This window comes from Rhinatrema bivittatum, chromosome 8 (genome assembly GCF_901001135.1).
Source record: "Rhinatrema bivittatum chromosome 8, aRhiBiv1.1, whole genome shotgun sequence".
In the NCBI taxonomy this organism is placed as follows: Eukaryota; Metazoa; Chordata; class Amphibia; order Gymnophiona; family Rhinatrematidae; genus Rhinatrema; species Rhinatrema bivittatum.
Genome location: NC_042622.1, coordinates 233209382 through 233321336, shown reverse-complemented (window position 1 = coordinate 233321336; position 111955 = coordinate 233209382). Strand labels below are relative to the sequence as shown.

At 46.5% G+C, this 111955-nt stretch overlaps 2 protein-coding genes across 4 annotated transcripts; one reads left to right on the top strand and one right to left on the bottom strand.

Moving 5' to 3' along the window:
- The first annotated feature begins 25312 nt into the window (after positions 1-25312).
- Positions 25313-82622, top strand: TBXA2R (thromboxane A2 receptor). Of its 3 annotated transcripts, XM_029614078.1 has the most exons (4): positions 25313-25576; positions 66926-66977; positions 69285-70313; positions 80286-82622. In XM_029614078.1, exons 3-4 carry the CDS (start codon positions 69468-69470, stop codon positions 80553-80555), a joined length of 1116 nt encoding a protein of 371 aa, XP_029469938.1. In that variant the 5' UTR covers positions 25313-25576; positions 66926-66977; positions 69285-69467; the 3' UTR covers positions 80556-82622. The 3 variants fall into 3 exon arrangements, with proteins under 3 accessions (XP_029469938.1, XP_029469937.1, XP_029469939.1); XM_029614077.1 differs by lacking the exon at positions 66926-66977; XM_029614079.1 differs by lacking the exons at positions 25313-25576; positions 66926-66977 and adding an exon at positions 59335-59375.
- Positions 82623-84498: 1876 nt separating this feature from the next.
- GIPC3 (GIPC PDZ domain containing family member 3) lies at positions 84499-108681 on the bottom strand. Its single transcript, XM_029614076.1, has 6 exons — positions 108178-108681; positions 104386-104571; positions 102771-102951; positions 92481-92593; positions 90934-91015; positions 84499-87452 (listed from the first exon to the last, which is right to left on the bottom strand). Exons 1-6 carry the CDS (start codon positions 108424-108426, stop codon positions 87301-87303), a joined length of 963 nt encoding a protein of 320 aa, XP_029469936.1. The 5' UTR covers positions 108427-108681; the 3' UTR covers positions 84499-87300.
- Positions 108682-111955: the final 3274 nt, after the last annotated feature.

Sequence of the window (111955 nt, the reverse complement as noted above, 5' to 3'; positions counted from 1 at the left end):
AAATTGGTCAGCCGACACATCCTCCAAGACGAAGCTCACGAGAATGCCTTTTAAAGGATCCCTCCTGTTTGGAAGCGAACTGTAGAAGTTAGCCAACAAATGGGGTGAATCCCCAGTCCCTCAGTTACTGGAGGACAGGAATAAAAGAACCCTGCACTCCTCTCCCCGAAGAGCCAAGGGCAGAGGAGTCCAGCGTTTTAGACCGTACAAAAACACATACCAAGCACCGTGCCCCACAGGCAGGGCCCAGTACTTTCAGAACAGGCACAACAAGAGGGGAACCAGCTCAGGTACAGGCCCCGGCCGCACCCCACAATGAGAATCAACAGATCCATCCACAGGAAAAAGCCATAGGGGGCAGACTTACCCTCTTCTGCCAAAGATGGGTCGAGATAACTCGGACAAGTGGGTCCTAACCATCATTCGAGAGGGATACTATCTGGACTTCCACAGGATCCTTCCAGACAAATTTGTGAGATCACCATGCCACTCCCTCTCCAAGAGGACAGCAGTGGAAACTGCACTGACAAAACTACTCAGCCTAAAGGCGATAACCTCGGTGCCTACGCAACAACAAAATACTGGTCACTATTCCATCTATTTTATCGTCCCCAAGAAGGAGGGAACGTTCCGGCCCATCCTGGACCTCAAGACCGTCAATTGCTACCTGAGGGTACCGCACTTCCACATGGAAACCCTACGCTCAGTCATAAGGGCAGTACAACCGGGAGAATTCCTGACTTCACTGGATCTATCCGAAGCCTATCTCCACATGCCGGTCCACCATGACCATCAGTGCTTCCTACACTTTGCGATACTGGACCATCATTACCAGTTCCGGGCGCTACCTTTCGGACTAGCTACTGCTCCTCGGACGTTCACCAAAATCATGGTGGTAGTGGCAGCGACGCTGAGGAAAGAAGGAATCCTCGTACATCCGTATCTGGACGATTGGCTGATCAGGGCAAAATCTCCAGAGGAAAGTTACCAGGCGAGCACCAGAGTCAAGAATCTATTGTAGAATCTCGGGTGGGTCATTAATACAGCCAAGAGCTACCTGCAGCCCTCCCAATCGCTAGAGTACCTGGGAGTCCGGTTTGACACCAAACAAGACAGGGTTGTTCTTCCCACTACAAGGAGAAGGAAACTGATGGACCAATTGTGAAAACTGTTGAACTATGCTCGCCCCAAGGTATGGGACTACCTCCAAGTTCTCGGTCTCATGACATCAACCCTAGACGTCGACCTATGGGCAAGGCCCCACATGTGCCCACTACAAACTTCCTTACTGTCACGATGGAACCTGATGTCCCAGAACTACTCCATTCTCCTCCAGCTACCAGCAGAGGTTCGGACCCAGCTCCAATGGTGGCTACAGGAAGACCATCTGAGCAAAGGAGTAAGACTATCCCCACCGACTTGGATCTTGCTCACCACGGATGCGAGCCTGCGAGGGTGGGGAGCCCACTGCCAGGAACTGACGGCCCAGGGACAATGGGACAAGGGAGAGTCGGGATGGAACATAAACCGACTGGAAGCCCAAGCAGTCATACTAGCCTGCCTACAATTCAGTCACAGACTCTGGGGCGAATCTGTTAGTCATGTTGGACAATGCCATAACAGTGACTTACATCAACCACCAAGGAGGAACCAGAAGCCAACAGGTGTCCCTGGAAATAGAACCCCTAATGGCGTGGGCGGAATCAAACCTACAAGAGATCTCAGCCGCCCACATCACGGGAAAAGACAACGTCACTGCGGACTACCTCAGCAGAGAGAGTCTAGACCCAGGGGAATGGACGCTGTTGACCACAGCATTCCAGTTGATAGTAAACCGCTGGGAAACCCCAGCCATGGATCTCCTGGCAACCCGGTCCAACGCCCAAGTTCCCAAGTTCTTCAGCCACAGACGAGAACCGCAATCCCAGGGAATCGACGCCCTTGTCCAGACCTGGCCACAGGAAGACCTGCTGTACGCTTTTCCCCCATGGCCATTACTGGGCAGGATCATCCGCCAGATATAACACCACAGGGGGCTAGTACTTTTAGTGGCCCCGGACTGGCCAAGAAGGCCATGGTACGCAGACATGCGAAGACTTCTTGTGGGGAACCCTCTGTGCCTACCTCCACATAGGGACCTTCTCCGGCAAGGACCGATCCTCCATGAGGACCCAACTCTAGTTTCTCTTACGGTCTGGCCATTGAGAGGACTCACTTGAAGAAGAGCGGATATTCTAAGGCAGTGATTGACACCTTGCTCCGAGCATGCAAGTTTTCCACGTCTCTAACTTGCATACGAATATGGAGAATATTTGAAGCCTGGTGCGAGGACTGCGACATCCTTCCACGAACAGTCAAAATCCCCATGATCCTGGAATTTCTGCAGGACAGCTTGAAGAAGGGGTTGTCTCTCAACTCCTTCAAGGTTCAGGTGGCCGCGCTGGCCTGCTTCAGAGCAAAAGTAGATGGCATTGGTCTATCATCACATCCTGACATTTCCCGCTTCCTGAGAGGGGTCAAGCAAATCTGACCACCACTAAAGTGGCTGGTGCCCCTATGGAATCTCAATCTAGTACTAGACTTCCTAGCAGGAACTTCCTTCAGACCTACACGCGGTCTGTCACTCCGACTCCTGACCTTGAAGACTGCATTCCTAGCGGTAATATGTTCAGCCCATCACATCTCCGAGCTGCAAGCACTATCCTGTCGGGAACCGTTCCTCAGATTCATACTGGGATCCATACAGCTTTGCACTGTCCCCTCCTTCCTCCCGAAGGTGGTTTCGCATTTCCATTTAAACCAAACCATCTCGCTGCCATCTCCAGACAAACATAAGGACTCGGAAGACTCACGCCTTCTTCGCCATCTTAACGTCGGCAGACTCCTAGTTTGATACCTGGAAAGTTTGGAATCCGTACGAAAGACGGACCACCTATTCATCCTTCACAATGGAAAGAAACAAGGGGAAGCGGCCTCGCGGGCAACCATAGCCTGCTGGATCAAAGATGTAATCAAGGCGGCCTACTTAGAGGCAGGGAAGCCTCCATCTCTACAAGTCAAGGCCTATTCCACAAGAGCCCAGGCAGTGTCCTGGGCGGAAACCAAGATGCTGTCACCCGCCAAGATCTGTCGGGCGGTGACATGGTCCTCCATTCACACCTTCTCGAGGTTCTACCGCCTGGATGTCCAAGCCCGGGAGAACACAACCTTTGCAAGGAGAGTACTAAGTGGGCCACGGGCAGCCTCCCACCCAGATCAGGAGTAGCTTTTATACATCCCATTGTTCCTGAGTCCAACTGCTACACGCTAGGAAATGGAGAAATTACTTACCTGATAATTTAGTTTTCCTTAGTGTTGATAGATGGACTCAGCATCCCACCCACGGCTGCCCCAAAATCAGGAAACCTCGGGTGACAATCCCCGAGAACAAGACAAGCATGAGTAAGCCAGGTCTTACCCCTAGTTCAGGACACCCATAGTTGCCGGGTGTCGGCGTTTTTCGGTTGAGTGCACTGGCGGTCTCCAATTGGAAATCAGTTTAGCCAGTTCAAGTTAATCAAATTAGCCAAGTTAATCAAGTTATTAAAACACACATATATCCACAATTGCTTTTCGAGGAGAATACTGAAGAGCTGCACTTCTGCACGGGTATATGTAGTGCTGATGTCAGATTGAAATTTGATCCATCTCCAACTGCTCTCAGGAGTACACTATACCCATTGGTCCTGAGTCCATCTGTCTACACTAAGGAAAATGAAATTATCAGGTAAGTAATTTCTCCAATTGCATCGCTGTGCGCATCTACTAAAGTCCCCCCCCACACACACACTTACATGTGCAAGATGGCAATCGTGCGTGCAGGTAGCGGATTTTATAACATGCGTGCATATACACGCACATGTTATAAAATTGGCGCATCCATGTGCACGCGCCAGCAGATGCACATGTGTGCCTGCGTGCGACTCTTAAAATCTACCTTTCAGTGAATAGCGAATGGTTATTTCCCCATCACTCCATAAATCTAGGAGGTAACGGATTTAAAACAAATTGGAGAAATTGTTTTTATCGTTCAATGCACAGGTAAGCAGTGGAATTTATTGCCAGAGGCATCCAGCTTACCTGGATTTAAAAGGGGTTTGGAGAAGTTCCTGGAAGAAAAGCCAATAAACAATTATTAGCCAGGTAGACCTGCTGCTAATCCCTAGGAATGAGCAACAAGGAACTGGATCAACCAGGTACTCCCTCATGATCCGGATTGGCCACTGTCATGCATAGGATGCTGAGCTCGGCAGACCTGTGCTCTGACCCAGCATGGCACCTCTGAAGTCGTGATGGGCTCTGCAGGAAGGCCCTTCCTTAATGCAGAATTCTTATTTGTAATAACTAATGGGATCTCTGGCCAACATCTTTACACTCCCCATACATATAGAGTCATTGTCTGTTGGGATCATTTGCTGTTTTACATGCAAATATTACCTAAGCTACTATTCCTCATTGACTTTTTACTACTTAGCTTCTGCAGTCCCTTCCCTTATTCTTTTCTTTGATATCCAGGGTTGGTTTGAACCTTAAAATCAATTGCCATGTCATTATCCAGGAAAATGTAGCCTTCCTATTATCATCCTCATCCCTGTCTTCTAGTGTTTGGATGTCTTTCTCCTGAAATTGAAAATTAATCAAATTAGAGCTAAGAGGGCAGAGCCTTTGTCCATTTCCTGCCTTGCTCCTTTGGTCTGGGGAGTCATCAGGGGGTTAACTAGAACATGATGCAGGCAATTAACTTGGGTCAAATGTTGTTTGGTCCCTGTCTGGTGCTGCTGTTACGCCGCCGGCTGTGTCTTCAGAACCTCATGAATTGTATTATGGCTCTGGATATCTCTGAGACTGGTTCATTTACCCTCATCGGCTCCGCTCTCTTTTTCCGTCCTAGGAAGCTTTACAAATCAGTAACGCTGCAGCGCAGGACATAACAGAGAAAGAAGAGTGGGGACCCGGGCACTTCGGGTGGAGTGGCAGAAGCGACCAGAGCCTAGCACGAGGCCGGGTGGCAGGGAAGGCTGCGGCGTGAGTCTCCTGAGAGGGGCCAGTCAGTTCACCATTCAGGACTGTCTCGGGGAGGGCCAGCAGCAATGGTGCAGCCAAAGTAAGGCGAGAGCGGGAAATGCAGCCTTTCCAAAAGCACAGAGGTTACAGTGAAGGCTGAGGTTCACACAGGTCACTGCAACAATGTGCTAAATAGGCTAGTTCCCAAATCTAAGCTTCCAGACCATCCTGTCTTATCAACTAGACATCGTATGTGTGTTCTCCTTGCCTTGCCTTTCCAGCACACAAGGGTCAAGTTGTCAAGGATAATTAGCTCTGCAGTCTCCATTCTGATGACAGCCGCCAGGAAGCCAGTTCAGGACAGAACAGCCCAAGGCTGTCGGAACCGATACTTGGGAATGAGTCGGACTTGGGGACTGGTCTGTATGCTGTCTGTCATGCTTGGGCTCTTCAGGATATGCACAATGACTGTGCATGAGAGGGATCTGCATTCACTGCCTCCACTGCACGCACCTTTATCTCATGGAGATTCATTGTGGATGTCCAAAAAAAAAAAAACAACAGACTGGCAAGGGGCTCCTCTAAGACTGGGTTGGGGACCATTAGGGCGTGAAGTCACCAAGGAGTAAAAATGATGACGTAGGAGCTGTAACCAGTGAGCAAACCAAGACCCATTCTAGGGATGGAGCCAGTGCAATAGGATGAATCCTGTGCATCTGAGAGATATGTAAGCTGGATGGGAGCTCAGGGGTAACAGGCTTTCATCAGCCTGCCAGAGAAAAGCGACATCTTCAGAAAGCACATAATTACTGCAACTGCGGCATCATGAGAATAAACTGCGCTCCACAGCCCCTGAAGTCATTCTGTGTCAAAACTTCCTGTGGGCTATGAGTAGGACGTCCTTTGGACCAACTCCAGTTTTTTGTTCTGGTTTGATTTCCTGCCCTTTCCCACCTTTGGAAGAGGAAGCCTCTCGCAGCCTTGCAGGCCTGACCTAGTAACTGCTGCAGAACAGGAGGAAGAGCCCTCACGAAACCTCTGTTTTATGGTCGCCATTTCTCCTCGCCTGCCAGTCTCCTGCATTAGGCACACGGGAGATGAAGCAGTGGCGCGCAGCAACAGGAATCAGACAGTGAAAAATGCACTTTTTAAACTTTTAAACAAGAAGCATTAAGAGGCTCTTTAAATACATAAATAAGGTGCAGAACTTCTAATGCTGTTTCCAGCTGAGTTTGCCAAGAATTTTGTGGCTTGGAAAAATCCAGCTCCCTTGCAAAGATTATTTTCTTATTACCGTTATGTGTTCTTATTCTCTCCCCAAAGCCCCCTATATTATTTTGTTACCACAGGTTCTGAAAAATGGTTTGCTCTCTGGTGATTTGTATTCTATAGCTTGTTGGTCATGGGTTGATCATGAAGGGAGCCAAGCAGGGTGTTGACTGTAAACAGAGCCGGCAGAGAGGAGCTAACGACACCACAAAGGAGAGCTCCCTGAACCAGCATCCTCCAGAAATGCAGTCCTAGTCCCCCGGGACCCTTCCCTTGGCTTTGGAAAGTTGCCCAACAGCGAGCTTAAAAGCCTGGAAAGCGATGTTTGACTGGAGCCATTCTTCTTTCAGTATGTCACCACAGCTCAGTCAGCCAAATTGCTTTTTATCTGTTTGCAAAACAAGTAAATAAAGCCATAAGACCTTCTACTCTCTTCAACAAATACTGCTGGCCTACAAGAAAAGGGGGAGTAAGTATTATGCACTCCTCTTTTGGCGTTAACTTACTAAGGGTAACGTATAATAAACCTGCTTCCCAGAGCCACGAGTGAGAGAGAGCCTGCAGTGTGAAGGGACAGTGACTGCTGGAAAGTGCAGAGCAGGAACTGGGCTTAGTGCAGATTGTGGAGGTTTTCATTAGGCCCCTGTCATTTTCTATTAGGTTTTTGTTCAGCCTTCCTTGTAGGAGTGAACCACAGGACTATGAAATACTGGATGGAGAAAGAAAGCGTGAAAAACAAATTCATAGGCACTGTTAAGTCTTTTTCTGATTATTGATGGAGCAGAGCAAAAGGGCCTGTCTCCCTGCTCCATGGTGTCTAATTCTCCAGAGGTTGTTTTTATTATTCTGTATATTTTTATATATATATATATGTATTTTAGTCTTTTATATTTTCTGATTTGTATTAGTATAGGATGCTTGGAGCTTTTAGGAAATTCAGTGTCTAATCACACGCTCAAACGGGCCGCCGCAGTAAAGTGCGCTCAGGCAAATGCATGTTGATGGCCCTATTAGTTATTCCCGCGCGATCCAGAAAGTAAAATGTGCAGCCAAGTCATGCATTTTGCTTTCAGAAATTATCGCCTGCCAAACGCAGGCGTTAATTTCGGCCGGCACCAGGAAAGGGTACAGAAAAGCAGAAAAAACTGCTTTTCTGTGCACCCTCCGACTTAATATCATGGCGATATTAAGTCGGAGGCCCCAAAAATAAAAAAAAATGTAAAAAAACAAAATTTAAAATTGGCCCGCGGGTTGGAAGACGGACGCTCAATTTTGCCGGCGTCCGGTTTCCGAACCCGTGGCTGTCAGCGGGTTCGAGAACCGACGCTGGTAAAATTGAGCGTCGGCTGTCAAACCCGCTGACAGCCGCCGCTTCTGTCAAAACGGAGGCACTAGGGACGCGCTAGTGTCCCTAGCGCCTCCTTTTACTGCGGGCCCTCAGCGTATTTTTTTTTACTGAATTGCGCACCCAGGAGAGTGGGCGCTCGCCGGCTCTCCTGCGGGTTTTTCTGTATCGGCCCGTATATAAATAAACAAAGCTTGGCCTTGGACAGAGATAAGCAGCCGACTGCCATGTCCTCCTGTTAAAAGAGCACTGAACAATCTGCCAGGTCGCTTTGGCAGGCTGCAGAGAATTGGTAATAACCTACAAATTAGGGAGGTTCAGCTGGCTCTGTTTGACAGGTTGATTGCAGCTTGGTCTATAATCAACTGGAATTAGCCTGCGTAGAATCAACAATGACAAAACCCTAAGCCTGGGGTCCTGACCACTCTATACAGAAATGCAGTAGGACCTGTGATACTATTATTACATTTGTAATTATGCAACAAAAGCTACAATTCCACAGGTAGCCGCTCGGTTAGCTGCTGACAACAGTATATAGTGTGGAAAAGCCACAGGGACCTAGGAGGCCACATGAGTCTTGGTAGCCATTTAGATTATTACAAAGCTACGTGGTTAGGCAGGAGTGCGGGCTGTGAAGCAAGTGGGGGATTTTGTATGCTCATCCGCCAGGATGGTGGGCTACAAAGGCGGAAAGTGACAAAAACTGTCCTGAATAAGGAGAGATGTCTTACAAGGGGTCACAGCCTATGGCTGGCGGCCTTGCAGTGTGAACAGGAATAACGGGGCAGCCTGGATGGGGCAATTACTCACGTTCTGCCATCATCTGCTATGTAACTGTGTCACTCTGTTAGGGCAGGTAATACATGGCGTTGGTGGGAATGATATTTAAGTCCAGTTTAGGGCAGTTTGGATCCTCATGCTGCCAGAACAAAGCAGTCATCCTCTTCCTGACACATCACCCTCCTAAAATATATCCAAATTGCTCCATTGCGTCTACTCCAAAAAATCCTAAACTGTTAGTCAGCCATGACTGAGAGGATTCATTAGGAGCTGAAGCAAAGGGGCTTGGGAATTCATGGGAGCGGGGGTGGGGAAAGCAACCTCAGATGTCTGGTGGACTAACCCGGCACGTGTGGAGGGGGAAGAGGGCAAACTAAACCTGTCTGTGTCATCCTGAAATGAGCTAAGAGGAAAAGAAAGGCGCCAGAAGAAGATACAGGGGTTTGTTTGTTTTTTTCCCAGGGGCACCGACCACCAAATCAGCTCCTTCAGTGGCAGCGGCAGGTTTGCTCAGCAGTAACACCGTCGATCTTGGAGCCTGAGACCTGATGCAGTAAGAGGGACATTTCCAGAAAAAGGGCCTAGCCTGTGAGCATGTCACTTCCCAGTATTGGCTCTGCTCCTGGCAGAGGGGGGGGGGGGGGGGGGTTGGGGGAGAGTTATGGCTCTGGGAGGGACTGGCTCCAGGACAGAAGGGATCCTGCACATTCTCAGGTTGTCACTGACCCTGACTAAGGACTGAAAATATGGACTCGGCCTGACAGACACGGTCTTGCTCAACTATGCAAAACGTGGTCATCCTAGCATAAGCCTGCCTTTTAAGAAAGACGTTTTTGTGAAAGCTGTCCTTTCCCTTTAGTTTAAATCTGAGGAGTTGGAGTGGTGCACATCTTCTGAATTCTTATGCAGTGGGTCACTTTACATGCAGAGCTGCCGGGATCTTGGCAGGTTGGTGTGTATCATATGCCCTGGATGTACTTTTACATTGGAAAGACAATCTGAGTAACAGCAAGGAAAGCTGGTTTGCCAGAGTCCGTCCCCCTCTCCCCCTTCACAGGGAGGCTACCCAAGCGGCTCTTATAGTTGCCCCACAGGAAGTCTCCGCTGGGGGAGGGGATGAGACAAACCACGTTTTTTCAGTATTTAATTTGCCTTTCCAAAGTGACCCTTCTGGGGAAAAAAGGTGCCAGGCCCAGTACTCACATGCAAGATGCTTGTTTGTTTGGGGGGGGGGTTGGGTTGGTGTTTTGTTTTTTGAGGGATTACAGTGCAAATCGAGCAGGTGGAAGAAAAAGGTGCTGGTACTCCATACAGGCAAGGATTCCCTGAACAAAAAGCCCTGCCCTGATGAGAGAGAACATCCACAACACCCTCTTACCTTTCAACCCCGCAGAACTGCTGGTTGAGTTGATGGCTGCTCCATGGGGCAGATCTTCCATGGCTCCTAATGTTGCATAGCAAGAGGCTTTAAAGAACTAAAAATACGCGATCTTGCTTGCAACGTATGCTCATGAGTGAGGGGGACGTCCTCTAACCTGGGGGAGGGAATGGGTATTTCTTAGGTCCAGGAAAGACGCAGCAGCAAAGCCCACTCAGTCAGGGACCAGCTACAAGAGATGTTGGCAATCTCTCCTGAACTGCCCAGTGAAAAGTTTGTTTGGAAAAGTGGGCCCATCAATACGGAGCTCCTGTGGGAAGAGACTTGCGCGGCTGGAAGAACCGTTCCATGGTGGGGTTTGGAGGAGTGCTTAAAGTGGTGGCACTTCCTAAATGGTTGTACAGGTTACAGCGAGTGCCAGTCTGGCTTTCACCACCTACCCCCACACACTGGAATAGATTCGTTTCTGAATTTATTTGGGGAGGGGGGAGCCGAGAGTTCTCCTTCTTGGATTACAAATGGCCAGGAAGGAGGGAGGGTTAGCGGGCCCACGTCTCCGGCTGTATAATGGGATGGGTTTATGTTGCATAGTACAAGACTGGATGTTAGATACCGAAAGAGTTACTGATTTGCAGTTGGGAGTTTGGCAGGGCAGCTACACTCGAATTGCCTAACCAGCTTCGACCAGATCTCTATTTTTGTGCTGTTCGGTTGGGATGCCAATGGGCACAGAGTAAGGTTTATCCTCCAAGATCCCAGTGGTTTAGCCTATTGTTGGGAATGTAGCATTTCAGCCAGCTATGGACTCATCTCTTTTTAAAAGGTGGCCGACTAAACATGCTTAGATAGCTGATAGACAACATGTTCTCAAATATCAGACTTTGAGAGAGAATTGGGGTCTGGGGAACAGGGATTTCTTTGCACTGTATTACCTCTTTATTACACTAAGGGCCTGATTTTAAAAAGCATTTGCTCGAATAAAACTGGGTTTTACTCAAGTAAGTGCACCTTAATTGAGTATGTGGCTTTTGAAAATTGCTACAATAATACTTACATTTACGCACTTTTGAAAATTACAACCTCAGGTACCGATATCTTGCGAGCCTACTACCTTTGCGAGTGACCTACATTGCAGACCTCATCAGGGAATCATTGTACGGTTACATAAAAATTTGATTTCAATGGACTCTTGTTTGTCTCTTATATGTAAACGGCAAGTAGATGTGGGAGACCCCATAGAGGAAGACTCACTGCAAACGTCTTTTTCTGGATTTGTGCTCTCTAGCTGAGTGTGCCAGCCTTCCAGAAATGCAACTTAAAGTTTTGCATAGGATGTTTATAATCGCCTCACTTTATAGAGTCTGGTTGCTGTCTTATATGGGCTCAAGCTGAGGGAACAGATAAACATTGTTTGTGGAGCTGCCCTCAAATTTTGGCTTTTTTGGAGTGAAATATTTGCAAATGTCTCTATGTGGGTGGGGGAGACTATACGATGAAATGTTTCCGTTTTGTCTTTTGGATATTGATGACACTAGAGATATCTGATCAGACCGCTTACTGTTAGCAAGAGAGTCTTGTATAGTGATAAAAAAAAAAAAGTATCCTCAGGCTGCAACCTGATCCCCCGACCCTAACTAGGTGGAGAAATCAGCTGCATGCTCTCATGGTGACAGAGAAAATGTCAGCTATTCGATCTACTCCAGCTGGTGGGAGGAAGCTCATACAGCCTTGAGTATTCCTGGATACCTTGCCTTCTCAAATCCGGAGGGAAATTTTGAACTCACTGTCTCTTAACCAGCAGCATGCACGTAGGCAGGGGGGATTGGAGGAATTTGGGAAGCAGTCTATTGATTGTACATTATGGTTCTCATTGAGCGTGGAATTTTTCTGTGTCATTTTACTGCTCTGAATGCTTCAACAACAATAAAAAGATTTTTCCATAAAAAGTGGATCCATGTCAGCTGAGGCGGATAATTGATTGACCAGATGGCGTCATGAAACATTGTGTAAACGTTCACTTGGAAGGAAACGCCACCAAAGTGCATGAATTCAGTGGCTTAGAGAGAAAATGAAGATAAGTGCCCTACAGTAAGCTTGGGCCAGTGTGGGTGTGGCCATGGCCTGCACTGGCTGCACCCAGCACCTTCCCAGTTTTAAGGTGTCCCAATACCTTGTGGCCCTGGAGAACGTCAGCTGAGGCAGAGCTCAGCTCCCTCCCCTGTCTCTGGACATCTCTTTTGTAGGTCGGATAAGGGATGACAGGGTCCAGAGAGAGTCTGCTTACCAGCGGGCTTGAAATGTGAACCTTTCCCCAAGGCCCAGCCCCATGCCCTACCATCATATCCTACCCACACGCCATTGAAATTTCAAGGAATTCTCAGTCACTTTGAAGCAAATGTATTTGCATTTAGCATTTTTAAGAAAGATCCCATCGCTCTTGTCTGGCTGCCGGCTGGGGAAGGAAGCCAACCAGAGCCTTTACTACGGTCTGATAATATATACAGTTTACTGTAATCCAGCAGATGTGCTAGCAAGGCCTGAGTGAAGGGCAGAGGAATGAACACTGCATAGGCTGACGATATATAAAGCAAAAACAGATGGCAAGTGTCTGGTAATGTAGTAGATGATAGCAGATAAAGTTCTGCCTAGTTATCTTCATCCCTGCCTCTCTACTACTTTGCTTGGGTGATCATATAAGTTCTCATACCTAAAACAACATTCAGGCCCCCCTCCTCTGACTCACAGCCAAGCCAGAATAATCCAAGCAGCCACTGAAACTAGCGAGGCTGTTGTCCAAAGCATCCAGCTGCCCCGTGCGCCGGGATAGTAGGGTTGTAATCGTGGCCGCCCTGATGCAGTCAAGCCTCTGATGTTAGGGCTGTAACCATGGCTGCCCCTTGCAGGTTACCCCAACCTTCTTGGCTTTCTGAAGCAACCAAGCCACCACTCTCTGCCCATTGGCTTGTGTTTTCCTGTCTTTGGCCCTCTAAAGCTCCATAGGTCTGAGAAAACACCTCAACCCCCTTCCTCATATTGGCTGAGTTGGGAAACAATATAAAAATAGGGGGGGGGGAAACCATGGTAATTTGTGAATGAAGGCTCATGGTGCCTTAGTTCGAGAGAGACTTGTTCTGATTGAGCTGGAAGCCCAAAGGAGCAAGTTAATAAAGCCAGACCAAAAAAAAAAAAAGTGTACTTTCCCCACAGTTTTGCCCACAGCTGAAGTTAAACAAATGAATCTGACATTGCCCATCTCCTGTTTGTCCCCACTTTTGTGTTGCAGGTCTACAGCTGCTCTCCTTCCAATCCCGCAGAATCTCCCCTGTCTTCCAGGATAAGTTGAGCAGAGCTGTGAGCAGTGCAGCCAACACATTCTTGAGTTCTTTTAGTATCCTGGGGTGGTTGTGCAGCATCAGATCCCTGTGGCTTTATCCACCCTCATTTGTGGAAGTACTTCACGTCTTTACTGCTCTGGAAATGAATTTGCAGTCATTTCACATTTATCAATACTTTTTCCTGACATAAGTCTATTACCACCTTCTTCTTCTGTAATAGATGGACTAGGGGGGGGGGGGGTGTCATTCCAAGAAGTTAGCATGTAGCACATTTAAAACAAATCTGAGAGCATTCTTTTTCACTCAATGCACAATTAAGCTCTGGAATTCATTGTCAGATGATGTGGTTAGGGCTATTAGTGTAGCTGGGTTTAAAAAAAGGTTGGATAAGTTCCTAGAAGAGAAGTCCATAAACTGATATTAATCAAGCTAACTTAGGGAATAGCCTCTGCTATCTCTGGCATCAGTAGCATGGGATCTATTTAATGTTTGGGTAATTGCCAGGTACTTGTAGCCTGGATTGGCCTCTGTTGGAAACAGGATGCAGGGCTTGATGGACCCTCGGACTGACCCAGTATGACAACTTGTTATGTTCTTAAGTTCTTACCAAGTGCAACCCTACCCCAGTCTGCCTGTCCTGCACAGGTGGGGCCATAAAAGAATTTGTAAAGCTCTTCTCTATGGTTCTTTCCCCAGGGTGTGGATCCTTTTCATGGGGGGAAAGATTTATTTTCAGGGCCCAGTGACCTCCTTTGGGTTGTCCCTGAGAATGAGGCAAGTCTCTTCACTGTGTGTGTGATGTGCCCTTTTAAACACAGTGGACTCACTGGTTAGTGTCCAAAATAAAATTGTTATTGTCAAACGCTGATAAATAATGGCATAATAAATATGACTCTGGCACCACAAACTTTCTTGCTCTCATTACAATCCTTTTTCTCTATCTATGCAGGAATAAGAAATTGCCATGCTGGGTCAGACCAAGGGTCCATCAATCCCAGCATCCTGTTTCCAACAGAGGCCAAACCAGGCCACAAGAACTTGGCAAGTACCCAAAAACTAAGAAGATCCTGTGCTACTGATGCAATTAATAGCAATGGCTATTCCCTAAGTATAATTCATTAATAGCAGTTAATGGACTTCTCCTCCAAGAACTTATCCAAACCTTTTTTGAACCCAGCTACACTAACTGCACTAACCACATCCTCTGGCAACAAATTCAGGAGCTTTATTGTGCGTTGAGTGAAAAAGAAATTTCTCCGATTAGTCTTAAATGTGCTACTTGCTAACTTCATGGAATGCCCCCTAGTCCTTCTATGATCCGAAAGTGTAAATAACCAATTCACATCTTCTCGTTCAAGACCTCTCATGATTTTAAAGACCTCTATCATATCAGCTGTCTCTTCTCCAAGCTGAACAGCCCTAACCTCTTTAGTCTTTCCTCATAGGGGAGCTGTTCCATCCCCTTTATCATTTTGGTTGCCCTTCGCTGTACCTTCTCCATCACAATAATTTATACCAGGGTCCAAGAACTTCTAGCTTCCAAGGCTTGCACAACTAGAGTTTGCAGGTGGGCAGAGTAACCCTAGGATGGGTGGGAGACCCCTTCCAAGCTAGCAAAAATGTAAAACTCCCTGTCTGCACAGAGAGTCCAAATCTCTCCCCCCCAGGGGGCAAAGATTCTGGACAGGGGTCCTCAAAGGTCTTTGTGATTGTTTTACTCACAGTTAGCAGATCCTCAGGACCTTTTTATATTCTTTTGCAGTTCAGATGGGAGGGATCCCTGGATGCTCCAATGCAGGAAGGAAGCAGCAGCCAAAAACTATCTTCCTCCTGGATCTTTCAACTTAATGTCCTTTTTCCCTTTCAAACAAGATTAACACAGGACTTCCTCCTTCCAGCAGGTCAGCGTCACCTCTGTCCTCATTGAGGGGTCAGAGGGCAGGTCTTCCCTAACCAGCACAGCCCCAGAAACAGGGCTCCTCACAAGGCTCCTAGCAAGAACAATCTTAAAAGCGGAAAGCAACTCATTGTGAAGTCCCAGCCAGCTAGTGATCAGGCAGGAAGGACACCCCCGACCCTGGTCAGGACGCCCAGGCTGGCTCAGCCCACTTCCTCTGACTGGGCCTGGAAAATACAAATCAGGTGAAGCTCCTTAACTACCTCCTAACTCTCCAAAAACCACAAGAGACTGCCCATAGGCTCTGGGGAGAGAGCTGTTATAAAGCATCTCAGGGGGATCCCCACAGCAGCTCCTTCCCCCATTCCCTAACCTGCGCTCGGCTCACCCAGGCCTTCGAGGCAACAGACTGGCTGTCGCTCAGGCAAAATAATTCACTTGAGATTCCTGCTTTATGGTGGTCCTTCTCTTTGCATTGCAAATCCCTCTCTCTCACCTGTTCCATGGCTCTTTAAACAGGCATACCCCAATTCCTCTCAGTCCTAGTCACTGCTCTCCTTGAACCACCCCTGTTCCAACTCACCTCTGTACCCTCCCTCCTACCATCCCTGTACCCCACTTGCTCCCTCCCCTAGCGCCCCCTGTCTCCCCCCACCCCGCCCTCTCACCCCCTAGCAACCTCTCCCTGAAAGAACCCCACCCTAATGCACCCTGTTCCCTCCACCCCCTCCACTCCTTTTCCCCTCTTCCCTCCATCCCTCCCAACCCCCCCTGCATCAGCTTTTAATTGTACATACGTGCACTTGCCTCTGTCATATTGTAAATAAGTTTCATAAACTAATTTCTTAAGTGCACATGCCCCTTAACATTGTTTATTAGTTCATTTGCGCTTCTAATCCTAATATGAATGCAAATAGTTGTAACTCTTCTTACTGAATCTCTTCTCCTGTACTTTTGTATATCTTCCAGTTAACCCCCTCCCCTGTTCACTGTAATTTCCTTTCCTTTATCAGTTACTTGTAAACCGACATGATGTGTCCTACGAATGCCGGTATAAAAAAAGTGTTAAATAAAATAAATAAATAAATATTCCCCCTTTGTTTTTTTTGCCTCTTCCGTGTGTATCTAAAAAAGGTTTTGTCTCCTCTGTTTATCAACTGGGCAATTTTCTCCTCTGCTTGGGCTTTCGCCACCCTTGTGTTTTTCCTGATAATTCTGCTTCCGTTCCTCTGCCTGTGTTGTTCTGCACTCTCCTTAGAGAATCGCATCCGTCGCTTTCTCCCTTTGGCTTGGTTAACCTGCCATACGCAGAGACTTGCCCTCCCTTTAGTGACCTCTTTGGATTGCTGATCAGAAATCCTGATGCCCTTCAGCTCGTGGAATCCCAGTAGGTCCTCCTGAACCCTCTCACTCCTCCTCTTGAAGTCCAAGGTTCTAGTCCTGGCTTGGAGAATAATCCTGGACCACACAGTGCAAGGATCCGTAGCCTCTACATTTTTCCTTATCATGAGGTCAGTGACGCTGGCACCATTTGTCAGTATCAGGTCCAGCTTGGCCTCACCTCGAGTGGGCTCTTCCACTAGCTCACTGTGAACTGTGAAAATAACATTTTTCACAGTTCGGCTTTTTTTCTAGAGAGAACTGTGAATCAACTTTGAAGCCCATGCAAAGGTTAAAAATATTTGGAAAAAAAATAGTTTATAGTTGCCCAATTACGAGCTCTTATTTCCAGAAATGAACTGCCTTGCACAACTTGTGGAAAATCGGAAAAAGAGAATATACTTCTACAGTGACAGATTCCTTTCTGCTTACCCCCTCTACATCTCTGGTTTTCTCCTGCCGGAAATATTCAGATCCAGTGCCGGTGGATGTCATCAGGTGACTCAACAAATGATCCCAGCTCCTCAAAGAAATACATACCCCAAAAAAAAGGAAAACGCCCTCCAGCTCTGTGCCTCACCCGTGCCACTTCTCATCTCGTCCACCCTTACCGGCTCCTCTGCCTCTCCACCCCACTTCCGCTGCCCTAGGGCACCGCTACCCCGCCTAATGCTTCCGCTGGCCCTGTTCTGATCACATTCTTCCTGCTCCAGAGTCCGCTCTTCCAGAGGGCTTCTGGGATTGGGCTTTCCACCACTTCTGCAGTGGAGTCAACACCTGCTCGTCTGGCTTTGGTCCTTTCCCACTGTTCTCATTGCAGCAGCCAGCCTGCAACTCCTGGATCCTCGGGCTAGGGCTTCCTCCTTCTTTTTGCTCCCAGCATCCTCGGAAGGGCTGTAACAGCACCTGCTGGGTCGCAGGTTTCCTCTTAAGCCCTGCATAAAGGGCAACTTGAAACAATAAAAGGTGCTCCTTCTTTTATTGCACTGACTTCATACATATCTTGACCGGCTTTTGAGAGTTGTGTTTTCCTTCATCTGGTGCGATTCTGTTTGGAATGACCGCATATATTTTTGGGTTGACATTTATTTCCTTGCATTCGAGAAACACGGTGACCATGTTATTCTTAAGACAAAAGAAGCTATGGGGTGGTACATTACTAGACCACAAAGCAGTCAGGAGAGACAAGGAGGATGCTTGAATGACCTGTGACTTGCTTGGAACCTTAAACTATAAAAACACTTTTGCTGTTTCAGCTTAGCAATAAAGCCAGGATAGGAGAATGTTAGTGTATGAATGACATCGCAGTGTGGTTGCCATGTTAGTTCACTTGAAGACATGGAAATAAAGGTCAATAAAATATGTATGTATAGATAGATAGATAGATATACTAGTCATAATATTATATATTTGCTGAATATCCCGGCATTTCTCAAGATATCCAATATCTAATTGTCAAACAAATCAAACATACTTTGAAAAACATACAACGTAGATCAGACTTTTATTGCTAATAGTGGGATATACAATGTTTTTTTTTTTTGTTTTAGAGTAAGGAACGAACAGATACACGTTTTTTCCACTTCCAACTCTTCAGCACATGTTGCTACATAAAGTTTCCCTTGAGAAAAGCAAGAAATCTCTACGTTAATACCTGCTAACTTGATTGTCCTTGAGCTTTATTGATGGATGTTGCAAAGGCAAGATATATCAGAAACTGCAGAGGTTTGAATTCAAAGGGCATGTCTGAAGTAGTATCCTTGCTGGGAATATATCCTCGCCCTTTGCACAACCTCTCAAAATTGTTGCTTCAATGCTATGAGGCATCAGATGCCTCATGCATACTCTTGGCACATCCACATTCTTCAGGAGAATAATGGGAGAAACCTCTAGCTCGAAGACGACTGGATATTTTGGATCAAAAAGTAATCCATGATCTTCTTCTGGATGAAAAGGTATCCCCTGCCAAGTTTGCTTGCATTTACTCTTAACGGTGTCCAAATACATAAAAAACAAACTTTAAAAAATATATATCAAAACGTAGAAATATGACTTCAGCAAAAGACCATATGGTCTATCTAGTCTGCCCATCCACCCGACTACTTTAGCTCTACAATTCCCGGCACTCCCTTAGAGATCCCTTATGTTATCTCATGCTTCCTTGAATTCAAATATTGTCCTTTTCTGCACCACCTCCACTGGGAAGTCATTCCATGCATTCGCTACACTCTCTGTAAAGAAATATTTTCTTAGATTACTCCTGAGTCTATTTAAGTCTGACCTATATGCTTTAGATCGAAGACCACTGATCTTTTTAGTAGCCGCCCTCTGGACCGACTCCATCCTGTTTATATCGTTTTGAAGGTGCGGTCTCCAGGATTGTACACAGTATTCCAAGTAAGGTCTCACCAGGGACCTACACAGGAGCAATATCAGCTCCCTTTTTCTGCTGACCATTCCTCTCCCTAGGTAGCCAAGCATCTTTCTGGCTTTTGCTGTCACTTTATCTACTTGTTTGCCCACCTTAAGAAAATATCACCCCTAGATTCCACTTTTCTTTCGTGCTTAGAAGAATTTCACCCCAATACTATACCTTTCCATTGGGTTTTTGCATCCTAAATGAGTTATTCTGCATTTTTTAGCATTAAATCTTAGCTGCCAGACCTTAGACCATTCCTCAAGCTTCACTAGGTCTTTCCTCTTGTTTTCCCCTCCTTCCTGGCTGTCCACCCTGTTACAGGTTTTGGTATCATTGGCAAAAAGACAAACCTTTCCCGACAACGGTTCCATTATGTTGTTCACAAAAATGTTGAAAAGAACTGGTCCAAGGACCAATCCCTGAGGCACACCGCTAGTAACAAATCCCTCCTTAGAGAAAACTCCATTTCCCACTAACCTTTGTCGCCTCCCACTCAACCATTTTCTAACCCAGTCAGTCCCTCTAGGATCCATACCAAGTGCGCTCAATGTATTTATGTCACCTATGTAAAACCATGTCAAAGAACTTACCTTATATTAAATATATAAGGTGATATCTTTTCACTGGACTACCAATACATTTCTTGACTGGCTTTTGAAGGCCAATCAAGAAATGTATTTTAAATTAGTCCAATAAAAAGGTATCATCGACTGCAATGGCTCGATATAGACAACAATGCGAGCCTTTCTTAGTGGTCAGTTTTGATGCTGAAAAGGCGTTTGACAGAGTGGAATGGGCTTATTTGTTTGAAGTCATGGAAATGATGGGTCTGATTGGTCATTTTCAAAAAGAAGTAGTACAACTGCTTTACTCTAACCCGAGGGTTCATGTCTCAGCTAACACCAAACGCTCGGATACCTTTAGTATTGGGAGAGGAACGAGACAGGCTTGCACCTTATCCCCACTCTTATCTCTGTAATTCTTGTCTCCAGGAGACAAGAGACATACACGGATTAAGGATGGGAAGTTACTTTTCAAATATGCAGCCAATGTCCTCTCCGGAAGTAATATTGAAACTTCTTTCAATGTTTGGGGTGTTCTTGGGTTTTAAATTGAACACTGAAAAGACGGAGGCCCTTGCCTTCCAAATCTCATTGAAAGAGCTTTGGGGGAATCATTTTCCCTTAAAATGGGCAGACAGATTTTTTAGATATTTAGGCTTGCTTTTGTCCACTAATCCAGATGAACTTTGTGGTTTGAATGTAACCCAGTTTATGGAACATTCTAAGGATATGTTTCAAAATTAGAGGGGCTTCCTCTCTCCCTGGCTGGGAGGATAAATCTATACAAAATGTGAGCTTTCCAAAATGAATCTATGATCTCCAAAATCTGCCAATAAAGTTGCTAAGGAAAGATTTGAAGCAGTTGAATTCTATGCTTATAAAAACCTTGTATTCCCTTGGAATGTTTGAAATATGAGTGGGGTCAGGGAGGGTTGGTGGGCCTGGGTTTATGGCAAATCAGACTGCATAAACTTAGAAGGAGACAAATCGATATTTGCTCCACTCAAATTAAAATACGTATTACGTGCAACTCCAGCAAGATTGCCAAGAGGTATGTGTTATGGGAACGCTGGAGGCGGTCCCATTTCTGGAAGATTGTATCCCCTTCGGCCACGACGCAACCGCAAAGATGCTCTGGGAAGTGCCAAGGCAAGCGAGGAGTGTCCAAGCCCAGGCTGGAAATGCAGAACCCTGGCCTCTGCCGAACCTGATCGCATTGAAGAGACCCAGCAATGCAATGTTGATTTCTGGGGTAGCCCTCTGGCTACTCGATAGCCCTTTCGAACTTGCCGTACCGAAATGGCAAATGCAACAGGACAGACAGAGGCTGAAGGGTGAAGACATCAGACTCAGACAAAGACTCAGGATACGTGAGGGCTTCACGTGAAGAGTCAGGATACTTGAAAGGACAAGACGAGATTCAGGATACTTAAAGGATGAGACGAGACTCAGGACACTTGAAGAATGAGACAAGACTCAGGATACTTGAAGGATGAGCCCGAAGATTCAAGATACGTAGAGGACTCAAATGGAGTCACAAGTTACTTGAAAATTCAGGAATACTTGAAAGAAGAGCCCGAAGATTCAAGATACAAAGAGGACTCAGACGGAGTCACAAGTTACTTGAAGACTCAGGATTATTTGAAGGATGAGACGGAACTCAAGCTACTTGAAGAACTGAGGCAGGACTCAAGTTGCTTGAAGATCTGAGACAGAGCTCAGGTGACTTGAAGAACTGAGATGGTATTCCAAGGTTCTTGAAGGACTCAGACGGAGTCACAAGTCAAGAGTTCTGAATAGGTACTGCCACACCACGTGCCCTACACAGCCAATCAAGGCAGGTCACGGACCACGCTGGTGGTTCCCAACTCAGGTTACTTGGAGGTTCCACAACAAAGACTCCAACAAGATCTGCACCGAGGCGTGCCCTCCACAGCCAGTCAAGTCAAGGCACAGACCATGCTGATACGATACAGGTTATGCAGAGTTCATTCATTTGGGCAAGGCAAACGCAAGAGGCTCCAAAGACACGGACAGGATTCAGGATAAGGAGATGAACCTCAGGATCCAGGGACTCCGAGTAAAAGGCTCGTTGTGGAGCTCGAGCGAACTTGGAGTATGGAACCTGAAGCTCAGAGGATTAAAAGCCGGAATCTTCTGAAGGCTTAAGCTGCCAAGGCAAAGGACATCTGAAAAAAAGATCAGGACGTGAAGAGATCCAAAGGAAAGGACAACGGGACTTCAGGAACTCTGAAGGACAAAATATCAGGAACATCAGGATCATCAGGATCTGGAAGGACAAGACACAGGATCCGACGAGAGACCTTGATGAAGATGAAGACATGGAATTCCAGCATGTAACAGAGTGCCAACAAGAAGCTGGATTACAGAGAAATCCTAAGGAGGACTGGCTCCTTGCGAAGGCAATGAAGCAATGAAGACAGACCCTTTTTATAGGGCTGAAGAAGAGACTACCACGATGACATCAGAGGAGGACCACTCCCACATTGGCCCTTTAAGAACAGAAGAGAGGCGTGGCCTCGTGCCTAAGGCAGGAAGTGGGCAGGACCTTGGAGAGTGGCATCTCCCGCTGAGTGAAGCAGGAGTTGGAACAGCCAGCAAAGCAGGCCCGACGTGGGAGGCGGCTTCCTGCCACGAAAAGGCCACTGGAGATGGTTCTCCCTGCCGCGGAAGAGAGCAGGCCCGCGCCGCAAGGAAGGCAGGCTTCAGGGCAGCCTCCAGGCCGCATGGAAACAGCGTCTGCGGCCTCCTGCCACAACGAAAGCAGCAGCAGCGGGTAGCAGCAGCGGCCTCCAGGCCACGGAGTGGTGGTGACGTCCGCACTCCTGCCACGGAGGCAAGAGACTTCAGAGCGGCCTCCTTGCTGCAAGAGCTGTACGGGAGCAGCTCCAGCCGCACAGAGGGAACGTCGGTGGCCTCCGGGCTACAGAGAGGCTGAGAAAAGAGAAAAAGAAAGGTGAGAGGCTGCCTGTGGCTCCGGTTGCGGGCAGAATCATAACAGTTTGCCTGGCAACATTTTAATCTTGCCAATGAGATGGGCCTGGAAACGTTTGGTGAAAATCTACCAACATTCCCCAAATGTTGTCTATACGGGGGAATTTAGACTTTACTCCTGGATGTCACTCCAAAATCTTTAGAAGCTGGGAGGGGTATTGGATTACCAGTTACAACATGTGCTAAATGAAGAAGGCCAAATTGTTAGGATTCGTGGGTTTCGTGGACCCTTGGCCCGAGGTGAGGGTTGATACCACCTGTGGGGAGGAGCCCCACAGGTCCTCCCATTGGGAGGCAAGGTCAATTGCAGCAGGAGATACAGTAATGTGTGGAGGAACAGAGCGTCCTGCATCACAGCCTCGTGATCACAGGAGCTAATAGAGAGAGTACTGTAGGGGATCCCAAGGAGTGGGGGAAGAGACACAGTTCGGAGAGAAACCACAGTATACAGGCAGAGGAACCTTCGAGAGAGAAGAGCTAGGCAGGCCCTGAGGAGCAGGGAGTGCGAGACAGGAACTTCTGGAGGTCTGCAGCAGAGACTGTCCTGAGAGGCGGGGTTGCGTAGTGAGAGAGGCCCTGGTGTGATGACATAGGCTGTCCTGTGGAGCGGGGAAGCCCGAGTTGAATCTCTGGAGAAGTGACGTAAGCAATCCCGAGGAGCAGGGCTGCGCATGACGGAATCTCTGGTAGAGGAACGTAGGCACTGCCCCAAGGAGCGAGGAAGCGCAGAGTCGAGTCTCCAAAGCAGTAAGGCAGTTCTGAGGGACAACCCAGAGGAGCAGGGAGGCCGGGAGGCAGGAGCTCTGGAAGGTACAGGGCTAGCCCGAGGAGCAGGGAAAGCCTGGAGACAAAGTCTCCAACTGGAGCGCAAGCAGGCCCCCGAGGAGCGGGTACCCGAGCCAGAGTCCAGAGTTGCAGGAAGATCTGATACGGGAACCACGGGTCCGAGGAGACAGGCGCAGGCACCAGTAGTGAAGGAACTCGTTGCCAAGTCAGCTAGCAAGGGGCGAAGGCGGTGTTTAAGAATCTCAACCTTGTGATGTCATCAGTCGGGACGCCCCTGAAGTTCCCACCATTGAGCCTTCAAAGAAAGGCTCGGTGGCGAGCGTGAGCGCGCCTAGGAAGGTCCAGATTCGGCGTGGGTGGTGGTGGCGTCCCGGCCACCATGAGGAGCCCTGGGACCCCGGAGGAATGTGGCGGCAGTGGCTAGCCCCAACTGCGAGTAGGCCCGGAGAGGAGAGAGGGCAGCACATGACGTGAGTTGAATTGGTCGCAGCCGTCTGTGACCGACGGCCATAACATAAATACTTCCTTTCTCTGCCCTACAGCACCAGTATGGTTTGCGAGACACAAGTACATTTTCATATCCACAGTTGAAACACTACATAGCCTCGTTGCCGAAACAGGCTTTGAAGTTCTCCTTTTTAGAGGATCTGGAGGAGCATTTACTCCCCGAGTTCCACAAAAGATCCTTATCCGAGCTAGGGAATCAACTGAGAAAAAATAAAGCTGATGCAAATCACAGAACTCTTGCAGATCACTGGACTTGTGAGAGTGGATTCACAATAGCAGAACAGACGGTAACGTTCAGCTTTACGCACAAAGATTCTTTCTGGCAATATATATGAGAGCTTCAGCATAAATTCTTATGGAGGGGATTTCTCAGTTTCAAGCACACGGAGCTGGTCTTAGGGCGGCTGTGCTCTGTGGACGGCGTCGATTGGAGGCAGGCGCCCTGCCTCATGCCTTCTGCACATGCTGGAAAACCTGCCACTTCTGGACCCAAGTAGTTGGATATCTCTCAAAAGCAGTGGGATACAGTATCCTGACAAGCCCAGGAGCTATCCTTTTTGAGCCCTTCTTGCCGTCATCGTTTATAATTAAAGGCCATGCATTGTTCTTTAGGAAAGCTTGCTTGTTGGGAAAGAAAGCCACATTAATGACCTGGAGGAATGGTGAGGGCCCGTCATTCTGGCGGTGGCGTAATTCCTTACCTGACCTTTCACAAATGGGTAACAGAGTTTCAACGTCATCGTTTAAGCATCGACGGTTGTTTTTGGTTTTTTTTTTGCAACTTGGGAACCCTATTTTCAGCCCCTGCCTCCTGGAGCCAGGAGTTCAGTAGTGAACAGCAGCAATTAAAACTTACTGGAGTCATGTGTGCAATGCTTTCATCAGGGAACTTTTCAAACATGGCCAGGGGGAGGGCGGGGACTGGGGGTGAATATCTGTACCTGCCTCATTGTTACACTTTTCCATTGTTGGCTGGTGGAGTGCATAAGAAACAAATGCACGCTGCTGGTTTTTTGTCGTCTTTGGGTTATTGATCAATAAATAAACAGATTAAACATAAAAGGTATCACCTTAAATGGTTTTGTTATTGACCTTTGTTTTTGGGCATTTGTCAAGCAACACTAATATAATCAGAGGCTGTAACTTCTGCTTCCAGCTCATTAGGAAGCAAATTCAGGTTTATCTTTATGGACCTGTTTCTTACACCCCTAGAGGAAGCTGATGTCGACTTTGTGACTTCTCTCCCCCAGGGCCTATGGTTTTCTGGCCTCAGAGACCACCAAGGTAGGGATTATGTTGTAAGAGATGCAGTACTTGGCTTCAGCATGTAAGGAAAAGGTTATTAACTGGCAGAAAGTGAGAGACAATTTCAGAAAGAACCCTCTGCATCCTTCTGTGCCTAAGAAACAATGGGATTTATTCAAGATTCTTCTTTTTTTTGTTGTTGTTGTTGTTTTTTGCCTAGACATTGAATGGGGGATGGAAACTCCTTTCTGAACAAGGCTATGAGGATTTTAATCACCCCCTGATGCTTGCTAAAAATGCTCTCTTAATCATTTCCTGCCTCTTCTGCTTCCCTCCCCGGGGCTGCCCGGTTAGCGCTGATCTCTGGTTCCTCCTCGCTGGCTGTTTCTGGGGTGGACTTCATGCCAGGGACAATTCCTCTTCCTCGCTGCTTCACTGGTGCCAGCGACGCGCAAGGAGTGATTTAGAAAGGAATTGGTCGGGGGCTTTCTGGCTCGGAAGGTCCCTCCCTCCCTCTCTCTCCGATATATTCCCTCCCCCGAGGGGAGAGCCCCAGCCTCTGCCGTTCAGCTCGGCTGCCCAGGACTCTGCTCGGGACGGGGCCAGCTCTTAAGGTAAGCCGGGCCGGCTGCTCCTCCGAGGGAGCTCCCCTCTGGTGTTGCCCCCACCCGGGAGGGGGTCATCATGGGCTAGAATTGGGAGGAGGGCGAGAACGTGGAGGGGGACATTGTATTTGAATGCGGATGATAAAAACTTCTAATTTTCCAAATGCTGCTGTTAACAAGAGTCAACTTTTCATTCTTGAAAAAAATTGCAAAATTCTATATTTATATTTCTCCCCCCACCACCGATTTTCCCCTCCCTGCCACACCTTACCTTGCTTTTATAGGATCGCAGGAATCAGTAGAGCTGCTCCGTATAAGAGGGGGGTTTCTTTTGACTGCATTAAATCGTTTCTGTGCTGTGTCTCAGAGGTGCTGTCTTCTATTTGATGGACAATCCAATGCCTTAAATCAGCAGCACTAGTAAGCAGAAACCTAGAATATGATGGCAGATAAAGTCCACCTAGCCTAGCCTATTCCATTCCTGCTGCAGTGCTATTATTTTTGGCAGTTATTGCTTTTTCATCCGAAATCAATAAACATTTGCACATTTTAAACTTTTCCCACTTTCTTCCAATATTATAAACTTGTATACATCAGAGGTGCTGCTGTACTGATTGTCATCTGAAATATCCTCCACCCCCTCCCGAAGGCATCATCCTGATACATAGAAATCTTGACTATACCCCAAATAGCTAAGGAATGGATTTGGAGTAGGAGACTTTTTAAAATGCAGGGGGGGGGGGGGGGCTAGCAACAATGAAAGATGGCTCTTTATATTTAAGTCTTCTGATTATTGGTTAAACCTGATAAACCCCGATAGAGCACCCCCAATGTGAAAATCAGGGCTATCGGGTTTAACCAGTGCACATGGATGGGAGCTGGGTTGGACAGTCTGTCTCTTGGCTCCTACAATGCTTTCCTTTCCCCCCCATCTCGCAGGCGTTAGTCTGAGGCTTGGCTGAGTCGGCGGCTGCCACCTGCTTTGAAGGTGCAGCGCACCCCCCAGCTCCCAGGCCCTGCCTCCCACATGGAAACCAGGAAGGGGCAGTTCCACCCCAGGGCACATTGCTGCCACCGCTTTGATAGAAAACCTCTGCTGGGGGTTTGGGGGGAGGTGCTGGAGAGCGATGAGTGCAGGGACTTGGGGGGGGGGGCTTTGCTGGCAGGTAGGGGAGGGGGAGTGTTTGAATGTGGTGGGAGAGTATTGTTGCTAAGGCGGGGAGGGGGGTTCTGCTAAACTGTGCTAATTGTGGCAGGGGGGGAGTACTGGGGCTGTAGGGGGGGGGGAGCTGTTGGGCTTGTGCTAGAAGCTGTTCTGGAAGGGTAGCGAATGCTGAGGCTGTAGGGGAGAAAAACTACAAGTAGAGAGCCTGATAATGCATTATTAATTTGAAATAACCAAGAAAGCATACCAGTAATTGTCATTAACAATGTGATTGTAAGCATTTCTTAAACCAAATTAGCTAAAAATTTACATTTTCTAAACTTCTAAAATCAGAAGCACTATTTACATTCCACAAGAGGGTAAAATAAGATAAATATAATGTAACTGAGGAGAAATGAACAGGAAATAAAATGAGATCGGTCGTCGATGTTGAAGGGATTCCTTTATTACCGGTACATAAGAAATTGCCATGCTGAGTCAGACCAAGGGTCCATCAAGCCCAGCATCCTGTTTCCAACAGAGGCCAAACCAGTCCATTACCCAAACAGTAAGAAGATCCCATGCTACTGATGCAATTAATAGCAGTGGCTATTCCCTAAGTAAACTTCATGGAGTGCCCCCTAGTCCTTCTATTAATCGAAAGTGAAAATAACCGAATCACATCTACTCGTTCAAGACCTCTCATGATCTTAAAGACCTCTATCATATCCCCCCTCAGCCGTCTCTTCTCCAAGCTGAACAGCCCTAACCTCTTCAGCCTTTCCTCATAGGGGAGCTGTTCCATTCCCTTTATCATTTTAGTTGCCCTTCTCTGTACCTTCAGTGAACACCAGGAGTTTTTATTTTTCACAAAACATCATAAAAAGCCCGACTCAGGCTGTAAAATTTATGGCTCTGACTGTAAAGGCTGGTAACTAATCGACTGAGTTCCTGTCTGAAGTGGAACTTGTTGCTGAAGTGTTTGCGCCGGCATTCGAGTGAAGGTGTATTCATCACTGTCTGCCCTGAAGGCAATTGTTTACACATTTCTAAAAGAGGCTGAACTGCTACATGGAGACAAACCACCGGCATTACACATAATAGCCCCTGAAGCAGCTCAAAGAGCGAAACTCTGCCTGAGTCGGGCTTTTTATGATGTTTTCTGCAAAATAAAAGAACTCCTGGTGTTCACTGATCCTCTTTTTTTGGTCGCAACTGCTGTTTTGGATCGGTTTCCGGTTTGCTTTTTTTTGGACCTTCTCTGTACTTCTCCATTGCAATTATATCTTTTTTGAGATGCGGCGATCAGAATTGTATACAGTATTCAAGGTGCGGTCTCACCATGGAGCGATACAGAGGCATTATGACATTTTCCGTTTTATTTACCATTCCCTTCCTAATAATTCCCAACATTCTGTTTGCTTTTTTGACTGCTGCAGCACACTGAACGGACAAATTCAATGTGTTATCCACTATGACGCCTAGATCTCTTTCTTGGGTGGTAGCTCCTAATATGGAACCTAACATTGTGTAACTATAGCATGGGTTATTTTTCCCTATATGCATCACCTTGCACTTATCCACATTAAATTTCATCTGCCATTTGGATGCCCAATATTCCGGTCTTGCAAGGTCCTCCTGTAATGTATCACAGTCCACTTGTGATTTAACTACTCTGAATAATTTTGTATCGTCTGCAAATTTGATAACCTCACTCGTTGTATTCCTTTCCAGATCATTTATATATATATTGAAAAGCACCGGTCCAAGTACAGATCCCTGAGCCACTCCACTGTTTACCCTTTTCCACTGAGAAAATTGACCATTTAATCCTACTCTGTGTTTCCTGTCTTTTAACCAGCTTGTAATCCACGAAAGGACATCGCCTCCTATCCCATGACTTTTTAGTTTTCTTAGAAGCTTCTCATGAGGGACTTTGTCAAACGCCTTCTGAATATCCAAATACACTACATCTACCAGTTCACCTTTATCCACATGTTTATTAACCCCTTCAAAAAAAATGAAGCAGATTTGTTAGGCAAGACTTCCCTTGGGTAAATCCATGTTGACTGTGTCCCATTAAACCATGTCTTTCTATATGCTCTAAGATTTTGATCTTGAGAATAGTTTCCACTATTTTTCCCAGCACTGAAGTCAAGCTCACTGGTTTATAGTTACCCGGATCACCCCTGGAGCCTTTTGTAAATATTGGGGTTAGGTTGGCCACCCTCCAGTCTTCAGGTACAATGGATGATTTTAATGATAGGTTACAACTTTTAACTAATAGATCAGAAATTTCATTTTTGAGTTCCTTCAGTACCCTAGGATGCATACCATCTGGTCCAGGTGATTTGCTACTTTTTAGTTTGTCAATCTGGCCTACTACATCTTCCCAGTTCACAGTGATTTGTAGAGATGTGAATCGTGTCCTCGATCGTCTTAACGATCGATTTCAGCTGGGAGGGGGAGGGAATCGTATTGTTGCCGTTTGGGTGATTAAAATATCGTGAAAATCGTTAAAATCGTGAGCCGGCACACTAAAACCCCCTAAAACCCACCCCCGACCCTTTAAAATAAATCCCCCACCCCAAATGCCTTAATACTTCATCAACTTTGGGAGGGAAGTACTTACTTGCCCTAAACCAATGGCAGGAAAACCGGCACACTAAAACCCCCTAAAACCCACCCCCCCAAATGCCTTAAATTACCTGGGGGTCCAGCGGCGGTCCGGAACGGGCTCCTGCAATTGAATTGTGTTGTCTTCAGCCGGCGCCATTTTGCAAAATGGCGGCCGCAAAATGGCGGGGGTTCCGGACCGCCGCTGAACGACCTCCTGCAGTTGATCTCCTGCCGGCGCCATTTTCCGTACGGAAAACGATTCGCGGCAGGAGATCGCTCCCGGACCCCCGCTGGACCCCCAGGGACTTTTGGCCAGCTTGGGGGGGGCCTCCTGACCCCCACAAGACTTGCCAAAAGTCCAGCGGGGGTCCGGAACGACCTCCTGCAGTCGAATCGTGTTGGTCTATGGCCGCCGCCATTTTGCAAAATGGCGCCGGCTGAAGACAACACAATTCAATTGCAGGAGCCCGTTCCGGACCGCCGCTGGACCCCCAGGTAATTTAAGGCATTTGGGGGGGGGGGGTTCGGGAGGGTGGGGGATTTAATTTAAAGGGTCAGGGGTGGGTTTTAGGGTTTTAGTGTGCCGGTTTTCCTGCCATTGGTTTAGGGCAAGTAAGTAAGTTCCTGCCCTCCCCCTTCCCCCGATTTACGATTTTTTAACGATAAATCGGGGGAATTGGTATTGTATCGTGGCCCTAACAATTTTTGACGATTTAAAATATATCAGACGATATTTTAAATCGTCAAAAAACGATTCACATCCCTAGTGATTTGGTTTAGTTCGTCTGACTCATCACCCCTGAAAACCATCTCCGAAACTGGTATCTCCCCAACATCCTCATTAGTAAACACGGAAGCAAAGAATTCATTTAGTCTTTCTGCAATGGCCTTATCTTCCCTAAGAGCCCCTCTAACCCCTCGGTCATCTAATGGTCCAACTGACTCCCTCACAGGTTTCTTGCTTCGGATATATTTTAAAAAGCTTTTATTATGAGTTTTTGCCTCTATGGCCAACTTCATTTTACATTCTCTCTTTGCCTGTCTTATCAATATTTTACACTTAACTTGACAATGCTTATGTTTTATCTTATTTGGATCCTTCTTCCAATTTTTGAAGGATGTTTTTTTTTTTTGCTAAAATAGCCTTTCACCTCACCTTTTAACCATGACTGAAATTGTTTTGCCTTTCTTCCACCTTTCTTAATGTGTGGAATACATATGGACTGCGCCTCTAGGATTGTATTTTTAAACAGTGTCCATGCCTGTTGAACACTTTTAACCTTTGCAGCTGCACCTTTCAGTTGTTTTCTAACTATTTTCCTCATTTTATCAGTTTCCCTTTTGAAAGTTTAGTGTTAGAGCTGCAGATTTATTTATTGCCCCCCTTCCAATTATTAGTTTAAATTTGATCATGTTATGATCACTGTTGCCAAGTGGCCCCACCACCATTACCTCTCTCACCAAATCCCGCGTTCCACTAAGAATTAGATCTAAAATAGCTCCCTCTCGTGTTGGTTCCTGAGCCAATTGCTCCATGAAGCAGTCATTTATTACATCCAGAAACTTTGTCTCTAGCAAGTCCTGATGTTACAGTTACCCAGTCAATATTGGGGTAATTGAAATCTCCCATTATTATTGCTCTGCCAAATTGGTTAGCTTCCCTGATTTCTCTTAGCATTTCATCATCTGTCTGACCATTTTGTCCAGGTGGACGGTAGTATACTCCTATCATTATACTCTTACCCAACATACATGGGATTTCTACCCATATAGATTCTACTGAGATTCTACTGAGGGTATAGAGTCCTGTTGGACTCTATACCCTCCTGGACATAAAATGCCACACCCCCACCAAGTTGATCCTCCCTATCATTGCGATATAATTTGTACCCTGATATACCACTGTCCCATTGGTTATCCTCCTTCCAACAAGTCTTTGTGATGCCAATTATGTCAATCTCATCATTTACTGCTATACACTCTAACTCTCCCATCTTACTTCTTAGACTTCTGGCATTGGCATACAGACATTCAAAGTGTGTTTTTTGTTTGTATTAACAACCTGCTTTTCTGTTAGGGATAATTTGGAAATCTTTCGCTCAGGTGATTTTTTTACATATAGGCACATGGACTATGTTTGCTTTTATTGGAACCTCTCTGTTGGGATGCCCTAACTCTCCTGTTTCATTAGTATCCTTTAAGGATACATTTCTCCGAACCATGCACTGCTGAGTGACTGTCGGCTTTCCCCTTGTTCTAGTTTAAAAGCTGCTCTATCTCCTTTTTGAAAGTTAGTGCCAGCAGCTTGGTTCCACTCTGGTTAAGGTGGAGCCCATCCTTTTGGAAAAGTCTCCCCTTTCCCCAAACATTTCCCCAGTTCCTTGCAAAGCTGAATCCCTCTTTCCTGCACCATCGTCTCATCCACGCATTGAAACTCTGGAGCTCTGCTTGCCTCTGGGGACCTGCACGTGGAACAGGAAGCATTTCAGAGAATGCCACCCTGGAGGTTCTGGATTTAAGCTTTCTACCTAAAATCCTAAATTTGGCTTCCAGAACCTCCCTCCCACATTTTCCTATGTTGTTGGTGCCCATATATACCATGATAGCCAGATCCTCCCCAGCACTGTCTATAATCCTTGCCTGACTCAGGCCGAGTTTCACCCTAATGTTGGGCTGTGTCAGGGGCTGTAAAACAATAATACAGAAAATTCTCTTAAAATGAAACACACGTACGAATTGAATTGCATCAATTTGGTTCTGAAAACATGTATATATCAAACACATAAAGCGTAACTAAATGACACACTCCCAAAAAGTGTAAAGAAGGATAGAAGAGGAAGAAAGAAAAGAAAATTGGGGACAGGGGACTGTTACCTTCCGGTTTTACAGCCCAACATTAGGGCGAAACTCGGCCTGAGTCGGGCAAGGGCAATTTTATTTCCTTTTTCATTTCTGTACCTGTAATAAAGGAATCCCTTCATCATCAAGGACTGATCTCATTTTATTTCCTGTTGCTATCTGCAGTACCAGATTGTCTTCCGCTTTCTCTTGTTGGTTGGAGGAGAAATGAGACAGGAATTTGGGAACAATGCAAAGGAGGAAAAACTCAACTCAGGAGCTGGACTGTTACCACCTGATTTTTTTTAACCTCTCAATCACAGCCTCTTATTTGTCTTGTCTGTGCCTCTGTGCTAGGTTTGTGAGCTGAGCGGGGTAGGGACTGGTTCAGATCTCTGTGTTCATCTGTCAGAGCTGTAGAAGGGATCAGTAGTAGTAATTAACATTTTGAGCCAGCTATTGCTATTTTATTGTAATGCTGGCCTTGTTTTCTGCTGAGATTTCATAGAAATCATAGACTGGTGGGGCTAGAAGAGATCTCAAGAGGTCCCGGGCCTGCAGGAAGGATTCCCTTCTGCCTGCAGATGTGTGGCTAACCCGTTCCTAGACAAAAAGCTGTGCCTGTCATGTTAGTCCACTTGAATATATAGAAACGAAGGTCAACTAATAAGTGTAGGTGATGTCCCATAGAAAGGTATCGCCTGCAACTTGTTGCTTAACCTGCTCTTAGAAATGTCCAGTGACCGAAATTCACTCCTCACATCCCTGTGTTGGTTTCATCCTTCAGTGACTCCCAAATGAGGCTGCCCCTTGAACAACTAGGGAGTTTTTGGGGTAGGGGGGAATGGAATGTAACATAACCAAATATGCAAATTATCATGGTTATTAGTGGCAATGTATGCGAATATCTCCGAATATTCATCACTGGGTGTGTGGTGACAGAGCCAATAAGAGCTGTGGAAGGACTGGATTGCAATCTAGGGCTGTGAGTACAGACACTTAAATCCCTTCACTCCTCTTCCCATGCACTTTGTTTTCACCTGTAACTGTAAGCTGGGCTAAAGCCTCTGCAGGACATCATTTTAGCCAGGAAGCAGGACATCGCCTCTCTTTTTAAGCCTCCGTTTAAGGCTATACTTAGCTTCAGGATTTTATAAACTGAAGATGTTACATCATTTCAAACACACACTTTCTCTAAATGATTTTTGAACGATTGCTCAGGCTTTTATATTGAGCACCCTGGCCTGCTGTAACTCACTTTACATGGGGGCTCCTGGAAACCCATCTTAGGGCTCTACAGGCTTTACAGAATTCCTCTGCTTGACTTGTGCTACGCAGTTCTTTTAGGAGGCATATAAATATATCCCTTGCTTCACTGCCTGCACTGGTTGCCAGGAGTACAAAGGATAAAATTTAAGATTCTTGTCTGAGTTTATAAATCCATCAGAGGAAATGGGCTGTCTTATTTGGTGAACCTGTTCAATGAATATACTCATAAGAACATAAGAAATTGCCATGCTGGGTCAGAACAAGGGTCCATCAAGCCCAGCATCCTGTTTCCAACAGAGGCCAAACTAGGCCACAAGAACCTGCCAATTACCCAAACACCAAGAAGATCCCATGCTACTGATGCAACTAATTGCAGTGGCTATTCCCTAAGTAAACTTGATTAATAGCTGTTAATGGACTTCTCCAAGAACTTATCCAAACCTTTTTTAACCCAGTTAAACTAACTGCACTAACCACATCCTCTGGCAACAAATTCCAGAGCTCTACTGTGCATTGAGTGAAAAAGAATTTTCTCCGATTAGTCTTAAATGTGCTACATGCTAACTTCATGGAATGTCCCCCTAGTCCTTCTATTATTCGAAAGTGTAAATAACCGAGTCACATCTACTCGTTCTAGACCTCTCATGATTTTAAAGACCTCTATCATATCCCCCCTCAGCTGTCTCTTTTCCAAGCTGAACAGCCCTAACCTCTTAGCCTTTCCTCATAGGGGAGCTGTGCCATCCCCTTTATCATTTTGGTTGCCCTTCTCTGTACCTTCTCCATCGCAACTATATCTTTTTTGAGATGCGGCGACCAGAATTGTACACAGTATTCATAGAAACATAGAAACATAGAAATGACGGCAGAAGAAGACCAACCGGTCCATCCAGTCCGCCCAGCAAGCCCCACACATCTGTTCCCACACTTAACTGTTTCTCTTGGCTCCTAGTAACCTTATGTTCTAATTCCCTTTTCACCCCCACCATTAATGTAGAGAGCAGTGCTGGAGCTGCTTCCAAGTGAAATACTAAGTTTGATTAGTTGGGTAAGCGGCAGCATAGCTCTCTGCCATGAAGCAGAGGGCAATGCTGGAAATGTGTGAAGTATCAGTTTTTCTTTTCCCCTGTCATTGAAGCAAGGAGTCATGCCGGACATGCACCGAAAGTGAAGAATGCCTTGAAAGTCACATTAACTATCATCAAATATTGAAAAGCCTAATAATTGGTAATACCTATAAGCCCATGAACCCATCCCTGTTTTTTTTTCTTTTTTTCTTTTCTTTTTTTAATTGGGAGATGGATGCCCTTCATCCTTCTACTCTGTGAAGGTGGACACCTACCACCGGCCACTGGCATCCCGCTCCGTTAATGCCTCTGTGGCTACTGCCGCTCCATGCAGTGTTTTACTACCTGCTCTTTATATGCGTCCTCTAGAACTGATGGATCCCATCCCTGGGTTTTTTTATTATTTATTTAATTGGGAGATGACAGCCCTCCATCCTTCCGCTCCGTGAAGGTGGACACCTACCACTGGCCACTGGCATCCCGCTCCGTGAATGCCTCTGGCACCCTGGCCATGGAGCGATACAGAGGCATTATGACATTTTCCGTTTTATTCACCATTCCCTTTCTAATAATTCCCAACCTTCTGTTTGCTTTTTTGACTCCATATTGCTTCTTGTGTTCAACTAGCAATTACATTTTTGTAGTGCCTACGGTTAAGCAGCTCTTTCTGTTATAGGGCCTCCTTTATGGAATGGAATACCATGGGGGCCTTTGATCAGTGCCGGTGCGAGGTTGCCCCACCACCCTGAGCGGTGATGACATCGTCGTCATGTGATCTCTCTCTCTCTCTCTCTCTCTCTCTCTCTCCCCACGATACGCAAATCACACACCACAAACAGCCCTACCTCCTCCAATAAATACATACCCAAAATAGGAATGCAACCACCAGTGCCGAGCCTCAGCCACACCTCATCTTGTCCCTCCTACACACCTTCCAAGGCTACTGCCCTTGCCGGCTACTCTGCTGCCTCGCCCACTTCTGTCGCCCTAGGCCACTGCCTACCCCACTTAATGCTTCTGCTGGCCCTGCCTTCGACCCATTCCATATTTTAATTATTATTTCAGGAAGCATTTGCTCTTTTTGATATGATTAAGAAAGCAGCAGTTATTAAGTGTGTGCTGTAATGATGATTTTGGCTATTTTTGACAGTTTTTGTCTTCACCACCTCTTCCGGAAGGGCATTCCAGGCATCCATCACCCTCTCCGTGAAGAAATATATTTCCTGAGGTTGGTTCTCAGTTGTCCCCCCTGGAGATTCATTTCGTGATCCCTAGTTCTACTGTTTTCTTTCCAACGGAAAACGAACAAAGTTCGTGCATCATTAAAACCTTTCAGGTCTCTGAAGGTCTGTATCTTATCTTCCCTGTACCTCCTCTCTTCCAGGGTGTACATATTCAGATCCTTCAGCCTCTCCTCTTAAGTCTTCCAATGGAGACCCCACACCACTTTGGTCACTCTTAGCTGGGCTGCTATAAGTGGAATATTCATATTTTAAATAATAAATACATAAATAGACATCAGTGATAACATTTGTTTTTGCTGTCAAAAAATGAAGAATGGGATGAGAGGAGTGGCCAGGAGAGAGAGTCCTCTCTAAGCTAATGAAAAGCCAACAGACTGATTAGCTCAGGGGTGGCCAACTCTGGTCCTCAGGAGTCTCAAACAGGTCTGGCTTTCAGGATTATCCACAATGAATATGCAAGAGATATTTGCATACAGTGGAGGTAGTGCATGCAGATCTCACTCATGAATATTCATTGTGGATATCTTGGAAACCTGACCTCTTCATGTCTGAAACTCATTCCAGTAAACCTGCTTGAGATCCCTGGTGCATGGCCCCTGGCTAATGACCACTGCCGCAATGACAGAGCTGAGTGAGTTGGGAGGGGATATAAACAGGTGAAACGTCCCCTGGACTCATGGCACTATAGCTCAAAAGTGTTAGGGTTTGTGGGTATGTGGGCCCTGGACCGAGGTAAGAGATGGTACTGCCCACGGGGAGAAGCCCATGAGCCTCACCTTTGGGAGGTGAGGTCTCAGCTGCTGGGTGCGTAGAACAACAGGTACTGGAGAGAGAGCAGAAAGAGAGCGAGCTGGAAGGACAGAAGGAGCTAGAGAGGATGGCCCCAGGGGGTGGAGCCATGGAGCGTCAGCGCCTGGCGCTGACGTCAGATACAGCTCAGAAGTCCTTGAGTCTCTATAGAGAAGTAGAGCGACACTACCCATGGAGTGGAGAGTGTATCAGGAAAGTCACACAGACGCAGCGGTGCCACGGGGTCTGTGAAGAGGGGTATACTCAAAGAGGGTTCCTCTGTAGAGATGATACGGCAGTGCTCCACAGAGCGGGGTACACCGGTGAGGGTTCCTCAGTAGAGATGATACGGCAGTGCTCCACAGAGCGGGGTACACCGGTGAGGGTTCCTCAGTAGAGATGATACGGCAGTGCTCCACAGAGCGGGTTACACCGGTGAGGGTTCCTCAGTAGAGATGATACGGCAGTGCTCCACAGAGCGGGGTACACCGGTGAGGGTTCCTCAGTAGAGATGATACGGCAGTGCTCCACAGAGCAGGTTACACCGGTGAGGGTTCCTCAATAGAGATGATACGGCAGTGCTCCACAGAGCGGGGTACACCGGTGAGGGTTCCTCAGTAGAGATGATACGGCAGTGCTCCACAGAGCGGGGTACACCGGTGAGGGTTCCTCAGTAGAGATGATACGGCAGTGCTCCACAGAGCGGGGTACACCGGTGAGGGTTCCTCTGTAGAGATGATACGGCAGTGCTCCACAGAGCGGGTTACACTGGTGAGGGTTCCTCAGTAGAGATGATACGGTAATGATCCACAAGCGGAGTACTCACTGTAGAAGTAGCGATGGTTCCAGAGGAAGCCCCGGGAACCGGGATAGGCAGCAGTCCTAGGCACAAGGCCCTCCGAGGACCAGATAGCCAGAGACGAGGAAAGGGCCCCCGAGGAGCGGGTACCCGAGACGTCTCACACCGAGGAAGCAGGAGCTGGAACGGGAAGTCCGTAGTGAGCGAAGCGGATTCAGCAACGAGGGAACTTATTGCCAAGTCGTAGGCAGACAGGGCCAGCCGGCTAAAGAGTCCACGATGAATGACGTCATCCGGGGGGAACGCCCCCGAGGTTCCCGCCATGACGTGCATAACACTGGCCCGAGAGTGCACACCTAAGGAACTCCGAGGGCAAGATGGCGGTCGGCAGCGTCCACGCCATCCAGGGAGGCCCGGGACAGGGGCAGGCAGGCCGGCGATAGCCAGCAGAGGCCGCAAGTCTACCCAACTGAGTCAGTGCAGTGAGGCAAGAGGTGAGCAACAGTGGTCGCAGCCCTCTGCGACAGACGAGCATAACAAAAAGACGCTGTTTCCAATTGAGCTGGAAGCCCACAGGTTCAAAAGGTAACTGCTGGGCCAAAATTTTCCGGTCTTCATTGATCTGGAAGGTCACTAATATGCCTAAACACAAATGGAATTGTACAGTTGGAAAGCTAGATACCCAATCTTTACCACAAGCTGCAGCTCAGCACACATCTGCCACAGGGTGTTTTTATTTATTTTTCTTACTGTGGCCTTGCACCCGAAAGCAGAAATCCTAGACACAATCTGAATAAACAAATAAGCATGGGGGTAGCTGCTTATTACGGCGGTTAATACCCTAAACCAATTAAGCCTGATACATCACTTTGAAAGCATATACAGCGTTGCTCTCTGCTTCAACGGTAGAGGGAAGTGAGGAAAACAGGATTTACATTCAGACAACATCCAACAAGGCATCGATCTGTGCAGTCTGGCTAAACAAGCATCGGGGTAACTTGCTTGATGCGGCTGTTACTACCCTTAACCATTAAGCCTTATGCTCACCTTTGATGCAACTCCAACATTACTCTCTGCATCAATGACGGGGGATGGCAGGAAATTTGAATCAAGCAGTTACCAACAAGGGCCCTGAAGTTGGTGGTTGGTGAAACAGATAAGTGTGGAAAATAAGTGTGGGAGCTTGCTGGGCAGACTGGATGGGCCGATTGGTCTTTTTCTGCCGTCATTTCTATCTTTCTGTGTATATATCAGGTGGATTATTCACATTTAGGGCCTGATTTCCCATAGACACAGAATGGGGACAAAGCCTTGGTAAATAAAGTCCTTAGTTGGTACTGGGCATCCTAAAATGATTCAGGTCATTCTGGCATGTCCCACATGTGTGTCAGTCGAAGGCAGAAGTGAGGAATAAAATATAGATGCTTGCAGGAAAAGCTCCACCAACAGAAAGAATTGTAACTCTGTGTGATTTTAGCAGGTTAATCCCAAGAGAAATGGTGGCCTACCCTATTCTGCTACCTATGATGCCTTTATTTATTTAGATTTTTTTATATTCTACTTTATGCTCTTTTTTTTCAGTGCTTCAAAGTGGATTACATTCAGGTACTGTAGGTATTTCCCTATCCCCAGAGGGCTTACAATCTAACGGGCCGATTCAATAAAGTCCGCGGGAGAGCGGACGAACGCCCGCTCTCCTGGCGCGCGCACAGGCCACTTGCCTGTATTTAAATTAGGTGGTGCGGTAGAAATGGGCAAAAGGAAGCGCTAGGGACACTAGCTCTTCCCTAGCGCCTCCTTTTGACCCGGAGTGGCGGCTGTCAGCGGGTTTGACAGCCAATGCTCAATTTTGCCAGCGTCTGTTCTCGAGCTCGCTGACAGCCACGGGCTCGGAAACCGGACGCTGGCAAAATTGAGCGTCCGGTTTTTGGCCCTACAGCCGCCGGCCCATTTAAATTTTTTATTTTTTTTTTTACTTTTTTTACCTTTCGGGACCTCCGACTTAATATCGCCATGATATTAAATCGGAGGGTGCACAGAAAAGCCGTTTTTACTGCTTTTCTGTGCACTTTTCCGGTGCCGGCAGAAACTAGTGCCTACCTTTGGGTAGGCGCTAATTTCTTAAAGTAAAATGTGCAGCTTGGCTGCACATTTTACTTTCTGTATCTCGCAGGCATACCTAATAGGGCCATTAATATGCATTTGCATGTTGAGGGTGCTGTTAGGTGCCACGGGTTGGACGTGCGTTTTCCACCCCTTACTGAATGTTTGTACCTGAGGCAATGGAGGGTAAAGTGAGCTGCCCAAGATCACAAGGAGTGAAAGCAGGACTCAAACTGTGGTCTCCTGGTGATCTCGTGGTTTGTAGCCCACTGCTACTAGCCACTAGGCTACTCCTCCACATATGCAACAGAAACTTTCAGTAGCCAGAGCAAAAGAAAACAATTTAAGAAAAGAATTGCATAGCGATTCGTATGAGTGCTTTTCTTCTACATTTTTATTTTTCGGTTTTGGGATAAATTGGTAAGTTTGCCAGGAAAACCATATATCAGTTTCTAGGGTTTTTTTGATAGACCTGTATTGAAAATCTATTGCTGTAGGTTGAATGGTTCAGGAGATAATGTGCACACAGACAGACAAAGCAAATACAGAAGCATCTTTTTTTTTTTTTTTTTTTAATAGAAAAAAGCACCAAAAAAGGAGGGGAAGCAAAGTAGAAAGGGTTTAAAAGCTGAAGGGGGAGAAGCAAACCAATGTCTTGTTGAGCAGGGTATTGCCGGGAGGCGGGAGCCGCCAGCTTCCTGTTCTGCATTAACGCGGGTACGTGCGCGGTCTTTGGCACACGTGCCCAAGATCACAGCGCAGTTCTGCTTCTGAATCTGTGGGATGCCTGCACCGGGGCAGGCCCGGGGCTGGGCCAGGTTGGTTTCCCCGCTGCCGCGCTCCTTTAAATATGAGCAACATTGTGCTTCATCCCACGCAGGAGCTTTGCCTTTGATGGGTGACAGTAATTGTGAGTTAAAGATCAGGCTCTCGGTCTCTTAGCTGCCAATTAAAATGCTTGCAGGGGAAAAAAAAACACCCCAAAGGGGAAGGTGCTGAGCTCATCACAGGCTAATTTTTGAAGCTATTTTTGCAGGTAAAGCACATAAAGGGGCTGTCTCAAATCTGCCCTCCCTGCGTGCAGGTAAACGCACCTGCATGGTGCCGCTGCCCCAGTAAGAGGGGGCAGGATGGGGGAGGTGTCCTTCTGAAGTACGGGCTTATTTTTCCTTGGAGAAAACTCTCCGCAGACACGAGCAAGGTGCAAGGGCGTGTGGACAGTTTCTCCCACCGAGATGAATTTCAGTGGCCGTACGCGCAGACTGTCGCTCTGAGAGCTCGGGCTTAGTCTGCAGGTGACAGGAAACCCAGACCTTGCGCCGATGAGGGCATGAAGGAAACGATTCCCAAAAAGTTAATACCTACCCGCAGCTTGTGTCTGGAGGGGTGGGGGGAGGGAGCTTGCCTTTTCAGAATCTAATAGCTCGACCTTACCTCCACATCTCGCCCCCGGCGCCGGCATTTGCCCCCAGGTTCCAGGAAAGGACCTGAAAGCTGAGTGAAAGCCTTTGGGATTTGCCTGTCGCACGTCAGAGAGGCGGTTTGCCAGTGTGAGATGAGTAGGATTTGGGAAGTCGCGTCGCCTGTGGTCAGAATGTGTCCCCTCCCACACACACACAATCACACACACAAACACGCACACACTGTGGCAGAGGCTCACAGAACATGACAGGAGGTGCCGATGTGCAGGAGCAGCCCCTGGGGTGGGTTTGACTTCTATTAGGCACGAGGTTCCCAGGACAGCCTTCTATGGTTTTCATTGCCCCCCCATAAAATCCGTTCCAACCTCCCTGCTGCCTTCAGTACGTTTTCCCATGGTTTTTTTTATGTCCAAGTGAACCTGCAGGTAAAAAAAAAAAAACAAGAAGTGCCGCTGGCAGAATCCCCCTAGCATGGTGTTTCGCATCCTGCATCCTGTCAACTGAATCGGCGATGAGAGGTAGCGGTGGTCAGGAGGTGCGAGGGTGAGACTTTAGGTTTCTCAGAGGATGTGGCCGGTGCAGAGGGTGCCAGGCTGTAAGGTTCACTAGGTGACTCTCTTACAGGCTGGCGTTCTCCGCCCACCCAGCACCGGTCACATCCCCATCCTCCACCCACTGAATCCTTTCGCACACACTATTTTACAAAAATTGCATTCATAATAACAGATTTTACAAGAAAGAGGGCAAGGTACAGTCGTTTGAGGTAAAAATATTACTTACAGCACGTATATTATAGGTACGTGCACTGCTGTGGTGCCAACCAGAAAACCCTGCAAAGAAGAAATGGGAACCAGTCTGGTATTAAGAGCCATTGTGACGCATGTTGAGCGTGGGCTCGGCCCTCAGAAAGCCAAGAATAAACTGAATCGCAATTGCAATGTAGCAAACCCGCATGCAGCAATGACATTATCTGTTTTAATAATTAGTTTATATAGTAAGGGAAGGTATATTAAGCAGGCATCAATGCATAACGGGAGGTGCCTGAATGGATTTAATATATTTTTAACAAAACATATCCACAATCAAATTGCACTGCACACATGCCCTACGGTATGCAGTGCTGTAGTATTGAAATTGTTCCCATTCCCTTTGCCGCCTCGGTTCTGAGAGCGTAAAAAATTATACTACATATACCTAGTGTCTTAAGTATTAAGCCTGGATAATTAAGCTCTGAAATTCATTGCCAGAGGATGTGGTGAAAGCTGTTAGTATAGCTGTGTTTAAAAAAAAAAAAAGGTTTGGACAAGTTCCTGGAGCAAAAGGACTAGGGGGTATTCCATGAAGTTAGCAAGTAGCACATTTAAGACTAATCGGAGAAAATTCTTTTTCACTCAATGCACAATAAAGCTCTGGAATTTGTTGCCAGAGGATGTGGTTAGTGCAGTTAGTGTAGCTGGGTTCAAAAAAGGTTTGGATAAGTTCTTGGAGGAGAAGTCCATTAACTGCTATTAATCAAGTTTACTTAGGGAATGGCCTCTGCTATTAATTGCATCAGTAGCATGGGATCTTCTTGGTGTTTGGATAATTGTCAGGTTCTTATGGCCTGGATTGGCCACTGTTGGAAACAGGATGCTGGGCTTGATGGACCCTTGGTCTGACCCAGCATGGCAATTTCTTATGTTCTTATGTACTAACTGCCAGCGTTCAAACAGTAACAACCCTTCCTATGAAAAGGCAACGCTGCAAATACCACACCAGGCCCTAAAAACACCAGTACACCCCAGGGCTGGATTTACACTTCAGGCACCAGTTTACAATGGGGGTGCCCTTCCCCCACAAATCATGGTGGGCGCAAAGGCGAGGGGGGTCCCTCTCCCGCAAGATATCATCATAGGGTGCGGGGTGGAAAAGTGAGGGGCCTAGGAATCAGAGAATGGGCCCCTTCTCCCCTTGGTGCCCTGTTTCCACTCACCTCCGGGCCTCATTTTCTTCCTGGTCCAGTTAACACTGCAGCAATAATTTTGACTAAACCGAGCGCGAGGCCCGTGCTCCCAGTATGATTGTGCTCACAGGCCTTGCTAGACTCCTTCCCCAGCTAACCCCATGTGCTTCCTGTTACTAGGAAAACTGTGCTCAGGGTGGAGTGCAGCAGGACCCGGGAGTGCAGATGCATTGGCGCAAGAACACTGTGCTCAGTTTAGTCGAAATTATCGCTGCACTGCAACCGGACCAGGAAGAAAATGAAAGGGTCAGGAGCTCCTTGTGGCGGCAACACTCAAGTGGCAGTGCCCATGAGAATCTGGTGCTAGAGGCAGTTGCCTCCTATGCCTAGATCCAGGCCTGAACACATCACCTATTAGGAAAACAGAACAAATCATGTTGCTGTAAATCCTTTCACAGAACCTATACCCTAGCAGAACAGGCCACCTCAGTCACACATGCAAAACACAAACAGACCCTCATCAGATACAGACTAGAGAGACCATAAATTTTAAATAGAAATGTGCAGATAAAAACTTCTAGAAGCCAGACTATGTATACAGTGCAACAATGAAAACAATAGAAACGTCATCATTCTTCATAAAGCATCAAACAATAACATCAAGAAATATAAATTATTAATCTTAATAGCAAAATCATTCTAATAAAAATATGTCAAAGCAGCTGATGAATAAAACACACAAAATGAAAAACTGAAAAACTTTCCAAATAAGAACATGCCCTACTGGGTCAGACCAAGGGTCCATCAAGCCCAGCATCCTGTTTCCAACAGTGGCCAATCCAGGCCATAACAACTTGGCACGCTCCTAAATACCAATAAAATATTTCAATATAGCAGACACATCAAATAACACAATTAAAACAAATAAGAATATAATTACCCTCAGGGCATCTGGGAACTTTTGACTAGCGGTGAGTAGGGAAGTGTTGTTGCACACAAACTTTCTCCTCTCTCTTTCTCACACCCAACAGATACATGCTCTTTCATACACATGTTTTCAATCACAAACCCACACATGCTTTCAATCACATAGATACGCTCTTGCCACACATGTTCTCAATCACACTCAGACATGTGCTATCACACACACACATGCTTTCAATCACACACATACGCACGCTCTCATTCACCTTCATGCTTTGAATCACAAATGCACACATCCTCTCAATCACACTCTAGCATGCTCTCTTCACACATCCTTTCAGACACACACTCATACATACATGCTCTCTGCACACATGCTTTCAATCACTCACACGAACATGCTCTTTCACTCACTCAACTCTGTCCTCCTCATGCAAATGCGGCAGCAGCAGCCTTTCCCTCCTTCAACCCTCATCCCTTGCTCTTTCAATCCAGATCTATCTCTATTGTCTTCTGCAACAGCTCCACCCATGGTCTTCTGTCCTTCCTGTATTCGGTGATGGCCCACCTGGGTCTTCTTCTTTGCTTGTGGGTGGCATGGGCTTCACCCATGGCCCTCTCTCCTTTCTGTTTTTGGCTGCAGGCAGGATGGGCTCTGCTCAGGCCTCTCTTTACTGTCTTCAGGCAGAGGCAGGATGGGCTCTGCCCTCAGAACTCCTGGCTTCTCTCCTCTCAGCCTTTGACTGTGGACATGATGGGCTCTGCCTGCTGCCCTCTCTCCTTTCGGTCTTCAGCCTTAGGTGGAATGGGCTCTGCCCGGGCCTCTCTACCCTCTGTTTTTGGCTGCAGGCAGGACGGGCTCTGCTCAGGCCTCTCTTTACTGTCTTCAGCCAGAGGCAGGATGGGCTCTGCCCTCACCACTCCTGGCTTCTCTCCTTTCAGCCTTTGACTGTTACGTCCGTCGGTCGTAGACGGCTGCGACCGCTGTTGCTCACCTCTTGCCTCACTGCACTGACTCCGTTGGGTAGACTGGCGGCCTCCGCCCGCTATCGCCGGCCTGCCTGCCTCTGTTCCCTGGCCTCCCTGGACGGCGCAGACGCTGCCGACCGCCATCTTGCCCTCGGAGTTGCCGTATCATCTCTACTGAGGAACACTCACCGGTGTACCCCGCTCTGCAGACCTTTGCCGTGCCATCTCTACAGAAGAATCCTCTTTGGGTATACCCCACTTCACAGACCCCGTGGCACCTCTGCGTCTGTGTGACTTTCCTGGTACACTCCCTGTTTCGCAGGCAGTGTCGCTCTACTTCTCTATAGAGACTCAAGGACTTCCGAGCTGTATCTGACGTCAGTGGCTCCACCCCCCTGGGGTCATCCTCTCTAGCTCCTTCTGTCCTTCCAGCTCGCTCTCTCTGCTCCCTCTCCAGTATCTGCTATTCTACGCACCCAGCAGCTGAGACCTCACCTCCCGAAGGTGAGACTCATGGGGCTTCTCCCCGTGCGCGGTATCATCTCTCACCTCGGCCCAGGGCCACAAACCCTAACATTGACTGTGGACATGATGGGGCTTTGCCTGCTGCCCTCTCTCCTTTCTGTCTTCAGCTGCGGGTGGAGTGGGTTCCACCCACCGCCCTCCCGGGCCTCTCTACCCTCTGTCTTTGGCCACAGGCAGGAAGGGCTACACCTGTGGTCCTTCCTTTTTTTTTTGTATTTGACCGCAGATGGGATTGGCTCCACCCGTGGCCCTCCCAGGCTTCTCTCCTCCTCTTCTTTGGCAGTGGGTGGGATGGGTTTCACCTGAGGCCTCTCTCTTCAGCTGGCACAAGGGTTCATGCTGGTAGTTTTGTCGCCCCGTAAAGGTTGGCAGTCTAGGTGACTGCCTAATGGAAGCACTAGCTCTGCTTTACAGGAGAATAAAAAACTTTTTTGCTTCCTCCAGTGATTAATAAATAAAAAAAGCTAGAGCTTCACTTCTCTTTAAAGAAAACATTATGCAAACTTCTATAGAATAGTTCTGGAGTACAAATTGCACAAGAGCAATTTGCCAGTACCTAATAATAGAAATCTGGCATTGAAAAAGCTTCCAGACTTTTGAAGTATGTTGCAGAAACCTCAAACGTACTGGGATACCTCTCCACTTTGATGCTTTTTTTCTGTCACGCCATGGGTCCTGCTGCTGAACGCAGTGCCATGGGTCCTTTTTATCTTGCGCTTTTCTATTTATTTTTTTTTTCCGGTTTCGTGACGCCTTTGCCTTTATAGCATTTTAAAAATAAACCGCACGTCCAAAAACACAAACTATCAGTAGCCAGGGAGCGACCAAAAGAGAAAAAAAAAATAGTAAGAATGGAATTGCAGGGCAATTTGTATGAGAGCTTTTCTTCTCAATTTTTTGATTTTCAGTTTGGGGCTAGATCTGTAAGTTTTCTGTAGGTTGCATGGTTCAGGAGATAATGTGCGTGCAGACAAAGTAAACACAGAAGCACTTTTATGTTATTTTTAGGGGGAAGCAAACCATATGGGTTAAAAGGCTGAAGGGGGAGAAGCAGAGCGATGCCTTTTAGAGCAGTAGGCGCAGGGTATTGCTGGTCTGTATTAACGAGGGTATGTGCGCGGTCTTTGGCACACATGTCCAAGATTATAGCTTGGATCTGTTCTTATTCTAGATACCATATTATGTACTGGGCTTTGTAACTATAAACAGTTTAAAAAAAAAACAACATGAAGAAAAAAAAGGCAAAAACAGATTTTGTCTATGGGGAGAATGTTCTGAATTTTTTTTTTTTTTTGCGTGTTTGCAAGAATAAATTAAATCTTCCGGTCATCAGCGTAATCTTCATTGGCTTTGAATCTGGATTCCTGTGCTTTAGGTCATGTTTTGAGAAAAAAGCTTTACTCTTAAGTTTTCTGGGAAGGGTTTCCTCCCCTCTCCAATGCATCGATGTAAAGAAAATGTACACGGAGCGATGGGAAAGCAGGAAATAAATAGACAACGAGGAGGAAACATCAATTTGTCAGGAATTGCATGGGGGCCATCGATGACGCGGCCTTTACTAGGGCACCTAGCGTCAAATTTAAACTTTGATTATTCCCGTGCACTTCCCTTCCATCCCTGCTGATCACGTTAGAGGTGGAAAGAAACCAAAACGCGCTGGTGCAGGGAACAAAATCTCTGCAGAAGAGAGGAATAACCTGCAGCTCATCCCCACGTCTTTCAGCAGCTCAGAGAAATAAAACCGCTCCCTTTATGACTCCACAGCTCGGCCAGCACCTTCCCAGGGCAGTATGACCTCAGCTCTTAATGTCATAAGTTCTAATGTTTTTCAGTTTTATTGATTTGCATTCTTATGTTTTATTATTCATTTATTATCTATTTATTTTTATTATTCTTAGCTACACTGTGTTGAATGGTTTATTCCCTTTGGGAAGACAGATGAATCTCAAATTCAGTTCCATTGCATTGAATAGTTAGGGAGAGACCAGAGCTAATAGATAAATTAATATTTTGAATACACAGAGTTCCCTGCTCTTTCTGTCCAGACCTATTGTTGTTTTCTCCCTCTGAGAATAGTATTTTAGACGGCATGGGTTTATATCATCAGTGGGCTACGAACCAGGAGACCAGGGTTCGAGTCCCGCTGTCACTCCTCGTGACCCTGGGCAAGTCACTTTACCCTCCATTGTCTCAGGTACAAACCTAGATTGTAAGCCCTCTGGGGATAGGGAAATATCTATAGTACCTGAATGTAAACTGATGTGATATCTCAGATCGAATGTCGGTATATAAAAATAATAAATAAATCAATCAGCAAGCAGTGTCATAAACTGGCAAGATAATTGGTCATTGCCTCTAAATGCACAGCAATCCTTTCCTCTATCTTGTAGCTGCTGGTAATGTAAAAAGTCTCTACTAACGCAGGAGCCACAGGATCGCAATAATGACCAGACCAGAGCACTGGCAGATTGGTTTTCTCTCTTGCAGTGAATTTTCTTTCTTGATCCCCCCAGAATACCTTTTCACATCTTTCTTTGTAATCCGCTTGCAGCTTTCCTAGGAAAAAGGCAGAATATCAAATGTTTATGTTTGCTGTTTCTTGCTGACTCGCAACTTATTACATTGGTAACACAGAGCGATGTACATAACGAATTAATGTAAATAGCTAACAATTAAAACCAACCATAAAATATTAATGTAGAAAGAAATTAATACAAGTAGCTAATTAAGTCTGCAGGTAAAAAATTAACATATAAAATAAAAATGAAGCAAATAAAATGAAACAGATTAATAAAATAAAACAAACAATAAAAGGAAGCATTAAAAGGAAATGAAATCAAATTAATAAAACTGTTAGTCCTGTCCTGGTTGGGTGGGCTGGAGTCAGAGAGCACCCCACAGAGACAGTACAGGTCTGCAGAGCAGGACTGCAGCTGTTCTTCTCTCTCACCACCCCCTCCCTCGCAGATTGAGTTCTTGGGGCCAGTAGGACCTGCCTTCTGAGGAACATCATGGAAAGGCCTGGAAGCTGAGTACGGGCTGGGAGGAAGCTGGAAGCTGGACACTGGACCTTGGGTACTGGCTGAGGACTGGATATAGGTCTTGGCTGAGGGCTGGAAGCTGGTTCTGACTGGGGCTGAATATAGAGCACGGACCAGGACTGGATAGAGGGCACAGAGCCGAATAAAAGATGTAGACTGGACCAGGGACAAGGGCAAGGACTGGGAAACAGAAAGGGACTGGACAGGGTGGTGCAAGACAGAACAAGGTCTGTACTGGACAAGGTCTGGACAGGCAACAAAACAGGAAAGCCCAAGAGGGCACAAGGCTGGCTAGGAGGACCTAGCAGGCAGTGAGGCCACAAGGCAAGGCAAGAGGCCAAAAAATGCCATAAGGCAAGGCAGGAGTAGCAAAAAGGTAGCCAGGTCAAGGAGCCAAGGTGTCTCGAAGAGGCATTGAGGTATTGAGCAAGCTGAGGCTGAGGTGTGCTGAGACCAGTGAGGGGTAATTGTTAAGGCTGCAAGTTACGCTCACTGAGGACCCCTGGCTGAAGGAAGATTGCCCAGCAGGTGGCACCTTGGCATGGGGAGACTGCATAGCAGGTGAAACTGTGACAAGTCCTTCCCTTCAGGTCTGCAGCTGTGGTCTCCCCAAGACCTGCTCTTGTGAGTGAAGGCTTTGTGTTATGAGACATGGCAGGAAATGCATTACACAAAGGCCACAAGGCTTTAACATGAAGACAGATGGACTCTGTCCTCTTCAGCCTGTGCAAGGTTTTCAATTACTAGACCAGAGATGGCAAACTCCAGTCCTCCAGTGCTACATTTAGCATTACCCCAACAAATAGTTCTTATTCTTAGGGAGGGTAATGTTCAGCCGCCTGTGTAAGACTAAGGCCCGTGAGTACAATGCACCCCTACAGACTATGGCCAGAGTTTTCAAAGCAAACTGTCGGGCCGATGCAGTAAAGTGCGCTCAGGCTGAGCGCAATGTTAGTCCCCGTTTGACCGCGCGTTTTCGACACGCTATTTTTACCCCTTATACAGTAAGGGGTAATAGTGCGTGGAAAACGTGCGGCCAACCCCCCCGAAACTAATAGCGCCCGCAACATGCAAATGCATGTTGATGGCCCTATTAGTCATTCCCGTGCGATACAGTAAGTAAAATGTGCAGCAAAGCCGCACATTTTACTTTCAGAAATTAACGCCTGCCAAAGGCAGGCGTTAATTTCAGCCAACACCAGGAAAGTGCACATAAAAGCAGAAAAAAACTGCTTTTCTGTACACCCTCTGACTTAATATCATAGAGATATTAAGTCAGAGGCCCCAAAATAAAAAAAATTAAAAATCTGCCCACGGGTTGGAAGACAGACACTCAATTTAGCCGGCGTCCGTTTTCCCAACCCGTGGCTGTCAGCAGGTTTGAGAACAGACGCCGGTAAAATTGAGCATCAGCTGTCAAACCTGCTGACAGCCGCCGCTTCTGTCAAAAAGGAGGCGCTAGGGACGTGCTAGTGTCCCTAGCGCCTCCTTTTACCGCGGGCCCTAATTTGCATACGGGCCTATACTGAATTGCGCGCCCAGGACACTGGCCTGTGTAAACAAATTTAATATCTTATCCCTATCTGAAGTTAGGGCAAACTTTACAATCAAAGTTCCCCTCATCTCTATCTGGGTGCTATAAGATGATTCTATCAGCTCCGTGACATTTAATGGAGACTCCTGTAATAGTGGATTCAGATTTTGATTTTGATCTCTCATATTCAAAACGTATGCGGATTTAATCATAGGAAAATTATCTGAGACTAAAGACAATACCTCACTAAAATAATTCCGTAATTGCTCCACAGGGGAGACCATCTTACATCTAGGAAAGTTGACAAACCTTAAGTTGGAGTAACGTATCGTATTTTCTAGATTTTCAACCTTTCTTGATAAGATAGTCTCTCCCTTTATTATAGTACTTTGAACATCTTTTATTTGAATGATATCTGTTTCTACCTTTTTAAGAGTCAATCCGTTATTTGTCACTAACGGACTTAAGTTTTGCAATGTGGATTGGACATCTCTAATATTACTACTCATTTTTTCTACATTATGGTGTAATGCCATTATTGCAGTCCATAACATTTCTAAAGAAACTTTTTGATTCTTATCAAACTTAAAACTTGAGGCCGATGGTTTCACTAATATTTCCGAAAGTTCCTGCCCTGGCGCAGCTCCAACGGATGGTGCAACTCCACTTCCTCCTATTGCCCCAGCTCTTTGATCCAAATCTTGGAATACCTCCTCTTCCTTTTCCTGTGCTGCGTCTTCTCCCCCATAGACTTCCTCTATCGGGCTCTCCCCTAAAAACGCCTTCCGTAAAAGAGGTGAGTCCAGACCATGGGTTTCTGCAACACCCATTGGTGGTGGGGGAGTTGTTATAACCCGGGGACTTAGACTTATTTCTCCCGACATTGTGGATATTTGCTCAGTATCACCCAATGTAATGGGACACTCCGGGGTCAAGATTGTTGTAGGTGAGTAGAATCCGGTTAAAGTGGTTTGTATAGGGCCCAGTCTAGTAGGGGTAGAGGCATCCTGCCTGACTCTGCCCTTTCTTTTTGTGTGAGGCATAAATGTTAGTTACACAGTCACTGTAAACCCTTTCCTTGTTCTACTCACGCTTCTGTAGTCGACAAAGAGGTTGTTGAGGTCAGAGTGGATTCAATTCTGCAACCATATTCTGTGGCAGCCTCCCAGCCTTCTCCGGCCTAAGCCGGCACAAGCCGAGCGCGCCCCTTCGGAGCGCGCGGCTTAGGGTGCGCCGTCGGCGACGGTGCGCCGTCCGCTGTTCAATTTGTAGCAGCGGACGCCCGCTGACGTCACGGCAGCCTCACTCTGGGTCTCGCTGGTCGGGACCTGTTGTTCCGGGGCTACAACCCCCGATATCCGGATGTCAGGTATGGCGGCAGTCTGCGAGCCCCTCTCACCACCAACTCGGGCTCCTTTTGATGCAGATATGAGATGAGACTGAAAGGCCCAAATATGAATCCACTGCAGGAGAGAGATGATATAGACTTTCAAATACCTGAAAGGAATTAATGATGTGCAGGAATCAAATTTTTTTCCAATGGAAAGAAAGCTGTAGAACTAGGGGATCATGATATAAAACTCCAAGAGGGTAGACTCAGGCAATATTTCTTCATAAAAAGTGAAATGCGCTCTCCAAAATGTGGTGAAGATGAGAACAGTAATGGTATTCAAAAGTGCACGGGATAAACACAGAGGATCCCTTGTGGTTAAAAGATGGTAATGAAGAAAAGGGTAACCTAGGTTAACTGGGGTAACCTGCACAGAGCGGCAGTTACTACTCTTAATAGAAGGCATGGGGTAACGTACACGGAACGGCAGTTACTACTCTTAATAGAAGGCATGGGGTAAGCTGCATGGAGCGGCGGTTACTACTCTTAATAGAAGGCATGGGGTAACGTACACGGAACGGCAGTTACTACTCTTAATAGAAGGCATGGGGTAATGTGCATGGAGCGGCAGTCACTACTCTTAATAGAAGGCATGGGGTAAGCTGCATGGAGCGGCAGTCACTACTCTTAATAGAAGGCATGGGGTAAGCTGCATGGAGCGGCAGTTACTACTCTTAATAGAAGGCATGGGGTAATGTGCATGGAGCGGCAGTTACTACCCTTAACAGAAGGCATGGGGTAAGCTGCATGGAGCGGCGGTTACTACTCTTAATAGAAGGCATGGGGTAACGAACACGGAACAGCAGTTACTACTCTTAATAGAAGGCATGGGGGTAACGTGCATGGAGCAGCAGTTACTACTAAAAAGATATATATACTTTTTTTTTCTAAACTTACTGGGCAGATCGGATGGACCACAGGTTTTTTTCTGCTAATATTTACTATGTTACATTTTAGGCCAGATTTTGTAACCTATACGCGGGCATAGATTTTGTGCCCACAACCCAGCATACACAAATCTATGCCCGTTTTTATAACATGCGTGTGCAGCCGCACACATGTTATAAAATCTGGGGTCAGCGCGCACAAGGGGGTGCACACTTGTGCACCTTGCGTGCGCCGAGCCCTAGGGGAGCCCCGATGGCTTTCCCCTTTCCCTCCGAGGCCGCTCCGATTTCGGAGCGGCCTCGGAGGGAACTTTCTTTCTGCCCCCCCCCCCCCCCCCCCCCCCCCCCCCCCCCCCCACCCTCCAGGCAGGCGTAGGTTGCCCACGCCCCGTCCTTACCCACCCACACCCCGCCCATTTTTTCAAGCCCCAGGACATACGCGCGTAACCCTTTTAAAATCCGCCCCTTTATGTGCAGACTTCTGGAAATCAGAGGTGTATGTATAAATACTTTCTCAAACCCCCCCCCCCCCCCCCCCCCCCCCCCCAATTCTGGCTCCCAGAATGCCTACTATGAATGCAGTGAAAAGTAAGCCTGAATTCATGTTTTGCAGTTACTTTTCCCCGCACAATGCCCCCAGGTTGATTTTCGAAAGGAAATGTACGCGCGTATATCCTTTTGAAAATTACCACCCGTTCATTTATACGGTGCTACAAGGCGTACACAGCACTGCATGGACAACATAACAGACAGGCGATAATCATGTGAGAAAAGTGAACCCCTTGCGTGCAAGAACCAGGTCAGTTTGCATAGTTTGTGGATCTGAGGATTTACTGAGATTGCTTTTTGTGGTCCAGGAGTTACCGTATGTGTTTTGGGGAGGGAGGCGGGGGGTTTTTTTCTTCTCTGGAATTGCTAAACTGGATTTCTCTCTGCTTTTCATACTTTTTTACCGGACCACCAGAAGAATGATCTATGGATGCTGTGGGGCATCTCTCAGCTTTCCAGACCACAAACGTTCCTGCATTAGACACAAATTGCATCAGAAATCATTCCATTAGTGGCAAGAAAGACAGGGACAAGAGACCAAGACTTATTTACAGCAGATCCTCTGGAATTAATTTATTAAGGACATATTTCAGTTTTTATTGTGTTTCTGGCCCAGCAGGTTCCTCCTTTTGAGCGTCCAGCTTTATTGGAACTGACCTTCCCTGAGCCAAGGCCCCGTGGAGCTTTCAACTGCAACTTAGCCAAGGTTCCCCCGCCATGTTTTTATTGTCCTGCTGGGTGTGCATGCACCCTAACTTCAGCCAGCAGGTGTCTCCACCGAGCAATGGCTGAGACTCCCTTCCCCACCAAGGGGCTGTGAGCGCGGCCTCCGCAGCATCCCCAGCCCTGGCCAGAGGGGAGCGGAAGACCTGAACCGGCAGACAGATCTGGGTCCCTCCACGTGGTGGCGCACTCGATCCTCCAGGCCGGTCCTTTTTCTTTTTTTTTTTTTCACTTTTCCAAGAGAACACATTTCAAGGCTCCTGCCATCACCCAACTGCCACCGAATCGCGTGATCGATGCCAGCCTGAAATTGAGCTGTGCCTGACGCTTCTGCCTTCCAAGCGTTTCCCTCCCGAGGATGCGCTGAGGTTGGGCGCGTGGATTGCTCTGTCCGCCATGAAACCCTCCCGGTGACTGGTGGAAAACACCGATGTGTTTGACGGCTGTGGTGAGCTCCTGGAATAGCTCACGGTCCCTCCTCTCCCCCCCCCCCCCCCCCCCCCCCCCCCCACTTCATTTCACCTCCGTTTCTCGCCATCTGTCCTCCCTCCTTCGGAAAGAGCACAAAAACGATTCCCTGGTGTATGGTTTGTGCTCTTCCAGGTGTAAAACTTTCTAAAAACACAGGGCCAAGTCACTCCAAGGCTATACCAGACTTCCTCAGGGGGAAGAGTCTCATCCTTTTGGCCATGAATTCAGCTCCCATTTTAACACTTTTCACTGGATGAGTTAGGCGCCACAAAATAGCACCGGTGTGTTCAACAAGCATAAAATGTGGTAAAACCTGATCAAAGATCTGCAAATTAACTTGATTATTAGCTCCAGGGGAACCCAGGAATATTCCTGAAAACCTATTTGGGGACCTCCGGGACAATGAGAACCTCGTATTTTAGTCTTTCGTTTCATGCCTGGATATTTTAACACTTTCTGGTAAACTGAGATCCACCCGGTATTTTAAATTTCACGTAACAATGCAAAAACAGAAAGTGTTGCCAAACTGAATCGGTAAACTTCCTATTAACCACAATAATTCACTTTGCATCTTGGTTACATTTTTTTTAAGGACCCACTGTCCCTCTGTTTGAAGCAAGTCATTAGATTGGCTGCTTACAGTCAGTGAGTCAAATTCTAGATGTTTTCACACAACACGTGAAAGATCATACTAAATAATTCCAGGTCAATATAAACTGAAATGCATTTGCAGGGAGGCCTTCCAGCTTCTTATGTGGAGTTAATGGTGGCCAGTTATAAACAGTGATCCCGGATGAGGTCACGCATGCAGGCGTCCTCATTGGCCAGTTATAAACAGTGATCCCGGATGAGGTCACGCATGCAGGCGTCCTCATTGGCCAGTTATAAACAGTGATCCCGGATGAGGTCACGCATGCAGGCGTTCTCGCCAGTGGCAGCCTTCACCACTGAGGCCTCCTCTTCTTAAAGGGAACGCAAACCATGTGCTTACCACCTTTTTCCGTTTTTATTTGACTTTTCCCGGGAATCTATCTGTGTTTTGTTCTAACAAACAAAAATGGAAGAACAAATCGGGGGAAAGTCAAAATAAAACCTGAAAACAGAGGTCCCAGTCTATTCTATAGAGGGAGAAGTGAGGATTCAGGGCAGTACCAAGAGGTTTATTAAGGTGAAAGTGTAGAAGGCTTTTAACCAGTGCAGAAAGGCAAAATAAAGAACCCATTGACCAGGACATCATGAAGAAGCCCTTGGGATGTGTTGTCAAACTTTATTCAAGGGGCTGTTGCTGCTACTGACTGACTTTATTTTCACAAAATAATTTAACAAAGGGCTCCCAAGGGTGCCCCTGGATGCCGCCTACAGCACATGGCTAAGGACCTTTTAACCTTTCAAAGCTCAGTGCTATTCCAGTTCAGCAGGAGTGTTGGAAGAAGCATCTCTGTTGCCAGCAGCCATTCCTGTGGGGAATTCACATTCATAGCAGTCTAACATAGTAGATGACAGCGGAAGAAAAAAAAAAAACCAATTAGCCTATCCAGTCTGCCCAGTTATTCCTGTCCACACTGCTAAGGATAACTCCCAGCTGCCAGCAGTAAAAGCCTGAGCACTTATTATTTATATTTATTTGACGTGTTTTGTATACCATCATTCGGTTTCGCCATCAGAACGGTTTACAGTGCTCGTGAAACAACATTTATTACAGAAGTCAAAGCATCAAAATGTCAACAAGAAGGAAGGTTTTGGGGTTTGATTCTTAGTTGAATACATATAAAATAATTGCTGTGATAGCAGATTGCTAATATATAACAATGTTCATACTTGTAATGTTGATACATATAAAGGCTAGGGTTAGTAAGTGAAGTGAGTTCAGTTGCACATTGTCTTAGGTGTTCGGATGGTGGGAGTTATTTAATTGATTGGGGTACGGAGCGTTTTTCTTGGTGTTGGGTTGCGTGGTTGATTGGTGGTCTTGTTGAGTGAGTTTGAGTAGGCTCTGGTGAAAAGCCAGGTTTTCAGGTCCTTTTTGAAAATGTTGATGTTTGGTTGATTTCTTATTTCCATTGGTATTGCATTCCATAGCGTGCGGTGGCAATGGATATGGCTGTTTTGCGGGTCGTGTTTAGTTTTTGTGGTTCTGGCGTGAGGGATTTGAGGAGGCCTTTGTTCGTTGAGCGTAGGTTCCATTTTGGAGCGTGGATTACGATGAATTTGCTTAGCCAGTTTTGAAGTCCTTGGATTATTTTATGCAGTATTTGTAAGTATTTTGTATTCTATACAGTATTTTATTGGGAGCCAGTGTAAAGAGATGAGGGTTGGTGTAATGCGCTCATGTTTTTTTTAATCCAGTCAGAATTCTGGCGGCAGTGATCTGTAGGATCTGGAGAGGGGGGGTGGGTAGCAAGTGGTAGGCCAAGGAGTAGAGAGTTGCAGTAGTCTAGGTTGGAGAAGATGAGTAGTTGTAGGACTGTTCTGAAGTCATCCTGTGCAAGGAAGAATATCATTCCTTATTCAAGTCACGTTTTATAGTCTGGTTCTGTTTCATTCTAAGTAAATGAATGTTCAAGCTCCCAATCTTAATGCAACCCCAAACTTCTTGAGATATATATTTATTTGTTTTCATGTTGAGCTAAGAACCAAGTTAATTTGCAGATTTTATTCTTATCCTCACTAACACATCTGATTTGGGTCCAGAGGGCTGGAGCTGATAATTGCTGCTATGAAACATATATCTAAAAAAAAAACCAACCCCAAAACATTTTGCTTTTTAATAGCATCAGGACACAAGAAAAAGTGATTCAACTCCATGTTTCGCTTGCCGAAGTCACATGGTGCTCAGGATGCCCGAGTGCTATTTTGTGAGATTCATCCTCTTGCAGTCAGCCCCCTTCAAGTCCGGGACCCGAGTCTCGGTTCAGTTCAGGTCGGAGTTTGCTATTGAGCCGCACCGTGCAAAGATCAGTGGGCCCTAAACTTTCCCTTAGCAAGAGGCCAATGGCATTTTGTCCAGCGCAGTCTCTCCTTGCCTGAGGATCGCCCCCTTGGCCTGACATCCGGGACTTCTCCGCTCCTAGCTGGCCTTGCATCTAACGGGCTCCAGTCCACGTCTGGTAGTCCTTCCAGCAGGGCTGCGTCTGGATCCTCCTCCTTCACTCGTGTTGGGAGTCCGTGTAATGCTCCCATGTACGGGGAGGTTCTCTTAGGATTTCTACTCCGGGCCACCCACCATGACTTGGCTTCTCCCTGCTCTCCTTCTTTTATTACAGTGGCTACCTCTGCTGTGTCCCCAATGTAAACAGTTACTCCTCCTCCCCTCTTTTGTTTCCCTACTCTGTCTCTTCTGAACAGATTCTAGCCTGGGACGATTGCATCCACGTCTGCCCCATCACGGTGACCTAAGCTCCGGGTCTGTGATTTTGTTGACGAGACTTCAAGCACGTGGCCCACTCCACTCTCCCAGGCTATGCACCTCCTCCAGCTTTCTTTCTTTCCTTTAGTTTTGTTTGTTTTCTTTTTTCCACTCACCACTGATCCCCACCTCCCAGCCACCTTGGGGAATAAAAGGCGCATCACTGGCAAAAGAGGGGGAGATGCTGATTCCAGCAATCAGAGCTCCTGCCAGTCTCGCCATTTCAGTCTTCGGATAAAATTCCTCTCATTCCCGAGTGATGAGGCAGATCGGATTTAGTTTGCAATACGTGGGTCTTTCCTGATGTCCTCCTTCTAAGCTGAATTTACTGCTTTTGTGACATTTTGAAGATTTTGTTTGGCCACCATATCTGCACTGTTTTGTTTAACTTTACTGTGATAATGCTTCTCATCCTGGGTGATTCACTATCAGACATCCCTTCTTACAGCGCTGCAGCTGCCCGTGCCATAAATTTCAGAAAAGTCAAAATATATTTAGAATTGACGCTCTGTCTTTGAAACTTGTCCACATAAATATTACTCTTGGGGGATTTCTGCACACAAAAATGTAAAATTCTGCATACTTTATATTAGTTAAAGACTGTGCTGTATATTGTGGTTTAAGTAATTAATTTAAAATACAATACAGAAAAGTTATTACTCAACGATGCAAAGTTTTAAATATTTTGAGCAGAATTCCCCTAGAAGTACACTGTAAGAGTGTCCCTTCCACCTATCTCCCTACTCCCCTGGCCAGACCTTTTTCGCTCTGCCCTCTTAGTCCCCAACTCCTTTGCTCTCCACTTTCTCTCCCCTTCCCCTCCATACTCAAGTCCTTCCATTCTGTTTCTACCCCGCAGCCCTCCACAGTTTGACCCCTTTCTCATTCAGGCCCTCAACAGACATCCTCTGACCCTCTCATAAACATACACCCCCCCCTCACATAGGCTTCCTCTGTCTGTGACACAAACCCACCCTCTCACAGGCTCCTTCTCTCACTCGCATATGCACACACATCCTTACACAGGTTCTCACTCACACACACACACACACCTTCACACAGGCTCGCTCACTCTCTCTCTCTCCTGCGCACACACACACACACACACACACACACCTTCACACAGGCTCGCTCACTCTCTCTCTCCTGCGCACACACACACACACACACGGGCACCCTCACAAGCCTACTGCTGCTCTTACACAGGCTCATGAGCTTTCTTGCCTCTTTATCCTTGGCATTCTCTGCTGCTGGGCCTGCTGATCTTCACTACTCCGCTTGCGGCCAGCTGCTGCCCCAGGCTTGCTCGTGGCCCTCAGGGCTTGTCTCTGAAATTCTGCACAGGAGGGGAATTCTGTGCAAATTCCATGCTCTGCAGCAGCGCAGAATTCCCCCAGGACTAAAATATATAAAAGGCTTATGTTGGTCACATTTTCATGTCTATCTGTGGCCACCCCATGGCACCCTGAACAGTGGAAAGTGCAATGTGCGAAGAAAATATGCTCTGCACATAAAACCCGGTTTCTCAGGTGCCCTGCCCCCCCCCCTCCCCCACTCTTCTTCAGGTACTGCCAGGATGGGATTCACAGCAGCCCTCTCCTGTGGCCACCATGGGATGGGAACCCGTGTGTGTGTGTGTATATGTATGTAGATATATATATAGGTAGGTATATGGATATTAAAGGTGTGTGTACAGCATTATTTTTTTATTGTTTCATTTGGGAATTTTTTAAGGTTTTTTTTCTTTTGTTTTCACAAATAGCATGCGCTATTTCCCAAAATCTAAAAAAAATGAAAATAAAAGTGAAAAATTTCCCAAAGAAAACATAAGACGACCCCCTGATCCACCCCACTCCCACCCCCCACTGCCCCTGGAAGTGGCTGTGTCCCAGAAAAAGTAATATTTTTAAATAAAAGCCTTGGTCACAAGCCCCACCTATAACCCCTTTGCACCTGAACCCAGCTGGAGCCATTTCCAAAATTGTGCTGGCCGGCCCTTTGCCCTATCATGTGCCAGGGGCTGTCCAATGGCATCAGTACACTCTGTCACATGATGGGGCAAAGGATGCTGGTTCCATCTTTTCAAAATGGCTGCAGGGTCCGTGTGCAGAGGGATTGCTCCCGGGCCCCCAATAGACCACCAGGCAGGATTTGGTGAGTCTGGGATAGTTGGGAGGTTGGGCAGTGTGGTGGCCAGGTCCTGGGGCTGTATTTTTTAACAAAGAGGGGGCCTGGAGGTTGAGGCACGGGCTCTTGACCAGTGTTTTGATTTTAAAAATATTACTTTTTCTGGGGAAATGGGTGGCAGGGGGTGGGACAGGAGATCTCGGGAGACCCCTGGGTTGTACTGTTCGTCAGGGGGTACCAAGTTAACACTGTTTGCAAATACTGAGCATGAAAAAACAAAAAGAAAAAAAACATTACATTTTGTGATTTTTTTTTTTTTCTGTTTAGTTTCAAAAACGATATGCACAAACAATGGCACATCCCTAATAATACATATGTGTGTGTGTGTATGTATTATTAGGGATGTTCCATATGTATTATGTGTGTGTGTGTTTGTGTGTATATATATATATATATATATACACACATAGATATCCATCAGAGAACCCTGAAATAGGGTAAGTAACACCACTAATGTTTTAAATGATTTGAAAGATGCTTAATGTTGCAAGCTTTATTACACAATGATACAGGACATAGCAGAAGTGTAACAGAGACTACACAGGATACAGAAAAACCATTGGGACAGAGTCAGTACAGGACACAGAAATATTAATGGAACCTATATGAAGTGATAAAGATTATGCCCGGGACTCTACACAACATTCCTGTGACACTATTACAAAGTATCCTTCCTTGTGGACTGCTTTCAACTGTATCTTCTTTTTTAATGAAGGTGTTTGTGACACATTTGCAATTCACAAAGTATCTTTCTTGAAGTTCAACTCTACTGCAAGTGTTTTATTGTTTCATTACAAGCACTCTGTATATATTTTGGCAATGTTTTATGTTGGTATTTATACTTGCAATAAATGCATAACACTAAAGAGAGTAAATTAGAAGTGGCATGAATGAGGAATGATTGACTAGGACAATTGATCAATATATGTGTGTATTATTGTGCCAATTTATTTATTTATTTTATAGTTTTGATATTCTTATCATTGTGTAATAAACCTTGCAACATTTAAGCATCTTTCAAATCATGTAAAACATTTAGTGATGTTACTTACCTTATTCTAGGGTTCTCTGACAGGTATACCATTTTAGGCACCCACATATCATTTTTATTTAAAGCCTAGATCCAATATTCTGGGGTAGATTTTAAGACCTGCGCTTGGGCATGCATACATGTGTGTGTGCTACCTGGCGTGTACACATGTATGCCCGATTTTATAACATGCGTGCGCAGGCACGCTCAAGTTATAAAATCAGGGGTAAGCGCGCACAAGGGGGTGCACACTAGTGCACCTTGCGTGCACAGACACCCACAGGCTTCCCCTGTTACCTTCCCACCCCCCAATTCTTATCAAACCTTTTGTGCCTGCTGGAGCAGGTACAGGTTGCGCGATTCTCCAACACAGCAGCAAATGGCCGCTGTGTTGGAGGCCTCTGTCCCGGGCAGGGGATGCGTCCTGGGGCTTTATGCGCGTCGCCGTAGAGTTTTTAAAATCTGGCCCACTATATCTGTTATTAAGGAACAGACAGACCATTTTATTTGTTATAAAGTAAATGGTACCAGATGCTTTTGGATTCTATGAATTTGGAATGTTATTGAATTTGGAAAAATATGTCCCTTTCTGAAAGAACTTTCATTACATTTTAGAATTTGAGAATAAATAAGGACGTAGTCTCTTGCAGAAAGCAAATAAGGCAGAGAAGAAGAAGCCTGTTGGGGAGGAGGCGCACATTCTCATCCACTTGCGGAGACAAAATGCTCATCCTTGACTCTGTACTCTGTGTACTTTAAGTCAGTGCTGCTCCCATTGTAGCTCCAGAGTGAAGCACAGCTGCAGAGCTGGGAGTGGGAGCAGTGATGGGCTACCAGAGGGGGCTCCTGGGAGTCCTTTGTAAAATTAAAAGGGTCTCTTATCCTGGGTAGCAGAGAAGGAGAGAGGTAGTGACCAGAGGTGGTCTGAGCAGACATGCACTGGCAGAACTCCAGCTAGAGGTACCTGGTAGGACAGCCACTTTTAAATCCCCTCTCATTTCTGAGGGCTGAGGGAAAGAGACTCACAGCTGAATGGCACATTAGAGGAGGAAAAGAGAGAGAGAGACTCTTTTTGTGTATTTCATCACTGAGGTTGTTGGAAAGTAGCTCTATAGGCTGTAATAGTAAATGCCGCTTGACTCCCACAGTGCTTACAGATCTCTTATTAAATGGCTAGATTTCGCACCATTTATTTATTATTTATTTATTTGGAACTTTTTATATACCGGCATTAGTAAGCATACATCATACCGGTTCACATTGTAACTGAAAGGCTGAAATTACAATCAACAGGGAGGGGGAAACAGGGAGGAATATATATAGAGCAGAGGGGCAATGATGAAATAAAGCAATTAAAACTGTAACAGGCTATTTACAGGTCTATATATAAAGGCTTTAAACAGGTTACTTACAGGAGTCTATATACAAAAAGGTTCAATTGAGGTATGGGCTGGTAAGGGGGAGGGGGGATGAAGATTAATCTGGGTAGGCTTGTTGGAAGAGCCACGTTTTAAGTTTTTTTCTGAACTTGGAGCTCTCACAAACTGTAGAGGAGAGATTTGCTTTGATGTAGGACAGCTGCCATTGCTATGATTCCTGGAGCTCCTGACAGCACCCTCCTACAAACCTGGCTGCCCTCTGCCCGCTCCAGATTGATATCAGCAAGAAACACATTAAACTTTCAGTACTCCATGCAACGGTCATAATCCCCCAGGTATTGTGTATCACGGACGTCGCCATCATTATACTTTTTGCAACAATATCCATTTCATATACCCCATGCCGGCAGCAGCTGTTCTTAGTAAGAGAATGCATGGGTATGTCCACGACGAGCACGCCACCCCTCCCTTATCTGTCCTTATTCAATACCACGCTGTCTCCGTTTTGTCCCAAGGCTGTCCATGCCGCTAAAGAGGGAATCCATTTGCAAGAAGCAAGGTCTAGCATGCAGACAGAGAAGAGCCATTCTCTCACTAATAAAGTTGTTCAGTTTTCTTTTATCAGATGGAACACCGCCCTCGTCCGCGCGGGTGGCAGGAACTTAGTATTGATTTACTCATGGAAGGGAAAAATAATACACTTGGTGGTTCATATAGGCCAATCTCACTTCTCAATATAGACATCAAGATCTTATTAGGTGGTAGACTTTCTAATATAATGTCTTATTTGGTTCATCAAGATCAGACGGGTTTTATCCTTATTAGGCAAATGTCTGACAAGATATGAAAGGTGCTCAGTTTGGTTTGGATAGCACAGCAAGAACGTATTCCTTTTGTATTGCTTGCAGCTGATGCTGAGGCGGGGTCCTTTGGTCAGATCTGTTGTGAGTTCATGCTTCTTACTTTGGCTAAAATGAAGTTTGGGAATAACATTATCAAGTAACTTAGACATCTATATGCTGACCCAAAAGCTTGGTATGAATGTTAATGGAAGTTATACTGATACATTTCCTTTGGGAAGGGGTATGAGGCAGGGTTGGTCAAACCTGGGCTACTAGAAGAACCAGGCCTGAATGGCCCACTATTGCCTGAAGTACCCTGGGAAACATGGACCAAGAAGGAATATGGACAACAATCCCTCCTGTGGCCAATCCTGCACCAGAGCATCTGTGTCAGCCGAGCAAGGATCTCTTTGGAAACAGTGAAAAACTGTGTCCTACTGCACCCCCACTGATCACCGCCTGATCTAGACTCACCTGATCCCCATCTGTAAGAGCAAAGGATTTGTCTGACCAACACTACTGCCCATGCCCATAGTACAGTGAATGATATAATGGCCTGAACATGAAATGCCAACCAAGCTGTAGCTACCAAACCGCCCACAGCCAATTGAGTGGAAAACCTTAGAAGCACTAACCAAAGAACTCAGGCTTTCAAAAGAATGATGGATTAGCTTGTCTTTCCAGGAAACCATGAGCTCCTGACAATGATGACCACCTACTTGTCTTGCAGCCATTAATGCAAGTAAATCAAACACAAGAAGCTGTGGGACTGGAAATTCCACCGAGAGAACAGGCCTCCTGAAGAAGACACTTGAGTGACCTGACTCCCTGAACCAAGCCTAGTGCCATGGTCTTAGAACCCAGGGTCTAAACACGGACGACTATTTGCAACTCCTTTCAGGATCCACAGCTTCTGGGTCCACCACTGGTCCAATTTGCAGCAAACTAAAACACTAAGTTGTACAAGTTCAGTAGCCAAGAAGTCCATATGCAAGGAAGTACATATTTAAAATCTGACTTGCGCCACATTGCAACCCCCACAAGGAAGACCTTTTTAAGAGTTCTCAGGCTGATACATAACCAAGGAACAACAGTCTAGTACCGCCGATATCAGAAAGTGCCGATAAGTCACCTGGAATAGCCTGGGAAGAATACATTTCTGTGCAACCAAGGGTGAAAACTCCAAAAATGCCCTTACAGAAACAGATCAACCGTGAACAAACATTGACCTCTACCAGGCATTGGAAGAAAGACAGACATGCATATTCCCCAGCTTAATCTCGAAGTAACATCTCCAAATCTATTGCCTGAGAAAAGCTGGGATCATCTTGAAAAAGAACAAAGACCTCCAACTCTCCTTGCATCGCCTCAGAGGACCGGTACTGACAGATCCTTTCCTACCATCTTGGACTGCAAGCAAATAGCAAAACTAGCCAAGGCAGCAAGGAAGCGCATTGAAGGGGCAGGGAGGAGAGGGCCCTTCATTACCCTCTGTGTGTGGTTTTTTTTAAGCGTGCTTGCTGCCCAGCGATAAATGTCTACCTTCCAGAAGACAACCGTCACCACTGTTCCATTTTCAAACCAGTGGGAATCGAATGCCCTTGAAAGCTCTTGAGCACAGGCTTCCATCTTGACTCCATAAGCCCTGTGCTCGAAGCCTGTGCTTCCAGCCTAGGTGCTAAGCAAGAGCAAAGCCAAGGGCCCAGGTCACGCTAGGCCGCTACCGCGATCCGGGCTGCAAGCCAAAGGAAAATAAGGGACCAAAGGGTGGGAAGGGGATGAGTGGGTTGGTGAGGGGGACCCTTGGAAAATATAAATGTAAGTATCATTCGATGGAAGGGGGAAAAAGGGGTGAGACTGGGCCCGGCGCGGAACATGATTTTTTTTTTAATCAAAAAGAAGAGGGTGTTTTTGGGAGGGGCCACAGTAGTATCGGCCCGGCCCAAGCCAAGCATTGGGAGCTAGCAAGGAGGACTTCATGGCCAGTATGCTTACAATTTTCTTTAAGACTTATTACGCTTAACTGGCTATATTCTCTTTTGTTCTTTTTTTTTTTTAAATCTGGCCGCTAAGCGAATGCTATCCAACGAATTATAGTCAGATAACTTTATAACCAGTGATATTCACAGTCTGACTGGTTAGGTGTAAAATTATCCGACTACAGTTAGTAGGATAACTTTAATCAGGGATATTCAATGGGACGTTCATCCCACTGTGATTATCTCCAGGTAAGTTCAACTGGATAACTTATCTGCCCAATTTGTCTTGGTGTATCTACTCCCCAGTTGGTTTGTTTTTTTTTTGTATATTTAAGATCTGGTGGGAGGAAGCGAGGAGGAAATGGGTCTTACCCACATTCTAACAAGTTTGATGTTTATATATTTTGATTATAACAATACAAAGTTAATTTAAAAAAAAAAAAAAAAGAGCCTATGGCCTGGCCTGAAGAACATCTGGATTTCTAGATGTACAGCTGCAAGAAGTACACATGTGGCATAGAGAATCTTTTGATGGCTGCTAATGGACCAAGAAAGAGTTTGCAGGCAAAGGAGCAGGAAGAAACTGTGAGAATATTTTGCTTCGTTGGGGAAATGTTGCTTTAGGCTGCATCAGCTGGTGTGGCTGAAACCCACGTTGGGACTCCCAACTGAAGACGAACTTATAGAGCTCCCTGCCGTGCAGAGAGAGGGAGGGAAGCATTCAAAGCCCCTGGAAAAAGGGGTTTTAGAGAATTGCTTTTCCTGGGTGGGGTAAAGTTATTTGCAGGCTGCGACTGATCCCATCTGTTCCCAGAGCTGGGTCTGGGGTTTGCTCTTACTCGCATATACTCTCAATTTATGTGCACACTTTTGGAAATTTATCTCTGAAGCGTTCCCCACTCAGCTGAGCAGGTGTAAATGTGCGCCGGTAGTTTTCCTGCAATCATTTTTCAAAGGGCCAAGATAAACATGGCTTTCACTTTGAAAATGAGTGGTAACCATGCAGGTACAAAGTTCTTGCAGAGTTGTACAAAGTAGGACCTGCAGAGGTCGTACTTATGTGACCTGTCTGAAAAGGGCCTCCTGCAGGCCTGGGAATGTGCTAACAAGGATGACTTTTCAGCTTGCAGCTTTTGCTGTTCCATCAGAACCTCCGAGTTATTTTTCTAAGCAGGGCCGGTGCTTTCGTGCCTGGGTCACCCCCACCCTCCATCCCTCCAGCACGGCGCTGCTTTCCTTGACAGTAGTGGCTGAGGCAAAGTGCCCATCTGAGCCTCACGCTGGCGGATTTTACCGGTGTCTACAGGAAGCCCCGGCCCTGTTCCTAAGGCAGAAAGATCAGCAGATTTAGGTGGCTTTGATTGTTGCTGTCTGGAGAAAGCAATCGGGACAAGGCCCCAGCCTTATGGTCTGAACTTTCTTGTGGGCACCAGACGTTGTCTCCAGTGTGATAGATACTGAGTCTTGCATGGACGTAATTCACTAAAGGCTTTTGTCCCCATCTTGGCGGTAGGGGTGGGGGGGGGGGAAAACTCTTAAGTCTAATCAGGCCCAATTTGTTACTAAAAAAAAGCCAATTAAAAAAAAAAACCAAAACAAAGTCAAAGATCCTCACAAATTCTCATCGCAAGGACCACATCACACCGATACTTAAACACCTACACTGGCTTCCTATCCACTATAGAATACTGTTCAAGACCTTGACCATCGTCCACAAAACCATCTATCATCATTCCTCACTCCAACTCATAATCCCCCTCGAACTCCATACCTCCACCAGACCGATCAGATCCGCATACAAAGGATCTCTCCAGGCGCCCCCCAAACAAATCCATCATTCACAACTCCATTCAAAAATGAGCACTGTCCACCGCGGGACCACATCAATGGAACTCATTACCCCCAGATATACGCCAGGAACCAATGCCCTCTCTCCTTTAGAAGCCTTCCCCTGAGGAGACACTCCCCAACTAGCAATGTCTCCTACTACGCTCCCATCACCTTTCCTCCACGCCTATAACCACTTCCCCTGCCTACGCCCCATTCCTTGGCCCAGGTCATCGCCCCGGTATGAGGCCTCCGCAGTCAAGTATTCAAAGGAACTGTTATGTTCGAATTACTTATTTATCTATAATATTTATTTGAAATGTTAAATTAGCTCTCCACACTAATTCAATTGTTTTGGTTTTTTTTGCTATCTTGCATTACTTTTAGGAACGTTATGTTAAAGTGTTTTTTTCTCTCTCTCTTAAATATCCTGAACTGTACTCCCTGTTGCAATCTTGAGATCCCAGCTCTACCACCATCTTTGGATTATTCCTACACTGGCCCAATAAAAGGTAATCACAGCCCCCTAAAATCCAGGGTCCAGCTGGAACTCAACACTACTTGATTCAGTCAAACATTGACTGAGATGACGTCTGGGGAAAGAGGAGAAATGAAGCCTGAACAATGGCTTAGGGGGGATTCAGCAATCGGGACGAAGTAGATAAAACTGCAGGGGACACGAGATGAGCAAGACCTGCCTGCCTTCCCGCATGGGTGCAAGAGTGGATAAGGATTGGGTCTACTCTTTGGGGTCCTGCTGGATAACTATGACATGAATTGGCCACTGTCGGAGACAGGATGCTGAGCTCGAAGGACCTTTGGTCTGATCCAGTCTGGCATTTCTTGTGTGTTTAGGATTCTTTGCAATAGTGAAAAGGTATGGTGGGATGGCAGGGAGAAACGTTAGAGTATTAGGGGAAGGGATGAGGAAGACTGGATAGAAATGGGTGAGAAAAGAAATCAAGGCGAGTGAATGGGGGGGGGGCTGTGTTACAACTCGTGACGCCAGCGCTCTACAAAGTGAAATCTTCTGGGAACTTACTGAATGTAAACTTTGATCCCCTCCATCACCGCCACACGCATGTACATTGATACAAACACATTTATGTCTACTTGTAGGGATAAGGGTAGTGGGTTATATTATATGTGAGGGAGATGGACAACAGATATTTGGACATTTTCCAATGTCATTTCTATCAGTTAAAGGTTTAATTGTAAGCTATATGTTTGAATTTCAATTACTGGTCTCTCATTTTTTGTAATCAGTCAGTGCTAGTAATAATATGAGTCTATCTCATGCGCAAACAGGTCTCTAAATGTAAATCACTCAGTGGAATAGGTTTCTAAATAAATGTGGGCCAAAAGACATGAATTAATGTATGTCACTTGTTTTATAGTAAATGATGGCAGATAAAGACCAAAATGATCCATCCAATATGCCCCATAGTTTTATCCAACTTAGGAATATGCACACACACAATCCCTTATGCAACCCAACACCAACTCCCTCCTCCCTCCAAGTCTTTTATCTGTTCTCTCAACCCATTTGACACACTGACCCGAACATGACCAAAATCAGCCCAAGTGCTGGCCTCCACCTCTTCTGCTAGTAGGGCCATTTCAAGTGCTGCCATCTTCAGCTTTGTTTTGCTCCAAAACCAATACCCAAGCGGTAATATTTGCTGATTAGGGTTGTTACTGCCACTCTGTGCAGGTGCTTGAAGAAGGAAATTAAAATGAAGACAAACGCCTTGCGTTCAGCTGGGTACCAGAGGCACAGGGAGACAAAGTGACTTGCCCAGGGTCATGCAGGGGTGACTCTTCATGTCCCAATACAGAGTTCAATGCCGTCAGTTCTAGAGCAGCTCATCTGAACCAAACCATTCTCAGGCATTAGAGACAATCAGGCCGATGCAATATCGTGTGCTCAGGCTAGCGCACAGGTTAACCCGCGGTTGGACGCGCATTCATAACCCCTGATGTGACAAGGGGATCAGCGCATCCAAAATGTGCATCCAAACCAGCACGTGGCTAATAGCGCTCATCGCCTTGTTGATGAGGCTATTAACTAGTAGCCCCCGATGTAAAAAATAACCGTGCGCCCGAAGCACACATTTTAACCCGCAAACATTAATGCCAGCCTTGTGGCGATATTAAGTCAGAGGGACCACAGAAAGCGGCAACTGTGGAATAAAATAAAATAAAAATGTCTCGACGGCAGTCAGGTTAGGAAAATGGATGCTCAATTTATGAGCGTCCGTTTTCCTAACCTGCGCCCAAGCCGCTTCTCCTGGGCGCCCGATGACGAGGAGGCGCTAGGGTCGCACAATTTCCCCTAGCGCCTCATTTTAATGCAGCTGTTCATTTGCCCGCTGCATCGCACACTCGGCAGAGGGGGGATGGGCGCGCGTTAGGAAAGCGGGCTCTCAAACATGGGAGCCTGTTTTTCCTGTGTGGATATTGGCATCGACCTGAATGTGTGTCCTGACTCCATGTCTCCCAAGTTTACACATTTCCCATTGTCCCATCTTCCAGGTAATGAAGGAAAGAGGGTTAATACTAAGAGAAGTCTAACTTTTAGACATCTTGCGCTGAAGGGTTTGAATTTATCCCCACCAGCTCCACTTCAAAGTGCTCTGCGTATATTTTGAATAGCACAGTAGGTATAACGCAGTCTCTTTATTTAAAAACTGGTTGAAAGAAGTTGAGAAATGGTTTATGGAGTGAATTGCACTGAAGACAAGGGAGGACTGATACAAAAGTAAACGAAATATTTGAAACAAAAGTTAACAAATCCTTTGATTTTTTTTTCTTTGTAGGATTCAAGACATAGAGTGACCGTTTCCTCCTCCTTCTTCAGCCTGAAGGTTGTTGAGTACAGAAATGGAATCCTGCTGCATATTAAACAGGTGACCAGCCTTAAGATCCTCATGGATTTTCCTTCTCCAGAAATTCAGCTTTATTCAAACTAAATCAACCCTACTACTCCTTGAGAACTAAAGATGTGTCCCTGGGAACCGGATGAGTCCTTGCTGTATTCCACAGGTAACGCTGATTCCTGCAATGCTAGCTCGATGCCAGGCCTGGGCAATTGCTTCCGGAGCATTAATATCAGTGAAAAGAGTCAGAAGATGATTGCCTCTCCATGGTTTTCCACCATCTTCGCCTTCATCGGACTCTCTTCCAACCTCATCGCCTTTTGCGTCTTGATCAGCGCCTACAAGAAGACCCAGAGCCGTTCGCGTTCCTCCTTCCTCATTTTCCTATGTGGCCTGGTGGTGACAGACTTTATGGGCCTGCTGGTCACTGGTTCCATCGTTGTTTCTTACCACTTCACCCAATTCAGCTGGCCTGATGTGGATCCCAAATGTCACCTGTGCAACTTTATGGGACTCTCCATGGTGTTCTACGGTCAATGTCCTCTCTTCCTAGGTGCCACCATGGCTGCGGAACGTTTTTTTGGCATCAATCGTCCCTTCTCACGCTCCAGCAGAGCTTCTAAACGTCGTGCCTGGTGCACTGTAGCCATGGTCTGGGGTTTTGCCTTTTTTCTCGGTCTGTTGCCCGTCCTGGGCCTGGGTAAATACACTTTACAGTACCCCAAATCTTGGTGCTTCCTCACATTGCTGCATGACACAAAGAACATTGCCTTTGGCATGATCTTTGCATTACTGGGCATCTGCTCGGTAGGAATCTCCTTCATCCTGAACACCATCAGTGTAATAACCCTCTGCAGGGTGTACCATGACCGTGAGTCTGTGCAAAGACGTCGGGACAGTGAAGTGGAGATGATGGTGCAGCTGCTTGGCATTATGATCATTGCCAGTGTGTGCTGGTTACCATTACTGGTAAGAATCTTCCTTTCCGTTTCAGAAAATAATTGAGCATTCCCACACAGGATTGGCCAACAACCGATCTGGGGCCTTTTCAAAGCAATTCTCAGCTGAACAAGGATGATGGGGGTCGGTAATTTCTGAGTGCCTTCTGATAAATCTTTTCCTTGGTCAGTTGGATCTCAGGTTTTCTTTCAGTCCAAAAAGCTATGCAATGAGGCATGTAAGGAGCTTTGCTGACATCCTGCAACTCTCTGATCTTAAAAAAAAAAAAAAAAAAGCAGGAGACTACTAAGATTAGCTATCAATCTGTATTATCTGTGTGTAGATTAAAAATCAAAACCTTGAATTCCACCCTGAAGTTTACAGAGCAGTGCGGCTGATCCATCAATTTATTGGATTAATTCTCATGAAACGAAAAGAAGCTTTTGAGAAGGGAAAGAGTAGAAATGATGCAGGGACAGAACTAAAGAATTGGAATTACAGTTTTAAAAACAAAAAACCAAACCCCTCTCTCTAGGAGCTTGCCAACAAAATGTCCAGGCATCTTTGAGAGGAAGGATAATCTCATCTGGTTTGAATTGCCAGTGAAATTGTACTTCCCAATTTGTGAGAAACAACGTGGCACTGATTCTTCCTCATGACAACATTTCCATGTAGTAACATTTGCAGGAAAGATTTGTCTTGTTTGCTTTCCTTTTGTTTATGCCTCATGTCTTTGCCTTCAGGCTAGCCCTATGCATCCTTATCTTCCCAAGGACATCAGCACCAGGCCTTTGGTGTTTTCTCTACATATAAAATATTTCCCACTACTCAGAGATGTGGCGGGGCACCTCCTCCATTCTCCTATCAACATTAGGACGTGTACTAGCTTGAAAGGGGGGTGCATTAAGACAAGGAACCCTGTTCAGATGGTGGGATCACATTTTGGCATCTCTCTATTCCTGCCTTGCCTAACTTAATTTTCATTCATAATCGGAGACGCCAACAGATGACAACATAAGACAATCCAAAGTACCGGGCTACAAATCTAAGCTGGCCTGGTCTAAGTGTGCTATTCAAGACTCATCTGAGGTGTTATCTGCCATCTCTCATCTGACTCCCCAGACTGAACACTGGGGTTTTTTTTTAATGGGAGTTGTCCATTGGCGGGCTCACTGCTAAAACCCAATACACATACACACAGGATGGCTACCTATGAACTGCTCATTGTTTTCCGTATCAAATGGGGCAGTGCTGTTAGAGCACATTGCTCTCTGTGTCCACAGTCCAACTTATCACTACAAAAGAACTTGATAGTCCTTGATTAAAAAGTATTTATTTATGTAAACATTTCTTCTAACCCGCTTTTAGCAATCGGTGGTTCACAATATAACATTCATAAAATAATAAAATTGCAATCCATGTTAAAAAAAAATAAATTAAATTAATGAATAGAAAGCAACAAATACATGAAATTAGTAAATATAAAATATATCATCAATTAGGGATGTGCAGACAAAAAGTTTGTTGATAAGTCCATAAGTTGAAGGTGAGGGTCAATTTCGGTCAATATGGACATATGGAGAATTCCATAAGTTGAGGCTATGTCCATACGTTCACCGGTTCCCTAAATAAAAATTTAAACCCCTCACCCTCCTTATTCCCCCCCCAAGACTTACCAAAACTCCCTGGTGGTCCAGCAGGGAGTCAGGAAGCCATTCCTGTATTCCTTTGCGAGGAGCATGTGACGTCGGCGTCACGTCGGACTGACGCAGACGTCACATGATTCACCGCGCCTCCGCTCCGGGACCCCCGCTGGACCCAACCGGAATTTTTGGCCAGCTTGGGGGTTGGAACCAGGGAGGCGCGGTGAATCACGTGATGTTGGCGTCACTCCGACGTGACGCCAACGTCACGTGATTCACCGCGCCTCCGCTCCGGGACCCCCGCTGGACCCAACCGGAACTTTTGGCCAGCTTGGGGTGCCTCCTGACCCCCCCAAGCTGGCCAAAAGTTCCGGTTGGGTCCAACGGGGGTCCCGGAGCAGAGGCACGGTGAATCACGTGACGTCCGCGTCACTCTGACGTGACGCCGACGTCACGTGCTCCTCGCAAAGGAATACAGGAATGGCTTCCTGACTCCCCGCTGGACCACCAGGGAGTTTTGGTAAGTCTTGGGGGGGTCAGGAGGGTGGGGGGTTTAAGTGTTTATTTAGGTTCGACGTATTCAACATAGCTATGTTGAATAAGTTGGAAATCGCGATCGTTGCGCCTCATCACTTTTTTAAGTTAAAAAAAAAAAAGTTGCGTTTTACATATGCATTCAAAACGAATGCACACCCCTATCATCAATATACACCAACATAGCGCTTCATAGGACAATACTTCATACTTAACACAAGTATATTGCATGAGGCAAAATTTATGCAAAGGTCTCAGACTGCAACATTCAATTAAGTTCCTGTTAGCAGCTCACTAAATGCCAGCTGAAATAACCTTTTTTGAATCTCCCAGCTATCAACTGTGCAAGCTTGACTGCTTGCAGCAGATCAGGCCTTCTCTCTTTTATCCTTTGCCAGGAAATAACAACATAGTAATGACAGCAGAAAAAGACCAAATGGTCCATCCAGTCTGCCTAGCAAGTGTCTGATGATAGTAACTGCCGCTCCATGCAGGTTACCCCCAAGCCTTGTGTTAAGGGTAGTAATAGTTTTGATTGTAAATAAGCAACTGTCAAACCCATAAAAAAATTACTGCTAGCAACATTTTTATGGGGTGAGCAGCCTTCTTGATGATAATTCAGACGATGCTGCTTGAAAGTACTTTTTCAAAAGTCGGGCCCCAGCATTGAGTGTTGTCTGAATCCAATTCCCCTTGTTCCTCCTGCCATCAAAGTGGAGAGAAATGTGTGCAAAGCATCAAGGCTAATTAAGGATAGTAATCCCTATGCCTTTTACTAAGGGCAGTAACCGCTGCTCCCTGCAGGTTACCCCATGCGCTCTTTTCTTCATTTCCAACCTCTAGCCTTTAGGGAGCCGCAGGGTTTATCCCATGCCTCTTCGAATTTGTTTGCTGTTTTCGACCTCCCCTCTTCCAGGCCTGCACCACTTCCTTTGTGAAGAGATATTTCCTGATGTTAGACCTAAGTCACCTCCCTGGAGTTTCATATCATGATCCCTACTTGCACAGTTTCTTTTCCAACAGAAAAGGTTCAAAGGTCGTGCATCATTAATACCTTTCAGCTATCCAAAGCTCTGTACAATATCTCTCCTACATCTTCTCTCTTCCAGGGTATACATATTTAGGTCCTTCAGCCTCTCCTCAGTCCTCTTCTGATACAGACCCCATATAATTTTTGTCTCCATCCTGTCTCTGTCCTTTTTGAGATATGGACTCCAGAACTGAACATAGTACTCCAGGTGAGGCCTCACCAAGGTCCTATACAAGGGCATTATCACCTTCTTTTTTCTGCTGGTTATTCCTCTCTCTATGCAGCCCAGCCTTCTTCTGGCTTTAGCTATCGCCTTGTCACACTGCTTCGCCGTCTTCAGATCCCCAGACACTATGCCCCCAAGGTCCCTCTCCCAGTCCATGCACATCAGTCTTTCACTGCCCATCACATACAGCTCTTTTGGATTACTGCATCCCAGATGCACGACTCTGCACTTCCCTGGCACTGAATCCCAGCTACATAAATATAAACAAATGAGGAACAGCTAACAAAATAATCTTCCACAGTAAGCTGTATGTGTCTTATACAATTTATTTTTAATGATGCATGCTGGTCTCATACAATCATTTTTTTTTGCCCAAACTAGTCATGTTCGTTTGTAAATATAATAATTTACCAGCCCTTCCACTGCCACCCATGTTTGGCTAGTAGTGTTGCTCTCTCTTGAGTCTCTCTTATTTTTTTATAATGCATTTAAAATCAATTCAAAATGTAGAAATAGGCACTTATCTTATGTTCTCTTGCATGGGGTTTTTTTTCTCTTGTAAGAGTCTCCTCTCAGGGGGATTTTGGCTAGGAGTAGGTCATATCAGAAAATAATCGACTCTTCCAAGACATGCACGCTCGCTCACTCGCATTTCTACCTCTTCCATACACAAATGCCCACTCACTCTCACCCTCATGCTCACTTGCACTCACTTGCTCTCAGTTCTCTTCTTCCTCTACAAACACACACTCACTCACTCTCACAGACATGCTTGTTCTTTCTCTGCCCCCACCCCGTTCAAAATCCCCCAGCAGCAGCAGCCTCTTCCTTCAGGCTGACTCCTTTCCTCCTCCTCCTTCGGTGCTGCGGAAGCGGGCACTGCCCGTTTCTCACTCCTTCTTTGGTGCATGGGGCAGGAAATCGCGATGTCGATTGGGCAAAGTAAGCAGGATGGGGCGGGCAAGTGGCTGGCAACATTGCAAGGGGCGGCTGGGCAGGAGCAGGTGGAGGAGGGGTGGCAGCGTCAAGAGGAAGCGAAGGAAGAGATCAAAAGGGCAGAGGAAAGTAGAGAAATCACTGCTAAGTTCCTCCTGTTTCAGCCGCTCGGGCCCAATTATGCTCCTTTCTTCTTCCCGAGACCAACACCTGGTTTTGCGGTATTGGCCCGGAGACCCGGTAATTCCTTTAGAATTCCAGACTCTCCGCAGTTCCCAGGTCTGTTCTCACCCTCCCTCTGGGTTCTGTTACCATTTGTGTGAGCAGAGCCTCATGACGTGCATCTACTATCTCTCTACTTCTTATAGATTCTGCAGAAGGGCTACTCCAATCCCCATTTACCAAGTCAGCCTGTTGCCCATGCTAGGCAACCTGTCACCTCCTTCCAGTTGTATTTGGGAGCATCCTAAAGCACTGCCCCCACTGCAAGATAAGTCACCCTTCCTTCCTCTTTGGGAAGCAGATGGAGCCAGATCATCACTTTCGGGCCGATACAGAAAACTTTGCGGGAGAGCGGGCGAGCGATCCAGTAAATAAATTTACGTAAATGAGGGCCCGCAGTAAAAGGAGGTGCTAGGGACACTAGCGCGGCCCTAGCACCTCCTTTTTGACAGAAGCGGCGGCTGTCAGCGGGTTTGACAGCCGCCGCTCAATTTTACCGGCGTCGGTTCTCGAACCCACTGACAGCCACGGGTTCGGAAAATGGACGTCGGCATAATTGAGCATCCGTCTTCCAACCCGCGGGCAGATTTTTTATTTTTTTTATTTTTGGGGCCTCCGACTTAATATCGCAGGCGTTAATTTCTGAAAGTAAAATGTGCGGCTTGGCTGCACATTTTACTTTCTGAATCGCGTGGGAATAACTAATAAGGCCATCAACATGGATTTGCATGTTGCAGGCGCTATTAGTTTCGGGGGGGTTGGCCGCGCGTTTTCGACGCACTATTACCCCTTACTCAATAAGCGGCCCACTTGTGAGGACTCTGTTACTCCTCCTGGTCCACATGGGTTATATCCAGGGTGTAATGCAGAAGGTTACCATGAAAATAGCTCTCAGACTCTCACAGGACCTGCGAGCAGAGTCTATTCCAAGTGGCTTCAGCATTCCAGTTTCGGCTTTTCAGCTACAGTAGGCACAGTAATCAAGATCTGCTCCGGGCTTTAAAAAAAAAATACAGTTCTGGTTATTTTCCTACTGAATGTTATGTTCAGAATCCATTTTGGGAATGACAAATTCAGAACTCTCCTTCGGGTTCTTCCCTTCTCATGAACTGTGACTAACAGGTATTATTTTTGGCACAAAAATCCAGTCATTCTTCGCATTTCCCCTTTGCTTTCAAAGCCTAAACAAACTTAAGCTGTGAATAAAACACACAGCAACTGGGCACAGTTGGGAATGACTCTTCCTTTCTAGGATAGTGACAAATCCTGGCTACCTCCCCTTCAGAAGAACATCAGTGGGTGAGCAGGTTTTCAGCAAAAATGTCCATATATTGTCCCAGTCAGAAAACTGCAGTAGCTGAGATTGCAGCCGGCAAAAAAACCCAGATGTCAGTAAAACGGGGATTGCAGGGGCCTGTTCGAAGGGGCGGATCCTGCAGGGGCTTCTCTTCACCCAAAACTGGTGATGAGCTCTGGCCTTCCCCCAAACACCTGTTCACTGTCAGATTAACCTGTGAACCTCACTAGCCCTTTTGCAGCTTTAATGGTTCGTTTTAGGTTTGATAACTGCACTCCCGGACGATATTTGTGAACAGGATGGAGCTTTTCCTCCCGCTGCACTATTGGCAGGGGTTCGCCAACTCTCACCAGGCTAGGACCTTTCACGGAGAAGGCGTCACCTTCAGGAACAGTTACAGTAGATAATTCATTAGTTTTTCTTCCCTCGATATTCCTACCAATTGAAAAACAAAAGTGGAAAGGGGTTAGGAGCTGTATGGTTACTGAGCACCCCAGGTGGTGTTAGTGGGAAGTCCTAGTTCTTTTGAAAGCCCCTCATAGGTCCTGATAACTTATTTATAGGCCGTTCTGCAGACTGGAGCCTTTGATTGTCTACAAGTACAATATTCATTTCACAAGGTCCATGAGAGAGGCCAAACAAAAAAAAAAAAAGCAAGAGTTTATTCATGCTGAAAATATTGAATACTGAGCAAACATTTTTCTCCTTTCAAAACATTTTTCAAAATGTTTTGAAAGGAGAAACTGCTGGCACTCAGAATATAAACTGGATTTTTTCTTAAACATGTATTAAATAAAATAAGACAATTAAAGTTGCAGAAAAGAAAAAAGGGGCCTGCTTTCCGGAACGTCTCCGCGCATACGCGTGCATTTGAAATAGACCCCGTCGGGATCCTCTTCTAAAGCCCCCACATATCCTAAAAATGTGTTGCGCACACGGCACTTAGCACACAGGTTATTAGGAGGGAGGGAGGGAGGGGGAGAGACGTGGACAAACCCCGAGATGGCAATCTTATAAGCCTTCGGTTTAGAAAAGCTCTCGCCCTCTCGGCTTTTTTTTTAAGCCGGGGACCGGTTGCCTGACCTCCTGAGGGGAGATTAACTGGCTGGCTGGTAGCGCTGGGGGGGGCGGGGGAGCGAGGGTAGGGGGGGGGTAGGAGGGGTCGGGGGGAGGGGGGAGGGGCGGGGGGGGGGGAGGGGGGGGGGCGGGGGGTGGGGGGGGGTGGGGAGGAGGGGGGGGGGGGGAGGGGGGGGGTGCGGTAGCGGTCGGGGGGGGGTGGTGGGGGGTGGGTCGGGGAGGACGAGTTCCCCCCTGTAGCTAAAGACCATGCCGGTGCAGAGGAGGAGGGAACTGCTCATGCCCGCCGCCCCCCCCCCCCCCCCTGTCTCAACCCAGTCCCCCCCTATGTTTTAATTATAAAAACGGTGACAAAGGAACTTGCTTCTTTCATCCAGAACAGGGGCAGGAAAAAAATATCAGGTCTTCTCATTCCAGAGGATCGTGCAGTCAGGGGCTAGAAATCCTTACATTGGTGGTAAGGGGGGCGGGGGGCCATATAGTTAGCAACCTGTTTGTTTTTTGTTTTTTTTTTTCAGGGGGGAGGGGGCAGTGTGGGGATCAGTTGAACCTGCCGTTCGTGTCGGCAGGAGCGAAGAGCCGGAAAGTGCCAGCAGTCTGTCCAGGCAGCGCGGTGGGGCCTGGGACTGACCCCGCTACAAGGACATTTTGACCCCGTGCTTAAAGGGCAGTAGAGACTGTGCTGCTCGTGGCCGTCCTTGTGCGGCTGGGGGGGGGCACCTGCAGCTGGGTCTGCTTCCTCCTGCAACGTCAGGCTCCGCGCAGGCCGGGAAAAGTAATTCAGACCAGTGCTGAGAAACGCTGCCGTCGCGTAGAGGATACAGGGGCAGGCTCGGTTGTGTCTGAGCACTTGTGAGAATTTTGTTAGCCCCGCTTATGAGATTTCTCTCTCTCTCTGTGTCCCTAGCAACTTTTTCATTTGGTGTCCTTTCCATGCCAAATATTCAGGACATGGGAGGGGAGACCTGAGGACTCTGACAGGGGTTTGATTTTTTTTTTTGGGGGGGGTCCATGCCTATGTGCAGACTGCAGCCCTACAAACGGATGCATCCCAGACAATAGATCCTGGGTGGAAGCACAGGGTTAAGGTTTTGCTGTTTTAGAGCACCTGGGGCCTGCTGTTTTCAGACCTTTGCACTAAGAGTTGGAGAGCTGGGTCTTTTCCCTTCCATTTAAATCTCCCTTTTGGGGTTTTTTTTGTTTGCTTTATTGGCCCGAGAGCTGTATCTGGCTGACCTGGGTGTCTTCCCCCTCCCCAAGCTGTTTTTTTTTTAACAGAATTTACCAAACAAGGGCTGAAGCTCCATCTGCTTCAGGCACGGAAATGCTGCAGTTTCACAACCTGTTTCATGTATGAGCCCATTTTCCTCTTTCCTCCTGTAACCTGTTTTTTGTTTTTTTTTTAATTTGCCATAATAACAGATCATAGACAGCAAGAATAAAGACAGGATACACGCGCTTACATTATGGGTTGGGGGTATAGTTATGTCAACAGGAATCCTTGCTTGCTAGCAGAGAAGTAAACAAGTCTGACCCATTCATATGCACCTTCTTTTTAACAATATAATTTCCATAAATCCAGCGGATTCTGGCTCAGTAGTAATGCCATGCAGAGAAACTGGATTTTAATCCCGGGCTACAACTTGGCTTCTCAGGCCGACCAGGAAAGGGGATGCTGCAGAGGCCAGACTTAGGGTCCACATCGCTACCGCCTGGAGGGAGCAAACCGCACCCCCAGCAAAGGGCTGTCACTGTTACAGGTGCCCTGAGTACAGGGCTGGTGCTTCCATTAGGCCAGTGTGCCCAGATTTTGGGAGCGGCAAAATCCTATTGTCAATGAAGGGAGCGCTGTGCTGCAGCCACTGCTGCAAGTAGTTAAGTTGGGGGGGGGAGGGGGGAGGGAATATGCCATATATGCTTGCATTTGCCCTGCCTGGGATATAAAATAGGGGGAAGGAACTCCCTGGCAGTCGTGACTTGAAACCTCCTGATGCAGCAGACCAGCAGGGGGCTGGCTGCGATTCAGCTAGAAGCCGAAACTGCGGACTAAAACTAATAGTAATCATTAAAATAAATAAATAAATGAGCCCATCCCTCCTTTAATTTTCATCAGGGAATGAGTCCACAGAGCCTACGTCGTGGATGGTTCAGTAATCATGATGAAAGTCCTCTGCAGTCTTGAGTTTTCTTTCTTTCCTCCACTCATGAAATGAAACCAGAAAGGAGGCGCGTTACACTCGACATACTTCGCTAGTGCCCACAGCGTCGTGTGTCTGTTATACGCGCACCTGCTGAAGAGGCCCCAGGGGCAAGGTGAGGAAAGATCTTGGCCTGCTGCCGCGGGGGGGGGGGGGGGGGGGGGGGGGTTAATATTTACAGCAGCCATGGAAAGCTACACTTCAAAAGAGAAGTGTGGGCTGTCAAGCAAAGAAAAGAGAAGAACCCCCAAACCTAAAAATGTGAGCAGCCGGCATTCTGCCCCTGAGCTTTCTCTCCATTTGTGGCGTTCTCTTACTGGCTTTAGAGAAAGGGCAACGTTGTAGTGTGAGGAGGTAGAAAAGGGTTTTGAAGGCTGACAACTGCTGTAATTTCCCTGTTGAGTTCTCAAATCAACATCACCACCGCCGCCGCCTCCCACACTTTCCCGGCCCGGTCTCTACAGTTTTGGGTTTGGTTTGGGTTTTCTTTTTAAAGAGAAACTGTCAAACTTGTACAGATTAATTGTGGCTTGGTGGCCTAACAGAACTTGAAAAAATACTGGCAGTTAAGTTTGAAGTTCAAGGATCATTGTCTTCATGAACGGGACAGGCCTGAGGGAAGACTGCACTGCCTCCCCCTGTGGTACTGGTCACTGTAATGAGCGGGGGTCATTCCCGTTAACAATGAACCACCTGATTAATGGCAGACCCCCCCCCCCCCCCTCTCTCGTCACTGCGGTTTTCTCCTCTTGATCACAGTGAGCTATGGTAGGTTATTCGAGGAAAGGTGGAGGGTCAAATGATAATGCAAGCCTGACATCTCCCTTTTTCTCCTCCAGATATTCATTGCACAGACCCTCCTGCAAGAGCCACCCCAAAGCCTGCCAGGCAGCGCCATCCCCCGAGAGACGGAAAAGCTGATGCTCATCTATTTACGGGTGGCCACCTGGAACCAGATCCTGGATCCCTGGGTCTACATTCTCTTTAGAAGAGCCGTGTTGAAAAGACTTTACCCCAGTCTAAAGTCCAGGCCGTCCATAATGTCCTTGTACCCCAGCATGAACCCCTCGCTACAGCGCAAGTACACACAGGAATCGGTGATTAGCTAATGGCCAGCGCAGTTTAATTTGTGGAGAATGCCTTTGCTGGAAAAACGCAAGATACATAAACGATGATGATGATGATGATGATGATGAGTGCTAACCAAAGATCCTGAAAAACTATTGGCTTATTCTGTATAGACACAGCGCCATTGTAGGTTACAATGTATGCATCTATACTGTATCCTAATATACAATGCACATATTCTCTGGTTTTTGACAAAATGGCTTTATTACTGTAACAGCAAGGACGTTCCCTGAGTTATTCTGGGCTTATTTGAGGACATCTACTTTCCAGACAAAGGTCTTTAAACGAGTAGGGAGTTTAATGTGCCTCCTAAAAGGAGAAGATGCGTTGAAAAATGAAGGTCAGATTAGCGACAGGTGTCAGCTTTGCGAGAGCCAAGAGCTCATCCGTGCGGTGCCAGCTTTTGTACTGCTTAGTGTTCAAAATGAACAGAGGCAACTGGTATTGGCTCGTCCTGCAGCTGCTGGTGTTGGGGCAAGGTGGCCACAGTTCTTCACGCGACCTTACGGAAGAGGCTCATTGGGTAAATATGGTAACTATGAGAATGTTTTCCGCAATGACTGAAAAATCTCCTTCACAATAACTCAAAAACCTCTCGGAATACTCTCAGTGCCATTCAAGAATTTCTCTCGTCAGACCATTGGGGGTCCGTGGTAATGGTTCTGTAACCCATAGCCCTCTGTGCTAGGTAAAATCGTGTTGCTGGGGTGCTGATTTTTTTTTTTTTAGCATTTTGTTACTGAACTGTGAAATTGGCATGCAGAGTTCAGAATCTGTGCTATCTGCTATGAGATATATGGTTGATAAGATAAAACAGGGATTGCTCTGTTGACCGATGACTTTACAGTAACTGAGCATGAAAAAAAAAAAAAAAGATTTTGTACCCTGTGAACTGATTAGATGTGATCCGGAGGTCACAAAATCATCACATGCAGGTATCCTGATGGTCCCATTTGTACGGGGTGGCTCTTTCACCAGACGAACAGCTTGTATCAACTTAAATCGGTGTCGGCCCTTCAAATGACCAATGACAGCCCTAGAATTATTTAAAAAAATATTGAAAACTTGTTCACCTTATGAATGAGGCACTCTCCAATGGAAAATCATGCCACTGGTCCATCTCTACTAGCTCTGTATGAAAATGTGTATCCATTTATAATATATAAATGTTAAAATTAGAAGCAGTGGCAGCACAGGTGACTGTCGTGGGGGAAAGCCAGGATTAGTTTCCAAAGTGAATCTCAGCCGCAGCGCAGCAGCTATAACTATTGCCTGGCGCCCACGCGGGGGCTCATGGCAGCTGATACCAGGTTAGGGTGGGAGGTGTGCTGCTAGTTCCAGCTGAGCTGGAGGCGCAAAACCCGGAGAAAGATGCAGAGCAAAATCGAAAATTAGGGCAGGACTGGCTGAAACACACCGAGGAGAGGTTTGTCCTCGTAAGGAGCCGGAATGCAGCTCCTGCTGATGATTGTATTAACACGTTACTTCACTAACTTCATAACCAGTGGAGAGAGCTTGCCTGTTGCTCGTTTATTTATTTGTAGCCACTTCGGTATCCATGAAATATAACGAGGAGAAATAAAATTTCACCTTCTTACCTTGCTGTTTCTTACATAGTAACCCAGTGCATGTAGATCGAGAACCATTTGAGCCACTTGGCTCTTCCCGGTTGTCCCTAGCTCTGGTCATTGCCCTTTCCGCAGCGCATGAGGCACGGAAAACGTCTCTCCGTGTCTCTTTACATTCCAGCGTACGCCTTTCATTTCTTCTGGCTGTATGCGCCTTTACATGGGACCAGATGTACGCAGCATTTCCCCCCCCCCATTAAAGGGAGAAACCCTTTTAATGACATTTGGAAGGAGGCAATTTTCCACAGGTCCCCTAGCAGCAAAGGAGGGGGGACACTTTTACTGCGCGAACCTTGCAGCTCGCTTTATTTATTTATTTATTTAATATACCGATGTTCCTGTATAGAATTAGAGATGTGCATTCGTTTTTGCCGAATTGGAAAATTGCAACGAAATTGTCCAATTCGGCATGTTTCAGGGAGCCCGAAAAAAATCAGGATTTTTCTCCTTTTTTTGCAAAAATTCGTTTTTCCGATTAGTGCGCACTAATGGGAGTCAGTGCGCACTAACTCCCGTTAGCGCACACTGTCAAAAACTAACAAAAAGTAACAAAAAAATAACAAAATCTAACGGTTTTTGTTAGTGCGCACTAACGGGGAGTTAGCGCGCACTAACTAAAAATCGATTTTTCGCGAAAAAAAAGACCTGAACCGAAAAAAACCGACATTTTCCATGGCGGCCGAAAAACAAAGAACGACACGAACACAAAAAATGATGCACATCTCTATATAGAATACATATTTGGAAAGAGACCTAGCTGGGAAGGTTTAGCCAGCGCAAAGCGTGCACGTTCAAGCGGCTGAATGCTTTGCGTCTCGCTGTTTGTGGGGAGGGGGAGTGTGCACCTTGCTTACTCCCCGCCCACCCAAGTAAACACCTCCCTGGGAGCGCCTCTTTTTAACCCATTACATGTAGGGGCGTTATGGCGCAGGGTAACTGTCAAACCGCCAGTTTTGCGAGGGGGAAATGGTTTTGAAAATTGGCCCGTCCCCCCGCCCTTAAGTTACTAAAGCCATACGAACTCATTGAGATCTGATTTAAAACAGGCGGATGCTGACCTGGTTCGCACTTGACATAAGATGTGGTGGATTTGGTGAAAAATCCACCTGCGTTGGGTTTTCTGCAGATCGGCTACGGGGGTGGCCACAAATGTGACTTTGTGCTGTAAAAAATGTGCACAATGTATTGAAAGGCTCAGGAGCAGTGCGACAAGCTTCATTTGTTGATACGTAGCTATGAACGTTACTTTTGTAAACCGTTGCGATCTTTACATGGAACAACGGTACATAAACTATCTAAATAAATAAATAAATAAATACCTTTTGGGTTGTGGGGCAAACAAACCAACTTCCGCTCCTGCTCCCCAAGCTCCCTAGCTGCTGATACCATGTGGAGCAATAGGTGGGTCAGGCCAGGGACTTGGTGGTTCACCCAGTTCTGCTGCCGTTGAAATTGAACCAAACGAACCTGAAGGTTTTTCTTACAAGTTAGCCTCTGTAAAAGAGCTTCACTGGTTCCTGCTAGTTACTTTCATTAGTTATTGGAAGAAGTCCAGGGCTGCCCATATATGACCCCACAGGAGGCCAAAGTTTTCTGGATATCCACAATGAATATGCATAAGATAAATTTGCATATACTGGCTCCAATATATGAACATTTCTCTCATGCATATTCATTGTGAATATCCTGAAAACCAGACTGGCTGGGGTGTGAGGCGGTCACCAGGACAGGTTTGGGAAGCCCTGTACTACATTCTAATCCCACACATATACTTTTGTCTGGTTCTTACTTTCACTTCCTGCTAAACTGCTGCTTTTGGCACCAACAATAAATCAGGAGATATTCCCCTGAGGACACCCATTGGCTGACAGCCTCCATAGGAGGTGCATTCATTGGCTGAGAGCCTCCATAGGAGGTGCATTCATTGGCTGAGAGCCTCCACATGAGCACTGTTGGCCGAGAATCTTGACAGGTTGCACGGCCTTTGGCCCAAGAGAGTCTCTTCCACAAGGAAAGCATTCGTTGGCTGAGACCTTCCACAGGCACACGACCACTGGATGCGAGGGCCTTGCAACTGCTTGGCTAGGCCGTTCGAGGAGCGGGCTTCCAGCTGTGGCTAAATTTCTTGCACACGGTGACAGGGAAGGCGGGAGAGAAGGTAGGGTCTGGCGAAGTCTTGGTGCTGTCCATGAAGGCTTAGTGCCTTTTGTCATGAAAAAAAAAAACAGTAATTGACCCTGAAATCAAGATTTCAAATGCCTTCAGATTTTTATAGTTACTTCAGAAATGGCTGCCATGCTTTTTCTGTACTTTAATATATAATAAAGTATGCATACAACGAAGCACAGCACTGTCAGGGTTGTTTTAATTTCTAAATATTTACTAAGATGGACATTTTACAACATAAAAGTTTGCAACAAAGACTTTAATGCCTTGGTTAACTTCCTTTTTACATTTATCTGCTTATATCTTTATTTGACCAAGGAAGAAACTAAAGTGCAGATACCATGCTCATAGTAAGTTGGCCTTCCAGCTTAATGCTGTAGATAGTGAACTGACCTGATTCTTCTGTGCCTAAAGTAAATCTAAGGCTCAGAAAAAAAAAAATACAAAACAGGAAATGTCAAGGAGAGCAGCTAAAAACTGTCAGCCAAGTCAAAACTGCTCCCTCCCTCCCATAGGTATCGAAAATGCTTCCCATGCTCCCAAAAAGCAATAAACCAAATTAAAAGAATTAATAAAACAGTAAAAGTATTATGCAATTCTTGTAATATGAAGACAGCATCTACTTTAGGGACCCATCTAGAAAAGGGTTTTTGTATCTAAGGGGAAAATGCTTAGTACCCCGGTCGGCGGTGGAGATTCTCTTCTGAAGGAAGCAGGATACTTGTTAGGGTGCTGATTCCAGGTCACGACAGAAGACAGGCCTGTCTGTGGGCTCCGACTTCCTTCCGCTCGTACCTAAAGCCACTTCAGAGCTCCCGGCACCGCGGTGCAGGCGGAGGACTAAGGTCAGCATGCCTCAAACTCTGGCAGCGGTGGACACCTGAGCTCCCCAGTTTGCAATCTTTACTAGGCTGACCCTGCTTGCATCCTTGTAGTAAGCACTAGCTGTACATTGGGTGGCATGAGGAAAGGGCTGAAGGCGGGGGCCTGGAGTAGGACCCATATAAAGCTGGATTAAGGGCAGGGGATTATAGGGATCGTGTATATCAGTGAGGCCCAGCTTGGGACCGAGGACCCCCGTATGTCGTTTGCTCCCCAGAGAGCTTTCCAAATAGCAAATAACTCAACGGAGGTAACACGTCAGACTTCGAGGTCAGAAATGAAGCCAATGTTTGACTCTTTTTCAGGAATCCTCTTGGTATTAATGCATTTCGCTAACAACCGGTGAATGTGCTGCAGATCTAGGTTGTACCATGCGCCAAGCTCTGCCGGGAGCAGAGATCTGATTCAGCATCACACTTCTTAGCAGGAAACAAGGACACAGCTATAGTATCGCCTCGGATGGATCGATCACAGGGAAGTTGAGAACTAGGTGAGATGACAAGGCAGCCTTGTGCTCTGCTGGAGTAACAGGTAAGGGAAGAACCGAATGAGCTGAAGGAGGGGGCTATTTCTGCCAGGAAAAGGAAGAGTTATAGGGGCCATTAGGGCAAGGTTTCCCAAACTTTTGGACAATCTGACCCCATTTTAGTACTTAAAAGTTTGTATGATCCCAGATGACCAAAACAAATTAGTGAGGGGGACAGGGAGGGATTCTCTCTCTCAACCTAATCCCCTCCCTCAAACTCCCCAATCTCCCCTCGGCCTCCCTCCCCTGCAGTCGATCCTCTCACTCTCCTCCTCTCCAGCCAATCGCCTCTTACATCTGCCAGCTTCTCTCACCCTCTAGCCCATCCCCTCTCTCACCTTTTGATGAGTTCCTCTCTCATCCTCCACCTACTCTGTTTCCCCCTCTAGCTGATCCCCCTCTTGTATCTCCCAGCTCCTCTATCCCCTCCATTCAAGCCTATCCTGTCTCTCACCCCCTCCAGCCCTTTTGCATCCCCCAAGGCCCTCTTACAACCACCAACTTATCCTCTACCACCCCTCCTCACTCATCCCTCGCCCTCAATTTCACCTCCTGCCATTCAGCCAAACCCCTCACCCCTGATGATCCCCTCTCTCAGCCTCCTCCTCTCCAGCTGATCTAGTCTTACACCTCTCAGCAACTCTCACCCCCCAAATTCTCTTTACAACAATTCTCTTCATCCCCTCGCGCTCATCCTCTTGTGCACCTCCCAGCCTCACCTCATCCTTTCCAGTCCTCTCACATTTGCCGAGCTGAATCCCTCACCTCTCAGCAACTTTGACATCTCCCCCCTCCCCCTCCACAGCCATTTCCTCTTTCTGCCTTCATAGACAAACTCTTTTCCAGCTGATGCCGCCCTCAAGGACACCCTGCAACCCATCCTTTCCTTCACCTACACCCTCCTCATCCTTTCCTTCACCTACACCCTCCTCATCCTTTCCTTCACATACACCCTCCTCTAAGTAAAGCCCTGGTCAGAATCAACGGCAACATTTTCCTTTGGGCTCCAGGTCGGCAGTGAATGGCAATTGGTGGGAAGAGAGGGCAGCTGATAGAGGCAACGTTTTTCTCTTGGGTGCATTCAGTGGTGGGTTAGGAGAGAGTAGCACTGGCAATCTCCACCAGCCTGACCCCCTCATCTCATGACTGGTCCCAAGTGTGATGGTGATCTGCACGCAGACGTAGCATTAGTAGTAGAAGTCAAGCACAGGGCCTATGAGCTATTGCAAGCTCTCAGGCCTTGATGCGGTTCTCATTCCTCTTCCTGCAGGGCTTCCTGTTACCATAGAAACCCATGCGATGGCGAGACCACTACAGAGCCTTTGAGTGTGCACTGGTTTACAGGCCCCACTCTGACTTCCACTACTGATGCCACTGTTGTTGGCCTGAAGACACTGCCTTGTGAGGCACTTGTGACCCCAGCTGAAGGTTTTGTGACCCACAGTTTGGGAAGCCCTGCATTAGGGAAAGGGAGACCCAAGTGGAGCAGAGGAGGACATGTTGGAGCTAACTCCAGCAGAGTAACTATTTACACATGCTCTTTGCTTCATGAATTGCTCCCCAGACTTCTACCACAAACTCATCTGGAAAAGCCAACTCCCCTAGCATGGAGTCCAAGCCCCGGGCAAACTCCTCAGGGTTCAGCTTGTCCTTCGCTGTCTCCACCATTGTTGAGGCTGCAAGCACGAAGGCACAGGAAATAAAAATAAAAAGGATGTGTTAACAATTGCTTTCATGTATACAATTTTAAACCTTACAACAGGGATGGCCAACTCCAGTCCAATGCACTTCCTCCATTGTATGCAAATTTGTCTCATGTATATCCATTGTGATTATCCCCCAAATCAGGCTTCTTTGTGGCCTTGAGGACTGGAGTTGGCCACCTCTGTCTTACATCTCCTCCTCCCAAACCTGCCCCCTCCCTACACACACACAACACACATCGCCCTAGGATCTAAATGCTTGTGCTTATGCTGGTTTTCTGATCCAATACTCAATGTTTCTGGGCTGCGATGAACAGAATAAACGATAATTTCAAACTCATCAGACAAGTCCTAATGTATCAGACGAGGAAGTGCGAGTTTGATGCACGGTGCAAACATCACATCCACAAGAGATTAATTACATCCTGGCAGGACAAGCAACGGGCACCAGGCAGGGGCAGCAGAATGCCTTTTTGGTTGGGGGGGGGGGCCAACCAAGCTCTGCCACCTAAGCTTCACCCCATTTCCACCCTCAGCTCCTCCCCAACTGCCAACTTCTTCTTTATGTTTTCAGTTAGTCGTTCTGTTTTACGTACTTTGCATTAATCATGGATTAGAATTATTTATTCCCAGGCCTACCAATAAAATACTTGATGCTAGAAAACTGCTAGAGTCTTCTTTCTGCCTGAGGGCAGGGATGGCCTGCCCCTGAGATAAAGGTTGACGGGCTAGAGCATTGATGGCCAACTCCAGTCCTCGAGGGTCACAAACGGGCCAGGTTTTCCAGATATCCACAATGAATATGCATGAGAAAGATTTGCATGCACCGCCTCCACTGTATGCAAATCTATCTCATGCATATTCATTGTGGATATCCTGAAAACCTGGCCCGTTTGTGGCACTCGAGGACTGGAGTTCACCATCGCTGGGCTAGAGTCTGGGTGGCCCACCCCATTCTGATGCCTATGTAGTGTTGCCAACTCCTACCTGAAGAAAGTCACTAGCTCACTGGTTCCCAACCCTGTCCAAGGTCCCCCCGGCCAGTCGGGTTTTCAGGATATCCACAATGAATATGCATAAGAGAAAATTTGCATGCACTGCCTCCATAACATGCAAATTTTCTCTCATGCATATTCATTATGGATATCCTGAAAACCTGACTGGCTGGGGGGTCCCCAGGACAGGGTTGGGACCACTTGCACAGTCTCCAGATTGAGTATAAAGTAGCTAAAACCACATTGTTGTGCAGTAGTGTCAGCATAGCTGGTGATCCTAAAACTGGTGAGGAAAGAGGACTAGCTCACGCTCTCATACACACTATCTTGCTGACTCAGAAACTGATACATACTCACATTTTCTCAGTCACACATTTTCTGAGACACACACAGCCACTGACACACTGCCTTGTGCTCTCTCAGACACAGACATACACACTTTCCCAGACACTGACACACACACACACACACACACACACACACACAATGCTTCTACTGCTGCTTGTGTGCTCACAGGCCGATTCAGTAAACTGCGCGGGAGAGCGGTGCTCCGAGGCGAGCGCCTGCTCTCCTGGGCGCGCGATTCAGTATTCAAATGAGGGCCCGCGCTAATAAGGAGGCGCTAGGGACACTAGCGCTACCCTAGCGCCTCCTTATTGGCGGAAGCAGCGGCTGTCAGTGTGTTTGACAGCCGACGCTTAATTTTACCGGCATCGGTTGTCGAACCCGCTGACAGCCACAGATTCGGAAAACGGACGCCGGCAAAATTGAGCGTCCGTTTTCCAACCCGCGGGCCATGGGCAGATTTTTTTTTTTTTAAGATTTTTTTTTTTTTTTATTTTGGGGGCCTGCGACTTAATATCGCTATGATATTAAGTCGGAGGGTGTACAGAAAAGCAGTTTTTTCTGCTTTTCTGTATACTTTCCCAGTGCCAGCCGAAATTAACTCCTTTGGCAGGAGTTAATTTCTGAGAGTAAAATGTGCGGCTTGGCTGCACATTTTACTTTCTGTATCGAGCGTGACTAATAGGCTCATCAACATGCATTTGCATGTTGAGCGCGCTATTAGTTTAGGGGAGTTGACCGCGCCTTTTTCCACGTGCTATTACCCCTTACTATATAAGGGGTAATAATAGCGTGTCGAAAACGTTCATCCAAACGGGGGCTAACGGTGCGCTCAGCCTAAGTGCACCATACTGAATTGGCCTGTTAGCGAGTGTCACCTCCTCTGGACTGACTAGCTAAGGGCACTACAACATCATCATGTAAAATTCCTGCCTTTGTTGCCAGCCCTTACCCAGCCTGCAGCAGCCACCTTTACACTTCCTTGTCTCTTTTCAGGCACTCACTGTCTCCATTTGCTCTGTCAATGACCCACTGAACTGCCCTTCTCTGAGATCAGCCCAGCCAGCTCACACAGAGAACTGACTGGCAGTGCAGAGAACTTCCCCTGACTCCCAGCTGCACAGCAGCAAAAAAAAAAAAAAAAAAAGATTACTGATGATAAAACATAGCCCTCATCTTGTCTTCTGTTCTGCTGCTGCTGTCAAGTCTGTCATAAGGTAATAATAAAGTTACAGCTCCAGCTTTTTATTTTGCTGGCTGTGATTGGTTCTTCCTCCAGCAGAGAGAACTCATCTGTGATGACATCAGGTTATCCAGGGTGGGGATTGGAGAGGGGAGAGAATGAACCAGAAAATCCTGCTTTGAGGAGGGAGGGGGCAGGACCTGCAAACATAGGACTCTAGCCAGAGGTTTCAATCTCTTGCAGCTCTCTAGCCAGAGGTCTCACTCTCTTTTACTCTTCCACAGCACTCTAGCCAGAGGAAGGGGGTCTCACTCTCTGGTATTCTCCTGCATTATTCTAGCCAGAGGAGGTCTCACTCTCTACTCTCCTGCAGCACTGTAGCCAGAGGAGATCTCACTCTCTACTCTCCTGCAGCACTCTAGCCAGAGGAGGTCTCACTCTCTTACACCATGGCTTCCCAAACCTGTCCTGGGGACCCCACAGCCAGTCGATTTTCAAGATATCCAGGCTCCAGGATATGTAAATGTATCTTATGCATATTCATTGTGGATATCCTGAAAACCCAATTGGCTGTGGAGTCCCCAGGACAAAGTTTGGGAAGCCATGTTTTACACTTTTCAACTTGCCATAGTTACTGTCTCTCAGTTGTTTAAATGTAAGTTGAAAAATATTTTAAATAAGGCCAGGAGGCATATTTAGAAAACGGCTCTGGTCAGTTTGCATCTCTGCAAAATCTTTTGAAAACAGGGCACACCTATCTTGGCTGATGGTACACAAGTGTGCTGGCCCTTTCTCAGTGATATCCAGGAGCTCAAACTTTAAGGGAAGGATTATGATTTGTATTTGCAAGCTCTGTTGGAGTTATTGGGACCCTGTGGTCAGATGATTGAACTTTTCTAATTCTTTTATAACTATTGGTTGCCATCCTTACCCAGCTCCACATCCCGAATGCCCATATAACTTTCCAACAAATCGTCAACCTTCTTTGATGCTTCCTCCTCAAATTCGCTGGGCTGCAAAAGGAAAACATTCAGTTTTTGTAAGCAACAGCCCACATGGCCAGTGAAAAGATGACAGTGCCTCACTCAGAGCTCCCCACCGCTGATACTGCACAAGACAGTGTGTCACAGAGTTTCATTTGCACTGTAGGGATCATGATTAATATTGCAGAACCCACCATGTTTTGTTTTGTTTTTTTAAAGAAGAAATCAATCACAAGATAGTTATACACTAGTTTAGCGGTCAACCAAGTCTCTTTAAAATGCACCAGAAATATGTTTCCTAATCTCCAATGCCCTTTATTCTTTTCGTGTTGCTATGCTATTGTGCCTTTGCATATTTCTTTTATTGTCATTACTAGGTAAACTTTTCACTTTTGTGTCTGTGTTTTAAATAGTTTGCTTGAGAGTTATTTAAGATCACTTGTTTAGGAATAAAGAGATTGGTATTCAGTGCCACTTAATTGGCTAAGTGGCACCATTTCAATTTCTGGGCATGGCCAGGAGCTGCCACTTAGCCAACTAACTGAGAGGTAGGTCGGGGACCTTCTGTACCAGAGCTACTTATCCAGCTGACTGTAGCCAGCTAAATGCAGATATTCAGCCTTATCCGGCTTAGTTAACCAGATAAGTCTAGGACAGCTATCTGGCCAACTTGTTCGGCTGGATAATGGCTGAATATTGGCCTCAGACTTGTTTGGCTTAGCAACATCTGATCTGAAAAGCAGGCATCAAAGAGAAAGCTCCTTCTGTAAACTTCCTGCAACTTGATTTCAGGGCACCCACTGGATACATGACTGGGTGTTTTATTTCTGTATAATTAAGCATACATTGTGCTGATAAAGGAAAAGCTATTTCAGGAGTGCCTGGTGGTAGAAGCATCACCAAGTAAGGAAAGTGTCAGGGCATTTTTTTGTGTGTCTGAGTAAAGAGGAAGAGACCTCATTCCATGGGGATCTGGTGTGTTGGGAGATAAGGCTCAGCATTTCCCTTCAGTCTTCCAATAATAAATAGATGTTTCACTTACTGGCAAGCTCAGGGCAGTGGGCCCCAGACACAGAGCTCGGCGAGACTCCTCGCGCCTGGGCTCAGACGCCTCTGGCTTACGAATAGTTTACAAGCGGGGAGATGCATCTGTTACTAGGGTCACCAGCTGCCTATGGTCTTGGCTTTTCTCCTGTTTGCAAGCCCAGACTTGCAGTGCTTACATCCTCAAGAAAAGCAAAGGACTGCAAATCAGGCCATGCAAGCTGGGGACGGGAGAGGGTAAAATCAGGACTGGTTCTGCCCGTCCTGAAAAGAATGGGGCTGACCGGGAGCCCTCCTGGGTGCTAGGGGTAAACTGAGCTTGCAGCAGCCACCTGGCAGTCTCCCACTGCCATCCCAGGTCAACATTCTGGAGGCAGCCCGTCCACTCCAGCCTGCTGACCTCCCACGTTTGGCTCGGGGGGCGGGGGGCTGCTCATGCTGTGGGGCTTACCGCATCCTCCACTGTGGCCGTGCCCTTGGTGCGCAGGCGCAACGTTTCTCTCCCACTGGCTACTTTGCCTTCACTCGGACATTTGCCAGCCTTACTCCTCTGACCGATCATGTCTGTAACACAAAAGGAGACCTGGCCAGTGACTGTGCATCACTCACACACACACACACACACACACATATGCACTCTTTCTCGCTCTCAGACTGTGTTACATTCAATGGAGGTCCATTTTCAGCTGCTGTCCAAGCAGCAGAGCGAGCCGGATAAACCTATCCTGCTACCTCTGTCGGGATAGTCAGGAGTGCAGTGTCTAACTTTAGGACTGCTCTGTGGCATAATCAGTGTTAGCTAGCTAATTTACCCGTCTAACTCTGAATATCAGGTGAGTCGGATAAAGTTATCCTGATAAATCCGCCCTGAAACGCCCCTGGATCGCCTCCGTTATCCGGTTAAGCATATCCAGCTAACTACTATGCCAAATAACTTGGGAGGTGGTCAGCCAGAGAGAATGAAGTTAGCAAGCAGGGCCGGCACGTCCTATTAGGTGAACCAGGCAGTCACCTCGGGAGCCAACCAGTAGGGTGCGCCAAAGTGCCGCCATGTGAGGCCGCGAGTGCAGCCTATCCTGCTCGCGGCAAAGAGGAGTAGAGATTCAGCGTGCAGCTAGCAGTGCCCATCCTGCTTGCAGCCCAGAGACGCACACACTCAGCAGACGTGAATGAGGTAGTAGACAAGGCTGAGACCGGGGAGGCAGCAGGTGCAAGGCAGAAAGTTCGCCTAGGGCACCTAATAACCTTGCACCGGCCCAGTTAGCAAGTAGTGCATTTAATATACATTGGAGAAAATTATTTTTCACTCAATGCACAATAAAGCTCTGGAATTTGTTGCCAGAGGATGTGGTTAGTGCAGTTAGTGTAAGCTGGGTTTAAAAAGGTTTGGATAAGTTCTTGGAGGAGAAGTCCATTACCTGCTATTAATTAAGTTGACTTAGAAAATATCCACTGCTATTACTAGCAACGGTAACATGGAATAGACTTAGTTATTGGGTAATTGCCAGGTTCTTGTGGCCTGGTTTTGGCCTCTGTTGGAAACAGGATGCTGGGCTTGAAGGACCCTCGGTCTGACCCAGCATGGCAACTTCTTGTGATATTTAAATCCCATTTGTCCAGCTAAATCCAAACTTAGCTGAACAAATGGCACTGAATATCAGCCTCAGAGTATGAGGTATGGGAAGTCCCATTTCATGATTTGTTTGCTGTAGGTGGAGCTCATGGACTGAACTTATTACTAAAAGATGGTGACCCACCTCCTGAGTTTCGGCTCCTAATTGCCAGAAGAAAAAAAAAAGTTACTTTAAGACTATCATTTAAATTTGAATAAACAATGGAGTGTTTTAAGACAAACTTTCAAACATGCTAGGAGCTCACTGCTTTCTGCCTAGTAATGTCAGCAATGTTTTCAAGGTCTAGTGACAAAAGGCCAAAATATTTCTATTCTGAACGTGGGGACAGGAAAAGATAAACCTAAAACTTTGCTTCTCACAGTATTCCAGAGGTTTGAAGTCTAAAATGACTCAGGTCAGAGTTCAGAGCTGTTTTAGAAACCGTTCCCAGTCACAGCCTTCCTGCACGGGATGCTCCAGCCAAGGATGCGTTCACGGCCCGGCAGCCGGGCGAGTCAGGCTGGTGACCTGACGGATGCTGGGTGCCGCCATGCCATCGCCATATTTAGTTTTTTGTTTTTTTTTTTTCACCCTACCTGGCTTGCATAGGGAAGCATAAAGGGAGAGCTAGGGGTGTATCCCTCAGCAACTGAACTACAAATTCATAGCGCCCAACCAACAACTTTGTGTCGGTGCAGCAACCCTCGGAGGAGGTGCCAGGCAATGGTGAGCCAAGTTTCATCTTCGGGTGGGGATTCTCTTGGCCCGATGGATGGCATAGCCCTGCTGCGGCCCTTGACCACCCTTGTGACTTAACTTCGCCGTTCTCTCCCAGGGCTGTGCGAACTAGGGAGAGCTTCAAGGGGGGGGGGAATTGCCGGGCTTGTGGGGGAGGTGGAGTTGCCGTCCTGGTGCTGCAGACTGTTGCTGCTGGCAGTAAGACGATGACGCCTAAATCCCCAAGTTTTCTTCCAGCATGCGAGCAGTGGCCCGGCAGACTGAAAACCAAAGCTACAGTTCAGCCTGAGGGGGCCTTTCAGTCCAGCACATGCTATAAAGCCCACCAGACTGCCTCAGATTAGCCTTCATCTCCCCACTGCAGGAGATTAAATAGGAGCTATTTGGAAGGCTGTCTGCAGATTTTGGATTCATCCCTTATCAGCAATTAGGGCGATAAATCCTGTTCCATATTTTGGAGGAGAAAATAATCCAGGTTCACAGTGGAGGACTATCCCTAATGAACAGTAATAATCTCTGCAGAATAAGTTGCAGACTGGGGAGAATGTCATCCAGTAGTGAATGGCATGCAATTTGAACTTTCCCGAAGGTTCATATCATTTCCGCTGCCGACGACATGTGTAAGAGCTCTCTCTCTCTCTCTCTCTCCGAGGGAGATGCTCTCCCCCCTCTGACTTCTAAAGCCTTTCTTCCTCCACCCAAAAAAAAAAAAAAACCAAAGGAAATGTTTTGAGGGAACCAGACAGAAAATGGATCAAAGAAAGTCTATTCGTCATGCGAATGTCCCATTTTTTTTAAATATGTATGTTTACGTTTGCCCCAGATGTTTCATGTGTGACACAAAAGAAAAGGTTCCTTGATTTAAAGCCCAGAGTTTTACCAGTGCGGGGGCTCGATCTCTTCTTACATTTCCATGAGGCTGTCACGTGACTTTGCAAGGCTCTTGACATGTATTTTTCACATTTCTACCTCGGATCCCGTTTCTTGAGGGGTAAGCCAGTTTAAGATTTGGCATTCATTTGTAAGTTATCTCTGTGAGTCGTTTGCCATTATTTTTGGTCCTGGTCCTTCTGCTCTGCAGCTTGTTTGTAATCTGGTTTTTTTTTTCAGATTAGGAGCAGTGCCTCTCCAGCTTAAGGGCCAGAGACTAGTGGCGGGAGTTGCAGGGGATTATTTTTTTATTCTTTTTCTTTGTTTTACATATGTCCATTTACCTCCAGTTACTTCTTTGTGATTTCTATTCAAGATGTTTTTTTCTTTTCTTGAATTATATGAATACTTCAAAATAAAAAGTACAAAAGAAGCCGAATACCCGCATCCGGCCAGATGATGTCATGGTGCTGCGTTGCTTACAAGCCCCGCCTCCAGTGACAGAGGCCTTGGTGCATATTCTAATAGGTATCCATGGCCTTGACGTGACCGACATTGATGTGCTTCTGTCAGGGCCGAGGCAAGGGGATTAGGCGCCCTAGGCACCTTCTGCCTTGCGCCGCCCCGCCCCCCTAGTCATGCCCCCCCCCACTTGTGCCAACACCCCCCTCCCCCCCCAGCCTCAACTCCTTCCACTCATATTTTTTTTGGGCCATGAGCTAGCGCCCCCTAATGGTCGGCACCCTGGGCCCGGGCCTAGCTCTCCTTCCACCGGCTCTAGCTTCTGTGTTGTTTAAGGCAGGGGCGGAACAGTCTGACACCCATGCACAAACTCTTCCAGAACCCACACAACAGCCTTGAGGTGTTCTATCATTTTGTTAAGGGAAAATAATTCATTGTCTGGAGAGATGGTTTGGGCCACTCCTGGTCAGTAAACCTCCCTTTACAGGACTCATCCTAGATGGGATGTGGGGCCCAGAACAGATCAGCCTATCCACCCTGGTACAGTCCTCTCCAACCTCTGCCCCTCCACACCCAGGTGACCTTCCCCCTCCCCCCCTCTCACCTTCTGGAGGAGAGTGGCACTTCTTACCTTCATCTTCCGTCAACTTCAGTCTGTAGTCTGTAGCCGGTGGGTCTCCTGAGACTGCAGGGCCCCATGCGATTCAGACCGAAGCCGGCAGAAGCAGACATAGGTAAGATGCGCTATTCTCCTCTTGCAGGTGGGAGAGAGTGGGGCAAAGATCATGCCCGGGGGGAGACATGGAATCAAAGCGCAGGGCCCAGGATGGTTGCCCCTATTCACCCTCCCCTGGTATATTTGGTATATAAACTCAAAACCCATTAACAGCCAAACCGTCTCCCCCCCAAGAATGGGTCACCTGGCAGAACTGCACGGCCTGTGGGGACGAGGTAATCTTATGCCAACTGCTTCACATTTAAGAAGAATCTTCTTCCATTGCTCCTAGCAAGTTTTTCTTCAGACCTTGGCTGTTTTCCCAGTACAGTTGCCGCTGAATCTCCGCATCAGGTCTTGGTATGTTATTTTAGAGATTTCATAGTAATGCTACTTAGCTGGAATGCAATACCAGACCTGCATCTTAGTGCTTTTATCAGGAACCAACTGGGAAGCTACTGGGATAATTAAGATAGGAATCTGAACTCTAAACCACAGCAGAGGTGGGAGGAAAGGAAGCTTTAAAAGTCAGGGTGGAGGGCACTGTTTTATCATATTTTGGTCGCAGTGTAACCTCTCCAAGGAAACAGCACCAGTCCTGTGGAAGAAGGATTTGTCAGCTTGGGATGAGAATGTGAACAACTTTATGCAAAAATGAAGCCTTTTCAATTTACCCCTATTTTTTGTTTTGCTTTATTTTCTGTGGCAAAAGATTTAAAGCACATTTATCCTAATTAGAGGCATCAGATGTGAGCCTCAGGTATGAGTGGCCTTCCTCACTGTGACCATGCAGCGCCACCTTGTGGCATAAACTGTTCTGTGGTTAACAACCAAGAGCAGCTGTAGCACGGGGAGAGGGTGGGGCTCCCATACCAAAGCCATGGGTTAAAGTGGCCAAATAAATACAATTTCAGTACAGCCTAATGAGACCTCACAACATTCTCTTTATTTTTCTCCTCAAAATCTGCTGTTGGAGAGTTCAATTTCTTAGCAAAGTGCGGGATTATTTCCCCTAGCACTATATAGCACTTAAAGTGACTCCAGTCATTTTTCCTGGAACATGAACCTCTCTGAATCTTACACGGGCCACCAGGCCCTCACCCTCCCCTTCTCTTTCTCAGCCCCCTTTTAACTTTTTTATGTAATCCTGCACAGAGAGAGCCCAATTTTCAATAATTTGCGTAGATCAGCGTATACTCGCATGAGTCATCACAGGTAAAGTGACAGTAGTGTTGGGAGCCACACGGAGCACATATCACTGCGCCAAAAGTCCACGCGTATGTGTCAGTGTGCACACGCGCCTGTAATGCAGGGAAATGCCCACGTTCCCTAGTTCACGAAAGCATGCACAGATATTTTCCCACGTAGAATATTCATGCCATGCACGTTAACAAATGTGGCTTAAACACAGAAGCATGGAACCCAGGGGAGTTTTAAAGGCCCAGATGTGATGAGCGCATCCTAGACACAGGGGTGCTACTTTTATCACCGCCCACAGAGGCATTTTGTACCTGCAGACTTGTGCACATAAGCCGGCTTTGAAGATTCGTGAGATGTCCCCTGAGCATTTGTGCACACCCACGTGCAGAAAGCAACACCTGCTACCGAGCAGACGTGTGTGCGTTTCCATGCACACCTTCCCCTGCCCCAGGAACAGCTTCCGCGCATAACAACGGGGTTTTATTATGCATGTTAAGTCGCTTTGAAAATCAAGGGCTGACTGGTGAAACCTGGGAATGGAAGGGGGAAAGCCTGTGCACGTTTAGAATCTGAGAGAAGTCTGGGGGGGCGCAGGGAGGCCTCTGAAGGATGCAGGAGGGGGCCTAAAAGACAGATAAAATAAAAAAACACAGAATGACTGAGAGCTGAAGCCTCAGAGCCTGTCTGTTATTCTCCTGCATTGTATGACAATCGGGAAGATCCGAAGCCAGAGTTAAACGGGTCAGACGATGCATGAGTTTTCCTGCCCCCAGTGCACGGAGAGATATATTATACAGAGCCTGCAAATCTAAGCATCGGGAACATGTGGCGAACGAGAAAAACACCCTCTAAAACCAATGCAAAAAAAAAAAAAAAGACGAACATATAATTGAAAAGAAAAGAGCGTGCAAACTTAGCTAGGAATTTGAGTGCCAGGTTAACTCTGGCTGGATTTTGAGCTATTCATTTTCTACGGCTCCAGGCTGCTCCCCACAGCCCTGAAACTCATCTCTCTCTTCCATCTGCCAGCGGCTGTCTGTGAGCCCTGCCAGACCGAGGAGGTAGGAATCCAGATACTACTCATTGCTGGCCTGAACTATGCTCTTGTTTCTGGAGAGTTTATGAAATAACCATTCCCTCCAGTCCCCCCCGAGTGTGATCATTGTGAGCGTCTTATGCTCAGGGGGCTGATTTAGAAACACGCACCATATGCGTCATTCAGTAATTAAATGGGCGTGTGCTTGCAAGAATGGAAATCTTTCTCTAGCCATAGTGAATTATTCAGTGGAAATAAAAGCGAAAGTCAAAATGAAAAAGGACAAAAGGGGTGAAAAAAAAAAAACCTACCAGGATCCTCCCAAAATCTGAATATAAGAACATAAGAAGTTGCCATGCTGGGTCAGACCCAGGGTCCATCAAGCCCAGCATCCTGTTTCCAACAGTCACAAGTACCCAAACATTAAACAGATCCCATGTTACTAATGCCAGTAATAAGCAATGGCTATTCTCAGGCCACAGTCCATTCCCAATTCACCCAAGTAATGGCTAGGACTTCCTAAGTCCCCTAATTAACCTGCCTCCCTTTTACCCCCAACCCTTCAATCCTCGCTAACTAGGCTCATTTTTTTATTTTTTTTACTAGTTACATGCCATCCACAGAAGAAGTAAAGACACACGGATAGGTACCCCGGGGCATTTGTATGCACGTAGTTACAAGCTGTTTTAATGCTAAAATCTGGGAATGCCCACACCCAGAGCAGTTTGTTTTAAATGTGCTGCTTGCTAACTTAATGGAGTGCCCCCCCTAGTGCCCATCATACACAATGGCCAGACCAATAAATCAGATCCACTGAGATGGCTTCAGGTCATCAGCAACTGACTGAGCCAGACCTGATTTCTCCTCATGGCACATGTCCACTTGCAGACACTACAAGTCTATAGATGCAGTGGGGTTAAAGCAGGACCAGCTGAGCTTGCCCCTCATGACATGGGACTAGCTGGTGTCCCTACACTGGATGTTGCTGTTGTCTGGCAGGCTTTCCCAGCTCTAGGCCTTCAGAGCCACAAACGGGCCTGATTTTCCAAGACATCCATTATAAATATTCAACAGGTGTATTAGCACACATTTGGTCTCAGAGAAAAGCTTGGATACCCTAAAAACCAGAACTGTGTTTGCTTTTGGGAACTGGAGTTTGGAAACCATTAACTGGTCCACTGGAATGTCTGGCCATCTGATCTAGACACAAACGGATGATGGCAGTGACGTGAAAGGCAGCAATCTGTGAATGTTCTCCTATGAAATGGGGTTATAATCACATTTGGCCTCATGATTGTTTGTTTTCTGTAAACCAGTTTAACTCTAGCGACAAGTTATATAATAATTGATTCAAATATCTATTTAAATGTATTCAAGTATGAAGCAAACCACCAAATATCTTGGCTCAAAATGTCTTGAGATGCGCTGGCCAACCCGTGAGGGTAGAAGAGGTACTGGCACGAGATCATCAGGATTTGTAATGTCAAAAGCGAAAAACAATGATAGAGCTTTTGGGACCCAGTGCTGGCACAGCAGAGTAATGTAGTTCAGGAGTGAGGCAAACCGGCAGAGCTGGAGAGTGTCAATCCCAGCTGTACAGAGATTAGATTGCTGGGTATTAACCCATTAACTTACCTTGATTTATAGGTAATGATCTGGAAAATGGAAAATTTACCAGTCTCCTACTAAATTTGTGCCTACCACTATTTGAAGTATGCCTGGAACTCTTGTTCTCTAACAAAGAAATCTAAATAGATGAAGATTTACATAGAAATTTAAATAGATGAAGATTTAAATAGAAAAGAAGTTGGCTGTAGAGGCAAAAACTCACAGTAAAAGCTTTTTTAAATATATCCGAAGTAGAAAGCCTGTGAGGGAGTCAGTTGGACCGTTAGATGATCGAGGGGTTAAAGGGGCACTTAGAGAAGATAAGGCCATTGCGGAAAGATTAAATGATTTCTTTGCTTAGGTGTTTACTGAAGAGAATGTTGGGGAGGTACCCGTAATGGAGAAGGTTTTCATGGGTAATGATTCAGATGGACTGAATCAAATCACGGTGAACCTAGAAGATGTGGTAGGCCTGATTGACAAACTGAAGAGTAGTAAATCACCTGGACCGGATGGTAAACACCCCAGAGTTCTGAAGTAACTAAAAAATGAAATTTCAGACCTATTAGTAAAATTTGTAACCTACAGGGGCGGATTGGCCTATCAGGGGATCGGGCATTCCCCGGTGGGCCGATCGCTCCAGTCACGTGGTCTGCCATGCGCGGCCGTGACAGAGCCGCACTTGGCAGACCACGTGATGTGTCCTGGGCCGGCCTGGGCGGCGAATACCCGAACTGGTCCGACATCGCGAGTCCGCCACTGGTAACCTATCATTAAAATCATCCAATGTACCTGAAGACTGGAGGATAGCTAATATAACCCCAATATTTAAAAAGGGCTCCAAAGGTGATCCGGGAAACTACAGACTGGTTAGCCTGACTTCAGTGTCAGGAAAAATAGTGGAATGTGTTCTAATTATCAAAATCACAGAACATATAGAAAGACATGATTTAAAGGAACAAAGTCAGCATGGCTTTACCCAAGGCAAGTCTTGCCTCACAAATCTGCTTCACATTTTTGAAGGAGTTAATAAACATGTGGATAATGGTGAACTGGTAGATGTAGTGTACTTGGATTTTCAGAAGGCATTTGGAAAAGTAAAAAGTCATGGGACAGGTGGCAATGTCCTTTCGTGGATTACAAACTGGCTAAAAGACAGGAAACAGAGAGTAGGATTAAATTTACAATTTTCTCAGTGGAAGGGAGTGGGCAGTGGAGTGCCTCAGGGATCTGTATTGGGATCCTTACTTTTCAATATATTTATAAATGATCTGGAAAGAAATACGACAAGTGAGGTAATCAAATTTGCAGATGATACAAAATTGTTCAGAGTAGTTAAATCACAAACACATTATGATAAATTGCAGGAAGACCTTGTGAGACTGGAAAATTGGGCATCGAAATGGCAGATGAAATTTAATGTGGATAAGTGCAAGGTGATGCATATAGGGAAAAATAACCCATGCTATAATTACACAATGTTGGGTTCCGTATTAGGTGCTACCACCCAAGAAAGAGATCTAGACGTCATAGGGATAACACATTGAAATCGTCGGTTCAGTTTGCTGCAGCAGTCAAAAAAGCAAACAGAAGGTTGGGAATTATTAGAAAGGGAATGGTGAATAAAACAGAAAATGTCATAATGCCTCTGTATCATTCAATGGTGAGACCGTACCTTGAATACTGTGTACAATTCTGGTCACCGCATCTCAAAAAAGATATAGTTGCAATGGAGAAGGTACAGAGAAGGGCGACCAAAATGATAAGGGGAATGGAACAGCTCCCCTATGAGGAAAGACTAAAGAGGTTAGGACTTTTCAGCTTGGAGAAGTGACGGCTGAGGGGGGATATGATAGAGTATTTAAAATCATGAGAGGTCTAGAACAGGTAGATGTGAATCGGTTATTTACTCTTTCAGATAATAGAAAGACTAAGGGACACTCCATGAAGTTCGCATGTGGCACATTTAAAACTAATTGGAGAAAGTTTTTTTTCACTCAACAATTAAACTCTGGAATTTGTTGCCAGAGGATGTGGTTAGTGCAGTTAGTGTAGCTGTGTTTAAAAAAGGATTGGATAGGTTCTTGGAGGAGAAGTCCATTACCTGCTATTAATTAAGTTACTAGCAACAGAAACATGGAAAAGACTTGATTTTTGGGTACTTGCCAGGTTCTTGTGGCCTGGATTGGTCACTGTTGGAAACAGGATGCTGGGCTTCATGGACCCTTGGTCTGACCCAGTATGGCATGTTCTTATGTTCTTAAGACCTGGAAGACACTTTCCTGCTGACCAACATCCTGATTAAAAGTTTCTACCAAAGCCATGAATGGCTGGTTGGCCATTATAAATTTATGTAAGTCTGCTATGAATCCTCTCACCTCCTGGCCTGTTATTTGTTCTGCATATGAAGAAGCACTTTATAACATATGCTCCCCTCCCTCACTCTAGATTGAGTAGTAGCCCTCACTACTATTGAGTTAATGGTTCGATTTGACTCACCAAATGCTCTCTTAGGCTGAACCAGCCGCAGGGTGAACGTCTGCAATTTGGGCAACTCCCTCAGCATCTTGGCAACTTCATAGTGGCGGCAACCCACAATGGTCTGGTCGTTGATGGCTTCAATGTTGTCACCAACACATACAGTTTGGAGTCGGTCAATAATGCTCCCTTCTTTTATTCTCTGGAAGGTTGAGGGTAGTATGGAGAAGATCAAAGATGAAATCTCCTTTCCATTCTAGAGAGGACCCTAACTTGAACAACACTCATTAAGAAAGTTGTTTAAATATCTTCATTAACTGATGAAACAAGCCTTTGATGAGCACAGGTCAATTTTAATGTCTATCTGCATCAGTAATTTGGGAGTAATTTCTATTCATCTTTGCCATCTTAGTTCTGAGGTATAATATATGGACTTCTCTCTTCTATTTATTGAGAAACAATAATTTCACTGGGCAACAATGAAAGTGTTACTGACCTAAAAAGGTCCTACTCTGTAGTATCTTGATGTGCTGAACACGAATATGACCATGAAAAGTTTTTATTGGCTCTCGTTTTGAAGATATTTCATATAGTTCACTTTCTATGTTTAGTCATGTAAATTTATCCAGTAGGACTGTAAATAAGCCTAGAACGATGTAATATTGCATCATACTGCATAATACCATCATGCACACATCATCCAGAGTTTATTACATCATTTTCTGATGCAATGCAGTTCTACCTCCATGCTGCTGACGAGTAAGCTGACGTCAGCAGTGTACTATATGAAGCCCAGTCAGAAAGGGTGAGCATTTGAAATATTCATGCTGGCTGACTACTGCTGGACACTCCGCAGAGATGCTCCTGAACAGGTGTACAAGAGACAAGCAAAGAAATCTAAGACGTAGTCTATTACTTCATTTTTCAAACGGTATTAACCGTAGGTCTCCTACTATTGGCATACAGTTCAAGATATAATTATATTATTGCATATAACAAAAAAACTAGAGCCAATTTTGCATTTTCACAGTCACATTCGTGTTTAGCACATGGAAATTTATAAGAATTGACTAATTTCATTTCCGTAACATGACTTTTGTGAAAATTTGTTGCCCAGTGTTTCTTTCGGCCCCTCCTTTCTTCAACCCAACAGTCCACGATGATTCTTTTTCCAATTTTACTGAATTTCTCAGACATTACATGTCTATGAGGTCACAAAGCTCCTCTGGAAAGCAAGGAGGAATTAATAATGTGAGATAATGGCCATCATGCATGACAACATTGGGTGACTCTAGCCACCAAAGTATGGCCCATGGTCCCCAAGTGGTCATAAGAGAGAAAGGCCTAGAGATCCAGGAACCCCATCACTTATATAGAATATCTGGACACCTTAACCATAAGTTGGGGAGGGGAAGGTGATCTTTTGATATAAGAAAATGTTTGGCTCTCTGATGCCAATGTCCCTGTACTGGACAGCCTGTGATGGAGACTAACTTCAGGATAGAAGTCCTCTCTGGTATCTGAAACCTTTCTCCCATTGTTGAATTATCTGTGGCTGAGAACAAGCCTTCTAGGACTCACAGGCGCTTACCACCACCTAGATAGAACAACCCCTGGCTAGAGCAAATTGACTTACCTTAATGAAAGCATAGCCAGCTCCATTATCTGTAATTGTCAATCCCAGGGCATCTTCCGTCTTGGTTATTTCCACCTCCTTTGTTTCACCTCTGACATGAGCAAAGATAAAATCTTCCAGGCCAATCTGACCCCCCAGCAGTTTCTGCATGTCCACCTTGTGCGTGTTCAAGGTACAAAACAGGATCTGTGCCAGAGAACACATCTTATTGCCTCATCTAGGACTTTCAAGGGTATGTGGAGGGTCAGGAAGTCTTCCTAAAATATCTGCCTGCCATTCTAAGCATCGGCGCAGATTATCTAGGCAATAATAATTTTTTTTTTTTGGAACAGAACAAACTTTTTCTGAGTTCTTTTCTAGCAACTTTGCTTTATATTTAAAAAAACTAAACTAAACTAAACTAAACAATTGTCTAGAAGTGGGCCTCTCAGCTTGTCAGTAGCACAGGTTTAGCACAGTAACACTGAGTCTTCCCAATGACGTCATGTGGTTTGGGTGCAGAGCCAATGGCACATTCAAAGCCCAAGTGAAGGGCTGAAGACTGCGTGCAGCGTGGTGGCCAAGCTATGTTATAGGACAACAAAGAACTGGTTCATCTGTAGAGAAGGCTTCCCATCCAGCCTCCTTCATCTCATGTATTTGACCCGAGCAGCAGGATGGAGGGAAGAAACTCAGAGGCCTGAGGCTCCTAAGTTAGCTTCTAAGTTAGGCCCCTATTTTCAGCTGAACTTAGGAGCCTAAGGGGTAGATATTAAAATAAATATCCATTTATCTAAGTTGGCCAGATAGAGTTATCTGGCTAACTTAGATGGGATATTAGAAGCACGGCTATGCTGCTGAATATCCCCCGATACATTTTACCAGGCTAAGTTAGACCTCCCATTGAGCAAATCTAACTTGGCCAGATAGCTTAACTGCTAAAGCTCAATATCGTTACTTAAGCCAAATAACTTATCCTGCTTAAGTAGTGCCACCCCGTTTCACTCACTGCCCACCCTCAAGTTAGCCAACTAAGAACTTAGCTGGTTAAGTGATTTAACCGGCTCTGTGGCGGCTGCTGGATATACAGTGGTCACTACTTAGCCAGTTTAAGTCCGACTTAACTAAGTGCCGTTTCAATATCGGCCGAAAATTCACATAAACTTTAGGGGGCCAAAACTTAAGATCCTACATTTTAGGATTGCTATTCATTTGCATAGATTTAGGCTCTAACTGGTTGATTTTAAAAGCCTTGCACATGGAAAAACCGGGAGACATGCGCGTCTCGGCTGCGTGCTTGTGTGCCACGTGGATTTTAAAAGGCCTGTTTCCACCTGCGAATCTCCCGTTACGTGCACAAGAAGGGTTTCTGGATAAAGAGGCGAGCCGGGGCTGAGGCATGAATTCTGTGCGTTGGTATTTACATGCACAAGCTTGCGCCGGGTCCCCCCTACCACGTAACTTTACTTCTGCTAAGGACGGCGAATAAGGAATTAAAAAAATATAGGCTATTTAGTGAGGCTTAGCGGGGTCTGGCCTAACAGTGTAAAAGGTAGGCAACTATCAAGGGAGGGGGTAGGAAGGGCGATTGCTTAACTGGCTGAACTGGGAATGAACTGGCAAAATGGGCTCTAGTGCTGGCGCGCATATCTAATGAACCTCCCCTCCCCCACTTACAAGGTCCAGGTGGAATTTGCGCGCGTGCCTGTGCACATAAACTGGGGGGGCACACGTACAAGCATCCAGGCTATTTTATAATATGTGCGCATATTCGGGAGTATGCTGTAAAATGGGCACAGCCATTGGCGCATGCCAGCAAACATGGGCACACGTGCGCCCGCGCATGGCTCTTAAAATAGGTGCCTAGTTATGAAAATCAGTGCCGAGCTCCTAACTTTGCTCCCTCCGCTACCGTAGCCACCCTCTTTTAGGTCCCTACATTTAGAAGTCTAGTAAAACTAGGAGCCTAAATTTAGCGCTCCGCCCTAGTACATTTTCAACAGGATTAATTTAGGGGCCTAACTCCAAAAAAGGTAGGAGCCTACACCCTTTGAAAATTGACTCCTAAAGAATTAGGATTAAAAAAAGATAGAAGTCCCAGTTTTTGCTCCTACATGCTGTAACATTTTACTGTGAAAATCTCACAGCAGTAATTGCCCAAATATTATTTTTACTGGCAAAAAAAAGAACCTGACAGGAATCCATTTTTCCCTATTGCCTTGTGCCATGTTGGAACCCAGGTTACATTGAATGTCAGTACCTTGTCAGCCCTAATGTAAATACTGAAAGTGGGAAAAGTCTTCTCATTCTGCTTTTCTCCACATCTATGTTCTCAATGAAAAAAAAAATAAAAAAATCCAACATGCTACTGTTATTGGATTCCTATGTAAAGCTCATTCCTTTACCTCCAAGTCCTCCCCCGTTGTTGTCCTTAAGGTGGACCCTTCCTACAGTGGCTGAGCAAACAGCTGAGGCGTCCAGCATAAAGTGTAACTAATCTGGAAACCATGGGAGAAACTGGATTCCTGCACTCAGCTCTCAAGCCGCTGAGGCACCGTACAATAAACGAGGGCGGGGAGGGACGGACATTCTCCAGCTCAGGTGCTGGAAACCGGTTTCAAAATAATGCAACCAGGGAACGTCTGAAAGTTACGCCAAGTCCAAGAGCAATGGCTCCTCCTCCTCCTGGCCCTGTCTGTTGACCGACTTGAGTGGCATTTCTAAAAGGAAAAAAAAAGGAAGCTATACTGAAACAGACTTAAGATCAGCCCACAGCCAGGCACTTTCACAAGTCACCGCAGAGGCCTGGCGGTGGCCACCCATTCCAACTCTTCCTCATTTTAAAAAGTTTTAGCAGCTGCCCCCCAGGGCCACCACCCTCATCAGTATCAGAACTGGGTCATTCCTGACAGCTGTGAAATGTCAGCGGCCTCTCTGTTGAGGCTCCTTTAAACCAGACTTCATGAAACACAAAATGTACCTCTTCGAGCATCTTCCATCACCCTGGCACGCTGCCTATCTTAGTGTTATGCTAACACTGAAAAAACATTAAACAAGGGTGAGGGGGATACACATGACGTTTCCAGTGCCTTTCTCCCATACCCTGCAGAAAATGATCTCCACCTCATTAGAGTGAGGTCATGTTCAATAGGGTAAACTCCAGGCCCAGCGTTGGCCTTTACCCCATATTTCATCCTGATCGGTTCACCCTGAGGAAAGTTATTGCCCCGGCAGACAGACGGACAGATTCAATCACTGCATAAGCATTTCCCCAACTTGAATTAGAAAGAGCTAATAAAAAAAAAATAATAATAATAAGTGAAAAGCTTTGGAAATACAAGCGACTATTGCATGCTGGAAAACAAAAGCCTTCTCCTTATCTAAGCTGCAGATGGCAATCCATCGCCGGACTCGCACACCTTCCTCTGCTCTCCTTTATGCCTTTTATAGAAACATAGAAATGACGGCAGAAGAAGACCAAATGGCCCATCTAGTCTGCCCAGCAAGCTTCACACATATTTTCTCTCATACTTATCTGTTTCTCTTAGCTCTTGGTTCTATTTCCCTTCCACCCCCACCTTTAATGTAGAGAGCAGTGATGGAGCTGCATCCAAGTGAAATATCTAGCTTGATTCGTTAGGGGTAGTAGCCGCCGCAATAAGCAAGCTGCACCCATGCTTATTTGTTTTACCCAGACTATGTTATTAGCCCTTATTGGTTGTTTTTCTTCTCCCCTGCCGTTGAAGCAGGGAGCTATGCTGGATATGCGTGAAGTATAAGTCACGCATATTTTGCTGCAGGTCCCCCACTCACCTCTGTTGGGGAGATGTCAAAGACCTCGGCTATTCTGGCATACAGTTCCTTCACGTTAGTAAAGCCCTCGATTTTGCCCGTGGAGCTGCCATGGGCTAGCTGAGTGTGGAAGACCAGCCTGGGCCGGACTCGGACCGGTGCTGGCGGTGGAAGGGTGGTGGGCACCGTCTCCCTGCCATGCTTGGGGCCCTGCGTCTCCGTCAACGCCCGACGATGGGCTGCCTGCTCCGGGGGCACTCCGTTCTCCATGGGTGTTCCTCCTCCAGCTGCTCGGGTCCTCCTTCTGCTCCTCCTGCCAGCTCCCTTGCAGCGGGGGAGAAGAGGCTGCAATGGGAATTGGCCTTTATGAATTATAGAGAGCGCTTTGCTCGGTGCTCAATAGCAGGCAGGTAAAAAGATCCAAGCTGAGGCCCACAGGGCAGGTAACTGTATCCTCCGGGGCTCAGGTAATCCAATTAGTGGCAGAGCGAGCCAGCCCATCATTCTGTTCATAAGCAGAGCAGCAAGGTGTGGCATCACTGAACCTTGGCACCTTGGGATACCTTAATAAAAGAGGGAGGCTCCCAACCAATCAGAGCTTGGAACAGCTGTCAACAGCACTGCGGAACTTTTATTCTTAGCCAGGAAATCACGAAGAAAGAGAGGAGCAAGGTGTTTTTTTTTTCTTTCTAACTGGAAAAAAGGCTGCTACCAGAGCACGCACCGGAGCGTGGCATAAAGAGACAGCAGCAGCAGCAAAAAAAAAAAAAAAAAAGCATCCTCCAAAACGTTTAAAGCTGTTAATTATAAAAGAGAAAAGATAGGACTTTATATTGCATCCTAGCCCCAAAGCAGATCCTTTACAAGCTTAGAGGGTAATTTTAAAACCTGCGTGAGGGCGTCCACGTGCGCGCAGTTGGCGGTGCACGCACAAGGACACGGCAATTTTAGAACGGGCGTGCATGTTATAAAATCCGCTACCCGTGTGCACACATGCAAGCCTGGTTTTATATTGGCGTGCGCACGTGCACGCGAGTGCCAAATCGCGCGCGTAATCGGGGGAGGGGGGAATTTATAAAATGCGCGTGGCGACGCGATAGGCCCTATTCCCACTTCCCTTCCAGTCTGCTCCAATAAAGGAACAGACTGGGAGGGAACTTCCAAAACCCCCTTACCTACCCTGCCTGCCTTTTCCCCTACTAACCCCGACCCTTAAAATCCCGCTAACTAACCTACATTTTTTTGTTTTAAAACTTACCTGCTCTCCGGAGCAGCAGCAGGATGCTTTGGGCAGTGCCTAATGCCGCTGTCCCGGTCTGCCCCTCCATTTTAGTGCGTGTACCGGGAGATACGCATGTGGCTGTGGGCCATTTAAAATCCACGCACATATCTCTTGAAATTCCCGCACACAGGGCTTTTAAAATTAGCCCTTTAGGAGCACACTGTTATCATTAGGGGTGGAAAGGGGAAAATTTTTGTATCATTTTGCATTTCATTTTCGGGAGGCTTCTCCCCCCCCAGGAATTTCATTTCATGCAATGTTTATTTTATTTCTTTAGTTTAAAAAAAAAAAAAGAAATAAACATTGACCCCCCCCCAAAAAAAAATGAAAAAAGAAAAAAAATGGGGCCTCCCGTGCCCCCAACCCTCCCACCGGAAAAATGCTGGGGCCAGGATCCTCCAGGTCCCCACTTAGTGGGTCCAGGGGTGGATCCGCAGAGAGGGCCTTGCGTGGAGCGTAGGCCATGGACCGGGGCGACCTACTGCGGTCTAAGCCTATGCAATGCTGAGGTTTCGGCCTGGGCTTAGGTGTCGGGACCAACTGGTTCTGATGTCTTGGCCTTGAGTAGGCCTAGGGTGAGGTAGGTTGCTGCGACCTCTGCCTAGGCTCTACACAAGGCCTATGCTTGGAGGTTGGGTTCCGGTGCCTGGGCCTTAGCTAGGGTTAGGACCCAGGCCTGACCCCCTGGCCTGGAGGCTGGGAGTAGGCCGCAGCCCCTTCATCATGTCCCGGCCTAGGCCTAGGCTTTGGGTCTGGACTAAGGCACCAGTCATGCTCGGGCATAGGCTGGGACCCCTGCTTTGGGTCTCTGCCTGTTCCCTAGCTGAAGCCCCTAGCTTCGGGTCTAGGCCTAGCCTGCCTAACTGTGACTTTTTTTTTTTTTTTTAAATAGGTTTTCAAAACAAAACCATATTCCAAATTTTGTTGGAATTTAGCTCGTTCCATTTTGAAAACGATCCCAAAAGAAATAGGAAATTTTGTCTCATTTCCTGTTTCATTTCTCCCGAATGCCCATTCCTAGTTATCATTACCTCATAAGAATTAAATAAGCCAAGGTAAAGCAATTTGCCCTTAGAATCCAAAATTTCCTACTGTGATCACATATTCACACAGCACTTCTCTCCATTACTAGTGGTTCACAACCATTTCCTGTCTGAAAACCACTGAAGGGTAACAACCAAATCACTGAACCAACCACAATGTAGAAATCACAAGCCATTACATCTTAAAACAGAGAGCATCCCTTGTGATAAAAGCAGATACCAGCAGAAAAGGACCACTTGATCCCCCCAATCTGTTCATTTGTGCCTGCATGCTGCCACGGGTTTTATTCGATGTGAGGTCTTCTCTATCCCTCTTCCCACCACAAAGATCCCTTTGTGTCCATCCTATGCATAGTTGAATTCTTCCACTGCTTTAGCTCTTAGAACCTCCACTGGACGTCTGTTTTAGGGGTCCACCACCTCAGATAGGCAGGACTACAAGTCTATAGATGCACTGGGGTATAAAACAAGGATTGGCTCACCCTAGCCTTTATGGCATGGAGTTTGTTGGCAATCCTGCTCTTCAGCAACAAAAGGCACTCGGTAAAAATAAACCTTTCAGATTCTATCTCCTTGCAATATCACCTTCGTGGTATGCTCTGAAAGTTTCCACTTCTCAGTTATGGGACAGTAACTGGAAAACGTGTGTGATGTAGGTATTGCCGTTACCTCCTGTTACCCAATTATCTGGAAGAGCAATGGCACTGCTTAGGTCGTTTTATATTAAAAGATGAACATGAGTTTTTCAATTACAAAAAAAAAAAGATGAACATGAGTGAAATCTCTTAGCAGATTCTTCTGCTCACTTAAGATAACAAACTTGTCCACCATTTTGGAAGTGATGAACAATGAAACTGTTCCATCAGAAAAGTATTACAAGACAACACAGTGTGATTGTGACACCATTGCGCTTACTATAAATAATAAACTAGTCCCTGAGCATTTCGCAATGCTGCATTGGGACTAGGCCTACAGTTTTCATACATCAAAGCAATATAAGTACCTCCTATAACTTGGCGAGGAAAAACTCCAGAGGACTGGCCCTCTTCTCCAGCTTATGCAGTATTAACACCGTTTAAATGATGTGCGCCAGCTTGCAGCCTCTGCTAATGTATATGTATGGCATTTCCTTTTTCTCAGAATCCAGTAGCGTGTGAAGGCAACCTCTGGGTCTACAGTTACTTCCCACGTCCACGTGAGGCGAAGACTTCACCAGGCCCTCAAAGCGAAGACAACAGATCTGCGCAATGCCGGCAGCAACGTGATGTTATACATACCCTTGCTGTCACATTGAAAGAGGAGCTGGACATGCTTCATTGGTCTGCTTTTACAGTACAGGCAGTAGCTTCGTGAGAGCTCGATTTACTAAGGCTTTTCCCATTGTATCTATGGGAAAAAAAGGCTTGGCAAATCAAGCCCTCATTGCTTCTATACAGGATGCTGGGACACAATCACAGTGCCCAAGAGGGCCTGC

What these genes read in the sequence shown, in the direction of transcription:
- TBXA2R (XM_029614077.1), top strand. Translation starts at nt 69,468, where the DNA reads ATGTGTCCCTGGGAACCGGATGAGTCCTTGCTGTATTCCACAGGTAAC. An exon ending in TGTGCTGGTTACCATTACTG is followed by an intron (nt 70,314 to 80,285) that starts GTAAGAATCTTC and finishes TTTCTCCTCCAG; the next exon opens with ATATTCATTGCACAGACCCT.
- GIPC3 (XM_029614076.1), bottom strand. Translation starts at nt 108,426, where the DNA reads ATGGAGAACGGAGTGCCCCCGGAGCAGGCAGCCCATCGTCGGGCGTTG. An exon ending in TCAGCCTAAGAGAGCATTTG is followed by an intron (nt 92,594 to 102,770) that starts GTGAGTCAAATC and finishes TTTGTGTTACAG; the next exon opens with ACATGATCGGTCAGAGGAGT. An exon ending in CATTCGGGATGTGGAGCTGG is followed by an intron (nt 87,453 to 90,933) that starts GTAAGGATGGCA and finishes TCGTGCTTGCAG; the next exon opens with CCTCAACAATGGTGGAGACA.